General features: G+C 32.3%; 3 protein-coding genes and 1 long non-coding RNA gene across 6 annotated transcripts; 2 read left to right on the plus strand and 2 right to left on the minus strand.

Annotated features, from left to right (window-relative positions):
• The first annotated feature begins 10,306 nt into the window (after positions 1-10,306).
• Positions 10,307-26,197, plus strand: LOC143227449 (glutamate receptor-like). Its single transcript, XM_076458896.1, has 5 exons — positions 10,307-10,312; positions 12,267-12,435; positions 20,916-21,130; positions 21,749-22,017; positions 25,942-26,197. Exons 1-5 carry the CDS (start codon positions 10,307-10,309, stop codon positions 26,195-26,197), a joined length of 915 nt encoding a protein of 304 aa, XP_076315011.1.
• Positions 26,198-35,023: 8,826 nt separating this feature from the next.
• LOC143226022 (uncharacterized) lies at positions 35,024-39,217 on the minus strand. The gene is made up of 2 exons (XR_013014249.1): positions 39,077-39,217; positions 35,024-35,203 (listed from the first exon to the last, which is right to left on the minus strand). It is a non-coding gene; the product is annotated as an uncharacterized LOC143226022 (long non-coding RNA).
• Positions 39,218-39,291: 74 nt separating this feature from the next.
• Positions 39,292-94,473, plus strand: LOC143226019 (uncharacterized). The gene is made up of 19 exons (XM_076456389.1): positions 39,292-39,417; positions 44,291-44,341; positions 53,155-53,380; positions 58,556-58,798; positions 60,076-60,290; positions 67,976-68,131; positions 71,835-72,134; positions 75,267-75,299; positions 75,847-75,937; positions 77,420-77,568; positions 81,139-81,242; positions 83,479-83,563; positions 88,680-88,808; positions 89,380-89,531; positions 90,038-90,143; positions 90,570-90,608; positions 91,233-91,325; positions 92,805-92,864; positions 94,052-94,473. The coding sequence occupies exons 2-19, from the start codon at positions 44,311-44,313 to the stop codon at positions 94,138-94,140; spliced, it is 2,301 nt and encodes a 766-aa protein (XP_076312504.1). The 5' UTR covers positions 39,292-39,417; positions 44,291-44,310; the 3' UTR covers positions 94,141-94,473.
• A 263-nt stretch (positions 94,474-94,736) lies between these two features.
• LOC143226020 (motile sperm domain-containing protein 1-like) lies at positions 94,737-110,974 on the minus strand. Of its 3 annotated transcripts, none has more exons than XM_076456391.1 (6): positions 110,878-110,974; positions 106,768-106,965; positions 104,299-104,374; positions 99,213-99,454; positions 95,569-95,724; positions 94,737-95,086 (listed from the first exon to the last, which is right to left on the minus strand). In XM_076456391.1, the coding sequence occupies exons 2-6, from the start codon at positions 106,907-106,909 to the stop codon at positions 95,055-95,057; spliced, it is 648 nt and encodes a 215-aa protein (XP_076312506.1). In that variant the 5' UTR covers positions 106,910-106,965; positions 110,878-110,974; the 3' UTR covers positions 94,737-95,054. The 3 variants fall into 3 exon arrangements, with proteins under 3 accessions (XP_076312506.1, XP_076312505.1, XP_076312507.1); XM_076456390.1 differs by lacking the exon at positions 110,878-110,974 and adding an exon at positions 110,497-110,638; XM_076456392.1 differs by lacking the exon at positions 110,878-110,974 and adding an exon at positions 110,294-110,313.
• Positions 110,975-119,311: the final 8,337 nt, after the last annotated feature.

Consider the following 119,311-nt stretch of genomic DNA (forward strand, 5'->3'; position numbering starts at 1 on the left):
TAAATTTTAAAAGGTCTAAATTTATATAATATAAAATCTTACTATTCAAACAAGCAAAAATTGTCCGTCTTACCTTTTAGAGTTTTTTTGCAGTGCTCGCAGGTAAAATGAGGGGCTCATGGTTTGTCTTGAATCCCGACAGACATGCCGAAATATGCCTTGTAGGCTTCACACATTTTAGCAAATGCTTTGTTTGTTTGTTTTGGAATTTCGCACAAAGCTCCTCGAGGGCTATCTGTGCTAGCCGTCCCTAATTTAGCAGTGTAAGACTAGAGACAACGCAGGTGGTCATCACCATCCGACGCCAACTCTTGGGCTACTCTTTTACCAACGAATAGTGGGATTGACCGTAACATTATACATCCCCACGGCTGGAAGGGCGAGCATGTCTAGCGCGACGCGGGCACGAACCCGCGACCCTCGGATTACGAGTCGCACGCCTTATTGGCCATGCCAGGCCTTAACAAATGCTGTAACAGAGTACCTTTTGGTTCTTGTCTTGATAAATTGGCCACATACATAACAGAATGCGTCTGGAGAATGCTTGCAGCTTCTTTACGCCATCTTTGATAAAATCAGATAGGTCTATGTGTTCACTTAGGCAACTAGAACTAAACTGAAGTGGTGAGTGGTGAACCCCTGAATATATATTGCTATGAAAAGTTCTAAAAAATTCTAAAAGGATCTTGAAAATTCTCGTAACTTCTACAACATTCTAGAAAGTTCTTGAAAATTCTTGTAAGTTCGAGAAAATTTTCTATCAGGTACTCAGCACTGAATCTACCTGAAATGTTCTGGAAAATGGGTAAATTTGAAATTTTCATTATCCAGGTCACAAAAGCGAACTTTGAAGAGAAAAATAGGTCTTTTCCATCTACTTTAGGCATAAGCAATTGGGAAATAACACTTTTTGTCCAGGAACAAGAAAAAGTAAAAATTTTGTTAGATTAATGCTTTTAAGCAGTAACATAATATCAGACGTTAGTATTAGGCTTATTATATTTTTCACAGTACATTCATTATTCAATCCATTAGAGATTTTGAAAAGGAAGAGTGTATAGTAGTATTTCAACCATACCATGCCTCTATATCATTTACCAATGACGTATTTCGTTCAGTACAGAGCTCATCAGCAATATTTTGTCATAACTGACATATAAGTAAGATCTTTTATTGTTCTCTAAAACTTAATAATTATTGATAACTGTTTTGAGCTTTAACATAGTGTTTTGGCTTATTAGGCTCCGCTGGAAGGGATGTTGAAAAGTTGTAACCAGAAATTCAGAAAGATCTTGAAAGAGCATCCACCAAAGTTTAGAAAAATAACTTAACAGGTATAATGGTTACTTACTGGATTTTCTAGTATCGCTACTGGAAAACTAAAGATTTATTGGTTGATGCACAATTAAAAACACCAGGAGAAATTACTCGGCTTCAGTGTGGTATGCGTTATTGTGAACAGTCACGATGCAACAAATGCATTACAGTAACATCAATACATCAGTACCTTAACCCAGCTCTACTTGGGCAAACCAAGCAGTTATTTATCTTGTACAACCATGTTTCTAATTTTTTGCACTGCTTGTTTATATTATAAGTAGGAGAAACAGATCGGATACTGAACGAACACATCCGTAAAATCGTTAATTATGATCTAGCCAAACCTGTGGTTTAAACGTTTCAATAATAAATAAAGTTTAAAATCACCAATATTAGAAAATCAATATTTCCCTAGCCATTGTGTTTTTTGTGATAAACGATTTCCCCTTCTTTTGTTTACTGGTATGTTGACAGGTATCACAAGAATATCCAAAATCTTGTCCAAAAAACTATTAAGTAGACAAACATTTGTAGTCTTCAAAATTGGTGATATACTTGCATAAAATGATAAACATTCAATCAGAGTCAAAAATCGTTATAATCAGTCAAAATTTGTGAAAGGGAATTTTTCTACATTACCAAAATAAACATTACCGAAAGGAAGGATGTCAAATCTACTACCATAATGAAAGTACTTTTTTATGAAGATTATGAGTATTTATGTTTATTGATATTTTATAATAAGACTTGGAAATACTTTAAATAACCAAAGAAATAGTTTTTCTGTTGTTTTTTTAAATATAAACATGTTATTAAGTAGTTTCAATTTAAATATGACTATGACCTCCCAGCGATAAGATATAACCAACAATGATCAAAACAAACCAGGAAAAACACTGGGATGAACTTTTAATACAAGTATTTTAAGGGTGTTCTTTGATAGATTGTTTAAACAGAGTATTAATGATGAAACTTCGTATAATGGACGGCGACTGCCTGTTGTGAAGACACAAGCGTAGAGGACGACGTTTCGAAAGTCTTCCGCCTTTCGTCTTCATTATTTTAAGGGTGGTTTTACTTTATTTCTACTTTTGATATTAATAGAACTTTTAAAGATGACCGCCTTCCTATAACTGACTACAAACAGCGATAGGTAGTAGGTTTTGAATTTCGCGCAAAGCTACTTGAGGGTTATCTGCGTGATAGACAGTAGGAGCTGAAACATTGTGGATATAAGCACTCAACCCCGCACTCGCAACTGATTTTTCATGATTAATAACTAGTTTCTCAACTGTTTTTCGGTTTTGTCTGATAGATGGGTTTGTTTGTTTTTGAATTTCGCACAAAGCTACACGAGGGCTATCTGTGCTAGCCGTCCCTAATTTAGCAGTGTTACACTAGAGGGAAGGCAGCTAGTCATCACCACCCACCGCCAAATCTTGGGCTACTCTTTTACCAACGAATAGTGGGATTGACCGTCACATTATAACGCCCTCACGGGTGAAAGGGCGAGCATGTTTGGCGCGACGCGGCGAACCCGCGACCCTCGGATTACGAGTCGCACGCCTTAACACGCTTGGCCATGCCGGGCCCTTGCATTAGTGAACTACTTTAAAATTTTTATAAATCATAAAAAGGAAATTTAAGACTGCATTGTTTTATTCTGGTTAACTATAATTCATTGACATTGTTACAGATGTCTGAATAAGGCCAAGATATTCCATAGTGCATTTTTAAGCGATTAAAGTTTTAAATGCCAGAAAGTCTATGAACTGATTAAGAGATATTTATTTCAGTGAACAACAACAACGAATAAAAAACAAAACAAAAAACTCTAAACAAATACTAATAAGAATTTTTTATTTACCGAACTTTTTATTTTAGTTTAATGAGTATTTATATAATTGAGAGCATTGTTTTGTTTGTTTGTTTGCTTTAAATTTAGCGCAAAGCTGAACAAAAGCTACTTGCGCTAGCTGTGCCTAATTTAGCAGTGTAAGATTAGAAGAAAGACAACTAATCCTGACCACTTACTGCTAAGTGTTCTTGGGGAATTATCAGTGGTAGCTGTTAGAGGTTTATTGGCCAAATCATTACCCTCAGATTACGAGTCGCACGCCTTAACACGCTTGGCCATGCCGGGCCCTGATAGATGGGATATCTCCAACGCTTTTGGAAGCTATCACCATATAAAATTTCCGTTATGGTTTCAAGGTTACGACTAAATGATTTGGAACTGAAAATAATTAGAATTCAACCAGAAATTATGTAAGGTTTATTAATAAGCTGAACATAAAATATTTTATAAATCCAAACTCGCACTAGCTTATAAACTGTAGCTACTCTGAAATTTAAAAAATCAGATTTAATAAGTTCCTTTTTTCAATATTTGAAATAGATGTGAAACTACAGAAAAATATCTTATGGAGTTGTAGAACTTAATATAAGTGAGTTGATAGAAATGAATTATCTGTACAATTCCAATAAGTCATGATTTTATTTCCACTTCATAACACAGTAAAGTGTTAAAAAAAAGCACATGTATTCCATAACAAAAGTAACAAATTATCTTAATGCGTTTTTTTACTCCGCAAAAACTTGTTCCGTGTTAGATAATGGAAGAAATATATTTTCAAACAGACCATGTAGTAACAAGTACGTACAATTGAAAGTTCTCCATGATGAAGTATTTGTTTGGACTTTCTTGCTTTGTTTATTGTAAAGCGCAAAGTTACAAAAAGGACTATCTATGTCGTAAGAGTATCAAAATTCAATTATTAGCATTATAAGTGCTGAGTTTAAAGTCTGAGCCAAGAGGGAACGTATAATTACGTAAGTTACACAATTTAGATAATAACGTAAAATGTTTATGTGGATTCCTGTTTATGGGTTTTTATAAATATTTAATAATTTTTCTATAGCAGTTAGTGAAATTCGTGACATTAATAACCAATGTAAATTCTGCGTAATCAAATAATAATATATTGCTAAAATATCGTAACCTATATTAATGCAACTTTGCCATACTGTTCTTTTCACGTTTTTCATTTACTATATTATGATTTGACGAGCAGAAGAAAAGTCGTTTTCTTATTTATTCGTTTTACAGTAATTTGTAGAATAAATATAAGCTGTTTATTATTTTTTATGTTTCGTTTATAACATGCTTTTCTTCGGAAAGAAAATCATTTTATAATATTCCATTCTAATTATTCCATTAAAACATATTTTCTTTGTTATGTAGAAAATAATCTTTGAACATAAGTTTTATTTTTATAAAATTATCATTGTTTTACAAAAGTAATATGTTTCTTTGAGTAATCGTATTGATTAATATTCATTATATTTATGTTAAGGTAGAAACTTTATGCACTATACGAACAAAAGCGGGCCCGGCATGGCCAGATGGGTTATACGCTTGTATCCCAGGACAGCTCGTACAGGTATCAACACTTTTATTAATAAAGCATACAACAACGTTTCGACCTTCTTTGACCATCTTCCGGTTAAACAGAAAATGACCTAAGAAGGTCGAAACGTTGTTCTCTGCTTTATTTGTAAATGTGTTAATACCCACACAGGGCACGACATGACCAAGCGGTTAAGCCACTCGACTCGTAATCTGAGGGTTACGGGTTCGAATCCCCGTCACACTAAACATGCTCGACCTTTCAGTCGTGGGGGCGTTATAAAGTAACGGTCAATCTCACTATTCGTTGGTAAAAAAGTAGCTCAAGAGTTGACGGTGCATGGTGGTGACTAGCGGGTTTCCCTCTAATCTTACACTGCTAAATTAGGGACGATTAGCGCAGATAGCCCTGATATGGCTTTGCGCGAAATTCAAAACAAACCGAGCCATCCTGAGATACATTTTTACTTCAAGCGGGTTTCTCGGCATCACCAAGAATACATACTTTTTGTTAATTAATTTGTATATTGAAAGGAAAGGCCAATTTGTAGAAGATATATTTAGATTTATGTTTAAAAAATACTAAGCGTTATATAAAACATGGTTCTTATATAACATATTAATATGTTATTTAATTACTTTATACAAAAGTTGAAGGAACATTTAATCCTTTCCGTGAAGTCGAATTTGATCATCATTTCGAGTGAAGACATAAAACAAGATATTCTGAAGGTTGCGACTGAAGGCGATAAAGTCGTTTATATCAAACCAATTAGCAGAAAAAATGTGGTAAGTTATTAATATTTTTAGTAGTCTTTTTGTATTAAATCAAATTAATATGTTACAGAGATATGAAACACTGTCTTAGAATATACGCAACAAAATAGCATTAAGGATTTATAATTAGATTTCCGAACTATATATAATTTGATATGATTTCTGAAACGTATTAATGAGGTACTTCCATTAGGCACTTTTAAGATTCATATCATTTATTTTTCTTAATACTTTAAACTTTTCTCTCAGTGTTATTAAATGCTACTCTAAATAATTTCCTTTCGGATTTCTTATTGTCTTGTTGGTGTAATATACAGAAAGCATCCACTAGACTAGGTGTTCAGACATAGTCATTTGCTTGTTTCATGCGTTCTTGAAAACGATACACACATGTGATAGCAGTCTAACTGCCTATAGCTTTCAAAGAGTTTTTATATTCAAACATGTCCCCACCTTCAGCCTCAATCAATATACAAACTTTAAGATCATGAAAATATACAAAATTATTTCTACAATAGTTTCATTTCTAGACAGAACTCGAAGTCAGATCGCTTAGATGGAATTCGAAAGGGAAAGGATTTCTGAAAATCATATGTCAAGGGTTGGAGTCTGTTTCTTGTGGAAATGGAAATTTTTTTCCACCAACAAGAAATTTCAAAGGAAGGACTTTCAGGATCACTTACCCTGTACGTTACTATTTTGTAAATTCATATAGACACTATATTTAATTTCATATAGTTTATAGATATATAAAAAATCTAAATAAAACATATGTAATTTCCTAATTATAATATTCCATCTTTTATATCCCACGAGAGAAACAATTATTTGCATTTCGGTTAGTGAGATTAATGTTTAATATATATATGTAAAAACGGCTGTTTTGGGTTGCGAAAAATTTTATGTAGAGGAGTGAACAACGTTTCGACCTTCTCTACTTCGCTCCTCTACAAAAAAAAAAAAAATTCTCAACCCAAATCATCTGTTTTTACATATATTTTTCTCTGCAAGTTGGGTTTCTCGTCATCACTAATGTTTAATATACAATTATAGATAGAAAGCTGAATTTAAAATCTGTGTGGACTATTTTTCTACTTTTTTTAGTTTTAACGTATACAGTTTTCAAACGTCAAAATTTATTTCCAGAAGAAAAGTCAAAGCATTGCATAATCATATGTCCTAAACGATCAAATTTTATAACACCTTTCAATTCGTGTATCTGACAGATAAACTTGCAAAAATAAAATAGTAATATTTAACACCTTATTTTTTTCTAACTCTTCTATTAATTCAGTTTATCATAGTGCACGAGCAACATTAAACACATAATGTATATTCAAAAATACGTATTGGTATGACATACACAACAGCAAAGATTAATTAAGATGTTGATGTTTCTCAGTTTCAACTAGAATTAAATCTTCTTTGAAATTTTCACCGTCTTAAAAACAGTTATGCCTGACTTCTTTTAGTATGCAACAGTTGAATCATGCCTTTAGAGATATGTCTCATCAACAGACTCTTACGGTTTCAGATTCCACTGCAGTAAATGAGTGGTCTGAAAATTCTCTCGCTGTTGCCAACCATTTTAGTTCATGTGTTTTACAAATGCATACAATATTGTTTTAGCGAACAAAATTAGAATGTGTTCTTTACTTATAGATATAGTTTACCTATCCTGTCTAAATCTCATTTCGTGTTCAGGAAGGTGGCTTATCTTACGCAACGGTTCCTTTACAAGTCCTGCAGACGTTAGCTGACTACTATGGATTCAAGTAAGTATTCACAACCTATGAAAAGTCAAAGTCAAACTAAAACTTACTTAGGCAAATTAAAAAATTGTAAGTTAAATATAAAAAGGTAATACGTTAATATTCTTTGTACTTGAAAGTCTTCTATTTGAGTTTTATTAGTTTCCTTTCTGTGTGGTGTCTGTCTGTTCAAAATCTTTGTTGTTTTTTTAATTAGTTATGATTGTTTTAAAAATTCATTTAAGTTTGTTTGTTAAAAGTTAGTAGTGTAATGCATAAGAGATAACTATTGTATTTATATGTTTTAATATATACATATATATAGCGTGATAAATTTTCGCAGGAATATCCTTCTATTCTGCTTAAATATTTTTTAAGTTAATATTCAACTTATTATTCTTGTTGGTTATTACAATGTGGGTTGTCTCCAGAGCTACGCGTTATATCTTAAACATGATATACATATTAGTTTACTTTTACCGACAGTGTTTATGATAGAATTTTAGACAAATTGTTAATTATATATGTGCAGACTTCTTAATATTTGAACACTGTAGGTACAATGTTACCCAACCACAACCTAAAAGTTATGGGACTCTTTTACTGAATGGCAGTTGGACTGGAGTTGTAGGACAGTTGAGCAATAAAGTAAGTCAGTGTCTTGTTGTTGTTATTTTCTAATATTAATATGAAATATTCAAGTTCGAAAGCTAAGCGTCTCTGAGAAAAAGCAAATTGGTTGGAACACTGTACAACCATTTTTCTTCGTCTCAAAATGGCATCTTGTAAGCGGATGGATACATTAAACAAACCTATCGGTATTCAATACGTGAATGAATTATGTGTGGAATGAGCAGTTCAAGTAGCGTGTGGAAATTCGTCTATTATAATTCTAAACATCTTTGAAACTTTTTTCAATCTTTAGATTTATTTTGAATGTTTCTTTGCAATACTTAGGCGTTGCTAACATGTAAAAACAGTGTTTTAATAGCATAGTTATAACAGTTTGTAAACCTAGCCTCGACTCTTACTTTTAAACGTACAAAAATATTTACTTACAATTTCAACGAAACGTGTTAACAATGGTTTTATCGCTCACAACAAAACCAAAACAGGCTTCAAAATCAGTTTTTGTTATTTTATTAACTAGATGCATAGTCTAACAAACATCGTGATAATTCAAAAACAAAAAAGCATACATCAACACATGATTCCTAATAGTTTAATACCGAGTAATTCTTAACACTTTAAATAGACGATATGTCTCCTCTTAGTTTAAATATGACTCGTACAACGAAGCATAATTCCTAACGGTTTAAATGCAAAATATCGAAAAATACGTGATTTCTAACAGTTTGAATACAAAGTATTTACAATGTGTAATTTATAACAATCTAATACGAAGTTGTGCAACAAAACATGCTTCCTGACAGTTCCAGAACAAAACATGATATGTTTTTAAGAACTTACATCCAACAACACCTGATTCCTAGTTTACTAACTTTACGTCCAAAAACACGTGATTCCTCGTTTACTAACTTTACATCCAACACACGTGATTCCTAGTTTACTAACTTTACATCCGACAGCACGAGATTCTTAGTTTGCTGGCCTTACATCCAACAACACGTGATTCCTAGCTGACTAACGTAACATCGAACAGCACGTCATTCCTAGTTTGCTAACCTTACATTCAACAGCACGTGATTTTTAGTTTACAAACTTTACATCCAACAGCGTTGGCAATATATTTTTTTTTTATGGTATAAATATATTTATATATACATTAAAGTTTTTACATATAAAATAAACGTATTCTAATTGTTCATTTTTACACACAAATGTGTTTATTGCTTTACTTTTATTAATATATTTTGGTATACTTGAATTTTCACGATTGTTTTAACCCTAAAAATACGATATCTACTTATATAGAAATACGATTAATTAACGATTCATAAATTCAACTGATCGTGAAATTTCTCGTGATTGTTTTGTAAGAGGTTGTATTTCATTTCTAGTTAAACAAACATAATAATGTATTTTTTTACTTTATTTTCTCGGAGAGTGGAGTACAGAGTTTATGGGAACTAGTTTAGTAATAAGTGTGTAGTTGGGATATTAACTAAACCAAAATCAGATAAAAAATACGTTTAACATGTCTCAAAATGTTTACAAAAATATATCAATGAAAAATCATAGGGTTTTAACTTTACTGTAGATTATTCAAATTCCAAAGTTTCTGGTAAACTTGTATTTCAGCTCATTCATTCAGTGTTGTGTAATTTCCTTTTTGTTTGTTTTTTACTTTTGCGCAAAGCTATCTGCGCAACTTCCTTTTTACGTGGTTCTGTTAGTTTTGTTGAAATTTTCTAATATACGTTTGATTTTGGTTTGGTTTGTTTTGAATTTCGCGCAAAGCTACATGAGGGGTATCTGCGCTAGTCATCCCTAATTTAACAATGTAAGACTAGAGGAAAGACAGCTAGTCATTACCACCCACCGCCAATTCTTGAGCCACTCTTTTACCAACGAATAGTGGGATTGACCTTTACATTACCACGCCCACATAGTTGAAAGGGCAAGCATGTTTGTTGCGACTCTTGGATTGCGAGTCAAGTGCCTTAACCACCTGCCCATGCCGGGCTTATAAGTTTAATATCTGACATTTTTTTGAATCACTTCTTCATAAGAATTACTAAATGATTCAGACTCGTCAAAATATTTACGAAGTTTAAATATTACATTGAAACTATTAATACCCAAATAAGCCAATCTCCAGGTAAATTGATACAAATATGCAGAAATGGCCTATCTTATGGTTAATTTGTTTATGTTTTAATATAAAATTTTCTCTAGTCTTGTTTTAAGATGCACCTCATTTCGATATCTTCAGGAAGCAGACATTGGTGTTACCTGGCTTTCATGGTCCTCAGAACGCCAACGTGTGATTGATTTTACTGCGCCCATTAAAGTCGATGACATAACATTCATCACGATGTCACCAATACAATTAAACAGGTTTGGCGCCATTTTGAGGCTCTTTGAGATGGAGGTTAGTATTAATGAAAAATTTCTTACTCTTTACTTTCAACTATTTATATCTATTCCCTACTAGTTATTCAACATTATAATTTTGTAATTTTTTTTTATTTGTGAGCCACATGTCATTCATTTACCTTTTAAAGATATCCGCAGAAATCAAGAGTTTAAGTCGTTTATTTTTTATTGTTACGAGTAAGTTTAGAGTTTATACGTATTTCTCATAGAAATATATTTATATGTGGTTCAATTTCTTAAGGAAAATACAAGAACATGAGGTCTGGCACGGCGTGATTGTTTGTACACTCAATTTGCGACTTGCGAGACTCGAGTTACAATACTGTCATTATACATGCGCCCCCCAGTGGCACAGTGGTATATCTGCGGACCTACAACAGTAGAAAATGTGTATCGATACACTTGGTGGGCATAGCACAGATAGCCCAATGTGTAACTTTGTACTCAATTACAAACAAATAAACAATACCGAACATGCTTGCCCCTTCAAACATTGATACATTAAATTGTGACAGTTAATTCTACTTTCAATTGTTAAAAGAGTATCCCAACAGTTAATGGTGGCTAGTATTGAATTGCTGTCTTCACTCTGCACTGTACACTTCTACATTAGGGTCTCCAAACACGGTTAACTCTCGAGTACTTTTAACATGATTTTCAACTAACATGTGAAAATTATAAGGCCAGTCTGTCGAGAATAAGGTATTTTTTTTATTATTATTTGATGTTGTTAATTATAAAGCTACACCACGATTTATCTCTGTTATGCCCACCATGGATACTAAAGTTCAGTTTTAACGTTATAATCTCTCAACCTAACTGATGAGCTACAGGGTGGAGGAAAAATGTATTCAAGAAATAATACAATATCTGTTAGAAATTATCACAAAAAGAGCTTGTATTTCCTTCTTTTATAAAAATACAGTACGTTAGAAAATTATCTATCAAATTTTAGAAAATCATGAGAAGCAGTAAATGCTTGTTGTTTTAAACAATGTAATTCATTTCTTTACAGCATGATCCAAAAAATCCAGTTAAAGCAAAACTTAGAATATAAGGAGCTAAAACACGATTTTCTTAAGTAGACGAAACAAGTTCCAGGATCTGAATAAATTGTATTTTTCTTTTGAATTCCACATTTTCATAAATAGGTATTTTTTAATTTAAGACGTATTTATAAATCTTAGCTAATTTAAATTACTTTTATAAGAATGAAGCTACGTTTATCATTATATTAACGAAGCCAACAACTTCCTTGTATACCAGGTATGTAATGCAGTACACGTCACTAAGTCACACGTGTGTAAGTCCAATGTTATACCAGCTTCTGAATCATCGTTTAACGTTCTTTTGGTTTTTTTTTTAGGTTTGTGTAAAATTACGCACAAAGCTACTCAATGGGCTATTTGCACTGTACCTACCACGGGTATCAAAACCCTGTTTATATCGTTGTAAATCCCCAGACATGAAGCTGTGACACTGGGAGACTAAGGACGTCTCTTGTGACACTTCAGTGGACAAATGTTTCGGAAATCATTATTTTTTTCTAATACTCCAGATATTTGTTCTGTTTTAACATTAAAATACAATAGCACGGTTACGATTTACTTGATCTATTTTAAGTCATGAGAATCCTAATTTGTAAAGATTTCTGAATATTCTACAATAAGTTTAAAGACGGGGGCTATATTGCTAGTTTTTTGATACATAAGTAACAATTGGTCTAAATGTTAACTACTGCTTAATAACAAAAAATAACTATTTAAAAAAAAATAATTTTTTCTGTGAGTCTGAAAAGAATGAAAATATTATTAGAACAATTCTATGCTACTTTGAATAAATATAATTTTACTGATATTTAAATAGAGTAACAATATAGACGAAAAAGGCTTTCCTCAGAGACTATAACTGATAAATATGTTTCGATTCATCTCATTTTTTTTCTTCAGCTTTGGTTATTATATATTGCTGCTGGAATAGGCACTGGTGCCGTCACTGCATTATTATGGATAGTCTCCTGCAAACTACGTGAAAAATATTGTGATTCTCACTCTTCTTCTGCTTGGAAGCTTACTGAATGGTCATTCAGCGCAGTTCTGAAAGGTTTAGTGTGGCAAGGTAAGCAAAGTATCTCTCCTTCAACAACAGGTGGTAAGGTAAGCAAAGTTTTTGTCCTTCAACAACAGGTGGTAAGGATCGTACGTAAAAAAATTAGAATATACCCAGTTTTTATAACATTTTTAGGGATATGACATACGACAAGATATGACGGTTACAATTTACAGTCTCCCAAAATCACAAAAATTAATCGATCTATAATTCGTCAGACCATCAACAGAAACACAATAGATAATGAGAGTACTTCGTGTTCTTTGTTGACAGAAACACAATACATAATAACAGTACTTCGTGTTCTTTGTTGACAGAAACACAATACATTGTTGTTGTTGTTTTGGAATTTTGCACAAAGCTACTCGAGGGCTATCTGTGCTAGCCGTCCCTAATTTAGCAGTGTAAGACTAGAGGGAAGGCAGCTAGTCATCACCACCCACCGCCAACTCTTGGGCTACTCTTTTACCAACGAATAGTGGGATTGACCGTCACATTATACGCCCCCACGGCTGGGAGGACGAGCATGTTTAATGCGACGCGGGCACGAACCCGCGACCCTCGGATTACGAGTCGCACGCCTTACGCGCTTGGCCATGCCAGGCCAACACAATACATAATAACAGTACTTCGTGTTGTTTGTTGATAGAATCACATTACATAATAACCGTACTTCGTGTTGTTTGTTGACAGAAACACAATAGATAATAACAGTACTTCGTGTTGTTTGTTGATAGAAACACATTACATAATAACCGTACTTCGTGTTGTTTGTTGACAGAAACACAATAGATAATAACAGTACTTCGTGTTTGTTGATAGAAACACATAACATAATAACCGTACTTCGTGTTGTTTGTTGATAGAAACACAATAGATAATAACAGTACTTCGTGTTGTTTGTTGATAGAAACACATTACATAATAACCGTACTTCGTGTTGTTTGTTGACAGAAACACAATAGATAATAACAGTACTTCGTGTTTGTTGATAGAAACACATTACATAATAACCGTACTTCGTGTTGTTTGTTGACAGAAACACAATAGATAATAACAGTACTTCGTGTTTGTTGATAGAAACACATTACATAATAACTGTACTTCGTGTTGTTTGTTGACAGAAACACAATAGATAATAACCGTACTTCGTGTTGTTTGTTGACAGAAACACAATAGATAATAACAGTACTTCGTGTTTGTTGATAGAAACACATTACATAATAACCGTACTTCGTGTTGATTGTTCACAGAAACACAATAGATAATAACAGTACTTCGTGTTGTCTGTTGATAGAATCACATTACATAATAACCGTACTTCGTGTTGTTTGTTGACAGAAACACAATAGATAATAACAGTACTTCGTGTTGTTTGTTGATAGAAACACATTACATAATAACCGTACTTCGTGTTGTTTGTTGACAGAAACACAATAGATAATAACAGTACTTCGTGTTTGTTGATAGAAACACATTACATAATAACCGTACTTCGTGTTGTTTGTTGATAGAAACACAATAGATAATAACAGTACTTCGTGTTGTTTGTTGATAGAAACACATTACACAATAACCGTACTTCGTGTTGTTTGTTGACAGATACACAATAGATAATAACAGTACTTCGTGTTTGTTGATAGAAACACATTACATAATAACCGTACTTCGTGTTGTTTGTTGATAGAAACACATTACATAATAACCGTACTTCGTGTTGTTTGTTGACAGAAACACAATAGATAATAACCGTACTTCGTGTTGTTTGTTGACAGAAACACAATAGATAATAACAGTACTTCGTGTTTGTTGATAGAAACACATTACATAATAACCGTACTTCGTGTTGTTTGTTGATAGAAACACATTACATAATAACAGTACTTCGTGTTGTTTGTTGACAGAAACACATTACATAATAACAGTACTTCGTGTTGTTTGTTGACAGAAACACAATACATAATAACAGTACTTCTTGTTGTCTAATCGATGCATCCGCTACATACATGTAAGCCTTTTTCATCTTCGTGCATCTTTGCATTTGTTTATCAGACCAAAGTCCAGTGGATCTTCAGTTCCAAGTCCCACTTATCGTGACTGGAACTTTTCTACTCTTCGGCATGTCACCATCAACTGCTTTTGTTTTTTAGATTACCTGCATGTGCAAAGTTTCGAGATGTTCATCTTACAGCAGCATATGCAGACACTATGGATGTGAAAACGATGAAACTTCTTGGCAACCCTTGTTTTAGCAAATCCATCTGTCAAGCCCAAAGATGACGTAGTGACGATGACAGTAGTGATAGCAGTAGCCTTCCACTAGATCATAAGCTCAAGAACAAAATCTCCAATCTCAAACAGACGACGAAGAATTAAAAAAAAAAGAAAGATAATCAGTTCATGTAGATGACTGTTACTGGTAAGGTGGTTTGTTCAATCCGAAACCATCTTCATAACTTCCGATTGAAATATGTTATTTGGATATAGCAGATCTTAAGCTTTTCTACAGTTCATGCAACACTTGCAAGAAACTGTTATCGGAATTTTCCGGTTTTTTTTGCGTGCCACCCACAGGTACTACTGTGGCCGAAGGAGAAGCTTTATTAAAACAAACCTTATAGTTGTTTTTATTTTAATTTGCTTTTTTGTATGACAATACTGAAAGTTCTATTAAATCTAATCGATTAAATCTTTAAACCCGTAAGATATATTTCTCGCTTATGTGAGACCCTATTATGGGATATTAATATTCAACTCGCAGATACATGAAATTATTTCACTTGTTTGTTTGTGTCTTTGTTGAATTTCTAGCAAAGTTACTTTGAGAATATCTGCGCTAGTCGTCCGTAATTATAAATTGATATATTAGTCGTAAGGGGGTTATATTTGTCATCACTCACCGCCATCTCTTGGATTATTCTTTACCAACGAATCATGTGATTGGCCGTTACATTATAACGCCCTCACGGCTGAAAGAGCTAACATGTTCGATGAAGGGCTTATTTTCTTCAAACTTGCTTAACGTATTATGCTTTTCTAAGAGACTTTTGTAAACAAACCTCGACTTTTTGTTCCACCATTCATATGCTTAGCCCCTTACGACACTGATATATATTTTAGTGTTATAGGTTAACAATGCTTGTCGTATCTGTCATTCTACATAACTTCAAAACAAAATATTTTGCATTTGTCCAACACTATAAGGCTAAATAGGTGCAGGGTTTTCATATCTAGCTAAAGAACAAAATGTAAAGTACATAATCAACTCATGACTCTACAAAACTTCGTCAGTGTTTGGTCTATATGGAAAGGGTGATAGTTCGTAGAATATAGTACTTACTTTTTGTATGACAGACATATATAAAAATATTATTTTGGCTTTAACACCAGCTGATTCTCTTAATAAAGTCTGGAACGTAAACGTTTCACTAAATCTAACCAATTATTTATTGAGCAGTCATAAGCTCGTCAGGGGCCGGCATAGCCAAGCGTGTTGAAGTGTTCAACTCGTAATCCGAGGGTCACGGGTACGAATCTCGGTGGCACCAAACATGCTTGCCCTTTCAGCCGTGGGGGCGTTATTAAGTCACGGTCAATCCCACTATTCGTTGGTAGAAGAGTAGTCCAAGAGTTGGCGGTGGGTGGTGATGACTAGCTGCCTTCCCTCTAGTCTTACAGTGCTAAATTAGGGATGGCTAGTGCAACTAGCCCTCGAGTAGCTTTGTGCGAAATTCAAAAAACAAACAAACAAACAAAACATAAGCTCGTCTAGACACTTCAAATCTTTCACAATGTTTTAATTTGAAAAATGAAAACAAAATTCCCCAAGGATCATATCACCAAACAATCGTGTTTCAACGTTATTGAATACAAATTTACACAGACTCTTATCGTTTGGTTTCCCGAATTGTGCTTTGTTTGTTTGTAGTTAACGAAACCAGGGCTTTAGCATTATAAGCCTTCATACTTGTTGTGGTTCCACTGGACGGCACGAATTACACATTAGCTTGTAACTTCGTTGATCCATAGTGAATAAACAAATATTTGAATATCCAACTCGTCTTCAGATTTCACAAATAATGCTATACAACTGGTCGTGACTGACGCGTTACCTTTTTATGTTTGAGAAACACAATAGTGTTATCTGGTGAAACGGTAAACTCAGTGATGCGCTACAAAAGCAAGATCAATGAACAAGTTAGTAATAAAAAACTTTAGTCAGCAGCACTTTCGATTTCATTGGTTAAAGTGATCTTTATTATTCCATGATAAAAACTGTAAAAGCTCATTAATAAAGCATTTTCAGAAAAAGTCACCAGTTTCTCAACACACCAGGAAAAACCATTCAGTTTAATAAAGTATAATTGTCGCAGTAATAGAACAAACACGTGAGTTGAATTAGAAATGCATTGACTATTGAGCTAGATAAAGTTCAACCTATACAGTGTTGTTAATATGGCAATGAATAGTGCAGTTAAATAGAAAGAAGAAGTTTGTTGCTTGTCAATTAATGGCCTTATTCAACTACACGTTGTACGTAGGTAAATACAAAGCTACACAATGGACTATCTATGCGGTGTCTACCACGGGTTTCGAAACCCGGTGTCTAGCGTTATAAGTCCGTAGACTTATCACTCTAACACTGCTGTCCTTCAGCATAACCAAACATGCATACCCATATGTATTGGATGATGTGTGCTGATTATGCATTCTGTAGTTTTAACTCTGATCTAAAACAACTGTTTTTGTTTAAACTCTACCAGCAACATTCAACTCAACATTAACTTTCTCAATGAATGATTTTGAATGTTCACGTAATAAGGAAAATAACTCGATCCAACACTCTCAGAACAATATGTGACTGAATATCCACACATTATCTGTGACAATGACAAAAACATGGAACCACAAAAAGTAGAATTCGAATCACAGTTATCATATGTACCCAACCCCAACCATTTTAAACATTAGATTAAGGATAACATATGTAATTTTCATTCATAACAATTATTATCCCAAAGTAAACAAAAGTGAAAAAAGCACAGAAATCACGAGAAATTTACTTCAGCAAGTAAACACGAGACATCAAACACACTTTATTAAAACTACTGTTCATTTTATTGAATATTTTAGCGACAAGCTTGTTAAAATATGGAAATACATCATCAAAAAGTGCAACATCTTAATAATTGAAATACCAGAAGTAAAGAAAACCGTTGAAAAATAGTACACCACACGAAAGGAAACCAAAGGATTAATATATTAAATCAATTACGATACATGCAAACGATTTATTTACATGAAACTAGAAGACAACTGACAACAAAAATAAAAAACATTGAAAAGATCGTCCTGTATTTTGAAGACGTAACACAAAATAAACGCTTCATATCCGATACAACATCAAGTTTTTCAAAGTGAAAATGATATAAAATAAAAAACAAATCACAAAACTATTCTCATAAAAAAGTAAAACCTTCTTCGAACAAATATCAGAAGATCCTTTTATCTCTATTAGTTACAATTCATGTAATTTCACATAAATGTCTCCATATTTTAGGCAAATCGTATAAAACACCATGGAATGATCGAACAGATCTAATATGGTTATATATAGCTTCAGAAATAATATTATACACCCTTTTATTTTCATTAAGTACCTCAGCGGCTTACTTTTTATATAAAAACTTAGAAATAACACGACCAACTAGAAATATCTGTGTTTCATCAACATAACCATTATTGTTGAAAATTATCATAAAATTACCTTTAGTGCATAACAACAAAACTAATTGTTAAAGGAACTTGGCTGCTTCAAGACAAAAAGTTCTTATTTTAGAAAGATTACGCTGATTTTTTTTGGCACAAAGCTATACAAAGGACTTTTTTTACCGCAACGAGTCATGAATTAATGGATTTAAGTCCAAGTGCGTTAACCACTAGTGCATACCTAACCCTTAAATATTTCTGAAATCATTTTAAATAAAAACTATCCAGAACAAGTCTGGAAGTTTCAGCAGTAACATTATCAAAATTGTGTGTTTAATCCAAATTTAATACATTTTTCAAAATAAGGGGAAAATATTTTAAATTTTAAAACACTTCAAGGAAATTTCAAGAAATAAGTTTACGAGCTCTTACTTGTTTTAACCCTAATAATTATTAATTTTGAGAATTGTGTATAATACTAGAAATTATTCAAACAAGTTTTACAGTGAAGGCGTTTAATTTAATTTTTAACTGGTCTAAACGAATTTCAGATGGAATCTTATTTTTATAAATTCGTCATAACGATTAAACGTATATGAAAACATAAAAACTTCTTTACTTTTCAAGCTTTTTAGTGCTTCATAAATATCGTGTTTTGCTTTTACTGTGGTTATAATTTAGTTTTGTTTTTAATTTCCTAAAATCTAAATTTTTGAAGTTATAATATCGGGAACGCATTTAAAAAGTGTTATTTCACAACTTAAGCACTTTAAATTAGACCAAATATTGCAATTATTACATCGTGTTAAGGAAAACCATACGATGTTTGACGAAACGTTGGTCAGAACTTAGGAATTTTTCTATTTTCCTTGTTTCATAACAGGGAAGTAAGTTTAAGTTGCAAATGAAACTACCAACACTTATATAACATTATGTGTCATGTGTCTTCCAATTGAACAATATACGGCTGTGCTATTGAATATGTATTTTTAAACAACGCAGAGTGACGATGATAAATAATTGCTTCATACACCAAGTTAAACCAACTATATTTTCGTTTATTACCAAAACTATAAATGAGGGCTTTCTATGATCGTTTTCATATCATAAACAAGTCTTCTGCTGTTTAAAATTTTCTCATTTTCTCTGGGTTTTATCAATAGTTTATATTCCACTCAGTAAGCTAGGTCTGTTGATCTTGTACATTATGAGACTAGTAATCAAAAGGTTAATTCTGAATTTCCGCATATCTGATTTGATAAATGAATTTGTAATTATGCTTACTTATGTTTCTTAATTTTCCGTATCTGTATAACTAACTGCATTGGATAATTGATTGTGTAATTATTCATTTAAATTTGTTCATTTAATTTGTTGAGTGTATAATTACGCTCACCTAAATTAAATAATTAACTATGGAAAACAGACGTTGAGCACATCAGATTAAAACAGTTTCGATTTTGGAGCCACACCATGTCGTTATACTTTATATCACAACGTCCGGTCATATTATATCCGATGGCCTTACATTTTGACAATATCGCTGCAGCGTAATAGTTTTTATTGCCAAATTTCGTCGTAAGTCTCTCTTCTTCAAAATACATTCTTAATACCTGTATGGTTTTATTAGTTTCTGTAAAATCAATCTAATGTATGAGAACAACAGTTTTCTAGCTTCCGACTCAACAATCCAATCACAAAAAAAGTCAATTTCACACTTACTAGTGGCTGAAATAGCATGAATACCCGTTTCTCCAGCTACTTGAGATATGTGACGGATGAACGGATACTTCGTGAAATCAACTCGTATTCACGAATTATTTTTACAGACAGAAATACATTTTAATTATGTTTCCTAGGACATGTGGACTGAATGACTTCTGCCACTGATATTTATATTCATAGATTCTCACTTTCATTATTACGTCTTGGTTACGACTTCTTGCAGTCCTTGTTTACCCTGGTACCCCAGATTGTTCCATAAGCATTTGTTCTTCAGTAACATTAAGCACAAGCAGTATGTGGTCTTAAAAATTCTAAATCCACAATCTTAACACATCTTTAAGATCTATTACATAAATTTTTCAAAAGTGTTCAATTGTCACTGGAGACATACTACTTGTAAAACAACAAGTAATGTTCTGATACGTTATGTTCTACCACAACCTCACATCATTTGTGGTTGTAACGCGATTTGCTGAATTGTTTTGTTTTGTTTGTTGTTGTTTTTTTATTTCGAGCAAAGCTACTCAGGGGCTATCTGCGCTAGCCGTCCCTAATTTAGCAGTGTAAGACTAGAGGGAAAGCAGCTAGTCATAACCACCCACCGCCAATTCTTGGGCTACTCTTTTACCAACGAATATTGGGATTGACCGTCACATTATAACGCCCCACGGCTAAAAGGAAGGGAGAGCATATTTGGTGCGACACGGATTCGAACCCGTGACCCTCAGATTACGAGTCGAACGCCTTAACCCGCCTGGCCATGCCGGCCTAATGCTGATTTGTACGCTCAGAGATATTTTTTATACAAAAAATTCTATATTATAAGTATTATATATATATATATTTATTTAGAACGTATGTATATATATGTACACATAAGCATTTGTGTGTGTGTGTGTGTGCGCGTGCACACTTTGTTAATAAAACCTGTAACTGTACATAAATATGTTGTTTGGATGTTTAATTATTCTTGTTACTTAGGAGTATGATTTTGCGTTAAGTTTTTAATTAGATGTGTAATTATATTTACATTGGAAATTTTGATATATTTTTAGGTGCTGAGAAAACACCAAGTTGTACAGCACCAAGACTTATTCTTGGGAGCTGGGGCTTCGTTACACTACTAGTTCTAAGTGTTTTCAGTGGCAACATCCGGGCATTCCTTAACGTGGAAGAAGCAGACGAACCAATCGATACTATAGAAGAAGCTATGCAAAAAAACGTTCGAATTTTCTTCAACCCTACTGCGTCAATATCAAACTTCCTTCAGGTATCTAATACTGATTAGGCATTGGGTAACAGAACAATGAAGTACAATGGATAACACAAGAGGTTCGAAGAAAAGATAATTTCCTTTGCCATGGGAATTACAGTAAAACATTATATACTTTACAAAATTTCAGTACATGTTACTATAATATCTATTAACAATCGAATCTTAAGAGCATAATAAATTACTATCAAGAAATAAGAGATTTTAATTTTACTGGTCATCGGTACTTCATTAGTTTAAGATTATCTAATACAAATCACCAAACATGAAAGTATAAATTTCGAAACAATGCTGTGATCCTTGTCATGTCTCATTACCTCATCTGTGTCTTGCACGAAAACGCTTCATCTTCTAACTGATGTTAGCTTCTAACAGAAGCTCTAATTAAAATAGACAATGATTTGTAAAATATGACTGTCTTTTGATTTATTATTCATTTAAACGGTAATAATTCTGAAACATTATTTTCGGCATAATAATTATGAAATACTGACAATATCTTCAAAAGTTTCTTTCTCTAACATTTTATTTAATATAATTAAAGATTTTCATTTATTTTATCGTATATTTAACGCTTTAAAATTCAAGTTATATAACATTAAACACATTTTATAGTATTCATCGAATAGCTTGTACCAAGAAGTCTGGCATAGAAATTACCCACATAATATGGAGATAAATGTCTGGATTAAAGAGGAAGTTCTGAAACACGTTCAAAGTGGCGGTATCTACCTAAATGAGCGAAGTTGGCTAAAACGATTACAACAACCTCAGGACTGTAGTGTTAACTGTCCATTTCATGTGTCCTCAGAACATATGAGACCAGAATATCTCTGCCTCGGTCTACAGAAACCAAGCTATCTAGAAAGTCTAATAAGTGAAGGGTAAGATGTTTAATAAGTTGTTTTTACTTTTCTAAACATTGAGAGTGATAAGGGTTTCGACGAAAAGGTAGTGAATAAATATATTATTAATAACATACAAATATAATAAGGACATATCGGTTATAGCTGGATTTTATCAGATATGTAATCCTTAAAAGTGTTAAATCGTAATGTCGAAAAATAAAATTCCATCAGTCATCGAAAGTTATGTATATTACATATAAACCAGCTGGAATCAGCTTCGTGTCATTTATTTACATCTGGTGCTAAAGACAGTTTTAGAGTAATTTATCAGTCTGAGAGTACTTCATACAGACGGAACGCATTACTGTGAACGCAATAACCCTGTTAAAGATAAGAAACTAGGAAAGATTTCTAGAACTAATTAAAATCACTAAAATAGTGCACGAACTTTCCTAATTAAAGAAAAAACATTACTTCATCTGAAATGGCAAAGGAAAGCAACAGTGTCGATATAAATACAGCTAACCTGTAAGCTATTATGGCTATACTAATAATTGTTTTTTTATGGGAGGAGCAGGCCAGATGGACTATGTCAGTGGTAGACTGGTGACCAGTGCAGCTATTCAGCGCAAACGAGTCATAATGTGCAACAAGAAAATTCTTTACATTCATTTGACATAAAATGCAATATACTGCTTCATTAAAAATTGGATATGAGACCATCAAAATAAACTGCACTATTCGGGAAACACTTGACAATCTTTACTAAGGAAGATTACTCCACTGCAACTTATGAAGCACAAAGGGTTTGAAGTGATCAATTGTTTTGAGTGCTTAAAATATTTTTGTCCTGAGGAGACGGAAATAGAATCTTAGAAAGCAAATCATGAACACAATGCTGTTAGAAATTTTTGGAGATACCTTTTACTACTTGAAAAGAAATATACTTAGTATATCATGCACTAGAGTTGAATTGATATTTAACTTCCACTGATCAGGTCTTGAAAGAAAATTTCAAATTAAATAATTTATTTTGTAATTTGTGTCACAAAGACCAAGTGCCACTCTAAAACGTGTGCTACAATAACTCTTGGGAGCTGAGCTTTGCGATAACTAATAACAATAAATATATTTGGACCCTCTACAAAAATGTTCAAAGGCAGTAAGTACACATTTGTGCAATGGATAACACTTTCATGATGGGAACCTACAGTCTAAGTGATGTCATTATCTAGCCAGAAGACCTGCACTCTAGCTATGTCGCCATCTCATTAGGAGACCTGCACTCTAGTTGATGTTGCCATCTCACCAGGAGACCTGCACTCTAACTGATGTTGCTATCTCACCAGGAGACCTACACTCTAACTGATGTCACTATCTAACTAAGATACCTGTACAATACGTTGGAACAGTACTTCAGTTACAGCATTAACTTGGGAAGTGAACTGTTTATAGGGTTGTGTAAACACTTCTTAATACAAAAAAACAGAATATCTACCATTTCCCGCAATCAGAGTAGAAAATGCCAAAAATAACACCACAGTTATAACAGTAAAGTGGAAAATTTGGTATAATCAACATAATAATTGCAAATAAAACTACAGAACAAAAATTTTCTTTGCTTAGTAAAGCTACGATACAAGTGGAAAGAGAAAAAGATAATCGTCCATAAAATTCCATGAAAAGTATGTGAAAGATAGGCTTATGGGTATATCCTCTGGCTTTAAAAGCTATTTCTATATATATTCGAGATGTCGGCTAGATAAAGCTGCTCTGCATCAACAAAAAAAAGTGTCATAACATTGAAAATAAAGGCTTATAGGCTGAATGCAGAAGGGTAATATGGCAGAAGTTCCTTTAAGCTTGCATGACTCTTACACAGTCTATAATTCAAAAGCGAGAACTGAAATGTTCAACATCAAAACACTCCTACCTCTAACAAAGAAAATTTTCATTTCCGTAACATATAAGCTAAAAAGTAACTATGAATCCCAATCTATCATTCCATTAACCATTTGTCACTAAGTTATACTGGTTATGGAATTACATCCCTCAGCACTAACCATGTATAAGGACAAATTTTATATAGATATAGGTTCACTGTGGTGAGTAAAAGATAATTAAAGACATCATGCACGCTTATACAATAGCCATGTACTTAAAGTAGTTAATATAAAATGATAATAGCAGTACATGTCAACAGTGTTTAGGAATATATCAATTACCATGAAGAAGTAACTGAAGAAAGAAAAATTCGAAGACAGACTGTAAATAGAATCAGAGCACATATTATCCTTAAGCATATATAACTTGGGAATAGACAATATCATCCATTTATTTATATATTTGTCATTAGGATGAACAAGAAGCTTTATTTAATCACACTTGGTAATGTTGCACGATATTTCAGACAGCATTGAACTCTTCATGTTCCTTTATAATAATACAATTTTACAAAGGTAGTACTATTTCCTTTTTATTAAAGGTCAGAGGAAAACAACCTATAAACTCCAGATAATTGTAAAGCATCTTTTTATTTGAACCAGTTTTGCCTTGAAAGCTTCATCAGGGTTAGTTCCTACAACTGATTGATATTAGAATAGTCATTAAATTATGAAACTGCTTGTAATGTTCTAATTCTTGAGTTTTCCGTCAAACGTTTGGAACTGATTTACTGTTATATATTTCCTTTAAAATCGATGTTTGTTTTAGTTAAATACATAATTTAAAATGCATGTAACTTATAACGTTAAATGTGTATTGCGAAATTCCCGCCTATTCCATAAATTTGAAGAAGATTCTCAAGTGTAAGAATCGACAATGTATGTTTTACAGAAGCACTGGCGTATTGTTGGGCCAAATGAAATTTCTAGAAACTTAACAATTGTAAATTGATGCGACGAGGGACAGTAATACATTGTTGGTTTGCTACAGTTGGTATTTTGTAAATCTCGAAAGCCATAAGTGTGATTAACGCGTATTAATGGGAAAACTATAGATATTTGACCAGGAACGTTTGCAGTGGCGGCGCTGAGGGGGCTTAGCCCATTTTGTGGGGCTTAAGCCACCCCAAGCCCAATGAAAACTGCATTGTAAACGCAGTTCAAAATAGCACACCCTTCTGAAATGTACCTTTGTATTTACATTATTATAATTTACCATCTATACTTCATATTGATGGCATTTTGGGAAGCCCCTCCACAGTTTACCTCAGTCCCCCCAACGAAAATATCCTGGCGCCGCCACTGAACGTTTGGAGATTGTGAGCATTATAAAATATTCAATTTCAGTAAATTCGCATTAGAAATCAATATTTTTACGAAAACATTACATAACTTCAGCAGTGAAAGGTCAGCTTGTAAACCGCCTGAGAACCGATAAGCTATCAAGAAAGTTCCAGACCGGAAAGAAGACTTAACATTATTTGTAAACTCTTTCTATGTAAATCATTATTTGTATTAAGTATTTATAATAAAAGTTAATATGAACTGTATTATTTTTTGTATATTAGAATACATTCATATTAAGAAAGAAAACTGTGTGTCCGACTTGTTGGCAAACATCATAAATTTGATACATCTCTTCATTTAAATAACTTTTAAATTAAAATTAAACTCAGTTTTTGGTTTTTTTTCAACCGTAATATCTAACATAATAAATCGGAGACTCGTCAGAGATAAATTATAAAGTATGTTAATATCTTATATATATTCTATTTAACATATAAACTACTTTTAACGTTATATCTTACACCTTCACTTGTTTCTTATATTTTAAGATCATTCACAATTTCACATATAACTACATATTCTGAGCTTGATTTATTTCCTGCTTTTAAGTTTGAATACAACAGTTAGGCTAAGTAAAGCAACATAATCTGACAGAGTTAACCTAAGTGAAGCATTTAGAAGTGATTTTATTGATAGTCATCTGACTAAAATATTCTTTCTCTGATTTTAGAATAAGGCGCCTGACGGAAGCAGGTATAATAGACTATCTAGATAAGAAGGACTTTATGTTGAAACTCTGTCACCAACATATTTGTGAACCTGTACCCGCAGTTTCACAGAAGGATGAAATCGCGCCTATGACTCTAAATGACGTCGGCGTAGCTTTTATCATTCTTATTGCTGGTCACGTGATCTCGTTGATATCTTTCTGCGTGGAGTATTTGACTACTTTTAGCAGTGTGAAAATAAACATCAAATCATATTAGGTGTCTTTGTAATATTAGGTGTGTTTGTTTGGTTTATTAATAAAAAAACATAGATCTCTTATGTTATAAAGTTAGGTAAAAAAACATCGTTTTGGTCGTAGCCTCAATAACAACACGTTAAGTTGAATGGCAGTTAGCTAATAAAATAAATCTCTGTTTGTGTTTTTTGGGGTTTTTTCATATAATAAAGGCATCTGTAAATATATTATTAATAACGAAACGTTAGTAAATGTATATATTTATTTTTATTTTACATGGATGATCAGAAATGTTTATGTTGTCATCTCTTACCTTCAAACAATAGCAAATTTAAAATGTTTTACATTATCAAGACACCACAATAAAAGTGCCAATTTATTTTCTAAATCTAAATAGCATTCTGAAAGGATTTATCAAAATATTAAAAGTACCCCTTTCGGTTAGCGATACGCTTATAGACTTATAATGCAAAAACCTGGAATTCGATTCACTTCAATTTGATGCCACAAGTTAATCATGGAACGAACACACAGCTAATGAATAGAATCATGTGATGTTCGCAGATTTTATCGATTAGAATACCACAAAATTCACTGTTTTTAAATTTTTTATTTAAAACACCGGGTTATTTTTGTGTAACGTTTTTCATGACTTTCCTACGATAGTTTAAAACAAAAGAACACAATATATATGAAACGTATTATTTGCACAATATTTTTCAAACTTTTTACGTTTACTTTTTTATCGTCCATATTCTATCGCTCGTCATATTTAGTGTAGCTCAGTTAACATTTGAAGCAGATGTGTATTTGTTACCTAGGACTTATTAAGTGTAACACTTACTGAGTGTAACAAAGTGTAAATTTGCCACGTACGTCATGTGATATAAAACATAACGCAGGTTGCATATACTTTAATGATATTTACTCTTGTGTGTTTGGAAACCTATTTAATATATATATATATCTTATGACAATTGATATTAGTTATTAAAAAATTGTATACTTACGACAAGCAAAGTACTCTAATGTCGTTTGTTATCTGTTGTCAACTATTTACATAGTTATTCATAGTTATTCAAATTGTTTTGTTTCATTAAAAAAGTGTTTGTAATTCTTTCACGTGCGTAAAAAAAAGCTATCAGTGTTATGACTAATATTTCTGAAAATACAATATTTTGCTAAGGAATTAAATAAATAGTTTTCAGAAATTTAAATTACCTAACCTTGGTAATAATTTGAATTACTCTCTTGTTCAGTTTTGTCAATAACGAAAATTCTAACTAAAGGACCATGTCTATGAGCAATCTTTCTATGATTTGTAAAACTACATTCTAACAAAAAGCACTTGGTTACAGTTGTTCGAGAGTATATTGTTTATTATTTGTATTCTACACAACACTATAGCTGACGAAATAAAAAGAAACTGTGCACAAGTTTATGGAATAATGATGATGGCGAACTTCACTTCTACTGCTCCCCTCAAATCGGTGCTGTTTAATTTGTGTTTATTTAGTCTATTCATCCCATGTACTTCCCTTAAATTTATCACTTCCGTCCCAGTAGTTATTTTTAAGCAAGTAAAATCTACCTGCTCGTAGATAACAAGTGAAGTCCTTCAAAATCCATGTGGCTATATTACTGATAGTTAGTTGTGTATAAAAGGATACCAGTCCCAAAAACAGGATCCACAAATCTATACAAAACTTCAGGAAAGCGTTTGTCAACAACTATTGACAATCAGTAAATTAACTACGTGGACCAGAACTAAAAGATAATTGGTAGATTGATAAAGTCTATCTTGTGAAACAAACTATAAAGGTTTAAAGAATTTTTTTCTACATATTTGCTATTTCTCTTCATAAAATATCTCACAGAAAACAATGAATCCAACATTTCTACCTGCTATAAACACAAACAATAGACGTAGTTTTAAGATTTTGGTAGCATACTGGTGATGTTTGTTTATTTGTTTGTTGTTCTTTTTTTTAATTTAGCACAAAGCTACTCAAGGGTTATGTACGCTAGCCGTCCCTAATTTTGCAGTGTAAGACTAGATGGAAGGCAGCTAGTCATCACCACACACCGCCAACTCTTGGGATACTCTTTTATCAACGAATAGTGGGATTGATCGTCACGTTATAACGCCCCCACGGCTGAAAGGGTGAGTTTGTTTGGTGTGACGGGGATTTGAACCCGAAACCCTCAGATTGCGAGTCGAACTCCTTAACTACCTGGCTTTGTTGGCCTGAAAGTAGAAAAGAAAATATGATTCGTAAAATTCAAGCCTAATAAATATGGACATGTCAACAATAAATGTAGTTAAAACCAAATGTATACATTATTACAAAAGAAATAAAGCAGAAGGTGTTAAAACGTTCATACATGAAGACATAAATAAATATACTATTTCAATAGCAACCCACTATCTGTTCATTGAAGACTTCGGAGATCTGATGAGAAGAAACTAATGTATTTATTTTGCAATAAAGCATACACGTGTCTTTAATTACAGTTATTTTTGCATGTAATACTTACAAACCTTGAATGTTCACATGAGTCATCTTTTGTTATCAATATTAAATTATTATTTTGTTCACCATGATTATGTTCTTGTCATACATTTATTACTGTTATTGTTAATAACGTGATTGCATGTCACACAACACACAATAGCTGTTTTGTTCTGCTAAGGCTGGGATTGTGTCTTGTAGGGCGTCTATTTCTTAATAAAGGTATAAGGCCAAACAATGAAGAATTGCAGAATTTGTGTTGGTTTTCTTTTCATAAAATATAAGACCCGGCATAGCCAGGTGGGTTAAGGCACTCGACTCATAATCCGAGGGTCACGGGTTCAAATCCCTAATGCACCAAACATGCTCGCCCTTTCAGCCGTTGAGGCGTTATAAAGTGACGGTCAATCCCACTGTTCTTTGGTAAAAGAGTAGCTTAAGAGTTGGCGGTGGGTGGTGATGACTAGCTGTCTTCAATCTAGTCTTACACTGCTAAATTAGGGACGGCTAGCACAGATAGCCCTCGTGTAGCTTTGCGCGAAATTCAAAAGAAACCAATCATAAAATATATTTACACACTATGTGCACTTTGCTACTTGATTTTTTTGGGTGATTATGAGATGCTTTTTAGTAAAATCCAGCAACAAAGAAAGCAAAACATAGAAGAATAGTTAACAATAATTCTAATATATATATATATACATATCTGTAAGTGTGTCACACCGGTATTCTTTATAAAATCTTCTAGTAAAATTCACTCTCGCTACGTCGATTTAAGTATTATCTTTAGGAATTTTTGTACTTTCATCCATTTGTTTTACTCTTACCATCAGAATAATACCACGTTAATTGTACTTTGCCACCAAGGCAAAGTCAGCTTGAAACAGTGAATTGTGTGTCGAGGACTTCGTATTTGTCATGATGTAAAGTACTTAACATTTTTTAAGGCGTACAAAGACAACTCTACTTGAATGGAATATACTTGAACACAAGTTTGATAAGCATAGCTGAAAGGCCTTGAAACACACATCAAATCTTGGAAGATAAGATTTTGAACAGTCACAGAAAGACATACATAACACATAAATATACTATTTTCCAGTGGAAAGATTATTATTGCACTTAACAAAATGAAGTAAAAGATGGATTCGATATTTAATGAATTAAAATGGGCATATTATACCTGTAAAGATGTATACAGTTCTCTGTGTAAAACATTTTACAAAACCACTTATATATCAGTTCAGCCAAATGATGTGAAATGTTTGAAACATTTAGGTAAAAGATGCGTCACAGCCAGCTGCTCTTTTCCGAACAAAATATCAAATGAACTACCTAGATAATCTAAATATTTTCATATCTGTAATATGATAAGAAATGTGAACGTGTTTAGATTTTATATTTATAATGTAAGGTAAAATGTATATTGGTTAGGTTTGTTTTGAATTTCGCGCAAAACTACTCGAGGGCTATCTGCTTATATAAGCTTTATTATAGTAATCGTCATCTTTGAGGAATTTACTAAACGAATCTTTCCATATTAATATTTTATTTTCTGTGTGTATTTCAGAACTTCCGTTATTTGTATGTGCTCTAACTACATAATGCTTATAAAATTACTAAAAGTATATTTAGAACTGGTATTAGTAAAAGAATATTACAGTATTCAAACTGATAATAATACAGGTCTGCAATGTTTTTATTGTTTGAAATTTTTACATGTTCGATAACAGTAATTCCTGTATGCTGAATTAAAAAATGCTATTAATTTTTTCCCCTCGCATACAGAGTTTTCAGAAAATGGCATGTGTACTTTGACATAACTAAATCTTTCATTGAAATCGGATCGCATTCTGTTATGCTAAAAGTGTTGACAACCACTGGCTATAAATTTATCTAAGCCATTCGCGACGTAAAGGTTTTATCGATCATTTTAGAACACATGAAAAATCCACCCCCAGTATATAAACGGTTGATAAGCAGCATGGCGTGTCAATTCTGGATGCTATCTGTTTGTGCCTCCATATTGCATTATTTTTTTCTTTTCAATATTATTATTTATCGCTATGGCAACAACATGTGTAAGTGATCCAAACATGTTATGTTATAATTGTGGTAAATTTGTTGAAAAGAATTATGGGTAAAACATTATAGAAATCGTCAAAAAAGCATACTTCGCATATTTTGGAATAAAACTTAGGAACCAAGACAAATCATGGGCTCTGCACAAAATTTGCACCTTATGTGTTGAAGAGTTGAAGGAACAGACTAGCGGTAACAAAAAGTGTTTTCTTTTTGGAGTTGCAGGAGTCTGGCGTAAGCCGATAAACCAGGTGATGACTGCTATTTTAGTGCATGTAACGTACAAGTTACAACACTGGAAATAAAAAAGGAATTTCTTAGCCAAACCTTAATCTACTATTAGGCCTGTTGCTCACAGATCTGTAAATATTTCACCCGAGGCTCTTAATATAGTTTCATCTGATTCGGAATCTGATATCAATAGATGATAATTTTTTTTCAACCAGAATCATCTGATGAACCACAATTTTCCACACAAAGTAAACCTAGTGATTTTAGGGTGAAGATTTTGTGGTAAAGACTTAATTTTCTCTAAGAACATCATTTTACTCATAAATAAATCGTGAGAAAAAAATTATACCATAGTTTTCGCCAAAAAGTTCACTGGTTTATTGCAACAATAATGATGAATAAACACTGATGTTAGGAGCTGTAGAATATGAACCAAAGGGGTGGTAATTGTTCATTAATTCCTCATAAAAAAGTCTGAAAAGTGTTCTTCTTTACAATGGTAACATATAAGTATTTGTTCATATTTTTCATTCACTCCACTTGAAGGAAACGTACGAAGATTTCGAAATTCTTCTTAATAATGTCAAAAAAGAAACAACGTGGTTGGCTACTTTGTAGAGACTTAAAAGTCCTTTGTGTGCTGTTGGGTCAACAATCTGGTTATACAAAGTTTCCATGTGTTTTGTATGAATTGAACAGCAGAACATGAAACCAGCACTCTATAAAGAAACAACGGTGATGCAGAGTCAGCGTGATACGAAAATCGAAAAACATTAAACATGAAATTTGGTTCACACAAAGAAAGTTTATTACCACCACCTTACATAAATCTGCACCTGATGAAGCAGTTTATAAAGGCCTTAGACAAAGATGGATACCGTTTCATGCATTTACGTGGGTAATTCCCAGCTCTTTCAAACAGTGGCGTATTTAGGCAAGGGCTAGAGAGGGATTAGCCCCAGGTTCCATGGTCTTAATGGGAATCCATTGATAATTTTATTCTATCTAAAATTAAATGGGATGTTGGGAAAAAATTATTAGCCCCTGGGCCCACATAACCTTAAATCCGCTACTGCTTTCAAAAGTGAAACTTAAAGAAGGAATTTTTATTGGGCCTCAAATTAGAAACTTTTCCTGATGAACTGCTCGAAAGGACGATAAGGAAAGTTGAAAAAGAAGCGTGGATTTTCTTAAAAAGATTTTGTTGAAAATCTTTTAGAACACAACAAGAACACAAATTACGAAAATGTTGTCAGTAACATGATCGACAAATTCAGAGAATTGAGGTGTAGTATGAAATTGAAACTTCATTTCTTACACTCACATTTTGACTATTTCCCTGAAAATCTCGGTGCCGTTAGCAAAGAATAAGGGGAAGGTTTCATTGAGACATCAGGGAAATGGAATTGGAATATCAGATAATGTGGAACATCAGCATAATGTCTGAGTACTGCTGGTCTTTGAAACAAGACGCAATAAAGACCACAACAGGTAGTTTTTTTTATACTAAAAAACGTAGATTGCACATAAAAACCAGGAAGAATGAAGATGTGTATTCGTTTGATATCAATGTTCTTCCCTTTTCTTCAGTTTGTTTTTTTGTTAACAAACGTAATAATAAAAATGTTCATTATAGTAATTTAAACAATAATTTGATCTAAGTAAGTTTTTTTGTTCCCAATTTGTAAAACATATAACGTGATAGAAGAAAAATGGATATTATTTTCGAAATATGCGTAGCTTAATTATGGAAAATACGTTATTAAAACCAAAACAACTTTTATGAATTTTAAATTCGTAGGTCTGTGTACTTTTATGAAACAAAATTACGAACAACATTACACAATAATCAGTTTTATATTCATTATCAATAAGTGAAGTTATGAAAAACAATATTTTTATTTTGAAATATACTAGATAATTATTTGAGAAACTCCAGTACCAAATTTTGGCTTTATCAAATAAGTAATTTACTGTGCGAATATTGTTTTCTGAAATACATTAATTTATTAATAATTAACTTCAGATATTTATCAAATCAATAATCGTCATATGATTGGAACGTTGTGCGTTACCTATCTGCAAGTTTGTTTTAATCGGTTTGGAATGGTGATTGAAACATTGGTTGGCCTGTATATGTTCAGGAAATGAAAAAATATTACAAAATACGTTTTACATAACGTATAAAGTATGCTAATTTACTTCATCACTTGTCCTTTAATCTTATCTTAACTTTTACAATCATTTCGATGTTATTCTCACAGGAAACGTTTTTATATAGAGGGTTTATATAGCTAGACACAGGGTCATAAATATTCCACGTTACAAAATCCTGAGTCACATACTGCATGTTAGATAACCATCTTAGTTATTAAAAACCTTTACAACAATTAATACTATTTCACGTTGTACCATATAGTACGTTTTCTATAATTATATATGTGTAAACATGACGAATGTTATATACTTTTAAAACTGTTTAATATATATGTCTAGTTGTACATTTATTTTTAGAAACACCTAAGTGTGTGTGTATTTTTTTCAAGTACATAATATACTGATAAGTTTCTTACCGCAAAATAGTCTTCGAGGTAGGTAATTCACCGTACAAAATACGGCAATGCTCCTCAGCTGTGCATTAGTTGTTAACAAAAGACAATAATAAAATTATAATGTATAACCCAATAATCTCACTGTGAATCAGAAGTATCTTCAGATCTTAAGACACTAAAACTTCGGTTCGATTCCCTGTGGTATGTTCAAGGCCGATAATCTGTTTTGTCGCTTAATGTATAAAAGGTATTTCCTTATAACAAATGTCCTACTCCGTTGTTGTCATTTAAAATATTTATAATTGCAAATACAACCACATTTTATAAAATTTGCTAATATGAAATAATTATTTCTAGCGGAGTATAACAGCTGAGATATTGTGTTCTGTTTGGGACTAAAATCCAAATAGCTCAATAGTTAGAACATCGGTTTGAAAATATTAATGTAGTTTTGATATTTAGTCCCAGTCAGGAAAACGTATTAATATCGTGATTTATCTAAATATATTTCATAACATAAGATTCGCTTATAGATGAATAATATACATTTAATTGATTAACACTTCATACATACCTCAGAATGACAAACTTTTCTGATATATCACAGGTTTCTACGAAACGTTAACTGGGAAATCTGAACAGTGAAAAGAGGACATTAAGTACTAAACTAAAATAGCGAAAAATATTTTCAAGGGTATTTTTATTTATTTTTAGGCATAATGAATTGAAATTTTATGATCATTTGAAAATTTCTGTTTCGGCAACATTTTTCCGGAAAAGATCACTCTTTTATGGGCTGCTTTCTGTTTGTTTTTGTTCTTTTGCTTTTTCCTTTCTTTTCATGAAAATAAACACAAAGAAATGGCAATGCTTTTACTATTTCATTATTTTTTTTGATGAATACTTATGTTGACATTCCAACAAATACAGGTTTCACAATAAAACGCCTTCCAACAAGTACATAATCCATAACGAAACACCTTCTAACAGGTACAGGTTTCATAACAAAATGATTTACAACGCTAAAATCAGGGGTTCCGGTTCCACCTGGTGGACTCAGCAGATAGTCCGATGTGGCTTTGCTATATCAAAACACACAAACACATAACGAAACACCTTCCAACAAATACAGAATCAATAATGAAACACTTTTTAACAAGTACAGACTTCATAATGAAACACCCGCTTGGACTCCTCCATCAGCTGCCTTCCTTTCCTTCCTCATTTTTCTGTTTCATTTGGCTGGTTGGTTTTGTTTTTTACTTACTTCCCGTCAGGAAAGTCTTCGATAGAGTTTGCCTCCTTCATCATCTTATATCTTTTTTATAGAATAATAATAGAATATGGTTTGGTTTGTTTTAAATTTCACGCAAAGCTACTTGAGGGTTATCTGTGTTAGCCGTCCCTAATTTAGCAGTATATGACTAGAGGGAAGCCAGCTAGTCATCACCACCCATCGCCAACTCTTGAGCTGATTTTTTACCAACGAATAGTGTGGTTGACCGTAACATTCTAACGCTCCCGCCTCTGAAACGGCGAGCATGTTTGATGTGACGGTGATTCGAATTCGCGACCCTCAGATTACGGGTCGAGCGCCTTAACCACCTGGACATGCCGGACTGAGCCTTTTTGGAAAACTGATACCCGTAACTGTAAATGGATGTAAAAATTTTTGTCAGTTAGGGATTAATTTAATTAAGGATAAAAATATGTATCTTTATCTCATACGTATTTCAATTAGACTCTTAATTTTTCACAAAAAAGATTGGTGACCAAGAAGGTGCTAGTTTTGATTACAATTAATTTAGTTTTAATTTTATTCTAAATACATTGATCTTTCTCAAAGCACAATGCGTTGTTCTTATTTCATCTTTCAGTTTTAGTTGCACATACTTTATGTTTCTTTTATGTTCATATTAAAAATAAAAGAAACATAATTTCATAACATTTTGGAAGATCAGATGTAGTTAAAATAAAAGTAATAAATATATATATTTATATTTTTAGCTATTTGACTAAACAAGTGTTTTCTAAACTATGGGACACGCTCTCTAGAGCGATGGCCCTTTGGCAGTTGAGCCTAAAAATAATAACGAAAGAAACTGAACAGTTGGAGACAACAATAACCAATGAAAACCATCACTTTGATAGTTTTTTTTTTATCTCGCATCTAGTCACTTCTTACAAGAATATTTTATTAACAAATAAAGAAAATGTTAAATTTGTTGATATCACTTGCGAAAATTATTTTAATATGAAAGGGACGCAACATAAAAACTTTGCTGTATTAGGGTCGCTATTTATAGTTTGAAGAACGCTGTATTATACATTGATTTAAACTACTGACTAGGTTTCTTGTTAGCTCTAAATTAGCACTTTCAAAGTATTGTTTCGTTTATTCTTAAGTGCAGAGATGCACAATGGACACAACTATCTGTTCTGTATGCACCATGGTCATGGAGACCCGGTTTATATATATACATGTACGAGTTTTGAGACTTGCCGCTGAGTCACTGAGTATATTTTTAACGTTAATAATTACAATCACAAGAGCAAAATAACATAATGGCATCATATATACAATGAAATTACTTGCCCGTGTCAAGTAAAGAGTTATAAGTTAGTCTAGTGTTGCTGTAACATTTGGGAGGCTGTCAAGTGATTGTAATAGAAACAGTGGCGGATTTTAGGTTGTGTTGGCCCAGGGGCAAATAACTTTTGTGGACCTTACATCCCATGTAATTTTATACAGAATAAAAGTATTACTAAGATCCCATTAAGACTATGCGCCCTGGAGCTGAGCCTTCTCTAGCCCCTGCCTGAATACGTCACTGAATATAAATGTAGTAAATTGATGAAATTGCGAATTATATTGCGGATATGTGACCTCTGTTATGTTTTTAGCTCGCAAGTAACGCAACACTTGGTCGAAGTATTTCAGATCAATGTCTGTAACTGCTATTAATTTATCACGAAATAAAATACTTTGTTTTGAACAATGAAACCTTATAAAAACCTTATTTCTAAGAGCTTTGAAAATAAATGAATATTTGGCTTGAGAATTGTTCGAAGTTATTACAGCGACAAACATGAGACACTGAATCATTTTAACACGGATGTTTTTCATTGCAAAATGTTTAAACATTTATGTGTTGTAAAGATGGCTTGGTTTACTTTTCAAGGCGAATAAAGGTGAAGATCTGTGAATGCGACAGGAAAAGTATCATATATTTCTCATGCGTATTGTCTCTTTGAGAGGAATTTTAATACATTATTTACCAATTTATCCTCAAGAGAGGGAAAATAGTTGTTTAAAAAATATTAGCTTATAGTAAACGTGACAAACACTTATGAAGACGCGTCAAATAATTTAAATATATTTGTCGCAATTGTTTGTTTTTCGTATTACCTTTTTTTTTCTTAGTGGTCAAGCCAAATTGTTATCTATTATTGCAACTAAATATCTGCAACAATGAATAATTATGACGATTCTGAATATTATATTTACAAATAATCACTAAAAAATTAGTTTTTAAAATAGTCCATTTCCGGTCTACCAGTAAAACAACACTAAACAGAGCAAATTACACCTTGATAACCAAACATAAATAAATTTATAACCTTGGGTTTAAAAAAATTAAACCTTAGCGCAAAATGAGTGCTGGGGTGATTGGGTGGCCCTTTACTGTTGTTTGAGATTATGGATTGAATAAAGATCGACTACACATGAGCCACAATATATAGCTAATCTATACGGAAATCTATGGATGGTAGGTTCAAAGCTGACACCAACAATGACTAATTTATTTTTTGTGTTTTCTTGAAAATCTTTGATTGAATGAATGCTCCGACACACTTAATCCACCTCATTATTAAAGGTGTATTGCTGATAGTGTCGTCGTCTTTAAAAGTAACAAAAGTGAATGTTCAACAACCGCGGCAATTGAAATACTTTTAAGCAGGATTAGAGTAACTCAGTCTACAAGACCTCTCCCTGCTATTTCTTAGCTATATTTTTATACGCCAGCAGCACCAAGTATGGGGTACGAATATACTTGAATTTATTTTATTACTCCTCAGAATCTTTACCAGATTACACTCAAATTCAAATTATTTTAGGCAGGATTAGAATAAATTAACCTATGAGACCTTGAGCGTGATTAAATACATCAATCAAAAGGGTTTGACCTCCTTACTTTAAAACTGTGATTAAATCTTAAAACGATCAACAGATGATTGAGCTACGAGCTAAGAATTTGTATTTGATAAAAATGTAATATTTTGTTATTTAAGTCGTATTTCAATTCTCAACTTGTTGATATCAAATTTTGAAGTAAAACGATGAACAAACAAAGATTACAACTGGCTTAGTTATAGAATCATTTTTAACGATTATCGCTTGAAACACACTCTTACAATAACATACTAACCAATTGTATTAATAAAGTTTTAACTTTATCGTCTATAGGAGAAACATGCAAAATAAAAGTTTCAGTACACGATAATAAACATATCCATGTATTAATAAATACTCTTTGTTGGTTTAATTGCTTAGCAATGGTTCTTCACAGTTTTAATGTGTATAATTTAAAAATTAATTGCATTTTCTTGAATCACTACGTTACGTTTGACGAACTATTAATTTCTAAAAGGCTGTGAAATTTTAAAGAAAGAAAAAGTAAATATTTTAGGCATTTAAATAGGGTACTCGTGGTTAACTGACCTTGTGAATGAACACATACAGTCATAAAAACATAAATCATACTCTGCACAATAATGAAATGAAAAGGTTATTTTAAGAAGATTCTTGATTGACGTTAAATGTATATGTCGAATTTTTGTCATTGTGTTTAACTCCCAGCTTTAACTATTTTTTATCTATAATTTAATAATTATATAAAAACCTCCAGAAATACATAAATAAGTTTAAATTTTTTTTCAAAAGTTTGGAGACAGATATTCCAAAGAAAATGTAATTTATCATTCAAGTTACTAAAACTTATTTGTTTTGGTTATGCGAAGACTTCATTGCCTACTGTATTAGATTTTTATATCAGTAAAAACATTATCAAAGTGTATAATAAATATATAAACAAATGAGAAAATAGATCACAAAACCATTTTTGTATATTTAGTAACAATAGTGATATATTTAATTATACATATTCTAGTAAACGTTTATTATACAATTATTCTGTGTGCCTAATTCTGATTGGTAGCTGTTTAAAGAATCACAATCTTTGGTTGATTACCGCCATTTTGAATATAAGGATAACAACGTAAGTAAATATCTGTCACTTCTCAGTACGTTTTCAGATATATCTTTATTCATAAAGTAAGCGAAACACAAAAGTAATTTGATTATAACTGTACATCGTAATTAAACAGTTTATATCAATTAAAATACAAATCTAAATGTCTTAATAAACGATTTAACATTTTGTTATTTTGAATTTAGAGACAAAATGTTATATTGCGTTGCAAAGGCCTCTATATTGTAATTGTATATAATTATATACTTACGTAATAGGTAAAGCAAAACCCACAGTATGGACAAAAGTACAGCAGACATTAAAAATAGATATCAGTACATTAAATATATAGCTGAAATTCCTATAATAGTACGACAAAATTACTACTTAAGTAGTAATACTTCACTTTTTTATCAAAAACTATTGATACCTTGCTTAATAATGATTTATTTAATGATTTCATCTTGGTAAACGCTGATTGGTTACTGCATAAAAAACTTCATCTGATATCTGAAGTAACGGTTTTATGCGCCATATGCATTGTTAGTCCTCTTTCAAAGGTCTCATGCAGTACAACTGTTTCCTTCAGCCTGATAACTCAGAAACCAGAAGGTATTTTCTTTCTTATATTTTACATTTTTGGATTGAAACAATTTTATAATCAAGTTCATCCCTTTAAAGCTAAAATATTTATGATTATTTTTTCTGTTAGTTTAACGATAGAGCTATATGTAATGGAAATTAACTGGTGATGCCTACTCTAGTGTTATTTTGTGGTTTGAAATTGACTGTTTAAAAATGTTCATAAATGTGGTAATTTCTTGTAGATCTGTGTTAATTCCTGCTTGTTGTTAAACGCAAAGCTTTAAATGGTCTATAAGTGCTGTGATCACCGTAGGTTTCAAACCCTAAATTTTAACATTTACAAGTTGATTATTAGCCTAGGAAGTTACAAAAAAGGCACGTGGGAAAAGTTTAAAATCTTCTTTTAAGACTTAGCTTTTTAATATACTTTTCTGTCTCAAATACAGAATATTTATGGAATATCTACTGTTCACGCTTACAAATTCCTTGTGCGTAAAGTTGTGATAAAAGTACGACAGAAAATGTTTGTTTATTTTTTAATTTTGCGCAAAGCTACACGAGGGCTATCTGCGCTAGCCGTCCCTAATTTAGCAGTGTTAAACTAGAGGGAAGGCAGCTAGTCATCACCGCCCACAGCCAATTTTGGGCTATACTTTTCCCAACGAATAGTGGGATTGACCATTACATTGTAACGCCCCGACAGCTGAAACGGAGATTCAAACTCGCAACCTTCAGGTTATGAGTCGAGTTCCATAACCACCTGGCCATACCGGGTCTACGGAGAATGAATAATCTTTTAGATTTTGATTGAATGTAGTATCAGAAATAGTTCCATAAAATTCTTACTTTACATTTCAAATTGCAAACCTAAAAGCTCTAAAACTAAAGTCTGAAATTTATTTCGTTTAAACTTTCAAAGTAGTAACCACTCTTATTTCGGGAGTAACAGTTATATACGGTTATAACAAATTAAAGAAAAAAATAGTAATTTTTAGTAACTTCCCACTTTAAGGCGTTTGATTATTTTTCAGTATATAGAGGAACACGTGTATAAAACAAGCGTACCCGTGTATCAAACCTCTACTTGTACTGTGTATGGCCATACAAATTATCAGTTACTGTTTGCAACACCAAGATACTTACATACATTTGTTCAAAGTTCATACCGTGCAGTTCCAAGAGACTAAAACACTAGTGCAGTTTATATATCAACTTTTGTCTTTTTATCTTTTCAAAAAATAGAGACAACATTAAAATTTTATTGTAAAACTATAACCAATGTTCTAATTTTTGTTAAATGACGGTGCTTTTTCATAACTTTTTTCTCTTTGTAGAAAATTTTCCCAATGATCAAAAACTTCGAGTTTTTTTTAGACTTATGTTACTTTTTGTTAGCTTTCTTCTTTGTAAAAAAATTGTTCCACTCCGATTGGATATTTTCTCCTGTTGTTACCTGGGAAATGTTAGGTTTTCCGAAGTATTTATTAGTTCAGTCTTTCGTTCTTATTATTTCAAAATCACAAAATAAAATTCTGTTGAATGTTTCGAACTAAGTAAATAGAAATAAATGGTGATATCTTAAGACTACATATTAAATTAGGTCTGACATGGCTCGATGGTTAGGGTTCCAGTCTAAAAATCTTCAAACTACACTTTGCACTTTGGAAACGGAAAACGCATTATAAATCAAATCCAACTATACGATTAAACCAACCCAAGGTATCGTAGTTAGTGTTCTAGGTTATTTTGAATTTCGCGCAAAGCTACACAAGGGCTATCTGCGCTGGTCGTTCTTAGTTTAGCAGAGTAAGAGTAGAGGAACGGCAACTAGCATCACCACCCACCGCCAACTCTTGGGCTACTCTTTTACCAAAGAATAGTGGGACTGACCGTCATATTATAACCCCCCACACTGCTGAAAGGGCGAGCATGTTTGGTGCGAAAGGGGTTCGAATCCGCGACGCTCGGATTACGACTCGAACGCTTTAACCCACCTATCTGTACCGGGGCCAGGTTGCTAGTGTTGTCAACCATCTCAAAATTATAGTCGGCCATTGCCGCTGAATCTTGTGTAATTATGTACAGTTATCCAAAATCAAAACAAATTAAAACAAATCGCATACATAAATTCAGAGACATCGGTTTTACGCTACTGTCTTCAAATTTTAATAGTTTTTGAGACAAAAATTATGTGAAGTATTAACAATTTTTATTTCTGAGACAATAGCCAGAAACCTAGCAGTAAACCCCTCCTTCTCCTACCAGAAGCTCAGTAGTAAGTTTGGGGCTTATAAGTCTAAAAAAGTTGTTTTTTATCTGCGGTGAACAGGGCACAGGTAGTAAATAGTATATTGTGTCGCTTTGTATGTGAAGGTAAACGTAATTGTATAGCGTCTCTCGGGTTGTGTGTGTGTGGGTGATATTTTTAAAGCATGAATCCAACTAAATTCGCACAGGTATTCCCATAGTGTATTCAGTAAAAATAGTTATAATACGACGTACGTTGAAAATGAAATCCAAAAACATGAGCTCGCGCTATTTCGTTAAAGGTTAAGTCAAAATATAATCGAAAAATGAAATAAATTTGGGAAGACGACGAAAACCTGCATACAGAGAGAAATTCGTAATGAAATTATCGTTATGCATTTTCGAATAATTCTGCTAGAGTAAAACATTTTTATATAAATTATCAATATCTATTTCCGTAAGCAAGTCCGTGAGTTGTCTTTCATTCCAACAAAAAACTCATTTAAAACCTATAATGTCGGAAATGTTTGCAATTTTCGTGATTCTTTGTTGTATTTAAAACACAAGAAATACAATTTGTAATCTCGATTTTTGTTATTTATCCTTCTTAATACGGTGGGTCCCGGCATGGTCAAGCGAGTTAAGGCGTTCAACTCGTAATCTGAGGGTCGTGGGTTCGAATCCCCGTCACACCAAACATGCTCACCCTTTCAGCCGTGGGGGCGTTATAATGTGACGGTCAGTCCCACTATTCGTTGGTAAAAGAGTAGCCCAAGAGTCGGCGGTGGGTGGTGATGACTAGCTGCCTTCCCTCTAGTCTTACACTGCTAAATTAGGGACGGTTAGCGCGGATAGTCCTCGAGTAGCTTTGCGCGAAATTAAAAACAAACAAACAATCATAGTTCTACAGCATTTTTATTTTATAGGCTCACCCCCAGTGGCTCAGCGGTATGTCTGCGGACTTACAATGCTAAAAACCGGGTTTCGATACCCGTGGTGAACAGAGCACAGATAGCCCATTATGTAGCTTTGTGCTTAATTCAAAACAACATTGTTTTCAGATGACACAACAAACTCTATTCGCTCTAAATTATTCAGAAAATGATTGTTGTCAGAGAACCAATTTGCAATAGGTTATCCAGATAATCATTGTGTTTACTTGAGCATCAGGACAATGACTATTTCCAGTTGATTTAGTTTTATGCCCCCCAGTGACTCAGTGGTATGTCTGGGGACTTACACACTAAAAATCGGATTTCGATACCCGTGGTGGGCAGAGCACAGATAGCCCATTGTTTAATTCTAAACAAACAACCAAACAAAACAAAATCTTAATACGGAATAGAAGCAGTTATATTGCCAAAATAAAAGCAAATTAAACTCTTTCATAAACTTATGTCTGACACAAACTATTGTAATGTTTTATAGGGTTACTTCACACATAAAGGCTGGTAACTCGCATCACTGGGTTGTAAGTCGTACAGAAACAATAATAAATACTTTGCAATGAAATTGAATAACCAGATTATCAGATTTCTTCTACAAAGCTGTTTTTAATTACAGATGTCATAGACATAAAACGCAAACAGAAATATCAATATGACGTACAGGTAAATCGAATGTATTGCATTGTAACTGAGGAAGAGAGATACATTGAGCGTTCTAAGTCCTATAAATGTTTAAGGGCTGCTCTTATTCAATGTTCTCATTGAAAGTATATTGGCTTAAGCAGGCGTGTACACTAACGCTATTGCATCCATTAGCGTGTTTAGCTTTTTATGTTTACCACAGCTAGTACACGATATTTCATATTGTGATTTTAAACGTGCAAATTGGGACACTACCCCAGGCGTTGGCGCTTATGTTTTTGTTTACAATGGACAAGGTGAAAACTAATCACTTTTTATGTGTCACATACAAAGCATCTTGATATTTATCCATAATATAAAACATCTTACCAAAAGAACAGCTCTAATTTATGGAATATGATTGGTATATCAATATGACCAATATAATATATATATATACGTGGTTCATTATAAATCAACATTACCCGCCAAAAATAAGGATTAATAGCACCCACATTGTGTTCGAAACATAAAACCAAAACCTTTATTAGGTTATCTATTAATGTGGTTTATGATTAAACCAAAAACAATTTATCGTGTTATTGCACACAAGCATATCATGAATTGATTCAGGTATGATTTAACAGTTCTATACAATGCGATAGCGACAGACTCACCTCAGCTAGAAGTTTTCTTTCATGTTTAAAATGTTTATAGAAACATTTCATAACAATTTCACTAAAGATTCAACTGTTGTAGCGCAAATTATTTATTCGGTAATTTTGGTAACATATAAAAACACGGGGTATAAAAAGAGCCTGTCGGGAAGTTACCATTTTGATGTATAATTATTTAAATAATTGTTCAAACCTTTCCAGTTCAACTGTGTACTCTTTTTCTATGATAATAAACATCAATTTTTCACCTTTATATTGTGAATAATACTTTAATAGCAACCAACTTATAATTTATTGTACTTCAAAAACGTAATATAAATGTTATACCGGTGTTTTTGTTTTGTACTTTATGTCAAAATTTATACAACTTTTCAAGTAATTGAAGGTATACTTGTTTTCCATTAACAGATTGTTCCTGCGAGAAAATCATGAGGCTGTTTTCTTTGCTTTTTGTTTCTGGTAAGTTTTGGTTTCTCAGTTTCCTTCATCGCGCATCCGATAAATTTTGCTGCTAATTTTTTCACCATACGAAAAATACTTAATGAAACACTATTTTCGTAATGTTTAACAACCATGGTAATAAAATTTTCAGTACAGAAAGAAAAACCACTTGAAATTCACAATGTATATTTAGAGAATAAAACATTACAAAGTCACGAGAGATCATCTTGACAATCATAGACTTACCATTTTTTTTGTTAACGTCTCTGTAACCAATCTCTTGATTAAATGTTAAAACCAGTACAAATCAGTATTCTTTTACAATATTCACTCCACATTGTTGCAAATAACTAACCAATTAATTGTTGCTGTTATGGGAACTCACCATTATTTGGATTTGTACAAAATTTATATACATGATAATATCATGCAAAATCAGTATTCAAATTATAAATAAAATATTCATTTAGTCTAAATTGTACAAGAATCTTTTACACATAAATATAATCCATGCTCAAGTGTATAATTTTAAACTTTTCCAACAGGTGCTAACGCTTGCTCCACATTACAGTGCAACTTAGTTAAAAGGTTACAAACAAAATGATGGATGATATTAATTTGCTTCACATCATGATTGCCAATTTAGCTAAGGTAAAAGCAAGAATATAAATGATTTAAAAGTAAACCTCCCATACTTATGCGGAGAAAAAATCCTCACTATGTTACAGAAGTCCAACTTGCAGCAAATATAACGTTAAATTGCACCTAAACCATTCGGATGATCTTATAGCATGGTTGGATGCATGTAGTTCTTCACTAGTCTCAAACGTAGAAAAAGTCTCTCTCCTGATGTCACAATGACGGGTACAGTAAATAGTTGTGAAATGTAAGAATAAAGATTGGATATCGAATCAGAATAGGTGCATTTTCAGAGACTAACTGGACACAATAGCTGATAAAGCATTACAGCTGAGACTCACGACATCTCAACCTATGTCACTCATTTTTAGAGCCAAGTGTTTGCATCTATCTTTTAAAGTATTTGTATTTTTGCTCTAACCTATTTCTTTGGTAGAAAACAAGAGGGAAACCTCAATAGCCGCGGCACTTGAACCTCTTTGAATTAGTAAACTAATTTATGATATCTTTTTTTCCTTTTTTCATTAGCTGTATTTTTCTGTGCCAGCAATATCAAGCGTAGGGTGCAATTGTACCGAGTTCTATTTTATTACTTATTAGGTACCCTACCCTAAATTGAAATTACTTTAGGCAAGATTAGAGCAAATTAATGTATAAGATCTTGGACGAGATGAAATATATCGTTTGAAAGTGTTAGGCCTTCTTAGTCCAAACCTATAATTAAATCTCTAATCGGTCAAAAATGAGTTTCAGCTAAGAAAAATCTATCATTCTGGTTAGTTGCAGCTGTATCAACTATTGGAAGGTAAATATCTTGCTTAAATCAAATCTCTGAAGCTCTAGCGACAACATCTGGACATTCATAATCAAGCATTATTTTCTTCCTTTGGCTTCTCTGTTCTGGAAATACTATCTCGATTTCCATTTGGTCTGTGATTTTCCGTACAAAAGCGTGAGCTGATGCAAACCAGTTTGTTCTAAGATATTGGAGAAATTTAATCACTACGGTAATTTCATTTTAAATATATTATTCCTATACTAATGTCCCAAAGCACTTTGCTTGCAATATTGATTTGAAACAAAACATCGTGACAAGACACACTAGGAAGTGTCCTCAAGATTACTTTTGTGTAAGGTTCGATTGCGCTGATACAGACTCACTGTTCTTTTTATGAGTTGTGTGATCTACCAGAGATTCGAGGGAGCCATGCACTCCACTGAGTTCATATCAAAACAATTTAACACTTTTAATATGACTCTCCCCGCTATTGTCTGAAAGTTGTTTGACGGTAAACTGTTCTAATATGGGCCAGCCATGGAGATAATAAGAATACGCCATAGCATTTCATACAATTTCTCGAACAACCACGATGATTTATTAGCAACCATAAACTATGGCTTCTACAATGTGTAAATAATGCTATTATCAATGGCTCTTTGCTGCACACTCTGCCTTTAGCTATTCTTATTATTTCCATTGTTATACCTCTGTCATCTGCAATCATCAGTAATGACTTTTAAGATATACAAATGGTACAAAAATGTCTCAAAAATCCTAATCAATACTTGTTTCAATAGCAAGAAATCCAGTGAAGTGTTCAGAAATTCACACATCAACAGATAAATGACAATTAACAGCACACAGTGTAAATGGCAGTTGCTCGATGTGGCTGGTATAATGTGTATTGTTCACGAGCAAATCAAATGCTTTACTTGATTATTGTTTAACAAATATCCTGAAGAATGTAATTTCCCTTTTGGGTAATCGACTCATTTTAAGTATCTTTACTGAAGTAATTATTTGCAGTTTCAAGTTTTCTCATTTTAGGAGTTTCTTCGTTGCAGACTTAATATTTGCCAGAAATTTATCTTGACCAAAAACAATTTCCTTTACTGAGAACATAAAATATTTCTATTGTTCCAAAGAAAGTCAGCTTGCATTCTGTCAAATGACAAACTATGCTAATATATTTTGTAAAAATTGATTTCCATTAATTATTTCCATGTTGATCCTGTGTATAGCTTTATGACGTTTGCTTCGTACTGTCAGGTACCCCATGACTGCATGCTGTACACATGTGTAAGTGAATGTTCATGCTTTTTGAAACTAGACTTGTTTGTTTTAAATGTCACGTAAAGCTACACGAGGGCTATCTGCACTAGCCATCTCCAATGTAACAGCGAAACTCCAGAGGAGAAAAAGCTAATAATCACCACCCACCACTAACTATTGAGCTACGTTTTTACCAACGAATAGTAGAACTGATTGTACTTAAAACACCCAGACGGCTAAAAGGAGGAGCATGCTTGGTGGAACGGGGATTCAACCCCACGACCTTTTTATTATCGACCTTTCTCAATCACCCTCAGATTTTAATTCAAATACATGCTGGACCTTGAGCTTAAAAAAAACAAGGTTCTCTATGTGTTGAAGTCGCCCCTCGAATCAGCGTTATCGCATTTTCCGAAAGAAACACAACAATGGTAAAACACTTTATATAACCACTTGGAATACACACGCCATGATAAAAAACTTTGTCTCTATGTTTGGTAAATATAACAGTTCTTTATAAAGTAAATTCGTTGTAATTATTTGCTTAGGATCTCTTTCAGTAAATTCACATCTTTGCTGGTTATTTAGCTTTTTTGGACAGTGCTAAGTCATCACATAATTTCTGAATTAGGCTTAACTCTATGAGCTCACTTTATAACCCAACGTTCTCTAACACGGCCTGTATGTTTTATCTGATTCCAAATGGCATTTCTCCAAAATCGAGATAATCGGAAGTCTAATCTGTTATCTAATCTGTCAATGCACTTTGATAAATAGAGGTGAAACCTTTGCCATTTTGTGCTTTTCGTTACGTTAATAATGTGGTTGGTTTGAAATATGTCTCCCAGGGTTTTTACCTTTTCCTGTGAAATATGGAATTATGGTGTAAGCTTGAGATAACGGACATTTTATTACTGCACTTTTCCTCTTTTCTCATTAACAAACAATGTGTAATAGAACAAAAACTATACGTTTACTTTATTGTTCTTTCCATCCAACGCAAAACAAACCGAATGTCATTTGAAATTGTAGTTATAATTAGCTAAGTAGGAAAGATAGTTCCGTGGCTGTACGCTAGTGTTATTATGAATTATCTTACTTTTTTTTTTAAATAACATACTAATATAATGATGTTTAGTTTTGTTGGAAAAGTGTCATGGTGTTGGGTCTAAGGTAGTTGCCTTTATCATACACCCCTAAAACCGAAACCGTAGGTTGATATATTTAACATATTATAATAAATTTACTAATGTATGTTCGTTTTAATATTGGTGTTTATTTCAGTTAAATATATTTAGTTTAAAATGAACGTAAAATTAATTGTTGAATTTTTATTGCAAAAGTCTTGTCTGTTCTCTAAATTTATAGAAGATTCTCGATCTTAAGAATCAATAATGTACAACGTATGTAAAAAACAAATGATTGCCAGTATTATTGCCAATTGAACTTTCTAGGACTTCACCTCAAAGTTTATAAATCGATGTGCCAAGAGATAGTTTAAAATTGTTGGTTTGCTACAGTCAGTAGACTATTAACTTGAGAAGCTTTAATTGTAATAAATGCTAATTAATCGGAAAACTACAGATATTTGACCAGTAACGTTTATAGATTATGACATTACAAAGCCTTTAACTTCACTGAATTAACTTCAAACATCAGTATTTTACGAGAACATTAAATATCCTCGTCGATAAAACGTCGGCTTGTAAGCGGCATGAGGCCAGCCAAGAATAGGCAGATAGCCAGCCAATTAAGCCAAGTGTAGCAATATCATTTCAGAATTAACTCGCTCGTCGTGTATCTGGACCGTCGATAAAATATTCAGTTCCAGACCAGATAGAAGAATTACTATTGTTTCTAAGCTAGTAAAAATCTTGAATATAAATTATTATTTGTGATAACTATTAGTAATATCTGTTATTATAAATTGCATTAGTATTTGTATATTAAAATATATTTATGTCAACAATGAAAATTGTGTGAATCAATCTTGTTGACAAATATTATAAACTTTATATATTTCGACATTCAATTAACTTATAAATTAATATTAATTGAAATCGTAATACGTAACTATGTAACATGATAAATCGGAAACTCGTCCGAAATAAATTTACAGTACGTAACAAATCCTCAAAATTTATGATGAAAGTAAAAATGTCAATTCAATTTCTGAATTAAGCTATTTTTTGTTATATCACCAACATTTTAATACAAAAACAAACATCTGTAATGTATACAGACTGTGTTCACAAAATTTATGATGAAAAACTCAGATCGTTTCTCAGATCGAAATCAATAAATATCATTCCAGTTTTGTTTTATACTACAAAGAATTTAATTGCTATTTTTTGTTATATCAACTATGTTGTATTATTACATTTTATAAGTAATACAGTATACTGATTAAAACAAACTATCCATCAAGAAAAAGAAATATATTCTGACGTATATGTATTAATACACAAAACAAACATCATGAATAAATAATGTATACAGATGGGGGCGTATAATGTGACGGTCAATCCCACTATTCGTTGATAAAAGAGTAGAGTTGGTGGTGGGTGGTGATGACTAGCTGCCTTCCCTCTAGTGCTAGCACAGATAGCCCTCAGTAGCTTTTGCGAAATTTCACACTAATTTAACCAATGAAACAGAAACAACACTGTAGTCTTAACGTGCTTTGCTGATACAAAATTTAGGGCCAGAAATTCGGCTTATTAGGCGGAAAATACGGTAATATAAATTAACATACTCTTCACACTTTAACTTACTTTTTTCTTTTCCGCAAGTTTTAATAACTGCTTTTACACATATACATGTTGATATTTTATTCCTTAATGCACAATTAAAACAAATTGTAGAAAAAAAACTGAAAGGTTTGTTGTTTTTGGAATTTCACACAAAGCTACTCGAGAGCTATCTGTGCCAGCCGTTCCTAATTTAGCAGTGTAAGACTAGAGCTAGTTATAAGTTACTAGTTATAGTAAGGCAGCTAGTTATCACCACCCACCGCCAACTCTTGGGCTACTCTTTTACCAACGAAAAGTGGGATTGACCGTCACATTATAACTCTCCTACGGCTGAAAGGGCGAGCATGTTTGGCGCGACGGGGATGTGAACCCGCGACCCTCAGATTACGAGTCGCACGCCTTACGCGCTTGGCCATGCCATGCCAAAGTAAAAGTTGTATCAAAAATAATAAAGATATTTTATCAAGATGACAACTTAAACATTTTTATATATTATTGAATAAACTTCAAACAAAATTTTCTAAACAAAAAGAAATGCTTTATGTAATTTTGTTTATATGAAATCTGCCAAAACAAAAAAGAGCAATAACAAAGAAATTTAGTTTTTATTATTAACTCATTTAATAACAATTCCAAAAACGTAATGTATCTGTTAAAATGCATAAATTCTGATGAATTTTGTATATTGGTGAAACCGATAATTACATATTAAGGATATTTTTACTTAAATTCTACGTTAGATGTCCCGAAATAATTATAAAAGATGTATCTTAAGGAAATTTAAAATTCTAAAAAACATGTATATTTTGATGTCTTCTCTTTGGTGAAAGTAATGTTAAAACATTTTTTTTTCGAAAAATGTTTTTTTTTTTTTTTTGGTGCTTCTTTAAGTAGATAATAGTGTGAGAGCAGAAGTAGCTGTTTTTTATAAAATCAGTAGGAACTGTAAAACCGTGAAAATAGTTACTAAGACTTACAAAAAAGTAAGTAAATGCATGAAATTATCTGATAAATAAATTGTATTTCTACTATATTAATAAGAAAAGATATAATTGGAATAAGATTTTAATTTAAAAACGAAAATATATTGACTATTTTCATTTATTTTTCGACATTTGTAATTTACTTAATTTTTACATGGGGTGTATTAAATGTCTGTACATTTAGAAATTATGTATATTGAATTTAGATTACTTGTGTTTTGGTAAAAAGTGGTATTTGTGTAATTTTTTGTTTAGATTCTGAGTATAACTTTCCTGAAGAGTGACCCTCAAAGTCTCGAAATCGGAAAACAAAATTAATAAAAGAAGGGGAAAAGTCTGATATTTCAGTGTTTCCTTTTATGTATGCTACATATTATATAGGGTTTTAGCAGTTATTATTTTAATTGACACAAACTGTGTGATATTTTACATATTAAGATTTATCCTGGACAAGTCTCATATTTATTATGTTACATACGCATTATAATTTCAAATAGTCGGAAATTTGAATTTGAATTTAGGAGTTAATTGAATATCGATGTGAATAAAATTTATAACATTTGCCAACAAGATTAATACACACAATTTTCCTTCGTAACACAAATTTATTTTGATATACAAAAAAAACACTTGGCGCATCGATTTATAAACTTTGGGCGAGGTTGTAGAAAATTCAATTGGCAACAATCTAAAAGATATACAGGGTTTCCATAAATTATCCACTTCATTATAGTCCATTATAAATTCTTTATTATAAGACCTATCTCAAAACATTTTGTGGCAATTAATAACACAATTTAAGAAATGTTTTCTCTTTACTTCACAAAACATCTACACAAAACATCCTTCTTAATATTTGGAACGAAATTATCTACCGCCTTGATTTTCTGCGTGCTACCAATGGGGCTCGCGTGGAAGTTTACTAAACTGTGTTAGTTTACTTAATTTAACTAAAAAAATTTTGAGTTTTGTTATTGATCACCGCAAACCGTTTTAAGATAACTCATATAATAGAAAATTTATGAAGACTTATAATAGGGTGAATAATTTATGGACACCTTGGATCGTTGATTCTTACACTCGAGGAACTTTTATAAATTTAGAGAAGAAACGAGACTTGTGTAATACACAATTAATAATATAAATTGCATGCATTTCTAAATATATAATAAACTGAAACAAAAACATAAGTATTAAAATAAGAAATAGTAAAGGCAGCTAGTTATTACCACCCACTGCCAACTCTTGGGCTACTTTTTTTATCAATGAAAAGCGGGATTGACTATCACATTATAATGCTCCCATATTCGAAAGGACGAGCATGTTTGGTGTAACGGAAATTCGAACCCGAGACCCTCAGATTACAAATCGAAGTCCCTACCATCTGGCCATGCTGAGCCTATATTAAAATAAATATATAATAGTAAATCCATTACAGATAATATTCTTGACCAGATACTTCAACTAGGAATTATCATGTTATTAGAGTACTCTACATCAAACATTTTCCTTTTAAAATCTTCTGAATATAATTGAAGTTTTAAAAAATACTGTACTTGTTTCTAGTTTGAATTTAAGTAAAATTATACTTAACCCAATAAATGTTCCAAATAACGTCGAAGTTTTTATCAACAACTTTTGTAACGACAAAATAATGATTTAAGTCACAATAACAAACATAGGTTAAAACGCATGCTCATTCAAACTGCTAATTTAACGTCAGCATTTTCTGAAAGTTGAATAAATATAAAAAAAATCGTAATTTCAAAAGCCTTTGTACATCATGCCTCTTAATCGCTCAGAGTCAAATATTCGGACTCACACAGCAAAAAAAATAGTATTTCGATATTTGTGGTAAAGTTGTTGTTGTTTTGTTGTTTTGAATTAAGCACAAAGCTACACAATGGGCTATCTGTGCTTTGCCCACCACGGGTATCGAAACCCGGATTTTAGCAAGTCCGCAGACATGGTCTGTGGTAAAGACAAGTGGTCTGTTGTATGGCTTTGTGCATAACAACAAAATTATACATCGTATGTCAGGTTTTATTTTTAACGAGCTGATGAAGTGTATTATTACTTCAAAATAACTGCACTGTGCAGTGTTTGAATGACTACAAAAATGTTTAACTTTCCTTGTTTCAAACCTCATTTTACGGCAACTAAAGATGTGAAATTAAACATTATCGTTTCACTAGTAATACAAATGTTCACAGCTGATGTATATAAAACTCACTTTTATAAAAATATGTGGTAATTACGTGCTCTTTGCACTTAATCAAGGAGACTAATTTCATAAACTAAATTTATTTTTTATAATCTGTATTTTATGCTTTTAATTATGGCAAAAATTTAGCGAACAGCATTATTAGATTAATTAGATGTTTTTTTCACGTCTGATTTTAGGGCTATTTGTCTTCACAAGATGCCAGATTATGCTTGACATTGAAAATTTTAAAACATTTGTTCAGTACAGTTGTTACAACACTACTCGAGAAAATGTATTACATCCCAGCGGACAGGTAATTCCACTGGCCAATAGCATGGAGAATTTCATTTCAATTGTGGAAAAACTAGAACTTAACAACACTGATTGGACAGCTGTAGACACTGCTAAAATGTTACTGAAAAGGTAAGATTGTAAAGGAAATCGTAGTTTTTTTGGAAAAAATTGCTTTCTTGTGTGTTTTTCTTATAGCACAGTCACATCGGGCTATCTGCTGAGCCTACCGAGGGGAATCAAACCCTTGATTTTAACGTTGTAAATCCGTAGACATACCGCTGTACAAGCGGGGAGGCATTGTTTTCTTCTTATGGTTATTGACAACAAATAGATCTTATAAATTATTTTCAACCATTTACCTATTTTGACAATTTGCGGTTACCATCTGCTCTCTCTTCAAACACCTAAATGACAGCGAAAATGGCACGATATACTAAATACTTAATGCATTTTTAAAGCTATTTAATAATATTAATATGCTCGTAAGGAATGATTATTCAGTGTGATGCATGAAAAAGATGTCTTGTTAATACGTCCAAAAATATTTTTATAGGTTTAAAAAAATGCGAAGAAATTAACAAATTTTGTCACGTTTTAAGGTATTTAGTTGTAAAAGGATTTTGTGACATAAATTTAGTACTACCAGATGTCTACATTTTTTTTTTAATTCTAATCAACGCTTACCATTAAAAAAGCTATGAAGTTCGGGAAGAAAATGTATTTTTGTCTTACAAATTCACACTATTATAAAATTTCGTTTTAACGTGTTGAAAGTGACATAAATAAGCAAAGATCCTATTTTAGAATCAGCGTAAGATGATTGACTCTCAGAAGTTATTTAATTTTTAATTGAATTTTTCATTTCGACCGACATTAAACTGGTATCCGTGCGCTGGGATGGTACGGTCTAATGTACATGACAGACATCTTTACTCCACATTACATCATTTCTCTATTCGGTTCAGTGGTGTTCAATTTATCCTAAGAATATCAGGAATAGATAAACACCATAAAAAGTTTGAGTAAGAAAACAGATTTTTATCCTAAAGTGTTAATAAAAGTGGCCACACTTTTTTTTAATTACCTTATCTTGAAAATCAAAACGCATATCAAACGACATTAAATGTACATCGTCACACATTATAATATTTCTTGGAGAGTATGTTTTCATTACAGCGAAGTAGGATATTTAACGTGTCCACCAAGGGGAATCGATTCTAGCATTGTACATCCGAAAACAAGTCACATGATTAACTATATTTGTAGGTTTGGCTTGTTTTGAATTTTAGCGCAAAGCTACTCGAGGTCTATCTGCGCTAGTTATCCCTAATTTAGCACTGTAAGACTAGGAGGAAGGCAGATAGTCATCACCACCCACTTCCAACTCTTATGATACTTCCTTACCAACGAATGGTGGGACTGACCATCATATTATAATACCTCCACGGCTGAAAGTGAATTCGAACCTGCGACCCTCATATTACGAGTCGAGTGCCTTAACCACCTGGCCATTTATTTTATGTTTGTAACTCACTGACGCTGAGGCTGTCGTAATTTCTAGAAAGCCAAAGTCATAGACGTGTAAATAGCTGCGACCAGACTAGCGGAAACTGGAAAAATGAGAGAGAGTAAGTGTAAAACCACGATAAAGAGAAGTTCGTTTATAGAAAATTAAAGTAAAAGTCCTAACCGTTGACATATATTGGACTAAAATTAACAATTTGGAAGAGATAAGAAGAATTAGTCTCGTCAAAAGGTATTCTGAAGTAACTGAACCAGTCTGGGCGGGCTTTAACATAAAAGTAAACGACTATTACACTGCGGTAGACGCTCGGTCAGAGAAAGTCAGGCAACATAAAGTTAACTGTCTTAGGAGTGAGAGGTCTAATGGTTGATATATATTAAAGTGAAATTAACAGTTTAAAAGAGATATGAATAGTACTTTGTCTCATTAAAGGATGTTCTAAATCAAGTGAACCACTCTATGTGAACTTCAATGAAAAAGCAGACGACTTTTAAAAGTCCAGTATATATCTGCGATAACTCACGCGACAGCGTTAGTGAATTATGCACTGTTACCATTACAATAAAGACAGAGTAAAATAATTCGGCTTGTCATCTGAATTATAAAGCAATTGAATTATCCTTGGTGGACTTTTGAGAAGAAAAAAATAATTATGGTGTTTGAGATACAACTATGACCACCATAGTACAATGAGTGTTTGTATTTGTGTTAAACTTGTTTCGAATATATATATGCTTTTAAAAACAAGTGGAGTGCGTGATGTTCGTTAATTTTTGAATTTATCGCCAACAACTCACAGATACTTGCAAAAGAATCGTTAGCCCTACACACCCATATATTTACATTACAATACATACTACTATAAAGTAGTTTTTGTCAAACAGTTAAATTTACAAAATATATACTCTTATTTAAGTTGGTTATCAAATAATGACTTAAGTTACATGCTAAACATTATCGATTTAATTGAATAGTTTGGATGAGACGCTTTAGATAAACCATACATGATAATATAACCCGTGCCAACATATTTAATTCTATGTTTCACAAACTTTAGATTTTACTTTGTTTTTAAAAATAATATTTTAAATTTTTATTAAGTTGTTAGGTAGATGGCGGATGATGTTACCATTACCCGTTACGTACGTATTTAGAAAACAATAAGATGGTTAAAATCATTTAAAAAGAGAACATTTTTAAATAAAATTGTTAGTTGGTTAATATTTCAATTCGAAAAGCTTCTTATCAAGTTAATAATAAATATGTTAGATTTTAATGAATTTTAAATGAAATTTTGTTTTTAAAAAGTAGTTTAAACATTTTTATTTTGCAAACTGATGTGCCACGATTCGGTTTCTCTCTTTCTTCAATGACTAAGTTGTTAATTAGCAATTTCAAGATATTAAACAAAATTGAAAATCGCTTGTGTACAGTACTGTGCAAAAGTGTTAAGACAAGGGAATATTTTGTCATTCTTTCCATTTTATGGGACTACTTTTTTCATGCCATTAGGAAATGTAAATTTCAACACTATGGTAATGCTTCACTGATCCCTGTTGGCAAATTAATGAGTCAGAATGAGAATACTAACAAGTATTTATAATTCCCATATACTTGTGCCAAGTGCATGTCATAAGGGTTCTGTTTAAATGAACATACCGATTATGTTTAGGGTCTGAAATAATTGTCATGGTACCCCATATGAAGAAAGAAGCTAGCATATGATACTAGTATATATTAGTAGAAATTGAATAAACCTTGACACAAACTGTGTTTAACACTATATTTTTGTCCCGCCATGACACACACTCCTTCCAAAAAGAAAACAACGTACAAACTTGTCAACAGAGCAAAAGGTTCGCATAAAAGCTATACGTGATGCTGGTTGGACCTTCCAGTTAATTGCTACAGACTTGTAACTACATCCTAAATAGTGAGACACAGACAGGTATACTTGAAAATACGAAAGGAAGAAGCGGAACACCCAAACGCAATGATATTGATGTTAAGCATCTTCGTTTATGCAGCCTTCAGAAGAGAAGGAAGACTGTTGCAGATTGGAAAAGGATGTGTCTAAGTTTGAAATATTTTGTTCAAAGCATAGGTTGTTTGTCGGGTGGAAGTAAGGTTAAAGATACTTACCTCAATGTATAGTGCCTATCATGGAGCATGGAGGAGGCAGTGTAATGGTTTTCTGCCGAGACGACAATTCATATTTACAAAATAGATGGAACAATGGACCAGCGTAAGTACCCATGGTGGTTAAAGCAAAAGGGGAACACACAAGATATTAACTGTTTGCTGAACTCAAGCACTTTCACTGCATTTTTATTGTACTAAATATGAAGGTTAATGAAATTTTGATGTTTCATCTGTGATTTACCTTCCTTTGTTCTTTGAAAGTAACCTAAAATATAAATGTCCTAATACTTTTGTACCATGCTATATATATGTACATATATATTAAATTGAGACCTGATTTTAACCTACGTAAAAATTCTATTGTCAAAATGTTTATATTTTGTTTGGCAACACTATGTTCTCATTGTTACTGATGCTGTATTGGAATTACCATGATTAGAACGTTCTTCAAACACTGTGATTTATTAAAAGTGAAATTTGATTTATTTCTTTGTGTGCTGAAGTTCAGACGAGCATTTCGAATTCATCGAAAAGACTGGTAAAGCGCATACATTCAAATTCAACATAAAAGATACACTTTAGGCAAAAATATTAAAACAAATATCTTACAGAATCAACTTTTATTTTCATAAAATAATCTTAATTTTTGTGGTCGATTTTTTTCTTATTCCTGTAAGTATGAGTTTAATATTCGTGTAATTATTCATGACTTTGGTGGGGCTGCAACTATCTATCAACAAATCTCTCGTCGTATACCAACTTGAACCAGTTTAGATTTCCTTCACGTATTTTATTTTTATAATTATATCTTCTTTCATGTATTTATTGTATAGATTACTTCGGTAAATAATACTAGTACTCAAACAGCTGGTAAAGCATTTGATCTAAGAAGTAACAACGAGTTCTAACTGTCATTTTAAGAAATGCAAAGCATTTGTTACCTGTTTGAAAGATTTCTGGTCTGTCTTCAGACAAATATATATTAATTATGTACTTATGCCACATGCCTTTGCCTTCTCCCATCCGCAGTGAAAGTGGAATATATATGTTTATTAATAATAATACTTATGGACTGTAGCCATTTGTATTATATTAAAGCCATTTGGTTTATTAAGTTTAAAATCGGAGGAAGTCAAATCAGATATATTAAATAGTATTATATGGTGTATTTTAAACTTTTATAGTTTAACAAATACCCCACCACCGTAGCTCAGCGGTTAGTCTAAAAGCTCTTACCGCTAAAACTGGATTTTGATACTCGTGGTGGTCACAGCACAAATTGTGTAGCTTTACACATTACAACAAAAGAGTACTTTAACAAACATCAATGTATGACTCATATACTCGCAGTAAGCAAAGCTTGGAACTAACTACTTTTCAATAATAACAATTTATCTTGTAGAGATCTTATACTTGTGAATTGTTTTATCCTTATTACTACAAATTAGCATAGCACTCACAATTTGTGATTTTCAATTCAGCTTGTTAGTATTATTATTGTTTAGTAAATATAACATAATTGTGAGTATTTTACGAATGTATTTTGTAACAGTTAAAACTAAAGCATGTAATTTTATATGAATATCGTATAATCTCTATTAACTTACTAATTTCGTCATTTTCCCGTGATTTTCCAGGTTTTCAATCGATGGACTAGAACAGTCTGGAATGACAGTGAAACAAAACGAATTTGATTTACCCAAAACGAAAATTATAAATGACTTTTTTAAAGGAGAACCCATGAAAAGTGAGAAGTTCCCAGAAGAACATCTTACAGAAAATGAAAAATGTTCCCTGTATTACATGTTATCATATACGATCAACAGCACACTCAGACAAGGACTTGATCAATTAGATGTTACTTACCGAATGCCGCCATCGTAAGTTGGCATCTTTTTCTTTCTTTATGTTTATTTTATGTTTTGTTACACACTTAACATATGTTTATCGATTTTCTCCAACACGTGACATTGTCTAAATTTTAAGAGCTAAACTCTGTTCCTGAAAGTGCAAAATTTTCTATCCGTAACTCTGTTTGGTCAATCAGATTACCCATGGAAAAAAACGAAACATTAGGAAGTTAGGAAAGTTATTTAACTTCAGCATTTGTTTTCACACACGATAAATTAGTTTAAATAATAAACGGGAGGGGGGTCATCGGACGTACCCTGTTTTTCAATATGATAATTTTTCTGAAGAAGTTTTGGTCCAAAAGAAAGATTGATTGAGTTCATATAAAACTTCAAGTAAAGAGCTGGTTTTGTTTACTGAAACATGGTCTTTAAAGATTTACAGTATTTGTATATAGAGGTTGAGAAGGTTACATTAAAAAGAATTTCATAGCCCCACAATATCGTTACAATCTATATCGCCACGTAAGGTTATGCTCTATCCAACGACGGATCTCGACAATAATCCTGTGGTATAGTTTCCATTGCAATACATTGCATCGTAAGGCACTCATGTACAAAGTATACCACACTTTCCTGTATGCTTTCCATAAAAAATGTCATTACCATTAGTTTCATTCTCCAACAACTTGCGATATGTGACATTCTTCCATTGCGACTTTATATTGGCTGTATTTGTTATATGAGTTACTGGTTTGCATATATTTCAAACAGTTTTAATATAACGTACTCAAACATTTGTAAGACAAAGTTCTATTTATTGTCTACCTATTTTTTTATAAAAGTAACAAATCTCAAAATTTATATCCATGACATACGTATAAATGAAATTGAGTTTTTATTGCTATTTCTATTATAAATACTTACTTCAAAATGGAATTTAAAATGTCTTTATGTCAAGTCCGTACCTCACAAGGCACGAAATCAATCTGTGTAATGATTCGAAAAGAAACAGTTGTTTAAAATTAAATATAAACTGTATCATGCTCAACCAGCCAAGATAAAAAATTTTAAGCGTATTGTGAAATATATTTCCAATACAAAACATGTAACAGAGTCTGACAAATTAGAAGTAATGCCATAACGAATAGCTCACATCAAACATTTGTCACTTGTGGATGATAACCTTTTAAATATTTTCAAGCTACATCATCGTTTTACTATAAAATTTCCAAATGTTGAAAAGTTTAGAGCAATACGCTATTATTTTATTTTATTTTAACTTCACTTTGATAATATACTTATAGAAAACAAGTACAAGGAGCTCCCACCCAAAGAGCGAAACACCCTCGAGAACAAGGTGTAGTGAGTATTGAAAACATCGAGGATCAGGCTATTTCCCTAGGAAAGGTATTAACTGGTATTGCAGCATCCAGTTTAAATAATGGAAAGACTCTTTCGAACGAAATTGATAAAGATGGCATCAGGAATTGGAAACCGGTTGTTGCTCTTACCCTTGCAGGTAAGTTTATAATATAACAGAGATGGTTTATCTATACGTTTTGAAAATAACCAATATAAATTTGTAATATAAAATGCATCTCTTCACAACGTAAGTTATCATTTAAACTATTATTATCCAACATAGTACGATTTCAAAGACGTTTTTCAATTTTTGTCTGTAAGTCAACGTTTGAAGGCAAGTAATCATTCCTTTTACTAGTAATTAATACTCATTTCATTATACCTGCAATCACATCATATCGAGGTAGTTGGAGAAACATTATGGGATAATAACTAAAGTATTTTATTTTAACCAAAATAACAATGTTTAAACATAAAACATACAGTTATGATGTCTGAAGCCTGTTATTGTATCCGAAAAACAATAGGCAACAATGAAAACATCTACATATAATGTCTGAAGTCTCTTATTTTATTCAAAATAACAAAGACGTGTAACTAGAAAAATATCTGGGTATGATGTATAGCGTATCTCTTAGTATTAAAGATCAAATAAGATAAATAAACACATAACATCCACATGTTTCACCACTCATACTATCTAATTCTTAAGAAATTAAACCAATTCAAATGTTTCAGTTTTCTTGTTAATAAGCTGTAAATATATTTGAATGTTAACATCTTTTCAAACACACTTTTTTGCTGTAATTTTATATGGCTAAAGTATGCATATTTTGAGCATAAAATGCCGTGAAACAAATTAACCATTATACGAGGTCTGTTCAAAAAATACGCGGACTGTTTGAATTGCGCGGCTCCAGTTGGTTCCAGGGGAATCCGCTTGGTGTTGCTAGGTTTGCACAGATCAGCTGATTACGACGCCATTTCCCGATTGCAGATATCTTCATTTGTGTATTAGTTACGCGGTTTTAAGTGAAGTGCGATTTTTTCGTTTGGCGGATTTCAGAGTGAATGACCTGAAGGAGCAACGACTTGCTGTGAAATTTTGTGTTAAACTGGGAAAATATGCGACTGAAACTTTTGCTATGCTTAACACGGCTTACGGTGATGTTGCTATGAAACGTACGGCATGTTTCAAGTGGAATGAACGTTTTAAGAATGGTCGACAGTCCATTGAAGATGATGAGCGTCCTGGACGTCCTTCCACGTCAACTGATAACCCACACGTCGACAAAATCAACACCCTGGTGCGGGCAAATCGACGTCTGACTGTCAGGGAGCTTGCTGAAGAGTGTGGGATATCAGTTGGATCTTGTTACGAGATTGTGACCGAAAAATTGAAGATGCATCGCGTTGCTGCGAAATTTGTGCCTCAGAACTCTTGAGTTTTTGGCCAAACACTCGATCACTGTTCTTCCTCACCCCACCTTACTCACCTGACCTTGCTCCTTGCGATTTGTTCTTGTTCCCCAAACTCAAAAGACCCTTGAAAGGAAGAAGATTTGAGACGATTTCCGAGATTAAGGCAAATGCGACGAAGGAACTGGAGGACATTACAAAAGAAGCGTACCAGGACTGTTTCAACAAGTGGAAACACCGTTGGGATAAGTGTGTGCGTTAGGGAGGAGAGTGCCTTGAAGGGGTCCCAGACCTGTAACTTCTAAATAAAGTACATTTTGTTTTATGACGTCAGTCCACGTATTTTTTGAACAGCCCTTGTAATCCATAAAAACAGCCAGAAATGTGCAAGTTTTCACGAATCTTTCTATTTACAACAGACTGTTTCAACATCATTATATCTTGAAGTCCTTCACAAACATACGTGTGTCTTTACTTGTGCTCTTCACTTCTCTCATATTAATTTTTTATAGTTTTAATTACTATCTCAGTATTTGTTGTACAGTTTATTAATTGTTATACAACTATAAAGTTTTCCAGTTGATAAAAATGTTTTTGTCAAATACATTATATTGGCATACATTACAATATTCTCAACTTCTTTTCACGTTAATTAGTTATTGTAACTTTGGTGAAAAGCATGAATCAGCATCACTAATAATTTACCTCCTCTTTCACGTATTGGTTATAAAATCTTTCCTATAGGTTGGTATTGAGTCAGGTGTGGTGCAGTATATTATATAAATAAGCTGACACTTGGAAAATATTGCAAAGCCTAGAGAATACACAACACAAAACTATTGTTTTACGAAATTATGTTGTTAAACACAAGATTTTTCAAGTAGATTATTTTGGAATTTTCAGATGATTCTGTGACTTATGATGGAATGAAAACTTCGTAACTTACTGAAAATATTTAAAAAACAACCTTTATCAATCCACTTGCTGTAAAACTAGGCATGGCATATTATTTAGTTTGCCAGATGGTGAATTTGAAGGTCCAAGATTTAAGCTGTTATTTATCGCTGTACCTGCTCCGTATTTTCAGCTGTAGGAATATCATAATTATTGTGAGATAGCAAATTATATCTTTTATTATTATGGTCGTGTTTATTGTTCATTTATTATTTCCCCCTATTGTTTAGTTTATATATGAATTTTTAGCTGCACTATACAAGGGCTGTTCAAAAAATACGCGGACTGAAGTCATAAAACAAAATGTACTTTATTTAGAAGTTACAGGTCTGGGATCCTTTCAAAGTACTCTCCTCCCCAACGCACACACTTATCCCAACGGTGTTTCCACTTGTTGAAACAGTCCTGGTACGCTTCTTTTGTAATGTCCTCCAACTCCTTCGTCGCATTTGGCTTAATATCGGGAATCATCTCAAATCTTCTTCCTTTCAAGGGCTTTTGAGTTTGGGGAACAAGAACAAATCTCAAGGAGCAAGGTCAGGTGAGTAAAATGGGGTGGGGAAGAACAGTGATCGAGTGTTTGGCCAAAAACTCAAGAGTTCTGAGGCACAAATTTCGCAGCAACGCGGTGCATCTTCAATTTTTCGGTCACAATCTCGTAACAAGATCCAACTGATATCCCACACTCTTCAGCAAGCTCCCTGACAGTCAGACGTCGATTTGCCCGCACCAGGGTGTTGATTTTGTCGACGTGTGGGTTATCAGTTGACGTGGAAGGACGTCCAGGACGCTCATCATCTTCAATGGACTGTCGACCATCCTTAAAACGTTCATGCCACTTGAAACATGCCTTACGTTTCATAGCAACATCACCGTAAGCCGTGTTAAGCATAGCAAAAGTTTCAGTCGAATATTTTCCCAGTTTAACACAAAATTTCACAGCAAGTCGTTGCTCCTTCAGGTCATTCACTCTGAAATCCGCCAAACGAAAAAATCGCACTTCACTTAAAACCGCGTAACTAATACACAAATGAAGATATCTGCAATCGCGAAATGGCGTCGTAATCAGCTGATCTGTGCAAACCTAGCAACACCAAGCGGATTACCCTGGAACCAACTGGAACCGCGCAATTCAAACAGTCCGCGTATTTTTTGAACAGACCTCGTATTGCTAATTCACCTTCTAACTAATAATTTGCATTTTAAGTAAATATGTATGGATGACGAAACTGAAACCAGCTTTCCTAGCAGTGAAGTACACATATTATTAATGTAGCAGAATATTATGTAAATATATAATCACATGATATATACTCTCATAACGTACTCAGTGAATAAATATCATGCCAAAACTTCACTATGAGAAACAGTCACGAGATAGTTAGTAAATTATTCCTGTTTACCACTCGATGTCGTTCTTAATAGTGAAATGTATTTTTGAAATGTTGTGTTTGCTGTATGTTTATTAATTTTATTTTATTTCTGTTTTTTTTTCTTGACTCCATTATTTGAAATAACATTGACGTTTATGATAGATTATTCATTAACATTAGTGCCAACAATTGGTAAGTGTTGAATTTATTTCTTAGTGTTGTTATAGTTGAATAGATTGTTGTTGTTGTTGAACCCGGTTTGTAGTAGTGTGTTTATTTTATATAGTTACATTGGCACCCGAAAAAGGTTGAGTTGTGACTTTGGATGTATTTATTTCTCAATCTGGTACTGAGCGATTAATTTAGTTTGTCAGATGGTAAATCGGAAGGTCCAAGGTTTAAGTTGTTACGTACCACTGAACATGCTCCATACTTTTATAATTTTAGTTGTAGGAATATTATAATTATAATAATTGATAAATTCTTCTATTCGATTAAGGGTAGTTGCATGAGTACTGCTGGACTACTAGCCCACTCCCTCTGGTGAGATGTTCAAAATCAGGGAAAGCTGTGCCTTAACATTGAATTCTCTGGCTTGGCTGTTTAACCTATGAGTCGCGTAAATTGTCATTACTTTTGAAAACACGAAACACTAAATGTCTGTTACAATATTATAAAATTCACAGATAAATTGTATAAAGTTGTCTTCTTTCAAATTATAAAAATACTATCTTAATTTGTAATAATCAGAAATGTAACTATGACTTATATCACTTTGATATATAATAATCCCTTATGATCTTTCTGAGGGTATTTTCCTAATTTATCTCATGTGTTATATTGTACAAGATCTGAAAAATATACGATACAGTAATCATCAAAAATGTAAAATATTTTCACAAAAGAATCTGAAGATATTGTTGTTCAAATTTCATGACGTATGAAAAAGAAACATATAAGAGAAACACATTATAGTGTGTGTGTGTGTGTGTGTGTGCATTTTCTTATAGCAAAGCCTCATCGGGTTATTTGCTGAGTCCACCAAGATGAATAGAACCCAAGATTTTAGATCAATTTAGAGAGAAAATGCGTTAAAATATTACTGTTGAAATTCTTATCAATGACACGTAATAAAGAAATTCTAGTGTAATTTCTATAACCTGCTACGTCGAAGACTGAACGTCTCTCTCTAACCATCTAACAACTATATCTCAACAAAGAATGAAGCACTTTTACAGCTAAAACATACATGAGATTTAATGCTAATGTACTGGATGGTCTAAAGCAACAGTACTTAATATCTTTATAAATTAGGTTTACGATTCTTAATAGTGTTTTATTACAGTGAAACATTTATTAAATTATGAGAAAGATATTGTTAGCATGGCTACTAGATTCTAATCTCTAACTTGTTTTTGTTTTTCTATGTCTCGGCTACTAACCTTCTGCCGTCTTCAAGGAACTTCTGATAATCCTATTTCTATGGTGATATTGGCCAAGAAATTTCTTTAGATGGTTTTATTTGTACTGTTTGCGACTGTTTTGTGTTGTGGCTTACGAATAACATTCTGACTTTATGCTCTTTGAATATCTTATGTATGTTTTCAGATTTTTTTTTGCTTACGTGTATTTATAATTTTCTTTCGACTTAATCTTGAATATATCTTGTTTATTTTCTTATTCATTAAGAGTTCTGACTATACACTGTTGGACTGGTTTGTTTTATTGTCGAGTTATTTCCCTGAATGTGTGAGTTCCTTTTATATTCCTATAGTACATTAGTTATAGTCTTGGTAACCACCAAAGTTAAGAATAAGAATCTGTTATCTTCTTCTGTCTCCATTGTAAAGTGCATAGCGAGATGTTATATGCTCATTAATTCTTGAGTCTTGTCTCATGAACTCATCAACGGAAGATAGACATCAGGAATAAAATGTGTTTAAAATATGAGGTAAAAAGTAGTTTATTAGCTGGACGAAATTGGCTAATTGTCAAACTCATATTATGAATAGACAAGCTCTCTTTTATAGGAAGGTTTTGTTTGTCATTGTCTCTTAAAGGAACTGGAATAGACGATTTCGTAAAACTTGCCTTAATACAAACTTTATAATATAAAACTCGTCAAAATATATGTAAACAGCATTCAGAAACTACACCATAATACAAATAGTGCATACGAAACCACAGAAAGATTCACCTAAGATCTAATACCTTGTTAAAAACGCCTCTTGTGAATATGGACTTTAGTACATTGGAAAAACAAAAAAGGCCACAGAAGCTAGAATTCAGGAGCATAATAAAATTGCAAAACTCTGTCATACTAATTTATCTGCTATAGCGTATTATGTCAGAGAGTAAATCTATACAATCAAACGGAATCTTATTAAAAATAATGGAATGTAAATCACAAACGACGAAAGAAAGATAAAAGAAATCTTTTACGTCCAACTGAGGACTAGCATTTAGCCAATAAGTACAGAAGTCGGTAAAATATTCAAATACATTAGTTGACTAAGATTCTCACAGGAGAACTCCAGTCGAGTAGATGACACACTACCTCTTCTGTCAAATCCTGGCCACCACCACTACAGATATAGAAATACGCGAATAATATACCTAAACAACAGAATTATAATATTATATTTCAAGTATTTAATTTAGTGTAAAATTCTTAAAGATCTCACATTATTTTCTTTAGTTGTATATTATTTAAAAACTTGTAAACCTTTGGTGACCCACTGGTGTATCAATGGTAAGTTTACTGACGAACTTGCAACGTTAAAATAGTGAGCTCGACTTTTCGTAATGACAGATAGCTTATTGTACAGTTTTGTGTTAGAAACAACGACGGAAATTAAATTCACTTGACGGGAATTAATTAAAATTTAATAAAGAACAATAGAAAGACGGCAACAAACATTTGTACGCTAACAAACGTTTAATTCTTGAACGTTTCGTAGTGTACATATTCCATCTTTAGCAAGCTATACTAAACAAGGCAAGATATTAGGTACAAAATGTTCCAACATTTTGTAAAGAATAATTAAAGCGTAGGCAAATACCCATTAAGACTGATCTCCATATTTTATAGGTATACAAAGTTTCACGCCGAAGTCACAAATTTTAGAAATAATTAAAACATTTTATCCACAAATCAAACTAAAACAACATTTAAATCATCTTTCATGATTCAAAATTTATTCAGCCCTAAAGACCTACTGTCTGCCACTATTCATTCCAGAATCATATATAAATATACATGTGGTGGTTGTAATATCACTGGCATTGGCAAAACTATATGACGATTACACCTGTGCACGTATGGAGGTATGAAGCAGAACTGGTAAACAACAGCACCAGACACTAATTCACAAACAAATAGTGAAAATATCAACCACCACATCTTCATTGAAAATTTAACTCATCACATCTGCATCATCCAATATTGAGCTATTAATTAAATTTAAATTAAACAAAGCGATGTAAATCCATAGACTCACTGCTGTCCCACCAGGAAGGACAGGCCCACTTGAAATCCTAGTTTCAAATTTACGCTGGAGGAAAGTAACCTTTACTCGTTGCTAAGCTTATGATACACAACAATCCAACATAATTATTAGTTGATTTCAAAGGTAATTTCAACTGTCTTTGTAGTTTGACTGATGCACTTGATCCTAAGTTAAACTAACAATCTTCTTATTTCAATACAAATACACAACCATAATCAATGATTACATCACTAAAGAATTAAAATGCAATTAATGATTCACATAAGACAGACTTATATAACATATTTACAAAAAATAATGAATAAGCATTATATTTTATATCAACAAGATACGTTTTCAGATCTGTCCTAAAACACTCAATTAAAAAATATACATTAAGTCCTACTACATAACAACATCTTGTTTTAATGTTTAATCCCTCAAATACCGAAAAAATAAGTAGATAGAATCTATGAACTGAAATACAATTTAATAATCCTAAATCATAGCTAATTCATCTCACCAAAACTAGTAGACAAAAATATATATTGTTCTATGGATCCTAAACAAAGTATAATTTAATCTTGTTCTCATAACTTGTTTGACAGAAACTTTGGTGGTTGCTGAATTTAAAGCTATGGAGCACTTAGGTCAAAACAGAATCCCTGATGGCAAGTGGAATTCAACCATCTGTACAACGGAATTCAAGTTGGATGATCAAGTAAACGCAACCTCTTATTCACTTCTGAGAGGAGCAGTTGACGGTAAGTAGTGACATCACCCCTAGCTAGGCCTTACTTAATGTATTTATAATTTAAATTATTTAACTAACAAGTTGATTATAGTACTAAGTTGGTACGTTATACTAACAATGTTTTACTCTTGCTGAAACTATTATTGCTTATTCTATTATAGTTAATATTGTTGTTTGAAAATATTCTTGGATTTACCTCTGTTCACCAAACTACCAATATTATATCCGTTTTTAACATTTTTCTGGTACTAAATTCGTGTGATGGAAATAAATATGTTATTTCTCTAGAAGATTATTGTTCACTTTTCTTCGTTCGGTGGTAACGACAATGTAAAATGTTTATTAAATATTTTATTGCTTGGTTTACTTCAGTGATTGTAATTATTGAGGTCATTCTTTTCTACCGAAGGTATACCAAGATTTATATTAGTTCATGGTGATAATAATGTTTCGAATAGAACTTTTGAGTTCTGCTCACCACGTTTATCAAAACCCGGTTTCTAGCGTTGTAAGTCCGTAAGCATACTACTGAGCCACTAAAGAGTGGAATAGAATTTGGAAACCATTTATAAAAAAAAATATATAGTAGAATACAGTTAGAATTTTAAACCTGATCAACAACTTACTCATATGTAAACTAAATAGTCCGGTCAGAGCCCGTAGGATTTCAGGCATAGGAATTCCTTAGTTTGAATCAGTAATCAGAGGAAACTCAATCAATAATAAGTGCCCACTGTTGCGAGGACTTTGATTGAATCTTTTAACCAAATAACGGAAATGATGACACTTTTATAACGCATATACAGCTAGAAGCGCAAGGTGTGTTTTATGATATAATATCTTGAACTCTGAACTATTCAGTACACAGCCCGATGTAGACCACACTTGGCCTATTGAATATGAAATTGAGGGAAAAATTAGGTAAACCTTAAGATTTTTAGAACATGATGAAAATTCATAACTGGCTTTGGTTGTATGCTAACTATGAACTAAGTTTTAAAAATGTACCAAAAACACCTTGCCTGTTCATAACTAATCTCCCAACATTTGAAACAAGCATGAAAAGATTAACCAGATTAAGCTGTTAATGTCATAAAGTTAACAAACAGGCTTAAACCCAAGGTATGTACCTTCTTTCAGTAATAACATTTAAATAGTCAATAATAACACCATTTACACCGTTAATAATAGCATCACCTAAACTGTCTGTATTATCGCCATCTAGACGGTTTATAATAACATGGCCTTTGTTTAAAATAGTAAATACCTTTGTAACTGATTTTGTCTAGTTCTACCTAGGTTTGACTTTATTTTGTTCACATCTTATTCTGCTAATTATAATCTAGAAAGTGTCTGCTCTCTTATCTCTTATTTGGATTTATAATGTTAAATAATTCGTGTTCTTATTTTGTTGAATTAGCTTTTTAAGTTTTCCTGTTGTGAATAATTTAGTCCGTATTTGAATTCGTTATACTTACTAAGTTTTCAGTTATTTAAATTCTACTTAAACAGCCAATATTTGCCCAATAAAATAGTATCTTGAAACAGTTCCCATAATTACGTCTTCAATGTGATTAATCAGCAAATAAATGAATTTAAGTTTACTTTCAAATGATCTAATTCGATATTTCTTTCGTGTCGTTTTCCTGTTTTATTACCATCGGCTAAAAAGTAAAAAAACGAAAATTTAAATGTATGGTTTTATAGAATTAATTAAGATTTTAAAGTTACATTACTTCTGCTTGAAACACAGTTAAGTTACATTAGAGATTTTATCTCTTACCTATTATATTTATTCCAGGAGAGTCGCCGATTTATTATGTTACGTACATTATGTATTACTATTTCAAATAGCCAAGATATTAGATTTGAATTTAGAAACTAATTAAATGTCGATATGTATCAATCTTGTTGGCATACATCTTAAATTTAATACATATCGACATATCACAATTTTCTTTCTAAATACAAATGTTTTAATACACAAACAACAATACAATTTATAATAACGGTTATTACAAATAGTTAATATAAATATTGATTTATATACAAAAGTTTTACAAACTCGCAAACAACATTTAGTACTCTATCTGGTCTAGAACTGAATATTTTATCAACGGTTCAGATCCACGACGAACGAATTAATTTTGAGTTGATACACTGTACATTTCTCCTGACATTTAACTAGCTTGAAGTATACGTAAGTTTTTCATCAACGGCAATGTCTAATGTTTTCGATTAATAAGTGTTTATCATAATTATAGCTTCCGGAATTTATAGTACATCCACTGTAGCAAACCAACAACATTCTTTAACTGTCTCTCCAGGTGTTGCAATAGTTAATGTATATACTTATTAGGCGAGATTCTCGAAAATTCAGCTGGCAAAAATACTGGTAATCACTAGTATTTTACATTGTTGATTTTTACACTCCAGAATATTCTACAAATTTAGAGAAAAAGCAGGACTTGCAGAATACACATCCAACAATATGTTACATACATTTCTAAATATATACTGAGCTGAAACAAACACAGATATATCAAAATATATGACAGTAAATCCGTCACACATCATATTTCTTTACTTTATTCTGAACTGCATTATTCCAATTTCACAATTCTACTTTAAAACCATGAACATTAGCAAAGAAAAATATGTATTTAAAACAAAGCAGAACCCATTTTTATTTCTGCTTTTTATCTTATCCTTTCATTTGTTTGTTTGAAGTTAAACACAAAGCGGTACAACGGACTATTTGTGCTTTGTCCACTTCGGGTATCGAAAACCGATTTCTAACATTGTAAGTTGGCAAACACACCGCTGAGCCACAGGAAAGGAACAGATATCGTTTGACAATGTTATTTTCTCTACTGAAAGATTTTTAACTAGGTTTACTACGATTGACACTAATTGCATTGTGAGTTCTGTTTTGGAAAAAATTGGTTCAATGACTTTTACTGGCACTGTTAAATTCCTTATATGGAATATTGTTGAATTAATTGAATTATATGTTTACGAAAATGTTATTTCTTATGCTGAAGACTTTTTTATTTGTTAATATATGACAGTTGTAACTTTTATATTTTTATATATGAAAATATATAGCAACTTTTCTTGCAAAATTATATTGTTAGTTTTACTTCAAAGTATGTCAAAGTTATTTATTTCGTTCAAAGGGTTGGTAATTGTGGTTTTATTTGTTACGCTGAATTAAAATATTAAGATATATATCTTCTACAAATGACGTCCTGATAATATTATTCATTCTGTTGTCATTCGTTATTGTTTTGCTTAGCTTCAGTTAGTATGTAATCGTTCTGTCTGTCAGTTAATCACAGTGAAAATCTACTTCATGGTATACATCAGAAATAAATCATTTTTTTTTTAAACTTATAATATACTAATTACATTCTTAATGTATATTTGTATAGAAAACAATGTACAGATTTGTTTTCAGTGATAAAATAAGTATGATAGAAATTGCTGCTAACTTCTAACATTTTAGATAGAAATAGTATATATAATAATAAACATAGAGTTGATATGTTTCTTGTTTCTTGTTCCTTATATTAAATTCAGTAATTAAGGTTAGGAGAGCAAACTTTTGATTCATATCGTTAATAAGAATTTATATTTCATTGAAGCATTTCTTCAAACTCTTTCATTCGTTTCGTTTTTGTTCACTTTCGTTTCTTTATTTCTATTGACAGGATTGATCATCGGTGCGGTGTTAACTGAAAATGCCGAGATTAGAAACAATCTGAAGTTAAGTCAGTTACTCAGAGCATACTATAGCTATTCTGGCTTACCTAGTGTCAACACACCTAGTTACTGCAACAGAGAAGAGCACTTGGAACAACTTAACGACATCCTCGACGAGCAAGTTATGAATTATGTAAAAGTGCTTAGTAACTTGAAAAGCCTTGCTCTAAGTGATTTAGACACAGTAGTAAAAAACACAAAGGATTTGTTTGGACGTGAAAAACAGAAAGTAGCTGACAGTATTTACTGTAAGTCTCCAAACTCTTATTTCTTACAAATACAACTTAGAAAATTATGAAATAAACTATTATTAATGTATTATACCCAGTAATAAAATTAATCTCAATATATTAAGCGATACAAAAGTGTTACCTTTTTTCACCTTTCTATACGTAGAAAAGAAGCAGTAATAAAAATACGTTTAACTCTCATAAATGTTCAATAACAATATATGTGTATTATACAAAACTAATACTATATAAGTCTGCTAATTTGTTTCTGCTTAGCTTACCTAAGACACAGAATCAAAACACGAAAGGGATTTATTGGATTATGAAGTTGTTAATGAATCAGAGATAGTCGGTTTCCCAAGCCCAAGATGATTACAAAATCCGTATAGGTAATTCAATGACTCTGTTGGGTAAACCGTGTTAAACAAAGGTAGAATATGGTGAGTACATACAATAAACAAGGGGGAGCGTACGTATTTACACGTACATTTAGGCGTTATATAAACAAGGGATGGAAAAAACAAACGGTTTATTTTAGTCAACAATGGAAGACACTACATGGTATTAATTTTGTAACACTAGATTATTCTGGAAAGGCCTACCATCAAAGTCATTATAGTACTAAAGAGTGGTCAGGTAATAATGCCCCAGGATCCCACACAAGACGTAGACCATCACTAACAAGATGTTTAGCGAGGACTGAATCTTCAACTGCTACTTCCATGATATCTTACCACCACATGTCCCTGACATCACTCTTCGTGGGTACTATTTATGGGACTTTATAAAAATGTGTTTATATCGTCATAACCTAACAGCCATACTTCAACGAAAGAGTGTCTATGCGACATGAATTCAAAAGTCTGGAGGGAGGGGGGATTTTGTTCAGATGATAATTGCCTACACCCAAACTAATAGTAACAACGATGAACAGGTTTTGTGGTAGTACACCCTGTACTAATTTGGGTCCAAATGTTTAGGCTTAAAATGAAAAGATACAACTTCTAGAAAATCGATTAGTCGTTAAGTTACGTAATGGATTATTTCTTTTACAAATATTTAGAAAAATTAAAGAAGGCCCATCATGGCCAGGTGGGTTAAGGCGTTAGACTCGTAATCTGAGGGTCTCGGTTTTGAATCCTCGTCGCATCAAACATGCTCGCCCTTTCAGCCGTGAGAGCGTTATAATGTTACAATCAATCCCACTATTCATTGGTAAAAGAGTAGCCCAAGAGTTGGCGTTGGGTGGTGATGACTAACTGCCTTCCTTCTAGTCTTATATTGCTAAATTAGGGCGGTTAGCGCTGATAGCGTGTGTATGTGTGTGTGTTTTTCTTATAGCAAAGCCACATCGGACTATTTGCTGAGCCGACCGAGGAGAATCGAACCCCTGATTTTAGCGTTGTAAATCCGTAGACTTACCGCTGTACTAGCGGGGAGCGCGCAAATAGCCCTCGTGTAGCTTTGCGCAAAATTCCAAAGCAAACAAACAAGAAAAATTAAACGTAACTTACTCTGTTGATATGCTGAACTATAGCATTTGAGTTTAAGGGCCTGTAATGTTCTAATAGGTTCTGGATTTTTTTGTTTATCTTTCTCGGTAAGCCGGTTTTTTGTTGTCAAGTGTAAAGCTGCATAATAGACTGACTATGGTGTGTCCACCGCAGAGATCTCACACCGAATGTTTGTATGATATTATATTTAGCGACTCAATGGATATCATTTTGAAAATAAAAACGTGTATAACAGAAAAAAAATTGTTTATTACGATTATTCTTTAAAACCTATACAAAAACCATGATTTCATTGGATGTAATCTTAAAAATATAAATATGTATAATAAATAAAAAATTCTGTAGTAATAATTATCTGTAAAGATGTACAAAATAAAGGGTATATTGAATGTAATATTCGGGAATATAAGAGTATAGGAAAAGAAAACTTGTCCTTCCGAAAATTCTTGAAAACCTTCAAAAGTAATGTACAAACATGTGTTATAAATAACAATTGTCCGTCTTTGTAATTTTGGAAAACTATATCGTGTATTAGATTTCTATTGCGAATACTATCCGAGTTTACACTTATTTCTTCACGCTGATAACTCAGTTTAGAATATTGAAAACACAATTCTAAACTTTGCTTTTTCTGCTTGTTGTTAAACACAACACTACAGAATGGACTGTGTTCACCACGGGTATTGAAACATGATTTTTAGAGTTGCAACTCTTTAAACTTACCACTCAGCCACTAGGTGAGGAGCTCTAAATTTTTCTCTTAAAGAAAAAAACGATCAGTATGATTCGGTATTTTATGAAAATTGACAGCAGAAACATAACTTACCATTGTACATTGTAAAGTATTTATGCATTTGGTTTACTCACAAAACTCTTTATGTAACATAGATATGAGAAGTAAACTATAGAAACACAAAGAGATAAAATAATATCCTTTTCGAGCGAATTTATCCTTTTTTGTTTGTTTTTTAATATGTATATTGAATGAAAAGGGCTTAGACAAAATTTCGGATGTAAAATTCACAGTTATTGTTATACATGCCAAAATCTAAATCATTTTAAGCTGCCCAGTTACTAATTATATATTTTTGTAACTGATTCTATCATTGAGCAAGTCTTTTTAATTATTCTATAACACATAATGGAAGGTACATTTTACTTAACTAATCAAAGGAAAGTATTTTATTACTCTATCTACAACGTACAAGTTACAAGTTACACAGTCAGTTACTTGCGTATCGGTATTTTGTTGGAAATGGAAAACTTACGTTGCTGATCTAACTCTCATAGGCTCATTAATCAATCAATGACTTACTGTTCAATCAACCATCCAATCAATACTTTGCCCTAACTGTCTTTTCTAAACTATCGAAAACCTTCTCAACTCTCAATAAAATTCAAGACGTCACATGAAAACCAAATCTCCCTTTATCGAACAATAAAAACGCTTAATTTACGTTTAAATTTAAATTTAAAGAAGAGCCAACAACAACAGAGAATATATTACACTTGAATTTATGTTAACTAGATAGAAATGTTACTATATAAAAATAAAACGTAAAAATCAAGAATTTTCTTAAATTACTATTGCATTTTCATTTTATCAATTTCAAGTTATGTTTTTTGTGCCTTTCAGATAAGGAATGTAGGTTTCCAGGGACCATGCAGGGTAAGTACCGTTACCTTTTCTAAAACGAAAATGTATAAACACAAAGGCCATGACAATAGTCTAATTTCAAAAAAACTGGAAAGCAAGAAATTGTTACCTCCCAACGTCACGGTAAAATTCATTTAACAGTTAACCTAACTGCTAATATGTTGAATAAAACAAAAAGAATGTAAAGAATTAAAATACAGTAAGTCTAACACTGAAGTAAAATAATTGTCAAAATGTCATTTGTTTTAAGGTATAAAAAGTCCTATTGATTTTACAGCTTTATCCTAATCCCAAACTAAGCTGAAGCTTATAATTTAGAAAAACTATTTTTATGGTAATTAAATAGTTTGTATTTTTTATCTCTAGTACTTCTCCCGTGCGGACAAAATCAAAGTTCAGTTGCCCCAAAAACATTCGCATTATTTCTCTCCAAATAATCATTTATTCTTCTCGTGACTTAGTTTTGTAACGAAGATAGAAACTAAAGATCAATATGTATATATATCGGCTTAATCTTTAATATTGTTAAAATTAATAAAGATGTATGGTATCTTTACAGAACCTATTTGTGAAACGCCTCATGATGTATTCGTCATTATGGATACGAGAGTCACTCGGAGCGATCTAAAAACTCAACTAGAAATTATAAGGTAACACATCCAATTAGCAAACACATTTATTAATTAAATCAAATAGTTAAATAGAAGTTCCAACTGTTATACTTGTACGTGTATAAACATTAATTCAATGGTAGAAAATTCTCCATCTCTACTTTGCATGCACAAAGTCAGGAACATAACGAACTACTATATCTTTTTTAACGTTTTGCATCCAATGCATACAATTACTTCTGAGGATTAATAATGATTTCAATGCATTCAGTTGTCTTGAATTTTCTCCGGTTGCCAAAAATGGACTGTCTTCAGTTTTGTCTAAGTTGTTGTTCTTAACTTGTTGTAGTTCCATCAGACGTAAAGAGAGAAAAACAAGCCTGCTGTTTAAAGAGCTCAAAATACAGTATCCTAGCATCTTAAATTATGATAATAAATAGAATATCTGGCTAATTCTTTATTTATCTGTTTACAGTAGAGCAGAACTCTGTTCATGCAAGAAAGAATTGTAGTTAAGTCACTTGCTTAAATTACTGTTTGACTTGAAAAGGATATAATACAGAATTAGCTTTGTTACTCAAAGCTGAAAGTAAGATTTTGGATCATCTGTAATTAAAGGTTAAATTTCGTAACTTACAGCTGAAGAGTCCGGCATGGCCTGGTGATTAGATCACTCTACCGCGAACTTGTTGGCCGAAAGTTCCAATCCATTACCGCCATGGGGCTGCTATAATGTAATGTTCAATATCATTTCTCGTCGGTAAAAAGTAATCTATGAGTTGGTGATGTGTGGTATTGACGAGCTACCTTCTCTTTCATCTATCACTTCTAAAGTGGGGACAGCTATGACAGATAACCCGCAAATAGCGGAAAATACAAATCCAGGAAAATACGGCATCATTGTGACAGATCATCAGAGAAACAACGTTGAAAACATTGCAGAAATATTACCTGTGTGTTTGGCTTGCAGTTTTTTGTTGTTGTGTTTTTGATAGATACACTAAACTAAGCTGCAAGCACAAAGTCTAATGTCTGGTACCAGTCACTTAAGTTCTGAATGTATAAATGTAGTTGATATAACTATAGTTAGGTTTTTCACAAAAGATAAGTAACGTAAGCATCAAACCAGTACCTGTTGGTGAATCAGCTGACGTTGTACAATAAATGTAGTTGTTATAACTCTATTTAGGTTTCTCACAAGAGACAAGTTATGTAAACATAACACCAGGTAAATCTGCCTGACGTTGCACAATATATATTTTATAAAGAATATAAGCGATTTTCCCTTCGATAACTCAGTAGTATATTTGAGGGGCTTACAATATTAAAATTTGGGTTTACACCTGTGGTGAACACAGCACAGATTATTTGTTGTGTGATTTTAGTATTAACGAGTAAACCACATAAACCCAATCTAACTACATGTCATTATCAATCTTTATTGCACAAGCTACAAATTAGTTTATTTGATATTAAATATTTCTTTTATAAAATATGTGAATTTTGCTTCTTTTCTTTCAGCTACTTGGCCAACAGAATGGACATGAGAGTTTATGGCGACAGCATGAATATTTTTGCATACGCAACTGAAAATGAAGAACTGTATCCCATTGCCTTTAATACCACGTCACAAGGGTGCGCCACCTGTTTTCCAGCGTGGACCGATACAAGTATTCATTCATTTATAAACAATAAGGAAAACCCTTTCGTTGGCTTCAAAAAATTGAGCCTCGAAAGCTTGTAAATTAAATATAAAATTTATTGTTGAACAATAGTAATTTTATTCCAATCTGAAGTACTTCCAAGACAGACTTAAGGAAATCGTACGAAACTACTAACTGCAGGTTCAAATCTCTGTCGCACCAAACATGCTCTCTCTTTCAGCCGCGGAGACGTTATAATGTCACGATAAATCCCACTATCCGTTGGTAAAATAGTAGCCCAAAAGTTGGCGGTGGGTGGTGATAACTAGCTGCCTTACCTCTAGTCTTACACTGCTAAATTAGGGACGTCTAGCGCAAATAGCCCTTGAGTAGCTTTTCGCGAAATTCAAAACAAACAAAAAGCATTTACTGAACGTTTTGGAATCATCGAAATTCCATCAGTAGTAATTTAGAGGTACAAAACAAGCAAATAATATTTTAATTACAACAGAAATACATATATAAAAAGTAAATAAATTAAATTTACAAAGTATAATTAGTGGAAATGAAAATGTGGCAAAAATGAAACAGTTAAATTAAAATACGTTTAAATCAAGAGAAAACTGTGTATTATTTAGGGACGGAAAGATGGCATTTATTTCTGTTACTAGAAATTCAGTATCATATTTGGCAGTTAAAAGAATTGTAAAGTTAGGGAAGAAAAATCACATGTTCTCTTGGTATATTTTACTGAAAGGAAGCGGAGTTGGGAATGTTCGTAACCTTTCTTCCATTTCTAAAAGATTTTCTTAACAACCGCAATAAGTTATAAACAAATAATCATTAACCTATACTTTACACCTCGAAGGGAAAATTAGAAGATTTCTTAGAAACCTAATGAAAAGAAATATTTGTTATTATGTTTATAGTAATGTATGCTCTACAGGCCCCGACCCTGGAGAATTATTTGGTCCATCAAAATTTCACAAACCATACATACCCCTCTGGCCTACACTATCTGCTTTAGGCACTCACAGATAAAACTTATTAAAATTCCTTGTACCTGCCTTAAAACTTCTTACCAATAACGAATTTACAACACCTGACTCCTTCTAACTTTCTCGAGAAAAGAGCCAACTCCTCTTTCCTGTGTATCGTAAAAACACATTTACTGACCATTTTACTCAGTTTGATAGTTTCATTCCCTTCTCTTTCAAACACAATTTTATTTTCTGTGTACTAAATAGAGCCTACAAACTGACCTCATCCTATCAAGCCCTTTACAAAGAAATGACTTTCGTAAAAAGCATTCTATTTCGAAACAGATACCCTAAGCATTTCTTGGATAAAATGACTTATTTACTTCTAACTAATTTGTTTATGAAACCATCTAAATTACCCACTGTACCCAAAATTCATACACTTACCTATCATATCTTACGAGACAACTCTTCCTTATCCCAAAACAGTTATAAACAGTTGTGTAATTCACAGTATTCTCGAGTTCACCTGAAAGTTATTATGAAACCCAATTTTAGACTTTTTTTTTTTTCTGCTAGAAAGATCGTTTGCCGACTGCTCATTGTTTACATCTCGTATACTTATGCACGTGCGGAGACTGTAAAGCCTCATAGTTTGGTGAAACCAAGCATCACCTTAAAGTATGAACATGTAAACACATAGGCAAATCTAGAAAAACTGAAAGAAAGGTTACAAACCCTCCCAACTCCATTATTTATCAGCACAATATACAAAGAGAACATGTGATTTTTCTTTCCAACTTTAAAATTCTCTCAACAGCCAAACATTCTATATAAAAATCTCTTCTCGCGTCCCTAAATACTACACAGTCTTTCCTTGATTTAAACGTATTGTAATTTTACTGTTTCGTTTTTGCCACATATTTTTTTTTCATTTTCTCCTGTTATAATTTCTAAATTCAAATTATTTACTTCTTATGTACACATTTCTGTTGTAATTAAAATATTGTTTATTTGGTACATCTAGATTACTAATGATGGACTTTTGACGATTCCGAAACGTTTAATAAATGCTTCCTATTATCACATTCTTGTTTGCCCCCCGCTAGAACAGGGGTAAGTCTACGGACTTACAACGCTCAAATTAGGGGCTCGATTCCCCTCGGTGGGCTCAGCAGATAGCCCTATATGTTCACACACACACGTTCTTGTTTTGCTTTATGATTAAGTTACGTTTTTTTCGAAAAATGAGTCGGTTACAAATATTTATATATTCTTTATTAAGACGAAAACCATTTTTTCCGTAAACCTTCACAAATTTTTAAATAATTGTGTGTTTATTGGTATTTCGAAAGCAAATATTAACACAAAATGACACTAATAGTGAACACTATATCTGATGATAAAAACTTTTCTTCTGTTTTTCTCATGAGTTAAACAGAAGAAGAAGAAAATTCCTAAGTCAGAAATAGATAGCTTTCACAGGTGTCACGCCATCTTTGCAACATTCATACGTAACTTATCTGAAATGCATCTGTCTAACATTAGTCGATGATATCTGATAATATTAATGAACAAGTGTTGTCAGTCGTTTCATATAGACTGAATGCCTGACGCTTGAACCACATTAAATGTAGATCAGTTTATACTTGCCAAAAATAATGTGTTTCTGAAATGAAAGATACTCGTGAACTTTAATCAAGCGATCGTAAAACAAAGTCTATTCGTTAATCACGTTCCCCAGTGGCTTAGCGGTATGTCTGCCGACTTGCAACGCTAAAAACCGGGTTTCGATAGCCGTGGTGAGTAGAGCACAGATAGCCCATTGTGTAGCTTTGTGCTTAATTCAAAACAACAACAATCATAAAGCGACTCGTAATCTGAAGGTCGTGGGTTCGCATTCCCGTTGCGCCAAACATGCTTGCCCTTTCAGCTGTGGGGGCGTTATAATGTGACAGTCAATCCCACTATTCGTTGATAAAAGAGTAGCCCAAGAGTTGGTGGTGGGTGGGTGATGACTAGCTGCCTTCCCTCTAGTCTTACACTGCTAAATTAGAGACGGCTAGCACAGATAGCCCTCGAATATCTTTGTACGAAATTCAAACAAACAATAAAATTTTATTCCTCTACTATGCCTGGAACCAAATGCAATAAAACGTTATCCTGATATCTGAAGCCTAAACTCACGAATTTTCTTACGAACTTGGCATCTTGCTTAACTTTCGCACATACACCAAAAAAATTAACTTTTGAAATACCATAGATTTTGATATAATATTTAAAACACCCTAAGCACCCTTATACACTTGGAGATGTATCTAGTATTACTCTTTTGTAACTAATTTACTTTATAACAGGTGCAGCTGTTAACAGTTTTAATTCTCAATATGACATCATTCAAATTTTTTAAATTATTAAAAAAATATTTTTTTTCAAATTTAGAAAGACTGGCACTTTTATAATATGTTATTTAAATATTGATTCAATTTAATTTGTTGAGCAACGAGGCTATCCTATCTAAGAATACGTATATATTTTATCTCTTCTTCTTTTTTCGTGGTATGCTTATTATGTTCGGAAACATAACTGAAAAATTATTATTTTTGAAAATCCTAAGGTCATATCCGTAGCGGTGACGACTTAGAGCTATTTAAAGGACTAAACAAGACCCTTGGAAAGTTTGAATTTGAGAAAAAATTTGCTCCAGGTGCACCAGGAAAGGTATGTATAGACCTGTAAATATATATATTTCTCACCGTATCTAAACTATACCTAATATTTTGTGTGTGTGTGTGTGTGTGACTTAATATCGGGTTAATTATTTTGAATTTTTAGATGTTTTAATGAAAATACAAAAAAAAATTATTCTTCAAACGCAATAAACACACTTGGATTATGATTTCAAGATAATAACTTGATGAAATCCAACTTCATCTTGCATTACACTGGAATAACGATCTTGCAGTGTTAAAAAACGAAGTAATATAGTATTGATAACTGAATATTAATAATAATTCACTAACTGCACAAAGTCTCAAACTTTCTTGTGATTTAAACAATAATATCTCAATCTATGAATAAATATGCTGACTAGCCACATACCTCCATCCACTAACTCATCAAATAATGGGTTAAACTACTACCTTTGCCGACAAAACAGCCTGATTTAGACGTGACATCACCTCCACAATATGTCAGAATGTTTCTTGACCACTTGTCGTCCAATCACCAAGTACTGTGACAAACAGTGGTGAATATGATGTTCTTATTTATCCCATATATTTCCGACCATATTGACGTTCGTTAATTTTAGCTCAATGAAAATAACTGAAGTGACAATTATATTTTTTACACCCCTTTCCTCACATTAATACAATACCTAAAGCATCGCGTACTTTTTGGGACGTTCGTTTCCCCCACTCTAACATTTCTGAAACTGTTGCTTTCTGTTTTCTTCTGAAATAAACGATTTTCTAACTTGAACTCGGTTGTGACGTGACCTATTTTGTAATGTCATTTCACATAAAACAGTTAAATATAACAATCCTTGTCACTGTTGTGGGAATCGATTAACTGGGTTGTTTGTTTTAGAGCCAAGCCACACAGGGCTATCTGCTATGCCTATAAAGAGAATTGTATCCCGAGCTTTAGTATTGTAAATCCTTAGACTTACCACTGAGGGACGAGTAAGTTAGACACAGACTGATATTATTAATATGTTCTTTGTATAGGCATATATTAATGGCGTTCCTGGTTCTTTTTAATTTAGAACAAGAAATGCCATTAATACATGCATATACGAAGAACATATTAATAATATCAGTCTGTGTCCAGCTTACCTAAGACTTACCACTGTCCCATTGGGGGACGAGTAAGTTGGACACAGACTGATATTATTAATATTTTCTTCGTATAGGCATATATTAATGGCGTTTCTGTTTTTTTTTAATTTAGAACAACTTGTCGTTCATTATTAGAATTACGACTTTGGACTTAGAAATGGTAATTTGACGAGCAGTCAGTGATGAAACTATGCACAGTGATCAAAATTTTCGTTTTCTGGTCGAGTGTTAAATATTAAAATAGTTTTGACTTTGAGCTATATTAGAAAGATTGAGGGTTTTAAAGATATTACAGAATATTTACATTTTCGCTAGGTTATATGAAATGGTAGCTATTCATGATATAACTAGATAGTCTTTACTCCATTCCTCCTCCTCCTCCCCCCCTAAGTTTAAATACAAACATGAAAATACACAGGTGTTCAAAGAACGGCAAATTTTCTATTTTGCATATTTTGTGGTATTTGTGTGTGTTTTTTTAACAAATCACTTTTAGCCTTTATTGTTGTTTTTTTTTTTAGAAATTTCTTATGAAATGAAAGCAAGCATAACACAGACCATCCATTTATTAAAGCCTCGATTTCCGAATAAAGTATTTTAATACTAGAGTTTGGGCAAATCACGATTAAGTGTTCCTATAGAATAGATACAGCAGTAAAAAATACAGACGTTGTTTATGCATATTTACGATGTATTTCGTGGATAAATTTATGTTTCGTTAAAGAATGTCAAACGTGGTATCAAGTATTTTCATTTTATTCTCCTCGTTACTTTCTATAATCTCTTACACTATATCCTTATAATCAAACACTTCGCACTCTCACTTTCATTCTAGAACCGACATATCCATGTAATACATTAGTATTTTTATTGATAAACAATCCAAAACATAAGATGGGCATTAGTTTTCTATGTCTGATAAAAATTGTACTAAATCTTGTAAAAGTGTGTGTGTGTGTCTACATATATATATATATATCTTAAATATTAATATTTAATATTCAAAAACACGACAGATATATGACAACTGATGGATCATTTTAATTATTTAATTTGGGAATCATCACCAAGATCCGTTAACTAAGTCAATATATTTATAATTTCTTTTTATACAGATTGTCATTTATTTCAACCAGAAGCCTAGCTATGAGCTGACGAAACAGAAAAATGAACTTGTTTCTTTGAAAAGAAAACACAGAGGTAAGTCTCATATTTCAACTTCATGCTTTTTCGGATGTGGTTGAACCAAACATTTTGAAATAATTCAAACTCTGAAGATTGTTCTTTCTTCTGTACAATGCTCGAGTAATAAAACACCTATAACAAACTGGTTTGACAAACGATATCGAGGTGGGTTAAGGTGTTCGACTCGTAATCCCAGGGTCGCGGGTTCCAATCCCAGTGTCATCAAACATGCTTGCCCTTTCAGCTGTTGGGCGTTATAATGTGATGGTCAATCTCACTCTTCCTTGGTAAAAGAGTAGCCCAAGAGTTAGCGGTGAGTGATGATGACTAGCTGCCTTCCCTCTAGTCTTACACTGCTAAATTAGGGACGGCTAGCGCAGATAGCCCTCGTGTAGCTTTTTGCGAAATTCAAAAATTCAAAATTCAAACCATATAAGATTATAGCTCTCTGTGGAGACAGCTAAAATGAATATTCTCTAGACCTAACACGTGTGTACGATACACCTGTAAGTTTGTAGTTCGTAATGAATTATTAAGCCTTACTAAAAATAAGTCCTCCCGTGAGTCAGCGGACAAATTTGTCATAAATTATTTTAGATGAGATAACCATTCTTGCATAACACTCTTTATAAAGCTACCAAACTGTAGGCAGAAATTCAGAGGTTTGTTTGTTTTAGAATTTCGCGCAAAACTACACGAGGACTATCTGTGCTGGCCGTCCCTAATTTACCAGTGTAAGACTAAAGGGAAGTCAGCTACTCATCATCATCCACCACCAAATCTTGGGCTACTCTTTTACCAACGAATAGTGGTACTGACCTTCACATTATAATGGCTGAAAGGGCGAGCACATTTGGTGCGACGAGTATTCGAACCCGCGATCCCAAGATTACGAGTCGAAAGCTTTAACCTACCTGGTCATGCCGGGCCTAAATTCAGAGGTATCTAATTCTTTATAAACGCGAAGACTAACTATCTCAGCAGGGATTTTCTTAAATAAAATTGGTATACTGTTTGCAAAGTTTAAGTACCAGACAGTAAACGTCTTTTTTCTCTTTTTTTTTTTTCTTACGGTAAGCTTCATATTCGAAATTACCATCGCGATTATAAAATAATTTGTGTAAAAAGGCAAGTTTAGGATCTCTGTTATGATCATCAGTAAATCGAATACTTTTATTTTAACTGTTTAGATACTCTAAGGAATCCAATAATGAAGATGAAAACGGTTAACAGAACACAAAATATTTTATTTACAAAATTCAAATTGATATTAATACACAAGGACTTACTGTCAAAGCTAACCTCGTAGATTTTACTTATCAAACTGATTTTTGAGCAAGAGCACTATTTCAAATTTCGTCCGCCAGTAGCTCAGCAGTATGTTTGCAGCCTTACAACGCTAAAACCTGGTTTCGATACCTGTGGTGAGCGGAGCACAGATAGCCCAATGTGTAGCTTTGTGCTTGATTCAAAAATCAACTTTCAAATTTCAATAGGTAAAGCAACATTTTCTGGAGATCAAAAGAGCTAGGACCTATACGTTCTGTTTTTAAAAGTTAAATGTAAAAATTAGCCAATTTTGTGAGAATTCACTCGAATTACTTTTAGATTATATAACAGTAACTTAAATAGCACAAATTAGACGTTGTATATACATGTATGTATAGTATATATTCGCAAAAGAAATTTTATTAAGCGGGTAAAAACTAATGCTCATTTCCGACCTTCTTAATTTCATTATAAACCAGTGTTGCACAAACTTTTTGAGTCAGGGGCCACAAACAGACTTCTCGTAACCGTTGGGGGCCACAAAAAAGTGAAGATTAAAATCGTCTCACAGTTGTTTTACACAAGATGGACATCACATTTAAGAACACACAACTAACGATTACATCAAAGAGTTTGCACATTATTCTAAGAAATGTTATGATACGTCAACTGTCACAAATTTAGTGCGATGGATGGTGCTGCATGTCAGCTACGAGCTTAGAAATGTCCGGCTTGATGTTTGACGTTGAAGACGCAAGATTGCTTCCAGATGATCATCAGTCAGCTGATTGCAAGTATTGTTTTTGTTCAGTTTTATATATACTAGAAAGCCTGTTCGCAGCAGTACGTGCTGCCAAACATGCTGGTGTGGACAAATGCGTTCTCTTTCAGAATAGCAAATGTATCAGGCAACGTTTTGTAGAAGTCAAACAAACTGTTTTCTCAATAAATAGCATGCAGATCATCAGATGCTTAGAGATCAATAAATTCGAGCTGATATTCGGCTGACAAGTCATCCACTGACACACACTGAATGGATAAGCAAAAGATTTCATCAACAATCTTAATTGGTCAAAGTCATGAAACCGTGAGTTGAAGGACTGAATCTAGCTTCCCAACATAAACTTGTGTGTCAATGTCCTGATTCTTCTGTAGCTGTGATTGAAAAGTGGGAAAGTGCACGAAGTTGCCTGATGCTGCTTGCTGCCGGAACAACTGCAACTTTGTCCTGAAAGCTGAGACATGACTTGCAAGCTGAAAGATAAGCTGATTTTTTCCTTACAACTTCAAATTCAGATCATTCAAGTGTTGTGTTATGTTGACCAAAAAAGTCAAATCAGTTTGCCATGCTGGATCAGTCATGAAAATCACTTCTGTGTCTTTGTTCTTGCTTCTGAGGAATTCTATCACCTCATCAATCAACTCCCAGAATCTTCTGAGCATCTTCCCTCGACTCAGCCAGCGTACTTCACAGTGATACACAAGGTCACCATAGTCTGAACCAATTTCTTCAAGAAGACTTCGAAACTGATTGTGATTGAGTCCTTGTGATTTGATGAAATTAATGGTTTTCGTCACTAATGCCATCAGTGCCTGAAAACCAAGTTCTTTACTGCACAGGTTCAGTTGATGAATAATACAGTGCAACTTCACCAACTGTCTGTTCTGCTTTCCTCGATGCTTCATCAACAGTGCTATCATCCTGCTGCTTTCTCCGGTCATGGCTGGTGCTCCATCAGTTGTCACACTTACCAGTTTCGTGAAATCCAATGAAGCACTGCTACACGGTCGTACTGTCTCCTCGAATAGAGTAGACCCAGTTGTCTGACTCTTCATGGAACCCATGCCGATTAGTTCCTCTGCGATATCAAACGATGATGACATTCCACGAACAAAAACTAGTAGCTGTGCTGTTGAACTGGTGTCACTCGACTCGTCTGCTGCCAAAGAGAAGTAGACAAAGTTGGCTGCTTTATTTGTAAGCTGACTTGTCACGTCTGCTGAGAGGTGTGAAATTCTTTGTTGAACTAGCATATGACTCAAAGCCACCATCTGTAGCTTGCGAACTGCTTCCGGGTACAACTTTTCCGATGTAGCAATCATACATTGCTTGACAAAAATCACTATCAGTGAATGGTCGGCCAGATTTCGCTATCATCAACGAAATATCATATCATAACTGACCTCACATGTTGCACCTAAATCTGCTGACTGCTTTGAGAAAACTTTCTGCTGGTGATTCAGCGACCGCCTCAGAGATTCAATTCGAGCTGTTCGTTCATCACCGACAACGTTGTAGAAATCTTTATGCTTCGACTCATAATGACGCTTTATATTGGATACCTTCGCCACTGCTACTGTCGAATGACACAGCAGACAATCACGTTCTTCTGTTGTTGAACAAAACAGTATTGCGCAGTCCAATCATCATGAAATGCGGGTTTTAATCGTTAACTTTTCTTTTACGATTAGCTGCCATTTTTGTTACAAAATAATATCAAAATAGAGCTCGTAATTAAACTCGAAGAACAACTGGTACGCGTGAAATTTCGTAATTACGGAAATATTACGTCATTGTGCCAATGATTACATGCCTATGCATTAACGAGATTTGTTTATTAAATTTTCTTTATTGCTCGACACAAATATGGAACCATCCAGTATCTAATCTGATGCATATTCTTCTATAACGCTTAATCTTCGCGCAGGCGCGAACTCTCTATGTTTGACTTTCCCGTTGGACATTGCGGGACATTTGATGACTCGTCGCGGGCCAGACTTTGTACACCACTGATATGAGCGTTTGCAGAAGTTTTTTATTTTCTCTTTTCTTATTTTCATCTTTCGAAGCTCTACTAAAATAAGTAGTTGAGTCTAACAACGCAAAATGAATATTTTTCTTTATGTTCATTGGCCTTAAGATTTTGACCAGCAATGTATATAATTTTTAATGTTGTAAGTGCATCTTCACAACACTTGGTAAACTTTAGTAATGATTCCAAGTCTTTTGTACAAAAATATCAAATTTCGTGTCTGTTTTGTTACTAGCCCAAGTACGAAGTAATTTTAATGTCTCGTTTCATATCCATTTTAGCCTTTGCCATGTTTTTACCCAATGTAACACAGGATATGTCAGTGGGAGATGTTGACAACGCTAATGCTTGAACACAAATGACTAAATTTTGTTACATGTTTACCGATTAATACTTCATTTCAGTATGGTCTTAAACTTTTGACCAGCTAGTATTAAGGCTAATTTTATAGTGTTCACATTTTCCATATCAAATGCTAAAAAAGTTTTTATTTTTATTTTCTCTTTTCTTATTGTCATCTTTCGAAGCTCTACTCAAATAAGTGGTTGAGTCTAACAACGCAAAATGCATATTTTTTCTTTATGTTCGTTGGCCTTAAGATTTTGGCCAGCAGTGTATATATATATATAGTTAAATGTAAAAATATTCTTCAAAGTGCATGTAATATCATAATTAACATATGTTTGGTTGTTTTAGAGAAAAAGAACCACACAAATGTCAATTATGTTTTATCATTCGCATGTGGTACATTATTTAAGTTATCACGGTTGTAATAGGTTGAATGTTGTTCTTGACGTTTTAAAGGTAATTGTCATTTATATCTCGTTGGCAGTTTTTTTTTTTTTCTTCTTAGTGGTTTTGTTTTAGCTCTCCGCCAAAGATGGATTCTCCTTCCCAATCAGTATGAAACGAATACTATATGTTCATGAAACTTAGGCTGTTGCTAAGAACAGCTATTTCAAATATCAATTTATTTTCCTCTAAAGTTTCAAAGCAATGAACCAACATGTTTCATTTAATACAAATATATATATTTTTTTAATTTTAAGATGTTCCAATAATCGGCTTTGGTAACAAAGAGCAGCTGAAACCTATTGTCTGGGACCCAGAAAACGACGTTTTCGAAATGTCGTCGAGAGAAGATAATCTTGAGAAGCTGTGGCAAAGACTGTGTTCAGGTAATGGAAAAAGGTTTACTACTTATACCATACTGGCTTGCTTACTTAGTCATCATGAAGAATGGCGTTACTTCGTTCTCAGTACATTTATTTTTTTAAACTTGGTGTATATTTCTTGACAGGTTCGAACACAAGTGAAAAAATGTTTGTTACATGAATAAAAAAATACATATTCATGAAGAGAACTCGTGTTTTGGTAACTTTCATCGCTTTTGTTGTAGTTTTGAAAACGCCTTTACAATTAGTTGATTTTGTATTTATTATATTGTAAAGTTTATTTGTTAAATTTGATTACTAAGTTACTGAGCATCCAAAACAAAACACAGTGTGAGTTAAAAACCCGCATTAACTTGTCACGATTCCGTGATTTGTTCATACAATATATTTTGCTTAATCTAATATGTTTCTATTTAATTGTTTATTAGAAAGGTCTAAAACATGTTAGTGTATAACATCCCAAAATTCTGTGTTTTCCAGGTTTTCACACAACTGAGGAAGTTATTTGTAATTATTATAAGCTATTATCTAAAGTCAAGGCCAAATTAAACAAAATGTCTGTGTATTTTATTAGCTCCGGCAATTTACCAGTACGAGAAATGTTGGCAGGTTACTAGTCGACAAGAAAGTTCAAACAAATACATTGGATATGTGACACCTAACCATATTCAGTACTGGGCCATGTACCCCGAGTATTTCCTGAAGAGCTTTGAAATTAAAATTACGGTAAATTTTACTGCCTTAATAATGTAACCCATACTATTGAGAAACATAACTATCACTAATAATCTTTAAAAAACTCAAACGTTTTTTTTATTATGTATAGTGTGTTAACTTGTAGACACCTGCAGCTGTTTAGCAAACATTAATATTTCACTGTTTGAACTTTATTTTAAACTGGACTACTGTAACATTAAAATTACTAACTTAGAAAAGAAAATGTTCCATTTCATTTATATTGAACTTTTATTGTATATATTTCAATCAGCAGAAAAACTCTAACAGGTAATTCATATATCCTTTTTTAACTGAAGCTATCGTGTAAGATCCAAGCAGTCATGTGGTAATCTAGGATCTATTATTCACAAAAAGATGAAAAATAGTTTCTTGTAAGGAGACATTCGGCAAAAATAATAATAATAACTGCAGAAGCCAGTATAATTTTATTTACAATATAATAATTATGGAAATTATTGGAAATTTTTTATTCAAAGTGTAATATAATTTCTCAGTTCAAGTGCGTCACGCCACAGATCGGCCATATGGAAGTCTGTTTCAGTCGCAGTACTAGCACCCCAGAAAAACACCCAGTCAACTGCAAGGAAACTTCGAAAGTTGGTAAGTTTACTTCTTTATGTACTTAAGGGCACATCTCGCAAAAGACGTGGAACTTCCATCATCTGCCAAAGCAACCTTTCCAAGCAATTACTAAAATCGTAGGTAGTATTGGAAATGACAGCAAATTTCTGTTATTGTTAAGGAATTAGTATCGCTGAGTTTGAGATCAGTACTTGGTCTGTGAATATTATTATTCCGTTTTCTTAACCATTACTTGTGCCTAACTGAATTGTAAATATAAATATTTACAAGTTAATAAAGTATTCCTTAATTTCATTTTAAAATGATATGATAAAAACCAATGATCTTTCATTGAAGTATAATCGTTACAATTTACTTCACTAAATTACATGTAACACGGTAATGTTTAACAACTGGATGGATGGAAGAGCTTTTATTTTTAATTCATTTCTTCTTTTGTTTTAGATAAAGATATTTACTTCAAGATTAAAGACCCCTGCAAAGGTATGGTTATTTCTTGTACACAGTTTTAAACATGTAAAATGTGCAACTGTTCTTGAAAATTATCACTGCATTTATTCAATAATATTATTTCTTAACAAATACATAATTTGAAAATAAAATATTTTTAGTTTCTTATTCTCAACATTCTTGTATCGCATATTCTACCACATATATGTAATATTTTAAAACTTATATTACGAGTAAATTTCGTAAAAAATTATTTTCTAAATTTGTTTTCACTTTTCAAAGTTATGTCCACACGTATAACAGTTTCATATGATAAAGCTATCATCAGTACAGCGCAAAATATATGGCAGCAGTTCATACGAAAAAACAAAAAGAAATTGATAGCACGCAGAATTATATGATTTCTGATCTATGGAGTTTTAAAACTTTTTTCTTGCTTTAATACTTTTTGATTTTTCACAATTGAATAAACAGAACAATTTTCGTTATCCTTTATATAAAAATAAAAGAAACGATTTAAAGGTACTTCAGTCTAAGTTATCAGTAATATAAAAATAGCATATTTACGTTCATTAATCAATATATCTCTTGCACTAGCTATTGATTTTATAATATATGTTACTCAAAGAGTGATTAATTTGTGTGCTGTGTGTTTAGGCTACAGCATCTGGAACTGCCCACCATTTTACTTTTCAATAAAAGGACTTCGTGCAGACTCCGAAATTCAACAAGTTAATGCCATATGCTATGGTGAGTTAACCGGAGCTTACATTACATATAACTACTTCACTTAAATATAGAAGTGTAAGATATCAAAGTTTCCACAACATAGCGGTTTTACATGGCACTGTTACAAATATAAAATTTGCAAGCTTATGCATACAAAACCCGTTATTTCTCTTGGTGATACAGTGTGATATTAAAAGTTTCTCTAAATAAACAACGCTATATCTCACTTTTATTTACGGTAGGATCGCAGAATTAAACTTGTGTAATGGATTATGCTGTATAACATGCATACATGTGTAGTAAATGCTATATGGATGATAGGTTCAGTTTATACAAACGACTGTAACAAGAAAGCAGAAAACAGCTTTTCATAAATAACGTTAGGTTTATATTAAATTTTTAATTACATTCATTTTTAAGTAAACGTGGCTTTCAAATTTATTGTGTGTGTGTGTGTGTAATGAAAAAGAGCTACCAATGTTTTACACATGTTGAGACATCTAATTCAATAATTTTAAGTTATTCCATCAAAAACAAAAACAAAATGCAATTATATCTTAGTTGCAACCAAAGTTACATAGGTTTCATGAAAGTTTCTGTGAATTGCCCATACTAACAAAAAACACAACTGTCTATAATGTAAAATAAACTTTAAAGAAAATCTGACAAGCATTTATTATTTTTTTAGTCTCATGAAATCAGAGACTAAAAATCAAGATAGAGTGTCTCTATATCCTATAGCTGCTCTTTTTTCAAATGTTTCTTCCTGTCTATCAGTCTTTTGATATCTGAAGCTTTAGCATTAGCACGGGAATCTCCAATTTCAATCCTATGACACTTGTTACTTGTATATCCTTAATCTCTATATCTGTTTGTTCTCATAATCACTAAATATGTTGTGGAAAAAAAATAATTGATTTCTGTCAATCTTTCACAAACAATGTTATACAAATCATATGAAGATTGATTTAGAATCAAGTTCACTGTATATCTCTATTTTTTTCCTTTCAAAACATTCATTAAGATCATATAGCAAATGTTCCAATACCTAATACTTTTCAACTGAATGTTTAAGCAGCAGGACTTCTTCCCAAGATTATGCTACAACCATAACCAATAACCACAATGAGAAATGAATGTCTGTTTGATAGTAACAAAATATATGTTTTCAATAAGGAAACTGGAATGATGCCTAGGAATTCCTCAACATATCAGTAAAATTGTTTGAGAGTTCTTTTTGTTAAAAAGTAATTTTCTCATAAAGTTTATTCTTAAAATGAACCTTTTCCATATGCTTTTCCTTCAAGTTATATTGCACATTGAAGTTTCAAATGAATAATTAACTTCCAAATTTTACTTGACTGAAGCCATATCACAACTTGCACAAAGTTACTCTGTTGTTCTAATTGTAAACACCGTTTCATGTGTTCAGATTCATTTAAGCAGTATTTTTCAAAACCTTAGTCATTTTTAACTGTTATATTTGTCTACATATTTCAGATTTTGAATGTTTTGTTCAAAGAAACCCAGGCCAAATAAAATTCACAGTGGAGCATGAAGGTAAGAAATTCTTGTAAGATTCACAAATATTTAGGATCCACCTTGTGTAGCAGTTATAACTGTAAATGTTTGAAACCATACATGGTTTACATTTTATAAATGGCTACCAGTTCACACACTCCCTTCTCCTTGGCATTACTATTATATATAAATACCAAATGCATTTGCTCTAAAACAATTTTTATTTTGTTCATGAGATACTTATGAGTTTTATGGATAGGGAATTTTTTTCATTTGTAGCTTTGTGTTCCTTCTTCTTTGCAACTAAAACAAATGTTGCTTTTTCACAAAATATTAATATAGGAAACTTAGCCTAGTAATTATCTAAATAATTTCTATGTAAGTTGTCAGCTTGTGCAATTAACTGTTCTATAACCTCTGTCTTAAGCCATAGAGTTACTCCTACTTTAGTTTATCTTGTATCAGAAATCATATTAAAAATTACATCATAAAATATCACATTAACTTGTGCACAAGCATTTAACAGTGGGCTAAAATAAGTTGAATTTGTAACGTGATTACCTTGACCTTTTTATTTCCATAAGAGAAAATATATAGATAACATGATTTATGTATGCTTTTCCTAATTGGTTTTACTAATGTATGTATATATTAATGTATATGCATAAAAAAAAACCAAAATTAATGATTTTGTATTAGTTATTATAACAGCACTTGACAAAACTTTCTACTAATGTTAGTAGAAAACATAACCTAATGTACAAGAATAAGACAGTGACATAAAATCTGTACAGGAAAACTATAAAACTTTTTATAAAATTAAGATAATTTTACAGTATCAGTTAATGTGAAATTATTATACTTACTTCTGCTAAGTTATTTCTATGTTCTTACACATTGGTAAATAGAACTGCTACAAGTTTTTAATATTTTTTTATCCTTATTCTCCTGCACCTACTGTCAGTGATTAGAATGAATAAGTTAACAGAACACTGAAATTCTGCATGTCTTAGCTGAAGAATTTCTTGTGAGGTAGAATCTAAAAGATACCACTTCAATCTACAATTTGTGTTTTACATGTCTCTAGCTTAAATAGCTGGTATCTATACATTACTTTAAAATTTGCACTTTTTTTTTTCATCAACAATTTATGATGGATATGAAATAGTAAACATCAGAACATAACCATCTTTTCTTTTCAATTCATGTTAATTATTTCATTTCAGGTATTTCCTGCAATGGTGGTCTCAAGCTGATATCACCACTAAGCATATTAATGACAATGCTTGCTTTTGTATTCTTAAGAAGTAATTAATCTGCATGTTCAATCATCATTTAGGATATGTGTTTCAAAAGTAGAATCATGAGCAAAAATAATGCTTGCTTAAATTGTAGTATCAAAACTAAATATGTGCATAAAATGTATTATCATGACTAAAAATAATTTCATTTTAATAAATCAATTAAGTATATATTAAATCACACAAGTTGAACCCTCTGTACAAATGTTTTTTTTATCTTGCATTAAAGTTGTTAATTTTGTACTTGAGGTCAGTTAAAAATGACCTGCCCAGTTTTGTGTTTACTTTGTGTTTGGTGTGTGTAAAAAAATAAATAAATAAATAAATGAATTGCTGTTCATCTATAATTTCCTTTGTGTTAACATTCTTAATCAACTGCTTAACCATTCACAAAGCAACATGTTTATATTATTGGAAGTATAATAACATTACAGTGCATTTTACTGTTCTGTAATAGACTAATTAGTTATTAATTTAAGACTTGTGTATATTTTTAGGTTTTTTTGTTACAGGTATATTAGTATTCTTGATTTGTACTTGTTTAGCCAGGTCATCTATTTCATGATATTGTGGCTTTGAATCTAATACTATTTAAAAAGAGACATGAAAATTAAGGAACACCTTTTACTACTGAAGGTATTCCAATTAAACCTATTAAAATAAAATTCATCATGTATATACAACAATAAAATACAGTCACTCATAATGTTACAAATCAGTATCAAGCAAGACTGTACAGAATACAATAGCTGTTATGAAGTTAGCAAAATTTCCTTATTATATATACCTTAAAACTTTGTTTTTATTTTCAATTATTATTATGTACTAAAAGCTAGTCTTAAAAAATCAGAGAAGCCATTTTCTCCATTATGTATCATACAAAGGAATTACTCAGGTTTTTTGTTTATGATCTAAGCAAAAGCATGCATCAAATCCGGAAGATCACCATGGTAACAAGTCCTATGAAAATAAATAAATTTATCAAAACAATTATATTTCAGGCAGGAATTTAATTTAAAATCAAGAATAAAACTGAGTAAAAAACACTACACACACTTAGTGATTACATTTTTAAAGTAACAATAAAGCTATTACTTCTAGATACTGTTTAACTCTTTTAGTCCATTCTGCAAATTCTGAAAACTATTGTATCCCTATGATTCTTTTTCCTATAACAGACATTATATTCTAAGTGCATAAATTTAAAAAGCCACTCATATAATAACAAATATGTACCTTCTAACTTCTGATATACTGATTTGTTTCAATGAGAAAGTCATCAACAGTACTGTCACAATCACTGTTCTCTGCATTTATTATTATAATTTGCTTACAAATGAAAAGGCTTCAGTACATTATTTGACACATTATCCACTATCATAAAATTGTTAACAAAGTCTAAAAACACAAAATACCAATTTCATTAGCTTAATGATGCTTACCTAGGGTATATGCAGCAATAAGTTTTTGGTGCATATTAAGATGAAGATATAAAGGAAGGAATCCTTCTGGATCTCCTCTGGTTGGTAAAATCAAAGCTAATATACAAACAATGGCAGCTAATATTACAACTATGCTCGGTCCTGAGTTACTTCTTCCTATTAAAACCAGATATAAACAACATTAACTAAAAGCCCTATTTTTCTTCCATCTTGTTTCTCTTATAACTAACTAGGAAAGAAATCAAGTTTAACCACTATTTCTTTAAGTACTTGTTTTTTTTAACTTAATAGTTTGGAACTGGTATCACACATATTAGTAATTGCAAATTACCTTCATCTTGTATTACAAATATTAGCATTCTTTGAAACTACATATGCCAATAATTACTTTTTTCAATGCATTAATATGAAAAATAATTTTTTAGTCTTTGTACTTTGTTCTTCAAAAATGTTTCACACTTAAACCTTTAATTTACATCAAGTTCAATAATATAAAAGTGTTTAAAATGTATAAACAGCAAAACAGAAAACTTATTTCTATGAATGAATAACAAAACTTCAATGTTGACTTAAATCATTAAAAATATATTAGATGTGCATTTGTAACGACAGAAATAATAATTACAACATTTTATATCATTAATAATGCACCTGTAAATAAACTGCAACCTCTAAGAAATTATGCTCTTTATTAAAAATGAGAAAAATTGGCAGAATATTTAATTCAAAATGTAAGTGCTCTTCATCTAGCTTATCGAAGCAAACAGAAGTTATACTGTGAACTTTCCTCATATCACACTGATTTTTAAAAATGTGATGACACAATAATGACTACTGCTGACAATGTACAGTAAAGATATTTGAGTTTGTGTGTGTGTGTGTGTATAACAAAACTTAAAATACAGTTTTGATACCTTAAGTTTAAATTGTACATCTCTTCCTCTGAAAGTTTTATACATTCAAAATGCCTCTGCAAAAGAAACAAGAAAACATCTGGTGAAAATATTACTTAAGCACAGTAGTGCTTAGTATGTAGAAATAATAAAAAAGGAAAAACTATAATTAAGCAGTGAGTTTAGTTTACAAACATAATATACTCTTCAAAAACAGAAACGCAAAAGGCAAAATATGAGACAAATTGTTAAGTTTATTCCGGGTAGTTCTGTATGACATGTGTGAAACTTTGCACATTCACTGCTGAACATCCAAAGTCTGCAAAGGCGAAGTCCATGCTCACTAGGTGAAGTTTAACGTCAATAACGAGTATGCCCCCCGTGAGCATCAATAACTGCTTGGCATCTCCTGCCCATGGAAGCTATGAGATGACGAATCACATCCTGTGGAATGGCTGTCCACACAGCCTGCAAAGCTGCTGCAAGCTGAGGTGGAGTCTGCAGTTGAGGTTGTCGCCGTCACAGATGTCAGTCCAACTCGTCCCAAAGATGTTCGATGGGGTTTAAATCTGGTGATCTGGAGGGCCAGGGAAGAACATTGATGTTGTGGTGTCTCAAGAAGACAGTGGTGAGTCGGGCTGTGTGAGGACGGGCGTTGTCATGTTGAAAAACGTCGTTGACGTTCACCATGATGGGTTGCACATGGGGCCTAAGAATCTTGTCGACGTATCGTTGAGCCATAAGATTCCCTCGAATGTGCAAAAGGTCTGTTCTGGCATTGTAGGCGATGGCAGCCCACATCATGATGCTGCCACCACCAAATCTGTCAACATCCTGCACACAGTTTGCTGCAAAATGTTCACCTTGGCGAGAGTAAACACGGGTCCTTCCATCCTGCCTAAGAAGCATAAAACGTGATTCATCGCTGAACCAAACATGCCTCCAACGTCGATGAGGTCATACCCGATGTGCCTGAGTCCACTGCAGCCATGCTTGACGATGTTGCTGAGTGAGGATGACGCCTCTGATTGAACGTTGAGGTCGGATTCCTGCATCTTGTAAACGGTTGCGTAAGGTCTGATCGGAAATCCTACGCAGCCCTGCTATGGTTGAGGCAGTAGACGTCGCAGTGGTGGTCCTATCCCAAAAGTGACGTAACCAGATGTTTCAATCTTGTGCGGGCGTGGTCATACGAGGTCTGCCCGATCGTGGACGGTCACGAATAGATCCATGTTGTTGGTGACGATTCCATAGCCTTGTGATGGTGCTTGGGTGGACATTCACAGCTCTGGCAACATCTGATTGAGATTCGCCTGCTTTCAAGCGACGAATGGCGTTGTTGCGTTGTGCTTCAGTCAGTCTTGGCGTAACTGTATTGCTTGTCGGTGGCTTAACACTGAGCTATGGAAACCGAGAACCTGTCACTTTTATAAGGATTTTGCACATGTTGCACTTGCAGAACATGCAGATCTCTCAAACAAATTTATTGGACACGCATGCGTTTTGGCGAAAAATCCGATGTTTTCCTCCGTTTTCAAAGTGCACAACTTTTATTGTCATTTTGGTCTGACAATCAGTGCCTTAACACGTGTAACATCACATACTCTGAGCTTGTAACGTTATTACATATATTTCTCTTTAAAATAACAAAAATATCCCTTTTGCATTTCTTGTTTTGAAGAGTATATTTACATGTTTCATAAATAACAATCTCAGCAAAACTAAACAAACAAAGAAAGAATAATTTAAGTGAATATTCAAGGAGAACAAATATTTATGCAACTGACAGATTTCTGTACATACCATTGATGCCTGAGTTTTAAATCACTAGTTTCATTATTATCAAAACAATACATTATATTCATATAGCTAACTACTTTTCTTTAAATTTTCAGTGAAGCCAAGCATGGCAGCTGTGTGCATCATGTCATATTTTATGGTATGATGTTCCCCTTTTAATTGACATGACCTTAGCATGTACTGGAGTCAGTTGTGTGCATATGCAGTGAGTTGGACAATGTAAATTCTGTAAATATCCCCTTAATGTCAGTCCAAAACTTTTGGCAACTTGTACCATCCTGAAAAATCTATTCCAGCTTCACTGGCCTCCAGTATAATCCAAAAGTAGAGAAACTGATATGAGATAAACAATATACATTACCACTAAATTATAAAAATAAAACAAATGCTCACTTATCAAACTGTTTCAGTGAAAAAATAATTTTAAAAAAAGAGGGAAAATAAGCAATGAAACAATTTGCAATAATTAAGTATGATGTAAGATTGACAATGCCATAAAGTACAGAAACAGGGTAGGTATGAATACATAAAACCACATAAAAATCCTTTAATAAGTAGCCAGTAAGTACTTATGGTTACTAGCCACTGGAAGATGGTAAAGCATTATTGAGTTTAAATGTTTTTATTCAAACCTGAATTCATGCAGTTGACAGGAATTCAATATTTATTTGTAAATAAAATATCAAGATACATTCAAATATACAAAAATCACCACAGAAGTAATCAAATCTTTCTGCATGTTTTGGGTATCCATCCCCACCTTTTTTCTGCATGTTTTTGGTATTGCCATCCCTATATCATACTTAATTTTTGAAAAAAAAATTATTACATGTTAAAATGTTAAACTGTTATAGAATGAAGAAATATAATCCACCTATGTATCACTGTCACATACAGTCTATAATATAGGAGAGTATAATTATAAAGAATAAACATGAAAGTACACTGTACCTTGTGCTCCATTAATAGCATACTGTCTAGCTTGCATCAATGGCAAAGACTGTTTTGAGAGTTGTTCAAACTGTTCTGACTCTACAGTGGAAGAAGCACTGTTGTCAGGTTTGGACATAAGCAATGTGGCTGGAATATCTTTCTTTCCCAGAACTTGACGTTGTCCATGTTCCTGTACCTGAATTCTGAACTTGTCAGTGATACCATAGTTGCTCTGAGTGATACCATTATGACGAATTACACTAGTCAACAGGAAATACATATAGCTTTAAAGTACTACTAACATAGTCTTATCTCACTCCTATTATTAAAAATATACCTTTAATAATGCTTCTGTATGCCTCAAAAGTCAAATTTACAATAATGGATTATTATTTATCAATCTAAATGTAATTATAATAAAAAGTATCAAACATTTGGAGGATGATCAAACTCTATATTGTATCTCCTTAAGAATTCTAGTCTCTTGCATTCTACTGGCTAAATTTTTATCTAATTAAAAACTTTCCCTTATTAAACTACATATTGAATTATATTTCGTACAATTAATTTCAATCACAGGCTAAAGTTGGTCAAAAATGCAGAAAAATTAAAATAATGCATCATGTAATTCCATGCAGATTAAAAATGTACAATTCAGGTCTTTATATAAAAATCACTAACAAAAAGGAACTGACTGTCTTGTAGGTTACTTACTACAGAGCTTCTATATATGTACAATCTTAAAAGGAAGCAACTCTATAACAACATGTTAAGGAAATTAAACTAATAAAAATAGGCACAAACTATCTATAAAAAATGGCTGAAAGCTTCAAACAATAACATTACAATTCAAAACACAATGTAATACAGTTCAACAGAGGTAATTCACAAAGAGTAATAGTGCAACAGAAAGTAATTACTAACTAATAAATATAAAAACTAGTTTATGGTACAGTCATCTATATGCTATTTCCTTAGTTTAGTGCAAAATAGCATTTTTTTTAATTTGATAGCCACAAAGTACCACAAAACTTTAAGACAACATAGTTAGTTACACTTCCATTATGACTACATCTTGTATATTTAAACAGCATAAAGATATTCCTCCACTGAACATAATGAGATTATCAATGTACCAAAGAAAAACATGATATTATTCTAAATAACAAATGCTTCCAAAACAAAATTAGAGTATTTAACTAATATGCAAATTCTAAGGAAGGCCAAAATTGTTTTTTCTTTGTTGAAATATAACATAATAGAAATTCAAGTTTTTAAAGAAATTGTAAGGCCTCTTAAGTTATTAGAGCTTCCAACACTTTAAACAACCCAAACACAGCCTGTACCAAACACTTAATTGCTATATTCCTACCATGAAAAAAGTTAATAATATTTGTAAGTCATTTGATATAAAAATAATTCCAAAAATTCAATGAAGCTTTTATTTTTATAAGGTGTTTTAGGAAAATAGCATAATGGTTATACACACATAACAGAACATACATTTAACAACATCTTAATTTAATTTAAACAACACAGTATGTTAAATAAACTTGTCATGCTAATTATTATGAAGTAGGTCTTAATTTCCACAACTTCAAATCACAAACAACATAAAAAGTAGACTATAACTACAACTAATTGTATACAAATGTCAGTAAATCTCTTTTATCCAAACATAGTAAAAAACTTTTCAAATTACAAATACTTTTGACAAACAGCTGGTGTAGCTTCAAACTTCATGAAGCTGAATAAATAGTATGATAGACAATATATTTAGAAATAAAAGTGATTAGATTAATCATTGTGCCACATCTTCCATGATATTAATAACGTTATATTGTTTATACCACTTTCTGCAATTGGCTTTAACAAAACTCTTTGATAGAACATACTGTGTCTTTTCTAAAACTTCTTGGGTTTCAGACACAATTATCTATGCAGTATAATGTCTTACTGCTAATTTTACTTTATGGAGGTGTACACCATATTCCATCATGTTAAATTTTATTTTAATTTAACATATGCAATGTATAATCAACATACACATTAATAAATAAAACATTTATTTTTACAGAGACTTTATATTTAGGCTACTTGAAAAAATCAAAGATACTAGTTTTTCATTGTGGTTAAGCACTTTTTAGCTTAATAAATAAAAACAGTTTTGAGTATTCATTTCTCTTGGTTTGTTACAAGGTATTTGAGAAACTGTGTAGATATAGGTAAAACATGTTTTTATTATATACTTTTAACATTTAATATATTAAGCAAAATTCAAGAGATTTTACAACTTGGCTAAGATTTAAACTTAACGTCTTAACTTAATGCTCACTAACATATAAACAATACTAAATTTTGTATAATAACATCTATAAAATGATGATATTAAAGGTTCATTTCCTCTTCATCAAAGATAAAACTGAAAATATAATCTGTGATGAAGAAACCTTTTATATTCTTTGAATCATCATAACCTCTGCTGTAGACTGTATCTTTGCCTATTTATGTCTCATAACAATACCTTTGGTCAGTGTAACAAAGAAATACAGTATAGCCTCTTATAATGGTGGTGTGGATATATAATATTTAGATTTTTTTAAAAGCATTTTACTTTTAGTAATATAAAGAAATAAACCCACATAACACAAAATAATAAACTTGGCACAATTCCTCAGTATTATTCAAATACCTAAATTAATTTAGGGTACTGAATGGTGAATTTAAAAGAACTGAAAATTGTATAGCAGGTGACTGATGTGTGAATAAATCTTTTACTTTCTTAAAGGTTAAACAGAAAAGTTGCATTGTGCATATAACACTTTTTCATGTAAAAAATTTAGGATTAAAAAAATAAGTAACTTGATTATAAATTATTGTGCCTGAAAACATAACTTCATTTTACTTTTCTCATTTCTTTCTGCTATTTTGTAAAATTGCTATGTAAACAGCTATAAAGAAAGTTTAAATACAATTGGATACAGCAAGAATTAGAACTATCATATACTAGTGGAACAAATATATAGGTTTAAAATTATTGTTATAGTTCCTGTAAATGTTTTTTCTTCAAGTTTCTTTGATTTGTGAATTATGAAGTACATATGTATTAAATTATCTATTTAAAAGCCACAGAATTTTCTTCAATGAGAAGACATTATATAACCTGAGATAAGGCAAATTTATGAAGTTCAAAAATAAGTTCAATGTGTAACAAAGAAAACTTTATTAAAATTTTAACATAGTAACAAACACAAAATGTTTGGAAAAGGTTTTATCATCAGTCAAGTATAAGTAGTTCACCTAGATGTAAGTATATGTAAACAGTGTGAAACCAAAACGTCACACAACTTTTTCAGTTTAAGGATCAGTAAAAGTATGTTGTTTATGTATGGTTTTTGTTTAAATACAGTGATTTTACCTTTTAATACACATAATATGGTTTTATTAAGTTTCAATGTTTGTAAATAGGATTTTTTTCTTCATGTTCAACAAATAAAATTATCATCAAATCAGATAAGTTTAGTTAACTTTACTGTTTAGTGAGCATGACAAACAGATCCAGGACAATGTCTTTCCTCAATGACTCTTGCTATAAAACAAACTAACTTTTGATGTTACATTCCTATTCATAAATACAGATTTGCAACAATTGGGTATATTGTTGCAAAAATTCTGCATTACTCTGATAAAGCACAAGATGCATATTTTGTGAAAAATTATAAATATAAGACTTGAATGCATTAATCAAATGAAGTCTACCACCAAAATTTCTCTTAATTTTTAAAATATTCAAGTTTTTTTCTACAATATTTCAATTCTGATTTTATTTACATGAATTGAGTCATTTTGTGTTCAGACAAAATTGTTTTTAATATGTCTTTTGTATTTTCCAATCATTTTTTGAAAATTTTTAATCTCTTGTATTTGACTAAAATTTTGTTTGACAATTGTTTTATTGAAATAGAATCATTTTATTCTAATGAGATGTTAATTTTATGCAATAAAGTGCCACGTTTTTTACAACAATGTGTAATTTCTCACCTTGAAAAATACAAGCTATAATTACCAAATTACCTAACTAATTAGATTCTCACTTGGAAACAAACACTCTTTCCAAGTAATTTTCCTGACATAATTAACTTCTCACTTTGGAACAATGAAACCTAAAACTGCAAAAAAACAAACTTTCAAAATGTCTTCAAAAAGTAATAAGAAACAAAAGAAAATGTAGACAACATAAAAAATAATTAGGTGCGACATTGTCTGGTGAGACACTATCCGTATCCCACGGCAAACAGCTGCAAGATATTTTAATGGTTCAAATATTTATTCAACATTATGTTTATCTTATTTAAACAAGGTACAAACATATATTGATTAACTGGCTACTTAATAGTTTGTAATTATAATAATTATAGCTTTTATCAATATTTTCATTATTCAATTTCCAAAAGATAAGTGATTGATTATACCATATCTTAAAGACAAACACAACAGCAATCACCTCGTGATAATTTTTTGGCATTAACAATTTATCCACCAAATATATCTTTCATAAAAAAACAAAGAAAATCCAGAAACTACATTAAAAACAATGTTAATACCATGCTCACATTTTTTGTTGTTAGTCTTTTTTGTCCTTGCAAGAAGGACTTAAAAGTTCATGCAGTGATCAATTAATGAGCCTGTTGATTAATCAGTTAAACACCACTACTCACCCACCTCTACCTATAATGTGGTACAATTAACATTTTGTAAAATCACTTAATCTTTTACCACTGGCTAAATCATGAAAGCATTCTAGTAGCTAGTCTTAAAATACACTTCATCCAAAAAGAGTTTACTCTTAATGGAACTTTTAATGGAAATAATTTTGAGGTTTAAATGGGGTTTGGATTATTACAAGTGCCAAGACAAAAACTGAGTTACAGTATTACTGATACTATTGAGCTCACATAGATTAATCATCACTATATAAACATCAAAGATGAATAGAATTTGAAAAAAAAAAACATACAATTCAGAATGTAAAGCTAATTTCCTTTTTATGTTTATATTCCTGTGTGCAACTTCATAGAATAAGTATAATTTGATTTATACTCACATATCTATACAACAATGTGGTCTTATGGTTCCTTCTGGATCCACTACAACAAATTTTTTAGGTGCAGTACACAAAACTGAAAGCAAGAAAGTGTACCATCATTAAATACAAAATTAACTTCTTTTGGAACTGATGGGTATCTCTCAAGGAAAAGCTTTATTATTTTTAACACAAAATAACAGAACCAAAACTTGTTTTATAAAATGTATTTTTAAGCAAAAACAAAAACACACACCATATAAAATTAAAACAATTTCCTTTTTCTAACTTTTAAATTAATTCAAGCTTCAATCTTTAATTCACGAAGAAAAATCCTGTAACATAATTTTAAAATATTCAAAGTCTGAATTAAAAGGGTGTTTGTCTACAAGTATGATACTCTGTTAAGTTGGAAATATCATAGAATGATCCCAACAAAACTTCCACCATATATTACCCCAGTTTCTCTGATGTCAAATTTCTAAAAAGTTAATTGACAGGATGAAAAGGCCTACAGCAAAGGCCACCAAGAAACCCCAATGTAACACCTTTAGATTTCTCCTTAAGCAAGCATTTTAACCACTGAAACTGGCTACAAACCATGAAATGTCTGAAGAATGACAACTTAGAATTGAGTGTACTAAAATGACATTTGTAATGTTAAAAAAAAAGTGTCCAATGCTCATCTCAAAAATATCAGATGTCTTTGCAAGAAAGACAAAAACTGAGAATTAACTATAATTAGAGCCTGATGATTAGTAGCACTAATAAATTAACCAACAGCCCCATTAACTGATTAAATCTGATTAATCAATCAGTGATGCTCTTCAAATTATGGTACCTACAAACAATAAAATAGAATTTAATGGCAAGCACTGTGAGCCAGTTGCCTTCATTCTGGACAGTATTTCAAAAACACTACCAACAAAAATGTTGTTGATTGGTTAGCAGTTCCAAAATAAAAGTAAAAACAAACAACCAACTAGTTGCCTTCCCTTCAGTTAGTAGTTCAATTAAAAAAAGACCAATGGCAATTGGTGTTGGTAGCCAGTTGCTTTCCTTCTAATCAGCAATTTACATGAAAAATGTTATATGTTTGTGTTTTTTTGTTCTTTGGACTAATTATACATATCAAACTGACCTATGGACAAAATCCTGAGTGTCTTCCAGGTATGCTTTATATTTGAATATCACAATAATATGCACAATGCACATTTAACTTCTGCAGATATTTTTCTTTTGTTATTTATCTATTTAGCTGTTTGTTTTAAATAATTTACTTCATTTTTGAGTCATTCATCTTTTCGTGTTTATGTTTTAGGCTTAGATATAATTTTTACTCCAAATTCTTATATTAGTAATGTTCAGAGAATGTTACAGTTTTATGATTTCATTATGATAAAGTAAATATATTTTTCTTTTCTTTAATACATGAACTCTACTTAGTGATTTTTTAAAAATGAAATTTAAGAATAAACTTTTATTTCCAGGTTTTCAATACCTACAGATATAATGACTCACATTACTAAGATTACAATCTACACATTTTCATCATAGATTTCATAATGATACATGTAAATGTAGACATGAGCAGGACCTTTTCGTTTCTTATAAATGTTATAACATTTTTATGCTACAGCACATCTCTGTTAAATTATCTTCCTATCCTCACTGACTTTTCAATAACAATAAAGAAAACAATTTTCATATAAAAGAATGTTATTACCATATTTTACACCTTGTAAAACACACTATTTTCTTTAAAAATACCTTGGAAAATCCCCACACATTTTCCAAGACAAAAGTAATGGGTTAAGGCAAGAGGTCAGCTTAGGGTCTACTCAACATAAACTCTCATACAAGTCATAATCTCATTACTTACCAATTACAAGTATTTTCAATAGCATAAAACATTCAATTTAACTAATACTGTCGATATACTGTGAAGAATATGATGTATTTGACTGTATTTACTCAGTAGGTTGATAAAAAGTCAAGGCTGCATCAAGGTGTTAGTTGCTGAGCCAATTTATTTTTTCTTAGAATTATCTTTCGAAAATTAAAGTGTGTCTTCCACGATGTAGCATTTTACAAGGTGTAAAATATGGTAGTTTGGTCAAATAAGCAATATTTTTCAGACTTTTAGTTTTATGTTTTTCTCAGTTATTGGAGGGACCAAATCCATATTTGTGTAAAACAATAATTCAGATCTAGTTGTTAAATACATGTATAACTTCTAATGAGATTACTCTGTTGTGATGTAGAAATATATTTTGTCACCAAGTTATATCTAATATAGAAAAAAAAAATATTTATGTGGTATATCATCAGTATATGTAAAAAATGTACATAATGAAATATAAAAAAATGTATAAAAGGTTCTCCAATATTATATATATATGCTTACTGAAAGTTTACATAGTGAAGAAATTTCTCAAATTTTCTGATTAATTAAGAAAATTTAAAGGAAATGAAAAATAAGACACACACCTCTAAACTTTAAAGGAAAATCATAAGGATTGTAGAGCGTGAGAACTTGCTTATGAGAAGACTGATCATCAGCATAAAAAGTCAAAGATGATGGAAAGCTGAAAACTGGTAGCTTTCCATCGATAAGGCTGGGGGACTGCATCAAGCTGAGAAGAACACCAATATGAAGTCATGAGCTGCCGATTTTGGTTCAGGGATCTAAAAAAAATAGTCACATTATAATTATTCCTATATATAAACAAACACTGATATATATGTAATACATATACATATATTTTCTAATGTATAGAATAAATCAGCAAACACTTTCACTGATGAAAAAAAAAGCATTGGAAAGATGGAAGAAACCACTAAACACGTTGAAATAAATATTGTCACCTTTACTGAACTGGGTTTTTTTTTGCAATACGAATGGTTTATGGTTTATTCCTCAACTGGAAGCATTAATCAGTGCATAGTACTAAACTGTTCTATAACCATTAATGAAGGGAAAACTGTATAAAGGACAGCATTAGATAATGTTCCCCTTCTTTTCTTCTGTTATGAATTCTCTAATGACATCAATATATGATAATTCCATACCCTGCAAGGTAATTATTGATCCATTTAATGAAGTATGTGAATTTAAAATTCAAAACCAAAAGTCTATAAAAAAAAAAGAAGAGGAAATGTACCCAGTTTCATGGACTTGTTATCCCCTTCTGATGTAAATTCCTAGATTACACTTACATACCATTTTTGATGTAAGTCGTGGGCCTGGAATGGTTATGCAAGATTCTCTTTCTTTTGATTCAACTTTGTGTCAAGAGTGAGCAGTCAAGATAAAGTAATCATGAAGTCTTCAAAAACAGAAATCAATCATGAATACGATTAAAACAAGTACAAAATAAAATTCCATTCAGTGGCTGAAGTAGAATAATGAGAAACACTCATGAAGTTCCTTGATAAAATAATGATTTTTTTATAATTAATGAGCCATCTAGGGTAATGTTGATTTATGACAATGTAACAACAAGTTTGTAATTTTTATTAATCAAATAACTTGTTTCTTCAAGTGTGGATAACTATAATTTACTGAAAACAACTATAACCAACTTGAATAACCATGTACTAGACGTCCCAGTCTATAAGTCTCATTTCAAACACTGATATCACATCTTAACTTTCTTTTCATGATATGTACTTTATAACTAAATTCTTGACATAAAATTTGAGAGACAAAAAGAGATCTCTCAGCTCATCCTGACTGTCCTATCTTTCAACAAACATCCACCCACCTATATCTGGCCTTGACACCATGAATACAAATCAAGCCTTCTCTCAAACTCTCCCAAACTTCTTGCACCTACCACATTTTAAGGCAATATTTCTCAAAGTCTGATGCACAATTTTTCATAATAAACATAAAATTACTAAATCAGATATCATCATGGCTCTAACTCAATAACAAAATTGAAAAAAAGACATCACAAAACAAAATAATTTTCCTCACAAAGAAATAAATGATCTTTATACAATAAATGTTCAAATACAGAAAACAGAAAAGCAAAAAGTTAGGTAATTAAAATATAAAATGTAGAAAAATAATTTTATTATCTGTGCATAGGTTGTTGGAACTGCTGATAACTGGAGACTGTTAAGAAAAGCCTTAACCCTTAAACAGTATGATTATAACAAATGTAAAAAAGGATAGTACAAATACTAATTTATTGACCCATTCTGGTCAACCTTAATACACACAAAAACATAACAAAATGAGAAGAAAAACAGAGAGATGAGCAACTAACCCACCAATATCACATCTTACCAGCAAAAGACAAGCTACAAAATATAATATTTAAATTAAATACACTTCTTGACATCATGAAAGTTTAAAAGCATTCATCCTATCATCACAACACCACATTACCAAACAAGCCATTCTAAGGCTTTAACTTTGAAAAAAATATTCAAAAACAAATTCTCACCTAATCCTCAAAACTTGAAACATTTTACTCCAAACATTTCAGTTTATTTGAGAATTTTTGAAAAAAAAACCACTAAAAAAAATGGCAAATCCCTAACAATTCTGAATAAATGAATTATGCTACTCCTGTGCTCTACAGAAAACAAGTGCAAAAATTAACACTTCTATTCAGAGATTAAAATATTTCTTGTTTCACATCAAACATTCCTATATTTTCATGTAATTATAAAGTTCAAAATAAAATGTTCAAAGTATTCGATGTTTTTTATTAAAAATCACAATCACGTCTAAATAATTATCACTTTCTTCAATACCAACACACTTCTCACACAAACAGTGCTTGACAAATTTTTTATAACCCCATGGGATTAACTATAATATTCAGTCTAATTTTCTATTTTCTAAGACTTTCAAGGTTCTTTAGAAAGATGCAAAATTTTCCAAAGAAAACTAGCTCTTCCATCCATCTCAGTTTTATCAGAGAATTAATACAATACTAATTTGTAAATATTTCACAGTTATCCTGAAACATACTATAAATAATAAAATGGCAAATGCCATATAAACAGGCATATTATACACATTTAAAAAATTCATTTAACACAACTCTGCTTTTTTGCTACCATACTAATTCATTTTTATCCATTTCACATCATGACATGGACTATACAACTATCTTCCCAAAAGATGGAAGACATTTCAATTAATTCCAAGAAACTGGTAAGACAACAGAGTCTTTTTTAAAAAAAATAATGCTTGGAATTGCTAATTGAATGTCACCTTTCAAGTGCTTCTCTAAATGACTTCTAAAAAATAAATTAAAACACCTTATTGCCAGCAGGTATCAAACTAATACTTATCAGTCTTTACTTTCTTACATCCATATTTTTCATTTTTCAAAATAAGAATGAAATATGCATAAAATAATTCCATATTTAAAGAAACTTAAAAATAATACCTAAAATTCTAAGTCACTTTTTAGTTTGTTATTCTAAAGCTTTATAATATTTGAAAACAGTTTCTTCTTGGCCAGAATTAAAACTTAAACTTTACCCACATTCCAACTGTTAGATGCAAATGAGATTCTCTTATCTTCTTCATAAATAAAAATTACTAAACATTTTCCTTAGCAATTCAATCATGTCAGTTTACTTACAAGATCAAAACTTTTTTGAATATCTTAACTGATATTATTCACTTTCAAGTTTTATTTTGCGGTTAAATAAGGATAACAACTATTTGAGCCTAATTCTTGTACCTTCCATTTAAGATTGATAGTTATTACAATTTACGACTTTTGGTTTTCGAATGATTTATATCTAGTTTGTATATGAATATATAGTCTTATTTTTAGTCCATAAACAATTAAATTTAAAATCATGTGCATTTTATTTTTTAGTTACATGGCTGCGTAACTTAAGAAAGAATTTCAACATCTTTATTAACTTGGCCTTCAACTCTAAGTTACTAACGTCAGTTTGTACAAGCATTGGTTTGTCTATGTACAGCTTTACTTCACTACTATAATGTAAAACATATTATATATTAATGAGCACGTACCTATTGTTAAGACCACTTAACTTTAAACTAGCCATAACCTTGATCCAAAATTGTTACGAAATAGGCGAAAACTTTGTGGAAAAATCAGTTTAAACTGCTATAGCTAAATCATCAGTAAATGTTAAATTATGCTTATAATCATTTAATATTTTCATAATATCATATAAAATTTTAAAATTAAATTGTAATCATTAAAATAATACCTCAATAATTTTAGTCAAAAGACTGGATAATTTCTCAAACGTAAACCAATACTAGTTCTCCAGTGCTGTCGTACTAATTGTATTGTTTACCAAAACCAAAAGTTGGATGGCAACGATGGCGTTGGAGTAGAATACGTCATTTGGGGTGGTATTTATTGAAAGATGGCGTTACACTACTTTCAAAATTAAATCAGTTAAAAAACAAATATGGTGAAAAATTACTAAATCCATGATTTCAAATATTGCTATCTATACTATTCAAATCAAATATTATTCAAAACAAAATTAAGTTATTCACTTCTCTTACGTCAATAAATAACATGGACAATATCGCATGGAAGTACACATTTGACAGTGCCGTTTATAGAAGTCATTATTTACCCCAAATAGGCCTTAAGTCCACCTGAAAGGGTCACTTGTTTCTAACCATTCGCACCAATATACATATTTCATAATTCCTCTTGTGATTCATTGAATGGCACGTTTTACTGACGTCACAACACAGTATGACAGATGAGGCGTTCAATCAAGAAATAAAATTATATGTTAATCAGTAATGTCGAGAAAACCCACTTGTAGAGAAATATATATGTAAAAACGGATCGTTTGGGTTGAGAAATTTTTTTTACATAGAGGAGTGAACAACATTTCGACCTTCTTCGGTCATCGTCAGGTTCATGAACACGGAAGTACATCTAGTTTTACCTCATGAGATTCAAGAGAAAGAAAATCCTAAGAACTTGTTTGTGATGATTTATACTATTGCAAGCCTTGCTTTCAACGTTTTAATGTAAATGTTTATTTGTTCCTTTCGTAAATTTATTATTGTTACTGCAGCATTCGATTTAAAATATATATACTGCTGTCCAAAATCTTAAGGCCAATAAACATAAAGAAAAAGTATGCATTTTGCGTTGTTAGACTCAACCAGTTATTTGAGAAGAACATAAAGAGCTGAAAATAAGAAAAGGGAAAATATAAATGAAAAACATTTTAACATTTAGTAGGGATGTGAACACTATGAAATTAGCCTAAATACCAATTGGTCAAAAGTTTAAGACAATACCAAAAAGAAGTCCTAAACAAGGTAGGAAATGCACAACAAGAGATCTCAGTAGTGAGTTGCACGGCCGTCATTGCAAATAACTGCAAACATTCGCTTTGGCATGGTTGATATGAGCGTTTGCAGAAGGCTGGCTAGATTGTTATTCTAAATGGTGAAGATGACTTCACGAAGATCATGCACTGTTTGAAAGTAGCGTCCAGTTCTATATACTTCCCTTGCCATCCACCCCCAAACATTTTCAAAGGGGCGAACACGCTGAATGGTCCAAAATAATCACGTTATTCGCCATGAAAAAGTCCTATGTCCTGCGGGAATTGTGGATTGCAGCATTGTCCTGCTGAAAGATCCAGTCATTTCCATAAAAGCGAGGGCCTTCAGTCAATAAGAATGCTCTCTTCAACATGCCAATGTAGCCAGCCACTGTTTGACGCCCCTGTATTACCTGAAGCTCCATTGTTCCATGGAAAGAGAAAGCACCCAATATCATGGTGGAACCTCCTCCAATGTGTCGTGTAAAATATGTCTCTGGTGGGATATCCTTATCGTGCCAGTAATGTTGGACGCCATTTGGACCATCCAGATTAATTTTTTCTCATCAGAGAACAAATCCTTCGTCCACTTTTCTACGTCCCATATTTGGTGCTTCTCAGCAGAGTTTAACCGAGCTATTTCGTGGTGTGGAAAAAGGCGTGGCCTTGGAAGACGTTTACGGTTTTTAAAGCCTTTCTCTTGTAGATGACGTCTTATTGTTCTTGAGCTGCATTCTGCGTCCGTAAGAGCCTTAATCAAGTTCAACAATCAGTTGGTGTCTTGCCGGACAACCCCTCGAATCCTTCTGCTCAACGCCGGCGAAATTTTCTTTGGCCGATCACTTGAAATTCTCGTTTCGTATCCTTTTTAGCCTTTGCCATGTTTTCACCCAATGTAACACAGGAGATGTCAGTGGGAGATTTTGACAACGCAAATGCTTGAACACAAATGACTAAATTTCATTACGTGTTTACCATTTAACACTTCGTTTCAGTATGGTCTTAAACTTTTGACCAGCTAGTATTTAGGCTAATTTCATAGTGTCCACATTTTCCCTATTAAATGCTAAAAAAGTTTTTTATTTTTATTTCCTCTTTTCTTATTTTCATATTTCGAATATCTACTCAAATAAGTGGTTGAGTTTTACAACGCAAAATGCATATTTTTTCTTTATGTTCATTGGCCTTAAGATTTTGGCTAGCAGTGTACTAATGGAAAATTATATGAACAAGATTGGAAGCTTAAAGAAGATCAAAAATAATTTTATAGAACATTAAAATAAGATCAATGGGTAGGTAATGGAAATTTGAGGAATGATTACAAAAAGTAATATGCAAAGAATAATTAAGAAGAAAATAAATCTTATTGGTTTGTTTATTCCTTGTTAGGCACAAAGCTACATAATGGGTTATCTACACTTTGCCCACCAAGAATATCATAACCCGGTTTTTAACATTATAAGCCTACAGACCTACCACTGTACCAACTGTGAATGAAAACGTATATTTGGATTATAACAACAAAATATTAATATTATAGACAAGTTTTAATGACAAAACTAAAGACGTACAAAAACGCTGTAATAATAAAATCGAAAAAGTACAAAAATAAATAAATGTGGTAGAAAATAACATCAGTGACAGAATGAAACCTCTGAAAAATGAACTGGTAAATGTGAAGATGAAAACAGCTACACCTCTACAGACATGTATCTTAAAAGTCTATCCTAAAACACTGTTTAGCACGAAATATGAAATAAGATGACATATTTGATCTAACTCAAGAAATTAACAGACGATGATGGAAAGTTATCATGCTCAGTTCAAAATCATTTCCAGAATGAATGAGTTAAATTGTGAATAAAAACTGTTTATCTTTCTACTCCTTTAAAAGATCCAACTTTTAAAATATTAAACAACCTTCCAGCTGGGAGCCGTAACCATTATGAAGCACTATAGCTGCTTTGTCCAACAGTTTTGAAGTGAGACACCAGAAAGAAGTATCCAGAGCAAAGTTCTGGAACAGGAGGGGGTAGCATAGCCAGATGGTTAGAACACTCTGCTTGTAATCTGAGGATCGTGGGTTCGAATCCATATTATTACATGTTCGTTTTTTTAGCTGTGAGCAATTATAATGTGACGGTCAATTCCATTTTTGATTGATAAAAAGAGTAGCCCAAGAGTTGACGGTGGGTGGTGATGATTATCAGCCTTTCCTTTAGTCTTACACTGCTCAATTAAGGACAGCTAGACCAAATAGCCCTCGTGTATCTTTGCGTACAATTTTAAAAGGAAACAAACAAAGAGAAGAAAACATAAAAAAAGACCTTAACCAAACTAGAGAGAAGTTCGAAAAGTATTGACCAATTATTTCACCCAAACGCTTTATGTGGAATGATAATTTTGGCAGGTGACCAACTCATAGATATAAATACAGACGAGGATATAAGAATAAGGTAGAAGCAAAGTAGATGTATATCTTTACAGCTGGCGAATGCCACTGATTACATGATCTGTTTACACATTTTAAGATATCTTTTCCAAACGGTTTCATAGCTTATGTCAAACAAATATCTTATATAACTGATACCAACAATGTAGTTTTGACATGTCAGATAGCCAAATACATCTCACTTGTAAAACAGGTGGAGAATTTCAAAAACTAGAAGCCATGAAGGAACAAAGAGTAACAAAGTCTAGTACTAGTTCATCGACACCACCTATTGTACTTGTAAAGGAGGATGAGTCCACAAAGTTCTGATGAATTACCTGGATAAAATATTTTCACTATTGGGTATGAAGAACGCATACTGACAAGTAGAAGGAAGCCACACTGCAGGAAATAGATTATATTAGTTTGTTGTGTTACTATTTGGAAGATGTGATAATGCACCAGCTATAATTAAATGGCTAATGAAATGTACTTCTTATGAACAAATCTGTAATATCATACACATTTACCTGGATAGCATACTTACACACTGAAAGGAATATGATAATGCTTACGATGGAACAAAACGTTATACAATGGTTGAGGAATACAGAAAAGTCTTAGTTGTTCCATTAACAGGTAATTTATTAGAACACGTAGCAGAGAGTCTGCAAATCAATCTGAAGTTGAATTTGTCCGCAAATGGCTGGCATAAAAGACTGAATAAGGTAAGAGGGTTTCTTAGACTCTATGTAAATAAAATTTTCATATTATAAAACATTCTCTAAATTACTTTAACCTGTACAAAAAGAGTTTGAAAAATAAATGTATTATGTTGAACTTCTGATTGCGAATAAGCATTTAACAAATTGAAGAAAGAATAAGTCACTACTCTGTATTAGTATAATCAGCTCTTGAAGATTCGCTGAAGATACTCAGGTTCTCAGCTGTAGGCTAGATCAAGTATCAACATATCATTAGCATAAATGAGACATCTCTCCCATAGCATCCCTCTAAGTGTAAACTTCATCACCTGCTCCAAAGAAACAAATGCATTATACAGGCTGAATGACATCATGACACAAAATTGTACAGTTCATTGCAAGTAATATAAGGTCTGCTTTTGTCATCTATCTTGACTTACCAGTATGTAGACACCAAGTCCTAAGCGTTGAATCAAGAGGCAACTTCCAGTAGATCTAGACATTTGTCTATATGTGATAACAGATATGCCTCAATGCTGATAACTGCTTTCTCCCATTTAAATTAAAAATAAAGCTTTGAAATGCATACTTCATTTCACAGCTCATAATTACCACTGCTGCTGACCAAGCACTTTCTGATTATTGTTTTGTTCTCTTCTTCAATATTCATTGTATCTAGGCAATGCTTATATTCCTAGTTATTAAGATGAGCCTGCACAGTGATTGTTTCATTGGACACGTATCACTACCTATATCTATGTGGTTGTGAGTTACTGCTGTCTGGCCTGAATGATCATCTGACTTTACAAACATATCAGCAAACTCAAACGGCAATTCACTAGCTTACTGTCACTATGTTGATTCCCAAATGCTTGCATATTCATCATCCACTGACCTCAGATATTGTGACAACGAATTATTTGCTCTTGGATGCGATGCAACATAAACAAACCCAGTTGCTAGTTGTGTGGTTGATTCTAGTTACTTTCACTGCTCTTACTCTACCTATAATCATTCCAACATAAATTGAAATATCTGAGTGTTCCTAATTGCAGATTAACACAAGGACAGTACCACCATTAAAATGCATAAATCTTAAATCAAGTAAAATATGGCTTTTTGGACAACAAGCAGTATATTTTATGCATTGTTTCCAGCTCTGCTGCAGGTAGTGATAACACACACATACTCTAGACTTAGTTTACAGTACACAATAGAATGCTACTTGTATCTTTAGAGGTACTATTATATGCTTCCCTTCTCAATATGCATTCGTGTTATCTATTATTCTGGAGTTCAGCATACAGAAACATAGTTGACCTTATACACAGTTAAAAACTCTTGACACTTTCTACAGAATCCCCATTCTACAGATCTCACAAGTTGAGCCAAGACTGAAACAATTATGTTAATCCTGTGAAAGAAGTTACCTAGATGTAGTTGCAGATGTGCCTTTTTATTCAAATTTAGTTAATCATCATTTGCCAGAATGAAGTCAGTGTCAAATGTAAAAACGTAGTAAGTTACTTGGAGAGCCTAATACACTGCTAGATCGACCATACTTGTAACATCTCCAGTATAAACCAAAAACTCGACTTCATTTATGCGTACTATCCAAGCACCATCTTTTTTAAATAAGCCAAGTTAATCAGCACACCTTTTGACACAAAGTGACCACGGAATCTCCTATGTCAATGACTACACCTCATTTAGACTTGATTACCTTTTTGAAGTGGGGATGGTACCAGCTATCCTACAAAGAACTTGCAGTTATTGAGCATTTGGGCACAATAGATGGTTTCCAGTCTTGATATGGGGCATTATATTGGCAGTTTATTCTATATTGCTCAACCAGCCTACTAATCAAGCAGATATTTACTCCTTTCTTCCAAAGTGATGTTCCAGAAAAGCAATGACAACACTTGCTATGATACAACCATCATGAAAGATTTTGAGAAGCCTTACTCACCTACTACTACCCAATTTCATTGTGCCATGGTGACAGAAAGTGTCTGCATCTGGACAGCCTTCAGCGAAATACAAGTTTTTATGCTGTATGCATGCCAAGAGGGCAACATGCCAACTTTCTCAAAGCTACAGCTTTAAAGGTAGTCATCACAGATACTACGTTCATTAGAGTGTAGAAGTCAGCACCCAAGTGGTGCCATATTGCTTTGCTTGAGAATCCATCCTATCGATATACTGATGTTATAGTAGAATATTAAAAACAATATACATGATATGAATCATCTGCATAAGCAGCAAAGATCTCTGAGAGACTTCTTTTACAAGTCTTGAACTTGGCTTGATAGCTCATTCAACACTGGGTTTAAATGTTGGAGCAACTCAGACATTACTGTATTTCAATCACTGAGCTGCTTCTTTTAAATGTGCTTAATAAATTTAAGCATGTTCTCTTCAGGCTCAAGATCAGGTATTGCTGTATTTGTGATGGCGTTCATCTGTTCCAAGCAATTACTTGCTTGAAAACCTTAGGGTAATGGTTTTGATATTTCTTGGCTGTATCCTTGAATACTGGAGAATAAATATGATTCACCTTGTTTTGGAAGAATAAAAATAAATTTATATCAGGATCTCAGTTTACACCAATTAAAGACACTCATGTTGTCAGAAGAGGTTAGAGTTGGTGCCTCAAGACTCTTATACTGAAACTCATCTTCCAGCTCTGCATCACACTTGGAATCCCCTTGACTAACTATGGTTCCAATGGTACATCTTCCATCCAAGGAGGTTCTGCGCTAAACTACAGGCCACCACACCGTAATATCTTAGATGTTTAAATAATTATTTTCATGCATGGATGATAAAATTATATCATGTTTCTTTACTCGACCAAACATTGTCCGAGCCATAGTTTGCTTCTGAAAATGGGAAATTTTCAACAAGGATATTGAGCAAAATCAAGAACAAATGGAACTGATATTGAATTTTTTTTTAACCAAAATTATTACAGCTTCATCAGATATCGGTTTTTACTCTTAATATCATGTTTCTTGTTCAAACCGAAGTTACACAACCGTCTGTCTTTGTTCTGCTCATCGCGGGCGTCGAAAGCCAATTTTAGTAAATAACTTTTAGGAAGTTTGGTTTGAATTTCGCTCAAAGCTATGCAAGTGCTATTTGCACTAGCTATCCCTAATTTTGCAATGTAAGACTAGAGGAAAGGCAGCTAGTTATCACCACCCACCGCCAACTCTTTTACCAACAAATAGCGAGATTCACCGTCACATTATAACGCCCCCACGGCTGAAAAAGCAAGCATGTTTGGTGTGACGGATATTCAAACCAACGACCCTCAGATAACGAGTCGAGTGCTTTAACCACCTGGCCTTTTAGGAAGTAAGTCATCAGATTTTCCGCTGAGCCACCTAGATGTTACTATGAAATTAAGTTAGATTTAACTGAAACTCGCCCCCCCCGCTAGTACAGCGGTATATCTACGGAGTTAAAACGCTAAAATCAGGGGTTTACTTCCCCTCGGTTGGCTCAGCAGAGAGCCCGATGTGGCTTTACTATAAGAAAACACACACAACTGAAACTCGTTGATAAGCATGTAATTTAATGGAGAATAATAATTAAAGCATAATTCTTTTGAATCAGAAATGTATAGGCACCAATACAATATATTAATTATGTTTTCTTTAACTTTTAGTTTTGAGATTATCACCCAAACTTAAAAAAAAAGTTTTAAACTTGGTTACAGATTTTTGATTGCGATATTATTGGCATGTTTATCCCACAATGTAGTTATTCATTATATGATATTTAATTTCTTTATGATCAGATCCAGCAAATTCTACACAAAATCTGAAATTCCACGTGGAAAGGATATTTCTGAGCTAATACTCGTCATATATTTCTACACATCATGTCTTTTTTTCGCCTATAACACAGTTCCTAGTAGTATACGCTTCGGACGATTTATTAAATGTTAGGTAAGAGAGAACAATGTATTTGGCTTAAAATAATGGAACATCTTTACACATACTACTGATATATGTATATTTTACATTTCATAGTTTACGCCAAATGTAATTTCTGCCCTACGTGGTATAAATACAATAAAAATGTACAGTTTTGACGTGATAAATTTTTATAACAATTAATTCCCCCCATAATTTAACAACTCAATTTAATGATTATTGTATAGAACTATTAAATCTGTGTATTCAGAGAACTCATGGTGTTAATGTGTTATTGTTGTAGATAAATACAGGAGTAAAGGTTTTTAAGTTAGTATTTCCACACTAGTAGCATGGAACATGTGCATAGAGACTATTAATACGTCTAAAGAACTACTATATTATAAATATCTAATTATTTTAATTCATTTAAAACTTATTAATGTTACGCCATTTTTGTGTTAATAATACTTCCTCATGGGGCTGAGTATGTTATATTAAAACGGTTTTGAATATGCAAGTCACACGACAACCATAGCCTCCATAAATGCGTATTGGAACTAAACGTAAGAAAACAACATTTTGACATTATTTGGCCTTTCTCTCGGGATTTTGGTGATCTTATGTACCCTGGATGGTTTGTTTTTGGTTTTGAATTTCGC

Source organism: Tachypleus tridentatus, chromosome 9 (genome assembly GCF_004210375.1).
Source record: "Tachypleus tridentatus isolate NWPU-2018 chromosome 9, ASM421037v1, whole genome shotgun sequence".
Classification (NCBI taxonomy): Eukaryota; Metazoa; Arthropoda; class Merostomata; order Xiphosura; family Limulidae; genus Tachypleus; species Tachypleus tridentatus.

Excerpts from the sequence above, each read along its gene's own strand:
- LOC143226019 (XM_076456389.1), top strand. The coding sequence starts at position 44,311 with ATGAGGCTGTTTTCTTTGCTTTTTGTTTCTG. Across the intron at positions 72,135-75,266 it reads AGTAGCTGACAGTATTTACT|ATAAGGAATGTAGGTTTCCA; the intron begins GTAAGTCTCCAA and ends TGTGCCTTTCAG. Across the intron at positions 92,865-94,051 it reads ATTCACAGTGGAGCATGAAG|GTATTTCCTGCAATGGTGGT; the intron begins GTAAGAAATTCT and ends ATTTCATTTCAG.
- LOC143226020 (XM_076456391.1), bottom strand. The coding sequence starts at position 106,909 with ATGCAGTCCCCCAGCCTTATCGATGGAAAGCTACCAGTTTTCAGCTTT. Across the intron at positions 99,455-104,298 it reads CCACATTGTTGTATAGATAT|TGTAATTCGTCATAATGGTA; the intron begins GTGAGTATAAAT and ends CCTGTTGACTAG. Across the intron at positions 95,725-99,212 it reads TGCTATTAATGGAGCACAAG|GAAGAAGTAACTCAGGACCG; the intron begins GTACAGTGTACT and ends TGGTTTTAATAG.
- LOC143227449 (XM_076458896.1), top strand. Across the intron at positions 12,436-20,915 it reads GAAAGGTTTAGTGTGGCAAG|GTGCTGAGAAAACACCAAGT; the intron begins GTAAGCAAAGTA and ends ATATATTTTTAG. Across the intron at positions 21,131-21,748 it reads CAATATCAAACTTCCTTCAG|TATTCATCGAATAGCTTGTA; the intron begins GTATCTAATACT and ends CACATTTTATAG.